The sequence below is a fragment of the Nerophis lumbriciformis genome, linkage group LG34 (genome assembly GCF_033978685.3).
Source record: "Nerophis lumbriciformis linkage group LG34, RoL_Nlum_v2.1, whole genome shotgun sequence".
In the NCBI taxonomy this organism is placed as follows: Eukaryota; Metazoa; Chordata; class Actinopteri; order Syngnathiformes; family Syngnathidae; genus Nerophis; species Nerophis lumbriciformis.
The window spans coordinates 16,862,147-17,006,325 of record NC_084581.2 but is presented as its reverse complement, the minus strand read 5'-3'; the positions used below and the strand labels follow the sequence as shown (position 1 = coordinate 17,006,325).

Genomic DNA, 144,179 nt, shown 5'->3' with positions numbered 1-144,179 from the left:
ACCTGCTACCCAAGAATGTACAACAATTCTTCTCAACGAAAGAGGAGAAATATAACCTTAGAGGAAAAACTAACTTAAAACATTTGTATGCTCGTACAATATTTAAAACCTTTAGTATATCCGTATGTAGCATTAAACTAGGGAATTGATTAAGCAAAGAAGTTAAACAATGTACTGATATGATCCAGTTTAAGAGGTTGTTCAAATTAATAGGGCTTACAAAGTACAAAGAAAAAGAATTATGAGAAATACCTTCAAACTTATTGAAAATGGGATATTCTTCATCTCAGCATGTTAATAATGACTGACTTAATTATCTATTACAAGAACTACTATATTAATCATTCACTGATGTAATTGTGTTACAAAACGAAGACAGTTAATGACCATATGTATTTGTAAACGCTCTGAAGTGGGGAAGGTTTAGGATTAAATAAGCTTTGCTTTTTCCTACTCCTTTTCGGACATGATTTAAAGAGAAATGATATGAAATTGTGTGATGCATTATAATAAGTGTGTTCATGTTCGAAATAAACTTAACTCAATCAATCAATCAATCAATCAATCAAAGCTGGTAAAGCTGCTCAGTGGCCATGTGTTTAGAGTGTCCGCCCTGAGATCGGTAGGTCGTGAGTTCAAACCCCGGCCGAGTCATACCAAAGACTATAAAAATGAGACCCATTACCTCCCTGCTTGGCTCTCAGCATTAAGGGTTGGAATTGGGGGTTAAATCACCAAAATGTTTCCTGAACGTGGCCACAGCTGCTGTTCACTGCTCCTCTCATCTCCCAGGGGGTGGAACAAGGGAATGGGTCAAATGCAGAGAGTAATTTCACCACACTTAGTGTGTGTGTGACTATCAGTGGTACTTTAACTTTAACTTTAAAGAAATATCAGTACAAAAAAATAACCAATGCATTAATTCCAGCAAACGGCATTTTGGTATGAAATATTTGAGTTGTATCATGTAATATGTCACTAAAGCTGTCAATTGAAGTCCTTACTTGATGCACATGTTCTTCGGTCCCATGACCAAAATACCAGTGTGAACACTAAGTCAACTTTACCAAGTACCTCTTTTAATTCTTAGTCCAGACCGGAGTAACAAAACAACTGTGTGAACTCCGCCTTAAAGTAAATTGAACCGAATCACAGCTTACAAGTGGTCCAAGTCAGCAAGCGGCTCTTTAGTGCCACACTAGTGGCTCCCTGGAGCATTTTTTACAAAAGGATTGGAAATCGAAAAGATGGGGTAAAATATTTTTTTTGTTTTAGTATGTTTTTTGTTTGAGGACAAACATGACACAAACCTTCCCAATTGTTAGAAAGCCCACTGTTTAATATGTTTGTGTGTATGATGAGAGTATTTGGTGAACATCGTTTTGTCCTACTAATTTCGGCGGTTCTTGAACTCACCATAGTGTGGACTGTGACGGAACAGTTTGTTTACATGTAAAATCTTCCACTCCATCTTTGCCTCATTTTGTCCACCAAAAGTTTTATGCTGTACAAAGGTGAGCTTTGTTGATGTTATTGACATGTTGGAATGCTAATCAGGCATATTTGGTCAGTGCATGACTACAAGCTAATCAATGCTAACATGCTATTTAAGCTAGCTGCATGTACATATTGCATCATTATGCCTCATTTGTAGGTATATTTGAGCTCATTTAATATCCTTTACTTATATCCTCTTTGTATATAACTTATAGTTGCAACATTATTTGTATGTAATATTGCCTGCATTTTGTGATAGTTGTTTGTGTGCCATGTTGTTCCAGACCACAGCAAACATTACCTAGCTTGCCAAAGATTGAAATAAATCTATTAAAAGAAGACAGCCTGCCGTTTCTTTTAACTTTGACACAGACATCTATACCTTTGGCCATTAAAAGCCAGTAATTTCCAGGAGTTATCTCACCTTCTGAGTAGCCTCTGATTTACTATTGGTTTTTAATGTTGTAAAAATGTGTAGAGTAAATATTACATTTCAACATTTCTGTCAACAAAGATCTGTGTCAGCCTTTGACACAGTCATTTTGATAGTAGGCTATTATAGTTAACATAGACACTTATATAAGTCTCATAATGAAAGCAACACATGACATAAGACTTTTAAACTAATTTTGATAGTAGGCTAAAATAGCTAATATAGACACTTACATCATGTGTTGCTTTCATTCTAAAACTTATATACGGCTTTTAATTTTTTGCAGCTACAGACAGATTTGTCTTTTGTATTTTTGGTCCAATATGGCTCTTTCAACGTTTTTGGTTGCCGACCCCTGCACTAGACCATAGAAAAGTCATTTTGACCGAAGCAAATCTTACACAGCCTAAGAATATGTTTGTCCTGAAGTACGAAGACTAATGTTGCTAAAGGGAGCGCAAACTGGTTGTGAACAATTCAACCGCGTTGTCATGGAGCTTATAAATAAGGGCGTGTACCTGGCAAGGAAAAGGACAGCGTTCATGAGTAAATTGGTGTGTGGTATGAATGCACGCGACAGTCGAAAACAACAGCCAGCTGCCTTGCTTGTCGAGCATGTGTCAGACTTTGTTTTCACCGACAGCCAAGTACCCCGCCGGCACTCTCAGTCCACTTGGTCCACTGTGAGGTGGCGGCATGCTAATGCAAATCAACCCCTGACCCTGGTTAACTCAACAAACTCTGTGTTGTGGAGACGTCACTCAGCCCAGGAAGGAATGCTTGTATCGGAATGTTTCCAATGCTACCATTACAATTGGTGACGGTAAACTGGATCTGGTTTCCAACACTGGGTGTGACGTTCATTGTATTGTCTACGCAGAACGGCATAGCAGTAAACAATTGAAAACAAGCTTTGTGAGCACTGTAGTAGTCAAGGGTGTCAAATAATAATAGATTGGCTTTTTTTGTATACACCACAACTTAACTGGAACTAAACCAAACTACAACAACAGGTGCTAAAATGTAGAGTTTCATTGGAACAAGCATATGGTCTTCAATAATATACAGACCATAGTCTGGTATAGCATGATGCTAACTCATCTTAGGCGTCGGCAACTCTAAAGTGTACTCGACCCCTAAAGGGGGTCTAAAGCAGGGGTGTACAAACTTTTTCACTGAAAAATTAAAGTATGTGGGGGCCATTTTGAAATGTTTCATTTTCAAAACCAATAAAATATACCGTGTATATTTTTTTAAACCTTAAGGGCTCCCCTCAATTTTGGTCCTGGCCCCAGGAAAGGTCTCAGCCATAAAAATGGTAAAAAATAAATAAATAAAAATTATATATATATATATATATATATATATATATATATATATATATATATATATATATATATACACACACACCGGTATATGTATATATATATATATATACATATATATATATATATATATTTTTTTTTTTTTTTAAACCATATATATATATATATATATATATATATATATATATATCCATCCATCCATTTTCTACCACTTGTCCCTTTTGGGGTCGCAGGGGGTGTTGGAGCCTATCTCAACTGCATTCGGGCGGAAGGCGGGGTACACCCTGGACAAGTCATGTATATGTATATATATATATATATATATATATATATATATATATATATATATATATATATATATATATATATATGTATATATATATACACACACCGGTATATGTATATATATATATATATATATATATATTTTTTTTTATTTTTTTTTTAACCATATATATATATATATATATATATATATATATATATATATATATATATATATAAATATATATATATATATACTTCAGGTTCGTATGTCGATGTAAAGTTAATGACTATTTATGTTTTATGCCTTTTTTTGTCAAAGAAAACAAAAAAACACAATATATGCACTATTCCACCCCCACAGATTTTTCCAAGTGGAATATTTGATGTGAAGAAATTGAAGTCTTAAATATGTCAATAATTCATAACACCATTATGAATTATTGGTGTTAGTCCACATGTTTTTGTGGACTAACACCACAAAAACATGGTCAAGCTTGCAAATAATGAGCAATAATAATTGCTCATTATTATTCTTTTGAGCAATGTGAGTTATTTTTTAATCCTACTAAATTATTGGGGATCCAAAAGGATCTTACTTACAAAAGTGTTAAACATAAGTAATACAATTTTTTTTACATAACACTTAAATCTCTAGATGAATTTCCTTGTTTTTGTATACAGTATGGCAAACACACAAAATATGCTATGTATCTCTCAAAAAATATTTCAAAAAGGAATGTTTGATGTAAAATAATTGGAATCTTGAATAGGTCAATAATTTATAACATTGATTATGATTCATTACTATTTTTCGAGCACTGACAGCTTTAAATAAAAAAAACAGCCAGCATGGCATTCATTGTGTTATTAGAGTTGACATTGCAACTTTTTCTTGTTACTTTTCCCTTGTTAGCGCCTTTATTCCACAGTTTTATGTTTTTTGGGGGTTTTTTAATAGTAATTTTGAATGTGCCGGGCTGTTAAAAAAATTAATACCTTATAAAAAGGTAACAAAGTGGGTTTAACATAGTAAGAAATAAATGTACTCACGGGTTAAAAAAAGTATTCCTTACCTTTATTTATATTTAATCTTGTATATATTTTACTTTTTACCTTGCCTTGAATGGAAACAGGCTTTAAAATACTATTCAATAGGAGGTTGAGCGTCTTCAAATGGATTATGATTGCCCTTAAGAGTTTGCACTCTACCTTGGAAGTCCACTTTTATGAGGCCTATCAGTTACGTTATTTGCAGCAGTGGCTAGTGACATTGGACTAAAGGGAAGTGAAGGAAGACTTTGTCAGATCCAGCGCACAGATAAGTGGGTCACTGATGATGAAGAAGGAAGAGGATTGTGCAACAACTCAGCTTTCTTCAACGTCGCATCAAAGCGGAAAGGAGCCGAATGTGGGATGAATTTGTCTTAAGAGAGCAACGGCACTGGAGAGATGGGATGATCAGCTATAGGACGCCGTGTGGATTAACTAGAAAAGTCTTCTTTGGAAGCTTGTCAAGTAGCATGGAGTAAAATCACAAAGAAAAAGAAAACATGGATGACTAATAAGTGGAGTGTTTAAAGAGTGCTTCTTTACGGGGCCCCTCAGGCGTTACAGTGAGCTGAAGCCATGCAGCGTGAATGATGTGAATTTACAGCACAGAAAAGTTATTGCTGCTCTTTCCCACGCTGATTCAGCTCGATTCCAGAGGATATCCTCTTCATCACAGAGGGGAGGAAGAACAAAGTGGCCTCAATGGAGGACGGTGATGCACGCTGAAGTTTGACAACGTTATTATTCATACAGCACCAGAGACCCCGTGACAGCATCTCTCGTCTCATTTCATTTTTTCAAAGGCAACTGTAGATATTAAACTACGATATACTTTAGAGTAGTCAGTGTACAACTTGTATAGCAAGATTTACTATCAATACATAGCCAAGAAGTGACTACAGCTCACAGTGAACATTTTCACAATTTGCTTGGTGTCAATATTAAGTGTGAGCACTACTTTGTCTTAATCCTCTTGGACATGGATTTCACCAGAGCTGCACAAGTTATTACTGGAATCCTCTTCCACTACTACGTGATGATGTCGCTGGTGGAGTTGGTGGAAGTTAGACACCTTGCGCTCCTCCACCTTCCTTCCTTCTGCTTGAGGACGTTCTATAGGTGCACAACTGGGTTCAGGTCTGGAAGAGACATTCCATTACCTTCACCATCTTGGAGGTGTGTTTAGACTCCTTATCATGCTGGAAAGTTGCCGTGCGGCCCAGTTTCTGCTTCGAAACCTCACTCAGACACTCATGCAGCTCCTGCTTGACTGGATGATGTCGATTATCTTGCGCCACACTTGTGCTGCCAGCTATTTGCACAATAATGTCTGTGTGTTGCCTGCAAATCCATCCTGCTCTACTGACTATTTTAAAGTACCGGTATATCCATGTTTACTTTCTATAATACAGTATGGTCTCTTGACAATGTATGAGTGTTGTCCCAATACCAATATTTTGGTATCGGTACCGGTACCAAAATGTATTTCGATACTTTTCTAAATAAAGGGGACCACAAGAATTTGCATTATTAGCTTTATTTTAACAAAAAATCTTAGGGTACATTAAACATATGATTCTTATTGCAAGTTTGTCCTTAAATAAAATAATGAACTTACTAGACAACTTTTCTTTTAGTAGTAAGTACGGTAAGCAAACAAAAGCTCCTAATTTAGCTGCTGAGACATATGCAGTAACATATTGTGTCATTTTCTATTCTATTATTTTGTCAAAATTATTAAGGACAAGTGGTAGAAAATGAATTATTAATCTACTTGTTCGTTTACCGTTAATATCAGCTTACTTTCTCTTTTAACATGTTCTATCTACACTTCTGTTAAAATGTAATAATCACTTATTCTTCTGTTTTTTGATATTTTACATTACTTTACAAATGTGGGTATTAATCCGATATCAAGTAATTACAGGATCATACATTGGTCGTATTCATAGTCCTCATGTGTCCAGGGAAATATTTCCTGAGTTTATAAACATAATATAAATTTAAAAAAAACGAAAGAAGATTTTGTGATGCTAAAAAATATCGATGTAATCATAGTAGTATCGACTAGATACGCTCCTGTACTTGGTATCATTAGAGTGGATGTCAGGTGTAGATCCACCCATGGCGATTGTTTACATTGTGACGCCGGTGAGCTACGATGTGTAGTGAAGCATGTTTAGCTATTCTTCGTCCTGGAAGGATGATGCTTGTAAGAAACATACTTTATTTGTCGCCATGGAGACGAGGATTAATGATTTAAAAGTAGCTACAACACTGCAGACTGCGGATGGACTTTAACCTCTTCCTGAGGGCGTTTCAGTGTTAAAACTTCACCTTTATCGTTAGTTTTTAAGCCAAAATGCGTCCGTTCTCCCTTTTCTGTCTCCACACTGTGTCTGCTTGTACAAACCCCATTTCCATATGAGTTGGGAAATTGTGTTAGATATAAATATAAACGGAATACAATGATTTGCAAATCATTTTCAACCCATATTCAGATGAATATGCTACAAAGACAACATATTTGATGTTCAAATTGATACACATTTTTTTTTTGCAAATAATCATTAACTTTAAAATTTGATGCCAGCAACACGTGACAAAGAAGTTGGGAAAAGTGGCAATAAATACTGATAAAGTTGAGGAATGCTCATCAAACACTTATTTGGAACATCCCACAGGTGAACAGGCAAATTGGGAACAGGTGGGTGCCATGATTGGGTATAAAAGTAGATTCCATTAAATGCTCAATCATTCACAAACAAGGATGGGGCGAGGGTCACCACTTTGTCAACAAATGCGTGAGCAAATTGTTGAACAGTTTAAGAAAAACCTTTCTCAACCAGCTATTGCAAGGAATTTAGGGATTTCACCATCTACGGTCCGTAATATCATCAAAGGGTTCAGAGAATCTGGAGAAATCACTGCACGTAAGCAGCTAAGCCTGTGACCTTCGATCCCTCAGGCTGTACTGCATCAACAAGCGACATCAGTGTGTAAAGGATATCACCACATGGGCTCAGGAACACTTCAGAAACTCACTGTCAGTAACTACAGTTGGTCGCTACATCTGTAAGTGCAAGTTAAAACTCTCCTATGCAAGGCGAAAACCGTTTATCAACAACACCCAGAAACGCCGTCGGTTTCGCTGGGTCTGAGCTCCTCTAAGATGGACTGATACAAAGTAGAAAAGTGTTCTGTGGTCTGACGAGTCCACATTTCAAATAGTTTTTGGAAACTGTGGACGTTGTGTCCTCCGGACTAGAGAGGAAAAGAACCATCCGGATTGTTACAGGCGCAAAGTTGAAAAGCCAGCATCTGTGATGGTATGGGGGTGTATTAGTGCCCAAGGCATGGGTAACTTACACATCTGTGAAGGCACCATTAATGCTGAAAGGTACATACAGGTTTTGGAGCAACATATGTTGCCATCCAAGCAACGTTACCATGGACGCCCCTGCTTATTTCAGCAAGACAATGCCAAACCACGTGTTACATTAATGTGGCTTCATAGTAAAAGAGTGCGGGTACTAGACTGGCCTGCCTGTAGTCCAGACCTGTCTCCCATTGAAAATGTGTGGCGCATTATGAAGCCTAAAATACCACAACGGAGACCCCCGGACTGTTGAACAACTTACTGTAAGCTGTACATCAAGCAAGAATGGGAAAGAATTCCACCTGAAAAGCTTAAAAAATGTGTCTCCTCAGTTCCCAAACGTTTACTGAGTGTTGTTAAAAGGAAAGGCCATGTAACACAGTGGTGAACATGCCCTTTCCTAACTACTTTGGCACGTGTTGCAGCCATGAAATTCTAAGTTAATTATTATTTGCAAAAAGTTTATGTGTTTGAACATCAAATATCTTGTCTTTGTAGTGCATTCAATTGAATATGGGTTGAAAAGGATTTGCAAATCATTGTATTCCGTTTGTATTTACATCTAACACAATTTCCCAACTCATATGGAAACGGAGTTTGTAAGTACTCCGTGATTGTGCACTGCCGAACATGCTCCTCTGCTCGTAAACCAGCAATGGCACAACGTGACGACGATGGGGGGTGAAGGTGGGGGACCGGCACTTTTTAGAGGCTGCATAGTACCAAATATGATTCACTAGGATTGCGGTACTATACTAATACCGGTATACCGTACAACCCTCTAAGGTATACTTGTCCATACTATTAACCACCCTCTGACTTATTTTCATGTTGTGCATGATTCATGTCAGTAAATTTACCACATCTTTCCATCACTGAGTGGTTAATGTATTGACAACCGAGGCTCATTTGGACTTTTGCCCTCAGTCTCCCAAGCAGGCCTAGATTGGATCATCAATAGCAGCATGATGTTTCTCGCCATCAACAACTGTGCAGTCACGACATCAACGGATTTATAGGAGTCATAGTTCTAGGATTTTATTTAAACAGCCACCAGATTCTCCTCTGAGTGAATGAAGACAGTGTTTGTCGTTTTCCGCCCCAAAGGGAACGAGCCGGTGTTTTTACACAACGGGCTCCAGTTTATAGACAGAGCCCGCCTCACTTGACAAGGAAAGCAAAGATAGACGGGAGGGTCTCGGCGTGAGAGGAGGATGTCATGGGGAGACAAGCGAGTCAACATCTCTTTCTCAATGCAACCCTCAGTCAATCCATTGCAGCTGACAAATGTGGACTAATGACTCATTTGCCATGAAAAATTAAAAGATAATGTAGCAGATTTGTGAACTCGAATCAACACTCGACGAGGCTGTCAGGGCAACATTGGCAAGCCCTACATTTGACCTTTTAATGGAAAAAACATCCAATAGCGTGATGCTATTATGTCTAAACACAACACAGGGGGTTAATAAAAAGACATGTGACACCTCTCTGTGTTAAGAACTGTTTCACCAGCTGTCGCCACATCCACTCGCGACAGTAAAAGGCACTGTTGTCAGCGCCTTTTGATTTGTGTAGTGGCAGATGTGTGGTTGGGTGTCTCCGCAGGTGCTACATAAAAGCGTGTCAACACGCACATGCGTATACACGCATATTTTTAAGAATGTAATCCTATTGTATATATTCACATCAAGGCAATTAAAACACAGCAGAAAACACAAATTGATGAACCATGGTTTACTGGCAACCGACTGGTTCAACCCCCCAGTGGCTGGATGTGTCACCCGAGCTCAACCAACATTTGATTTCCTGGTCTAGCAGATCAAACTAAAGTTGCATCGATCGATCTAGATGTCGATGATATCGATGTTATTATTATTATTTTTGTTCTTATTGTTACAAAAAATTTTGGGGGTTGATTTTGTTATTGTGTACAAACTCAGGGAGTAAGTCTCTGGATACAGGATGTTATTGTTGTTAGTTATTGTGCACTAGCCACTTTATTTAGATTTTTTTTTTATGTATGTGGCATTCAATACCACAAATGTAATACACACGTGATTTACAACAATACTAGCAAATTCTAAATTTATGTTATAAATAATGTGTTATTGTGTTTACTTTATTTACTTGCTATAAAACATTTTAAGTTCTATAATCTATTGTCAAAGCATCGGATTGGGATTCGAAATGGACATTTTGGTACTTTGGACAATGGCAATGGTACACAATGGTTTGGCGGAAAAACAAATTTTTATAAAATGGCAAAAAATATCAGGGTAATAGATAGGGATGTCCGATTTTTTTGTGCTCAAATGCAATCCTATCTATTACCCTGATATTTTTTGCCATTTTATAAAAATGTGTTTTTCCGCGAAACCATTGTGTACCATTGCCATTGTCCAAAGTACCAAAATGTCCAAGGTACCAAAATGTTCAACCAGTGATGTCCTAATTTCCCATAAATGCTCTAATTAAAGGTGCTGTTTGCAACATTTACACAGATGCCTAAGGGGCGCCAACTTTCCAATGTATTTTACACAGTGTATCCCACCGTCTCACGGCTTCTCAATCAATCAATCAATCAAAGTTTATTTATATAGCCATTAATCACAAATACCTCAAAGGGCTGCACAAACCACAACAACATCCCACATCAGGGCAAGAGAAAACCTACATAACGACGTAACACATGCACGCGCGTTAGCTTTAGGTGTTGTTAGCTAATAATAGCAATTTGAATAGCTAGCGTTAGCTCTCATTGAATGTATATCTTATCATAACAACAACATGACGGAAAATTGTTTGTTGCTTCAATTGGACTGCTTTTCATACTTGCCAACCCTCCCGGATTTTCCGGGAGACTCCCGAAATTCAGCGCCTCTCCCGAAAACCTCCCGGGACATATTTTCTCCTGAAAATCTCCCGAAATTCAGGCGGAGCTGGAAGCCACGCCCCCTCCAGCTCCATGCGGACCTGAGTGACGTCAGGTGCGCAACACCACGTAAATCGTTGGCCAACCAAAAAGTAACCCCAGTACGCTATAGCCAACATTCAGCAGGAGATGGCAAAAGACAAACATAGATCACTATTACATTCCTCCCATTTTAGAAATGTATAGAAGTTACTCAATATAAATAAACAACCCAACCAAAAAATGCAGCAGCTCAATTAAAAAACTGTACTTAAGCCACATTCTTTTCTTTTTTTTTTAGTACTGAACTCTTAACCCTCATTTGTAAAAAAATAACATGCTTATTATACAAACAGTATTTGTACACCTTTAACACAGATTTTTATACTGTCTTCAGAGATTCAGTTTTTTTGGTGGTACTCGAAACCTTTCTGGGTACCTGCGAAAGGGTGTTCAGCATGGTTAGAAAAATAGTGACAGAGAATAGAACAAGGATGGACAATTCAACCCTTAACTCAAGAATGAGTAGATGAGTGTTATGTGTGTGTATATGTGTAAATAAATGAACACTGAAATTCAAGTACCGTATTTTCCGCACCATTAGCCGCACCTAAAAACCACAAATTTACTCAAAAGCTGACAGTGCGGCTTTTAACCCGGTGCGCTTTATATATGGATAAATATTAAGATTCATTTTCATAAAGTTTCGGTCTCGTAACTACGGTAAACAGCCGCCATCTTTTTTCCCGGTAGAACAGGAAGCGCTTCTTCTTCTACGCAAGCAACCGCCAAGGTAAGCACCCGCCCCCATAGAACAGGAAGCGCTTCTTCTTCTACTGTAAGCAACCACCCGCCCGCGTAGAAGAAGAAAAAGCGCGCGGATATTACCCTACGTTTCATTTCCTGTTTACATCTGTAAGGACCACAAAATGGCTCCTACTAAGCGACAAGGATCCGGTTCATGAAAAGACGCAATCTCTCCATCCTCACACGGATTACTATTTCACAGCAACTGATATTCCTGTGAACCGCACTGTGGATACTGTGGATACAATGGGAGCACGTACGGTGAATATTCGCACCACAGGGAATGAGAAGTCGTCCTTCACTGTGGTTCTAGCTTGCCATGCTAATGGCCTGAAACTTCCACCCATGGTGATATTCAAAAGGAAGACCTTGCCAAAAGAGACCTTTCCAGCCGGCGTCGTCATAAAAGCTAACTCGAAGGGATGGATGGATGAAGAAAAGATGAGCGAGTGGTTAAGGGAAGTTTACGCGAAGAGGCCGGGTGGCTGTTTTCACACAGCTCCGTCCATGTTGATATACGACTCTATGCGCGCCCACATCACAGATGGTGTCAAAAAACAAGTGAAGCACACAAATACAACACTCGCCGTCATTCCGGGTGGATTAACCAAAGAACTCCATCCATCCATCCATCCATCCATCCATTTTCTACTGCTTATTCCCTTTGGGGTCGCGGGGGGCGCTGGAGCCTATCTCAGCTACAATCGGGCGGAAGGCAGGGTACACCCTGGACAAGTCGCCACCTCATCGCAGGGCCAACACAGATAGACAGACAACATTCACACTCACATCCACACACTAAGGCCAATTTAGTGTTGCCAATCAACCTATCCCCAGGTGCGAACGGCGTGGGAACAATGGATGACCGAAGGCGAACACACCTTCACTAAGACAGGCAGACAGCGCCGGACGACATACGCCAACATTTGCCAGTGGATCGTAAATGCCTGGGCAGATATTTCGGTCACAACTGTGGTCCGAGCTTTCCGGAAGGAAGGATTCACAGAACTGCTGAACAGTGACACTGACTCCGATGACTTCGACGAGACGGAACCGGCCATTTTGGATCCCACATTTGCCTAACTTTTCAATTCGGACACCGAAGACGAAGAATTCGAAGGATTTACGAATGAAGAATAACTTCAGAAGGTGAGCGCTATGTTTATTTTGTGTGTTGTGACATTAACGTTCGAGCAACATTATGTTGCTATTGCTCTGCACTATTTTGAATTTTACTATGTTTGTGATTGCACATTTGCGTACATTTTGGGACAGAGTTGTTAGAACGCTGGTTTTTAATATATTATTAAAGTTTGACTGACCTATCTGACTGTTTTTTTGACATTCCCTTTAGCGCAGCGTAGGCGCGGCTTATAGTCCGGGGCGGCTTATAGGTGGACAAAGTTTTGAAATATGCCATTCATTGAAGGTGCGGCTAATAATCCGGTGCGCCTTATAGTGCGGAAAATACGGTATTTCTTTTATTTATATATATATATATATATATATATATATATATAAAATAAAATAAATATATATATAGCTAGAATATATATATATATATATATATATATATATATATATATATGTATATATGTATATATATATATATATATATGTATATATATATATATATATATATATATATATATATGTGTATATATATATATATATATATATAAGAAATACTTGACTTTCAGTGAATTCTAGCTATATATATATTTATTTTATTTTATATATATATATATATATATATATATATATATATATATATATACATATATATATATATATATATATATATATATATATATATATATACATATATATATATATATACATATATATATATATATATATATATATATATATACATATATATATATATATATATATATATATATATATATATATATGTATATATGTATATATATATATATATATATATATATATATATGTATATATATATATATATATATATATATATATATATGAAATACTTGACTTGGTGAATTCTAGCTGTAAATATACTCCTCCCTTCTTAGCCCCGCCCCCCAACCACGCCCCCGCTCCACCCCGACCACGCCGCCCCGACCCCCCACCTCCCGAAATCGGAGGTCTCAAGGTTGGCAAGTATGGCTTTTGTATGTGTACACGAGCTCCCTGCGCATAGGTGTTGACGAGACCGGGTGAATGACAGCCGTAAACACCAATTATTTTATTCGGACAGTATCATGAGTGGTTACCATCCAGCAGCTTCATATAGTACTACATGCACTTTAAAACGTTGGTTGCAACGACTGAGCTGTTACATGTGCATGTTACACTTGCCATACTGTGTACAATGAACTCATCAGCGCTATTAATGCTGACTGATCAGTTTGCTCCTTGCCGCTATCACAACATTGGTTCTGTTGCTGCGGTGTTCCACGTGGTCAAAAACAGCTATGGTTTCTAGGGCTCTGACAAATGATAGGCCACGGGTCAGTTTCGGCTAATTTTCTTGAAAAAGTATGTGATAGCCATTGCCGAATAAATGCCTTTCAATGCGAATTATAAAGGCCAATCCTCTCTGGCTTATTACTACTACAAACGACAAGGTAGCAGCTAATTGTTTATCTCCATATACAGTGTGGAGCCACTCTCCTTATATATTAATAATCACCTCCATTACAACAATTAAACTGCATTTGTTGATTTCTTAAGTATCATTATTAGGTTTTAGGAGGAGGCTAAACATGTTGCACATCGAGTGAAATCAGGAGCAGGCATGCTGATAGCTAAGCTAGCCACTTGTAGCAAGCTGGAAATCACAGAAGAAATAAGTGCTTAGTAAAGTTGAAGAAGTGTAGATAGAACAGTGTTGTAGCAGAAAGTAAGCAACTATTAACAGGAAATTAACAAGTAGTTTCAAAGGAGTCGAGAGAGGATACTACAACAACTGTTAGTGTGTCAGCATTATCACAGACAGTACACGACACATAGGGGAGGGCAGATCAATCCATGAATTGGTGGTGTTGACACCAAGTGACAGGATCAGTTCATGATCGATACTAGCATAATTGGATCGTTTTTTATTTATTTTCCAAATCACTCTTTATTGTTTTTGTTAATGCTTACAAACTCAGAGTCATTGGAAACAGGAGGACTTTGAAGGCAAAAAATATTTTAATGAAACGTAGATATTTTTGGCTTTTGTTTAGTTATTATGTACTATTGACTTTGTCTATGGATGTTCTCATTAATCCAGGCCATTGTATTCTCAGGGAATTAAATCGATCGTAACCGGACTGTTCAGTTTGTCTTAGAAGATGGTTCGCCTCTCATTCAAGTAGGCTTTATCAGTTCATGCTCGTAGACTTAGATTGGTCAGATCTATGAGATTTAGGACCCCCTTGAAAACGAGATGCTGCATCTCAAGGGGCCATCCTGAATACATTTAATTGAAATCTAGTCGAGCTGCTGTTGCCAAAACCCCAATTATTTATCCTTAACACAAGAATGGTTCCGCCCTAATGTAGTAATAAAAATACTACCACTACAAGCCCAAAATCAGTTGTTAGACTGGAATCACCCATGTGAGCATACCATTCAGTTGAAGAAATGGCACAAAAGGAGCATCTGTGACTGGAATGTTTCTAACTCCTGTTGTTTGTTGGAGGCTAAATTGCAGTCTTTTAGTAATGGTAGAAAGGACAGTGTTGTATGTGGGAGACAGGTGGTGTCGCAGACCACCTTCTCTGTCAGGGATGGTTTATCAACCATGGTTTCCATCCATCCCCTTTTCCTCCATGTCCTGATTCTGGACATGTTTGTCCTCAAATGAGTGCTTTCTCCTTAAGGTGCAGGTAGACAGCTGAGTCTTGTCCTGAAGTGTTTGCCCGTCTATGCTGTGCCATGTGTCGGCTTAGTGGTTGTTTTGTTTCTCCAATATATAAATAAGTGCATACATCATTACACTGGACAACATACACCAGATTGTTTTTGTGGGTGTGGGGTGTCCGGTCTTTGGGATGCACTAGTCGCTGTCTCAGGGTGTTGCCTGGTTTGAAGTGTAATGGGATGTTGTGTTGGTTGAACATTCTTGTGAGTTTCTCAGATAGACATGATACATATGAAATGACAATGTTCTTGCGTGTGTCACCTTATACTTCCTCATCCACTTTTTTCTTTTATTCCTTCAAGAACTGGATGCACTTTTCACAAACGACCAGCTGGGGTAACCACAAGTTTTGAGCGCTTCCCTCAAATGCGTATGCTCTTTTTTATTTGGCCTGTGGGCTGGTGGCAACCCTATCAGCTCTGTGTGTGTTCCAGTTGGTGCTGTCTGTCAAAAAGTAGGTATTGATCAGTATGTGTGGTTTTTCGGTAAACGGCAACATGGAGGTCCCTTTCCTCTCCAATGTGGATGCCACAGTCCAAAAAAGGCAACTTACTGTCTTTGACATCCTCTCGTTTGAACTTGATGTTTTTGTCCACTGAGTTAATGTGGTCAGTAAAGGCTTGCACTTCTGGGCTACTGATTTTAATCCATGTGCCATCCACATATCTGTACCGATGACTGAGTGCTGTTCCCTTAAAAGAGCTCAGAGCTCTCAGTGTCCTCCTTGTAAAGGTTTGCCACAGTTGGTGATACAGGTGAACCCATGGCACAATTGAGTTTGTGTCTGTAAAAAGTTCCCATGATTTTGAAGGACTTGGATGAGGGGCGGAACATTTTCTTAGACAAACTGATTGATTGATTGATTGAGACTTTTATTAGTATATTGCACAGTACAGTACATATTCTGTACAATTGACCATCATTCACCTAAATGGTAACACCCGAATAAGTTTTTCAACTTGTTTAAGTCGGGGTCCACGTTAATCAATTCATGGTAAAACAGTTCAGTTGCGATCGATTGAATGCCCTGAGAATGCTATTGACTCTGTTTTGCTCAAATAATTGTATGTAATAAAAGAGAATAAGGAACTAGTTTAAATATTGGGCTGATATTGTTAAACTCACTTACCATAAATAAATTGAAAAATGTACAATTAAAACATCTATATTGGTATTGGACGATCTCACTCATGGATGATCGGAATCGGAATCGGAAGCATGAATCCCTGATCGGAACATCCTTTACATTGGTTTCCTGTCCACTTTCTCATGCCCCAAATCATTAGAATGTTTTTAAAGAAGTATGTCATATTTAATGAGTTTTCAGGTTTGGGGAAATAACAGCCTTCGATTATTGCCTGCTCCCAATTAACACCCCGTCTATTTGCAGTTTGATAATTAGAGTCCTTATGATAAACATGCGGGCAGTGCATATGCCTCACAATAAGAAGGTACTTGGTTCAATCCCCGGGCTCGGGGTCTTTCTATGTGGAGTTTGCATGTTCTCCCCTTGACTAGGTGGGTTCCCTCGGGGTATTCCGGCTTCCTCCCACCTCCAAAGACATGCACCTGGGGATAGGTTGATTGGCAACACTAAATGGTCCCTAGTGTGTGAATGTGAGTGTGAATGTTGTCTGTCTATCTGTTTTGGCCCTGCGAAGAGGTGGCGACTTGTCCGGGGTGTACCCTGCCTTCCGTCCGAGTGCAGCTGGGATAGGCTCCAGCACCCCAGCGACCCTGAAAGGGACAAGCGGTGGAACATGGATGGATGGATAGATGATAAGTGTGCTCGCTGATATGATGTAGCTTAATGAAATGGACTGAACTGTCCCTCTTGGTGAAAACATGGCATGATTTAAGAAAAGACAAGGCTTTTAAACATACTACTGGTATGGTAATTGTAAATTTTGGCAATAATGAGCTAATCAAGCTGCTTGACACTATTAAAAAGTGTGGTAAATGACATGCAAAATTCACAAAGTGTTCAAAAGTGAATTATAGTTCAATGTTTTCATGCTATAATGATAGGCATACTGTATACTGTACACACATTTACAATACAGTAAAATGCTGCAGTCCTAAGCTGCAGTTTTTGCTCTACAGCCTATTGAGCGTCGCTAATGATTGGCTTCAGTTGCACGGTTTACTCTGTCCTCTGTGACCGCCTGAGGTTCACATGACACGCCGCTGTTCGTCTTTACTCGGGAAGAAAGAAAGAAAGGAAGCCATGAAAGGCGAGCGAGGGCAAATATTGACAAGGTTACAGGAGAAGTGGGAGTCGGGGGTGGGCGGGGGAGGCGGTACAGGAGATAGATATCTAAAGGAGAAAAAGACAGGAGGAGAATGGGGAAAATAGCCTGGAGACACATTCTGATTATCAGTGAAAAGTATTTGCTCCAATTGCTTTCCATACAAAAACAGTATGCAGACATCCGTGCATGTGTTCCAGGTCATCTTCACCTTTGAAAAGCACATGTAAAACCCCATCCAAACACACACACCAGGCTGGAAGCGAAACACTGCATACATCCATGAATACGCTTCATTGAGCGAGCCTCTATTGACGGCGCGCCATGAAAAAGTAGGACATCTCCCGTTATCCATGTGCACAAACTCTCGCTTCCGCCATCGATTTTTTGTCAATGCGTCTTCAGACAGACTCATCACTACTGTCATGACTGTCTGGATCATCATCATTCCCTCGGCATTCATAAAAATAACAATAATGTAACCTGTGAACGTATTTAGGTAAGCTAGCTGACTGACCACGCACTAGACCAATTGTGTATGATCAGTTGGGTAGCATTTTTACACACACACACACACACACACACACACACACACACACACACACGCGCACACACTAATGAGTCTTTTGCATTAGGTTTTCCTATGAAACCGATAGCATACTTGACCTTTTTAAATAGTGCAGCATAAACTGTGGTCTCTCTCTCTTTCTTTCTGTCACACACACACACACACACACACACACACACACACACACACACACACACACACACACACACACACACACACACACACACACACACACACACACACTCTTGTATTTTTTACCTTCTTGAGACCTCCGAAAAATGCCTACCTCTTTAGGACCACCCTTTCTAGATGTATAAAGATTTGTATTTACAACGTTTATAATATATACAGTACATGCTATACAGATATAAAAAAGCTTGTTGTGAAAAATGAGTTGGGAATATCCCAAGAAAAAGGTCACAATTTCACAAGAAACATTTTGAATTTTGGCAGTATTATAATGAAAGTCGTAATTTTACTCAACACAAGTCAAAATTTTACAAGAAAAACTGAACATTTGTGCAATATTATGTCAAAAGTTATAATTTTACTCAATGACAGTCGCAATTTCAGAAGAAAAGCTTAACATTTTGGCAATTTTATGAAAAGACCCAAAAGGGACAAGCGGTAGAAAATGGATGGATGGAGTAATTTTACTTGACAAAAGTCACAATTTTATCAGAAAACTTTAACATTTTGGCAATATTATAATAATAATATGAATTTAACTTGGCAAAATTATGACAACATTTTACTGTAGAGGCTAACTGTTAATGGCCACTATAGTCTTAGTACCGTAGTGTATTTGTTCATCCTACGGTCACATATGGGACGCGGGTTGTCTTACGTCAGCACCAGAAGTCGTAAAATCAGCTGTTCACAATGGCGTTTTTTTTCGGGGATGAATAGGGAAGTCCTTCTTTAGCTGCCATCTTGTTTTATCATATATTGATGCCTTTGCACCTGTCAATGTTTACTTTTGTATGCACATTAAATCAACCAAAAATCCTGACTTTGGAGCAATGTTCACAGACTCTAGTATTTGGCTCTCTGTTAGATGCAATGGTTTTCGGTATTGGGACCATGATTTTGGTCCTAACTTGTTCACCGGTCCTCACGTGGAAAGTACTTTTCCTTGTTGATGTTTCAAGTAGGGTAGAAATACAAGAACACACACACACACACACCCACACACACACACACACGTACACACACTACCCAATGTAATTTCGGAGCCAACACTGAGGTGCTAACGAGCATGAAGGCAGTGTGACTTCCTGTTTACAGTCATGTGACCAGACATACATCAATAGTATGTGTGTGGGGAAAAGCACCACCTGCTCAAAAGAGCGAGGGCCGTTTCACGGAACACTAATCAGTCGTCATGAAACACAAGACACACAACTCTAAAGATAGACATTAGCGAGTAGAATCTCAGGTGAAATACAAACCCCGACAGGCGTGACCGTGAAAAGCATGTCTGATGTCAATGCTTGTAATTTAGCTGTATGTCAGGTTTTTTTGTACATCACAGCCCAAAAGCTCAGTATTTTTTACAAGGCAAAGCCGGTCAACCTTTAAGAAATGTTGCAAAAACCACGCAAACTTGAACGCATCAGTCGCGATATGACCACAAATAACAATGGAGAAAATAAAGGGTCTCCTGGTCTTTGACACCCCAAAAGAAGGAGTGGACTTTGCCCCCTATTACCCCCGGCCCTTAAAAGTTTATAAGCAACAATACAGGTAACAGTCTAATGCAGGGGTGTCAAACTCATTTTAGCTCAGGGGCCGTATGGAGGAAAATCTATTCCCACGTGGGCCGGACGGGTAAAATCATGGCATGATAACTTAAAAATACAACTATGACAACTTCAGATTGTTTTCTTTGTTTTACTTAGGCCCAAAATAGAACAAGAACATTCTGAAAATGTGCATATCACAAATAATCCTCTTGACAAAACACTTCAAGTTAAAAATTGGTGCAGTTTCAAAAACACCATGAACTTAGACTTAATCTCTGTGTATCTACAAAGCAATTAAACTTTGAGTCACAGCCCATCTAGGTTTGAACAAAAAGAAAAACTCTTCTGTGGACTATATTGGAGACAGACACATTTGCCTCACACTTAAAGTATGCAGCGAAGGAGAAAACTATTTGATGTTGCTTTAATTTTCTCAATACAGCCTCCATCAGCTGTGACTCAGAGTTAATGATGTGAGGAAACGTTGCCACAACTTGTTTATAAAGTATTTACTTTGTTTACTGGGATGCTCACATGTCCTTTATTTAACTACTAACTTTAGGAGTGTTCTAATAACATCAATACTAGCTAAAATATTTTCTCAACTCATTGAATTGAACGCAGGCTGTGAAGATTGTGTATTCGATGTGAGAGGTATCACTCCTGTTTATTTTTGTTGGCCAAACTGTTGGTGTTGTTGGAGAAGAACAAAGCTTGTTTATTAGACTTTATTTTCATTAGCCAAACTGCTTTGTGTTTTATTCTTATATCAAAAAGTAAACACCATGTGTTTTTACATTACTTGATTTTTTCATTTGATATGATATGTATTTTAAAAACCATTCATGTGACATAGCATGTTGTTGATATTTTATGGTGCATAGTTATTTACTATACGACATATTTCTGCTCAAACTCTTAATGGAACTGTCCCGATACAGCATGTACATACATTGAAAACATGTACAAAAAGTGCATGCACATAACTTAAACAATACCTCTCTCTATCAAAATGTAAAAATAGAGATAAAGGCCTTATGTACTGAGAAAAAGATGACATTTTGATACTATTATTGAAAAAAACAACAAATACTTTAAATATATGGATGAAGTTTATCTATAGCCTTTTTATTAGACATTACAAATTACATAATGGCGTCGTGTTTACACCCCACTACAACTCTGTTTTACCTACCATAATGAATAATCATGATTTCAATATTGATACCAATAATCGTAATTATTGTTTTGGCCAAATTCGTGTGTAAGACTAGATTTCATTCATGTACACTATTTTTATCTATATGGACAAAAAGTGAAGTTACGTCTTATGGCCATCAAGGACCACCTTGCAAAATTCTTACATTTGATTTAATTTTTTTTATCTGTTAGTCCATATTGGGCTATCTTGCACAATTTTCACATATATTTTATTATTTTTCTACCATATTACTTGGTTTATAATGCTTGTGTTGCTTTAATATGTCCACATTCAATTTCTACTTGAGGTCCATGAAACAGCGTTTTTGTTTTTTACAATAATGTTCCTTCGACAAAAGGAAATCATTTTCAATGTGATGTTTGTGTTTTTTTTTTATATAAACGTGGTTATAAGATTTCAGTATAAGTACTTTTTGAAACTTTTGAGTACATTTAAAAATACCGCGCTAATAATGACCATGATAATTTTGGTCACAATGACCGATATAAGAAATGTTCATACCATGACATGCCTAATACATATACACATATGTGTATATATGTATATATGTATATATGTATATATATATATATATATATATATATATATGTATATATATATATATATATATATATATATATATATATATATATATATATATATATATATATATGTATATATATGTATATATATATATATATATATGTATATATATGTATATATATATATATATATATATATATATATATATGTATATATATATGTATGTATGTGTGGGAAAAAATCACAAGACTATTTCATCTCTACAGGCCTGTTTCATGAGGGGGGGTACCCTCAATCTCCTGACGATTGAGGGTACCCCCCCTCATGAAACAGGCCTGTAGAGATGAAATAGTCTTGTGATTTTTTTCCCACACATACATATATTGCGCTCTACTACGGTATCGAGCACTATTTTTTGGATAACCTTATTAAGATATATATATATATATATATATATATATATATATATAAATATATATATATATATATATATATATATATATATATATATCAGTGACGTGCAGTTACTAGAGGCAGGTGAGGCGGGGCCTCACTTGCCATCATGGAAAGAAAAAAAATGTAAAAAGAAAAAAAAGAAATGTAATTGTTATATGTATCCAGTGATTATACTATAAAGTTATTTTCCATTTAACTTCACCAGTTTTAGATTATTTTTATTCAAAATCGCTGAATTTTCACATTTGCCGTTCAAATACTGAGAAGAGACGGTGCGGTGAACAGCAGCCAGTTGAGGCACGTCACTCAGTGCCTCAACATGGATTCCGGACTCGGCTAACTGCTAGCCTGCTGTGCAGTGAAACCGTATTGCTATATGAACTATATTATACATTTCCATAGTTTAGTTAGCTGAGGTATATAATGTACAGTGTATTTTGTCAACAACTGTATGTGTGTAACGTATTTCTTGTGCTGAGCGATCATAAAACGGCTGCAAAAGACACACTGGCTGAGGCTCCAGTAATCCCGCCTCCTGCACCCCCGCCGTAGAATTGTTATATCAACTAAAGCCCACACTTAAACTTTCCACGTGCAAGATTGAATCTATTTAAAAAAGTTATTTCATAAGAAGCCAAAAAGTGCAAAAACAATAATGTTCGTGTTGGAGGAGTTGTGAATGACTGCAGGGCCACAACATTAGATACACCTGCAGACTGCAGGTGTATCTAATTCACAACTCCTCCAACACGAACATTATTGTTTTTGCACTTTTTGGCTTCTTATTAAATAACTTTTGGAACCTATTTTCATGGGCTTTTCTCTTTGAGATGTTAAGTTCCTGTTATGCGCTGTTATACAGTATATGCCTTGAGCTCTTATTTTGAAGGCGCTAAAAGCGGAAGTGATGACACGGAGTGGAGCGGAGGTTTTTGAAAGAATGTAAATAAAGTGGTCCTTGTGTAAACTGGAGCCGCCGTGTTTGTTATTTTGTAGTTTCATACAGTATAGGCGACATTTATAAACCCTCGGTTACACTTTTTTAAATAGATTCAATCTTGCACGTGGAAAGTTTAAGTGAGGGCTTTAGTTGCGGCGCATGGACTTAATTTATAAGTAAAGGTAAGACCATAATAACGTTGTTTTTATTAAATGTGCTTTTTTTGTGTGCTACAGTTTGTATGTGTAAAGTTAAAGTTAAGTTAAAGTACCAATGATTGTCACACACACACTAGGTGTAATGAAATTTGTCGTCTGCATTTGACCCATCCCCTTGTTCACCCCCTGGGAGGTGAGGGGAGCAGTGGGCAGCAGCGGCGCCGCGCCCGGGAATCATTTTTGGTGATTTAACCCCCAATTCCAACCCTTGATGCTGAGTGCCAAGCAGGGAAGAATGCTGGTATGAGCTTTTAAACATAACCCGTTAACTGCTGCCAATCAAATGGTGAATAAGATACTCTTTAGGGTTCATATGTTTGTAAATCTGACTGTGATGAAGTCAGTGCCTCACCAGCCATGAACCTCACCGCACGTCACTGATATATATATATATATATATATATATGTCTTAATAGGATTATTCAAAAAATAGTGCTCGATACCGTGGTAGAGCGCAATATATGTATGTGTGGGAAAAAAATCACAAGACTACTTCATCTCTACAGGCCTGTTTCATGAGGGGTTCCCTCAATCATCAGGAGATTGAGGGAACCCCTCATGAAACAGGCCTGTAGAGATGAAGTAGTCTTGTGATTTTTTCCCACACATACATATATATGTATATGTATATATATATATATATATATATATATATATATATATATATATATATATATATATATATATATATATATATATATATATATATATATATATATATATATATATATATATATGTGTGTACACACACATAAATACATACATATATACACACACACATACATACATACACAAATATACATATGAATACATATATACTGTACATATCAATATATACTAATATATAAACGTATGTATACATACTGTATATATGCACACACATATATATGCACAAATTATATATATATATATATATATATATATATATATACATACAGTATATATGCACATACAGGTATACATACACACATATTTATACATATTTACATACACATATACATATATAGTGTTTGTAATAAATGTATATATATCTATCAATCTCTTGCATTATATATACGGTAAATATATCTGTGTGTGTGTGTGTGTGTGTGTGTGTGTGTGTGTGTGTGTGTGTGTGTGTGTGTGTGTGTGTGTGTGTGTGTGTGTGTGTGTGTGTCTTGGACAGGTTTTGCACTGAAAATGAAATACTTTTTAAGTGTAATAACAGTAAATAAAGTTCTATTCTGATATTCAAATGTCCTCCAAAAGCACACATTGAATTTATTTATTGAATTTTAGTGAAGTCATTAACAAAAAGAAAACATGGTGGCTTTAGGCTACATGGAGCTAGCAACTACACCACAGCAGGTACACACGTAAAGATTTTCTAAATCTCAGGCAATTTTTTTTATTTATTTGTTGCCATTTTGATCTTTATTTGTGTGATGTGCTCCAATCATGTCAGAGCAGCACACCACACACATAGTTATATCCCACCACCATGCCTGACATCAGCTGAAATCTCGTGTGAACAAATGTAAAGACACTTAGCAACCACCATAGCAACGACCTGAACACACAGAAACAGGCAACATGGAAGAGGACATGATGATGGTCTTTTTGGGACTGTTATTGACAGAAAAATACCATACTACAAAACAGAAAAGACAGGAAAAAATAATGGAGACGGCGTGAACATGGCCTTAATAATGTATTAAGCGAGCTTGAGGTGAGTTTTTTTATTTATTTAATTAAAGGTAATAGCTGCTGTTATTAGCGTCGTAGGCCGACTGCTACAAAGGTTAATAGTTGATGTATTATGTTGACAGATTGTTTACACTAGCTACCTTGGTTCTAGCTCAGCTCGCTTCTTGATTGGCTACTTTTTGTACAATGCCACCACAATTCACAATGCAATGACTCAAGAGGCGTTGGAGTTCCCCACTGAACCTGAAGAGTTTTGGTTGGAAATATTAAAGACGTTTAATATTTACGATTGACCCGTTTTGGAACCGATTACCGGGACAAATTCACTCTTAACACGTCTCAGACCACAGGACAATCTTATCAGACAATCTTTTAAGACATAAGATTATCGGACGTTAGCGGTATTAGGTAGGAATGGGCAGAATCGGGACAAAAACAGCCCAATTGTCATTATGTGTGTACCCCGCTTAAGCACACAAGCTCAACATACATAATAAATGTATTAATTGAACAATATTGTAGTGCAATACACAGCATTTGTCAAAACAAGTATCAAATAATTATAGTTGCATATTACTTACAGATACAAAGTCTCTTAAGGCAGAAGCGTATGAGAAAGTATCCAGTAACAAACGTGACCGCATCATTTGATTTATTGTGTCTTCCATTGACCTTGGATGTTGGGAGCTGGGAATGAGGTCACTGCCGAGCTACGGTATGAGCGTTCCAACATACAACAACAACACAGCGTATACAAATGATTTAATCACAAAAAAACAGACAGAAGTGCTAATAACGGCTCTTTCAAAAGATTATATTATAGTTTACACCCAGAGCCAACTCAGGGGTAGCGAGGTCTCTGATTTTCCGAGTAAGAAATACGACCTTGGGGGTGATCCAGTTGAAACTTCCGACTAGAAACGTAGACATTTTGACATCCCAGTTCAAACTGAGTGATGAGTTTAACGTAATGCATTAATGTGGCCAGTAGGTGTCGCCGAAAACCCAATTACCACACGGTTAATAATTAATAGGCTAGTGTTTTTCATATCTACGAATGTTTTCGGTTTGACTAATTTCACTTGATCATACATTTTCTAACATTCCACACCACAAAATAATAAAACTAGGTAAGATTCCTTTAAAATCGTATTGGATCAATATTGGTATAAGCTAATACTCAAAGCTCCAATATTGGTATCGTATTTAAATAACAAGCATTCAGATCTGAACAAGGAGTTATAAAAAGTGACCGCTAATAATGTAGTTGTTACACCTGTCCTGCTGTTCGGTCCGGTGCGGCCCGTAGTAGAGGGGCACAGGGAAGACGTTCCCTTCAGGGTCGATGCCATTTGAATGCCTTTTAATTTATATTTTAACCTTGTAAAATTGTTCTTTGACTGTTAGTGTTTAATGTAGTGTAAGATTTTCTGTTCAAATAACGCCAATATTGAAATTTTTCGTACTTCCCTTTATTTGGAAAAGTATCGATATACATTTTGGTACCGGTACTAAATTATTGGTATCAATTGTTCGATATGAATTTAAACTATAACCATAACCATCCACGCATTACTAATGACTAATTACATGGTTAGTCTGCCGATCTCTAGACAGCACAGACACTCAACAACGGCACATTTTTTGCGGATTATAATTATTGTTTTGCGAAAAAAAGTTTTTTTTTTAGTTTTTTTACAATGCTTAGAAGACCTGATGTTGCCATCATTACAGATGAAAAGCGGTCCAGACCAATTAGGTGAAATTGCATAATTTCCCACGGCACACCATACAATATGTCACGGCACACTACGGCCGCGGCACAGTGGTTGACAAACAATCCCCTATTAAGAAGGTACTAGTGTTGTAACGATACCAATATTTTGGTACTGGTACCGGTACTAAAATTATTTTGATACTTTTCGGTACTTTTCTAAATAAAGGGGACCACAAAAAAATTGCATTATTGTCTTTATTTTAACAAAAAATCTTAGGGTACATTAAACATATGTTTCTTATTGGAGTTAAGTCCTGAAATAAAATAGTGAACATACAAGACAACTTGTCTTTTAGTAGTAAGTAAACAAACATCCATCCATCCATCCATCTATACATTTTCTACCGCTTATTCCCTTCGGGGTCGCGGGGGGTGCTGGAGCCTATCTCAGCTACAATCGGGCGGAAGGCGGGGTACACCCTGGACAAGTCGCAAACAAAGCCTCCTAATTAGTCTGCTGATGTATATGCAGTAACATATTGTGTCATTTATCATTCTATTATTTTGTCAACATTATTCTATTAAGTGGTAGAAAATAAATTATTAATCTACTTGTTCAATTACTGTTAATATCTGCTTACTTTCTCTTTTAACATGTTCTGTCTACACTTCTGTTAAAATGTAGTAATCACTTATTCTTCTCTTGTTTGATACTTTACATAAGTTTCGGAAGATACCACAAATTTGGGTATCAATCCGATACCAAGTGATTACAGGATCATACATTGGTCATATTCAAAGTCCTCATGTGTCCAGGGACATATTTTCTGAGTTTATAAATATAATATACATTCAAAAAAAACCCGAAAGAAGATGTTGTGATGTCAAAAAATATCGACGAAATCATAGTAGTATCGACTAGATACACTCCTGTACTTGATATCATTACAGTGGATGTTAAGTGTAGATCCACCCATGGCATTTGTTTACATTGTGACGCCGGTGAGCTACGGTGTGTAGTGAAGCATGTTTAGCTATTCCTCGTCCTGCAGGGATGATACTTGTAAGAAACTTACTTTATTTGTCGCCATGGAGGCGAGGATTAGTGATTTAGAAGTAGCTAAAACACTGCTGACGGCGGATGGTAGTTAGCCGCTATCTAGCTAGCCATGTCTTAAAGCACCTCTTCCAGAGGGCGTTTCAGTGTTATAACTTCACCTTTATCGTTCGTTTTTAAGTCAAAATGCGTCCGTTCTCATTTTTCTGTCTACACACTGTGTCTGCTTGTAAGTACTCCGTGACTGTGGGCTGCCGAACATGCTCCTCTGCTCGTAAACCAGTAATGACATGACGTGATGACGACACGGGCGGGGAATAGGGGGTTTCAGAGGCGGTATCGTACCGAAAATGATTCATTAGTATCGCGGTACTATACTAATACCGGTATACCGTACAACCCGAGAGGGTACCAAAAGAAGTGCAGTTATTTTGGTACCATTTTTAACTTAACGATGCAAACAACAAAATAAATTGTACCGCTTTTACCACAGACGGGCTGTAAAAAGCTTGCAAACGAGGCTAATAAAAAGACAACAGAGGGCAAGGGTTCAGTGGCTTTTTGTTGAATGTTAACTTTTATAAACACGGTGTTACATAAAATGCATTAAAAGGCTGCATTGGTCGGCCAGGCTTTGTGCGCATATGTGTGTCAGTGTGGACCCTCTGTTGTCACATCGAGAGGGGGGTGGGTAGGCGGTAGGCTCAGTGCCATGGGAGGCCATTGGCTGGCGAGGAGACTCGCAGCATCAGCACATCCTTAACCCACTGCCCTTCTTTTACTCGTCCGCCCCGGCATCAACCATCCCCCCTTCCGCTCCGCACTGCATGGCACCCTGTGGCATCGACACACGAATGTAAAGAAGGCCACGGCGGCTCGAAAATGGTTAAAGGTCACCGACATGTCCCATGCAACACCGGTGGCAGTTGATTGGAAACCCATAGTGTGCACTCCGACTCTTTGATCAGGGAGAGGAGAGGTGCAATGGGCAGTTATTTCATCAATGAGTAGAAGTTTAAAACAGGTCTATACTGTATGCGGCAGTCTCCACGCTGCAGAAGACAAAGAGACATCCAAGCACATTTTTCACATCATTTTTTTCCATGAACTGTAATGAACCACAGCTATTCACATTAAACAGTGATTGTCCATTTCAATATTTTTGCATTGTAAGCAGTTTTCCTGCAATAAAGCCCCAGACAAGCATGGATTAATTCCACCTTTTCTGCAGGTGTAACATGAGGAAGAATGAATGGGGCTCACTCATGCATGTTCTCCCCCCTCCTCTTCCTCCTCCTCGGTCCCCACATGGCTGGCCACTCACCTCGCAGTCGTACAAGTCGCTGAGCTGCTCGATGATCCACTCCTCCAGAACCAGCCTCTTCCTCAGCTCCTTGCGGTCGTACTTGACGGTGACTTTGCCGTGCTTCTTCTGCACCGGGTCGACGTCGGGCGGCGCGCTCAGGGGCGCCGAGCCCACGCAGCCCACCCCGGGCGCGGGCTGGAAGAAGACGCGGCCGCCGGCGGTGGGCAGCGGGGCGCTCGTCTCGGTGCTGGCGGCCGACATGGCGGGCGGGCGGGCGGCTGACTGGACTGGCTGGCGAGGCGGCGGAGGTGAGTGAGTGAGTGAGTGAGTGGGTGAGTGGGTGAGTGGGTCGAACGGCTGCTGCAGCAGTCTGTGGAGTGAACCTGGCCTTTTAAACAGCTGCTATTTAAAGCGCAGACGCTGGAGTGGGCGGAGCTTATGCCGGCATGAAATGAGCAACTTAAGCACATCTATCTATCTATCTATCTATCTATCTATCTATCTATCTATCTATCTATCTATCTATCTATCTATCTATCTATCTATCTATCTATCTATCAACATGAATTAAAGTTGCCATGTCTATATCTATAGATTATGACTACTTCTCCGTTAAAGCGCATCTATTTTATGCTGCCATATACTGTAATATTGTACATGATAATTGGGATTTGTTTATATATTGTGTACAAATATAATGTGATATATATTGTATATATAATATGTAAATATTACATATATGTTATACTTTATATTGCCACTATGGTACATTTTTAGTCTACTTCATACCTGCATTATCCTTTCCATCCTTACCCTTTCCATCCTTTGTAACTGAGCTACTGTGTGGAACAATTTCCCTTGTGGATCAATAAAGTTTGTCTAAGTCTAATGATATTATGTGTAATCTCAATAACAGGCTACAGTTACAGGATGTTTATGTACTCAACTGCAGCGAGTGACAGGCATCTGCAAGGAAGGATTTTTTATTCATTCTTTTTTTTTTTTTTTTACAAATGCAGTATTCTATTAATATACAAAATTATATTTCATGTTTTTAATAGGGTTCTTTTCCAGACACACATAATATTTAATTAACATTTACAGTACCAGTCAAACGTTTAAAAACACCAATTCATTCAGCATGACGTGTAGGTGTAACTCGCCTGGTCCAGCTTTACAGGTGCCATGTCTGCTTTGTTGGTGGTCCGTCTATCTATCTATCTATCTATCTATCTATCTATCTATCTATCTATCTATCTATCTATCTAACTATCTATCTATAAACATGAATTAAAGTTGCCATGTCTATATCTATAGATTATGACTACTTCTCCATTAAAGCACATCTATTTTATGCTGCAGCTGTTACATTTACTGTAATATTGTACATGGTAAGTGGGATTTGTTATATATTCTATAAAAATATAATATAATAACATAATATATCAATATATATTATATACTGTAATGTATGTAAATATGACATATATGTTATACTTTATATTGCTACTATGGTACATTTTTAGTCTACCGTGCGCGACCCGAGGTTCCCTGGTTCAATCCCCACCTAGTACCAACCTCGTCATGTCCGTTGTGTCCTGAGCAAGACACTTCACCCTTGCTCCTGATGGGTGCTGGTTAGCGCCTTGCATGGCAGCTCCCTCCATCAGTGTGTGAATGTATGTGTGAATGGGTAAATGTGGAAGTAATGTCAAAGCGCTTTGAGTACCTTGAAGGTAGAAAAGCGCTATACAAGTACAACCCATTTATCATTTATTATTTATTACTTCATACCTGCATTATCCTTTCCATCCTTACCCTTTCCATCCTTTGTAGCTGAGCTACTGTGTGGAGCAATTTCCCTTGTGGTTCAATTAGGTTTGTCTAAGTCTAATGATATTATGTGTAATCTCAATAACAGGCTACAGTTCCCTTGTATTGTTTCTGGGATGTTTATTTACTCAACTGCAGAGAGTGACAGTGACAGTATTTTTGTATCTTTGTATTTTTTTTTTTTTTTTTTTACAAATGCAGTATTCTATTAATATACAAAATTATATGATATATTTTTAATAGGGTTTGTTTTCCCACACACATACTATTTGATTAACATTTACAGTACCAGTCAAACCTTTAAAACACCAATTCATTCAGCATGACATGTGGGTGTAACTCGCCTGGTCCAGCTTTACAGGTGCCATGTCTGTCTATTTATCTATCCATCTATCTATTTACCTATCTACCCATACATACCTGGATTCATTTTGCAGTATTGGGCAAATGTATGTAATTAAGTGTCCATCTTATATGTTTAGTACAGCTTAATTATTTATAGTATTCCAGTAGGCAGTTTTTCTTCAATGGGGGATGAAGAAAAATGGCATCATTCATCATCAGCAACATTGTAAACAACCTGTATTTTGAGGGACATGTTATCTAGTCAGTGGCGCCTCCACCTGGACAATTTAGGTACATTCAAAAACAATATGAGCGTCAAAATCCAGCCATTTTCTACCGCTTGTCCCTCTCGGGGTCACGGGGTTGGCTGGAGCCTATCTAAATATGAGCATTGCATCAGTAAATCATAGCTGTATTGATTGGTTGTGTTCAATATACTGATGAACAAGCACATGGGCAGACATTATGGGCGGCATGTGCTCAAGCCAGAAAAAAGCGCACCCGTCACGTAGAGTATTTTTTATTATTATGATAAAAATCACAGCTATTTTCAACATGTATAGCAACAAATACAAACTCAAATTAGCAAACTGAATAAAAGATTACAATTACGGTTCACAGATGTATTTATGTTTTACTGTTTTTTTTTTTACAGTTGACGCATAAGCAGCATCACACTAAAATCTATATACCTCACCTGACTGTCGTATAGCTCAAATAAAAAATTAAAAAACCTACTTTCACCTTAATCAGGGGTCTGCAACCCAAAACGTTGAAAGAGCCATATTGGACCAAAAATACAAAAAACAAATCTGTCTGGAGCCGCATAATGAAGACAACACATTATGTAAGTGTCTATATTAGCTATATTAGCCTACTATCAAAATTACTATGTGTCGGCTGACACAAATCTATGTTGACAGAAATGTTGAAATTTAATAGCTATTTTATACATTTTTACAACATTAGAAATCATTAATAAAATGGAGGCTTCTCAGAGAGTGAGATAACTCCTGAAAATGACCAACTTAGAAATGCCAAATATGTGTGTGTTTCCAAGTTAAAGAAAATGGTGGGCTGTCTTCTTCTAATGGATTTATTACAATCTTTGCAAGCTGGGTAACGTTTGCTGTGGTCTGGAACAACATGGCACATAAACAACTATCAGAAATGCAGACAAGCAGCCATTACATACAGATAATGTGTCATGATACATGCAAACATAAATTGAATTAAGAGGATTTAAAGGAAATTAAATGAGCTCAAATGTACCTACAAACGAGGCATAATGATGCAATATGTACATGCAGCTAGCCTAAATAGCATGTTAGCATCGATTAGCTTGCAGTCATGCACTGACCAAATATCCCTGATTAGCACGCCACACAAGTCAATAACATCAACAAAGCTCACATTTGTGCATTCACGCACAACAATAAAAGTTTGGTGGACAAAATGAGACAAAAAAGGGGTGGCATAAAACACGTCTTAAAAAGTCAGAGAAAGTTGCACATGTAAACAAACTATGGTGAGTTCAAGGACTGCCTAAATTAGTAGTACAAAAAGGCGTTCGCCAAATAGTCTCTAATCACTGAAGCATGTTTAATATAAACAGTGTGATTTCTAACAATTAGGGAGGTTTGTGTCATGTTTGTCCTCCTACAGAAACCATATTAAAACAAAAAATATCATCGTTTTTCATTTTTCATACATTTTTGAAAAAGCTACAGAGAGCCACTAGGCCGGAGCTAAAGATGCAGCTCTAAAGCCGCAGGTTGCCGACCCCCGACCTTAATGATTAGGATTTTTAATTAAACAAAACAAATGATTTGTACAATATTAAAATTAGCTTTAAATTAGTCGCCTGCCCATCCAGCCTCCTTTCAGAATGGCTCGCTTATAGTTGTTTTAACACCAACTACCAGTAACACAAGGAATAGGCCCTTTTCCACCGAAAGTTTAGGAACAAACTTTTGGTTCCTGTAATCTCTGGTCCCTGGATCTACAGGTTCCTGTGGAAGTGTGTGGTTGGTGTTTCTACTGCAGATCAGGGTAGTTTATACAAATCAGGCTGATGACGTATAGAGGAGTGGTTCACTATATTTCTATACTGATGCCATGTAAATAAACAGACAATACTAGGCCACAGTCCTTTACTAAAAAGTAAGTAATTGAAATACAAAGCAATCATATACAAAACGATATGATTTAAAAAATAAAGTGTACCGAATTGTTCATAAAAAATCAGGCTTTTGTCTGGAATGTCCAACAGTCAGAAAGTCATCCTCTCGATGAGGTTCAGACGATTCCTTTTGGTCCATTTCAGCTGTAAAAAACGATATATAAATAATAAATGTCAGTGTTTATCTCACGCCGACAACACAAACATATCGGCTTTGGCGTTAGCTTGTTAGCATTAGCAATCTGTTCACTCGGGCTGAGGCTAATAACTACACAATAGGTGTGTCACTGACTACTTTTGCAACATGTAATTACGTAAATAGTTAATATTTGATGTGATTTACCTTTGTTCTACTCGTGTGCTGCCTCCTTTATTTCACATTTATCCAACAAAGTCCGAGTAGTAAGCAGCTGAGGTCGCCGCTGCAAATGCGGCTTCATACTCCTCCGTAAACACGTTTAAAAGAGTCTGTCCACTTCTCGTAGCTTTGTAACGAAATTAAGTTCGTAAAAACTAATAAACAACAATAAACTGCATATGGTTTAAAGACTATGGCCAAGTAAAAACACTCCAAAATAGTTCCACTGATCAGCATTCTTTAGCACACTCCTTTCGTTCTTCTTTCTCACCATTGTCAAGTTTGTTGTGATAGAAATATACAAGAAATTAGAAATAAACAACTATATTCCAATGGCGGTCCTGTGTTTGAAAGAGAACTTTTAGGAACGCCCCCAACTGACAGCAAAAAGGTTACTGGTCCCACCGAGATAGGAGGAACTTTGAAATGTTCATGAAGAACTAAATCTACCTGGGTAGTTATTGGTGGAAACACAGGGGGAACTTTATTTACTGAAAAAGTTCCTGCGGTGGAAAAGGACCTAATGTAGACTCCACTCCCGAATCTTTAGTTTTTTTTGGATGAAAATGAAGACCCCTTTTTTACCACGGAAATTTCTCATATATTGGGCATGCAAATGTTGACAGACATGCCCTCTGTCCCTTCATTAAACCTGACAAACATGAGCAGGTTTTGACTGTGTTGTGGTTAGTTTTGCACCAAACAACAACAGGGGATTTCACCGTCACCTATTTCCTGTCTAATGCTAGATGTCAGAGGAGACGCATAGGCCCAGCGCCACATGAGCAAGAGGGCCAGGGCCCAAGAACCAAATGCCCCACCAGATATCATACTTGCCAACCCTCCCGAATTTTCCAGGAGACTCCCGAGATTCAGCGCCTCTCCCGAAAACCTCCCGGGACAAATATTCTCCCGAAAATCTCCCGATTTTCAGCCAGAGCTGGAGGCCACGCCCCCTCCAGCTCCATGCAGACCTGAGTGAGGACAGCCTTTTTTCCCGGCGGGAGGACAACAGGGTGACAAGAACTAAATCATCCAGACTAGGGATAAATTGTATTATTATGTTTATCTTACCTAAAAATAAATATATTTATTAATTTTAAAAAAAACAACTAAATAAATGTTTACTATATTTTGCTAAAAGCATCAAATTTAATTGTATTTTTATTTGTATTTTTTCTGACTCCTTATTACATCCAGCCATAGAATTATACATTAAAATAAATATATTTGAAATAATTAATTTTAAATTATCATAATAATTAATTTAAAATAACCATATTTAATTATTAAAATAATTGCTTGATTATCAACAACTTTAGCATTTTATTCATTACATTTTGAAGCTCTCAGAAGCCAAGTTATGTTAAGATTTATTTATGCAAGTTTGAAGTATCAATTATCTAAACACAGTTTGCATATTTTCAGGATGTAGATAGATATATATATATATATATATATATATATATATATATATATATATATATATATATGTATATATATGTGTATATATATATATATATATATATATATATATATATATATATATATATATATATATATATATATATATAGCTGTCAATATACTCCTCCCTTCTTAACCACGCCCTGCCCCGCCCCACCCCCGACCACGCCCCCACCACCTCCCGAAATCGGAGGTCTCAAGGTTGGCAAGTATGAGATATTGAAACATTTGGTGGGGAATTACTAAGAGAAATTGTTATAAAATGAATGAGGAGGAAATAAGGGCTCCAGAAGAAAGGGTCAGGGTCTACCTTTGCGCGTGCCTTTTTATTATTGTTGTTTGCAGGGGTGTTCAGCTGTTTCTTAATAGTCATTAGGCAAAATATTAGAAACAGCTCTCCGGGTATGTTCCACATTCCAGAGCAAGTCACCCAATCTAAAGTGTGTTCCTCAGATTATCAATCAATATGAGAGTGTACTGTTGCAGATGCATGAATCAAACAGGATGTACAAATTACACAACTTAACTTTTGTGACAATAGTGGGACTTTATCGTAAGTTGTGAACTTTACACGTGAGGCTCATCCCAGGAATTTACATAAACAAGCTGATTGGACTGAAGGGACCCTGACTCAGCTTATTTGACATACTTCACAGTCAAGCAGCCGAGTCCTCTTCTCTGTCCGGTCATGGCCGTCCTCTCCGTCCTCACGCCCTTCCTGGCGCTGGTGCTGTGCATGGTGACGGGCTACTTGGTGCTGAGGAGCCGCCGCCAACACAAGGTTATAGACCCCGGGGGAGCAACAAAAGCTGGCTTTAAACCATGGGTTGACCAGGATCTGCAGGATGACAGCGAGGTCCCCACACAAGAGGATGGTAAGGATTTCATTTTTCAAAGATTAAAGTTAGTACTTAGACTTTAGTCCTTTCTTCATACATTTCTCTGCAAAATACACCTGCATAGAAGCACTCCTCTTCCTTGCTTTTTTATGGTGTTTCACAGTTTTACAGCTGTAGGCTCCTTCCGTCTTATGAAACATCAAGCCTGCAAAGTGAGCACCAAAGCTACAGCATTTTAATCATTAATCCACTTGTGTCATAGAGTCACTTTTCTGCAGTGGTGTGCCGTCAGGGCCAGCAAGGCCTTCTCTGCTGGCCGAACATAAATCATGATCATTAATTAATTCAAGTTCATTTTATTTTTTTAATTGACTTTCCATAAATATATAAAAGTATTCATCATGTTATCTCCATGTCATATTAGTCTCCTGTGTTGCTTTTTGAAGTTAGAGCTTTTATCCAATCAGAATTCAGCTAGCTAGTTGCCAGCGCTGTATGAATTCTGCCGGAGGTTTTCTGACCCAACATTAGTGGCGGCTGTGCAGTGTAAACGAACGGAGGACGTTCAGTTAACAGAGAGTTGCGATAGCCGTTCAGATCACAAGTTGTTGACAGTAGCCCATCTAGGTAGCCTTACGTTGAACGAGACTGTGATTGGATACTCACTCGTCACTCCCAAGTATCCAATCACAAGTTGTGATTGGATACTTGGATACCCGGCCAGCGGAGAAATCAGCGGTACTTATTTTTTTTAACCAACAAAGAAGCAGAGCAAAACGTTGATTAGGTGGCAGATATATATTTGCGAGGGCATTTTCAAGAAGGATATTTAAAGAGAGAATAGATCTTGTGAGACGGGGTCGGCCGACCCCGGAAATAAGTTAAGCTGTCCTGGCGGTGAAATGGTTTGCCTGCCTCTTCCACTCGAATCAACCAACTACGAGTGGTACCAATGGCTTTACAAATTGTGAGTTCAAAAATATTTTTTCACATTTGATATGTTTTTTACAATTATTTTAGTTTTGACAGTGCCACGTCCGATGCGATTTTTAAATGAGCCAAAAATTAGCCCGTTTGGTACACTAGCGACAAATTGAGGCGATTCAATGCCCAGTAGTGCGCAAGTGTGTTTCTGTGTAGTATTTTTCAAGCCGTGGTCGTGTGGTGACATAAATGATGGTATTTTGAGAGGCAATCATTGAAGTTGGACTAAGTAGGACATCTCTGAAGGCCTAGGTGGGAAATGCACGGCGCGCCCCTGTTTTTCTGAGTGTGTTTTGAGAATGTTTAAGGCCTGAGTGCAGCAAGTGTCGCTGTCTAAACACGCAGTGATAACACAACAGAAGTAGGCGGGGGCCCGAGGACAAAGTCCCAACCCGAGTTCAATTTGTCTGCTTTGCATTGAAAACCATGGCAAGCAGGTCACTTACAAGTCTAATGTGTAATATCAATAATAGACAGTTTTCCTCAAAGTATGTTTATCGCTACTGCATTGGGAGTTTTTTTTGTACAAATGTAGTTTTACATTAACATTAAATAATAGAACCGAAAGTATATTTCAATTCATGTTTTTATGATTTAAAAAAATAAATGATTATTACAGTGTACATCATCCTAGTTTTTAAAGACTCCCTTCCATTCAACAGCATGAGAAGATATCTTTAAAATATTTGACTGGTACTCTATTCATAAAATTTCTCTGGACATGCCCTTTGTGTCCCACATTAGATAAATCTAAGGATTTAAAATTGCGTAAAAAAGCAACAGCTTTACGTATGCTGTTGGAGGAGCTCATCAAAATACAACGCCTGTGTTTTGGCTCAACATGGCCTGTTCAAACCTAAATGGTTGGCAAAAATGGGTTCTTGATACTTTTTTGCATAACCTGTCGTGACACAATGGTGAAAGTGGTGGTATGGGCTATTTGTTTGTAAGAAAATATAGGGGTAAGTTTTGACAGTTTGTTTATGGGATTCCTGAAATACCACACTTTTCAGTATTCCTGATGTGCTTGCAAACTTTGGTGAGTTTTCATGCATGTTAAGGCTTTCCAAGATACAAGGGCACTAATTACGCTGCATACTGAACAAGATGCGGTCTTTATTTAGTCTTTGCATTTTGATTAAAACTCATTTGTATACTCTAGCCTTTAAATAGCCCCCCTTTTTTAGACCAGTTGATCTGCCGTTTCTTTTCCTTTCTCCTCTGCTCCCCCCTATCCCTTGTGGAGGGGGAGACACACAGGTCCGGTGGCCATGGATGAAGTGCTGGCTGTCCAGAGTCGGGACCCTGGGTGGACCGCTCGCCTGTGCATCGGTTGGGAACATCTCTGCGCTGCTGACCCGTCTCCGCTCGGGATGGTTTCCTGCTGACCCCACTATGGACTGGACTCTTACTATTATGTTGGATCCACTATGGACTGGACTCTCACAATATTATGTCAGACCCACTCGACATCCATTGCATTCGGTCTCCCCTAGAGGGGTGGGGGGTTACCCACATATGCGGTCCTCTCCAAGGTTTCTCATAGTCATTCACATCGACGTCCCACTGGGGTGAGTTTTTCCTAGCCCTTATGTGGGCTCTGTACCGAGGATGTGGTTGTGGCTTGTGCAGCCCTTTGAGACACTTGTGATTTAGGGCTATATAAATAAACATTGATTGATTGATTGATTGATTGGAGTACACCGTCTATGCATCAGGTGCCAACCTTCCATGCGTGAGATCTGTCTGTTAAATGTCTCAAAAGAAGGCGAGTGGGTTGACAGCACAGAGGATGACGATCTCCAGCACGTGCCCTACTCACCTGAGCGCCATCCCGAGGAAAGGATGCTGCAGCGATCTCAGGACTTCTACGCACTGATGAACCAGCGCAGGTCGTTGCGCTTCATCAGCCCAGAGCCGGTCCCACGGGAAGTCATCGACAATGTCGTCCGCACTGCAGGCATGAAGATAAAGACTTTGTTCAATCCTCAATAAAAAGAAAATGCGGCGATGTGATTTTTTTGATTTTGTTTTTGGGGTGGGAGCAGGTACCGCCCCCAGTGGAGCGCATACAGAACCCTGGACCTTTGTGGTAGTCTTCGACGTGGACACAAAGCATCGGATCAGACTGATAGTGGAGGAAGAGGAAGAGGTGAACTACCGCCAGAGGATGGGCGACAAGTGGGTGAATGATTTAGCTAAATTAAGGTGAGCTTGCGCCGCATCTAATTAAAAAACTAGCGCTAATGCTGATCAGTGATATACACCCAATGATTATGCACCTGCAGGACAAACTGGATCAAGGAGTACCTGGATGTCGCTCCATGCCTGATCCTGATCTTCAAGCAGACCTACGGCGTTCTGCCGAACAAGAAAAAGAAGACACACTACTACAATGAAATCAGCGTGTCCATAGCTTGTGGCATCCTACTGGCTGCACTGCAGGTGAAGTACAGGCAGAGAATCATAAACAAGTAAATTGTATAGCGCTTTTCTACCTTCAAGGTACTCAAAGCGCTTTGACACTATGTCCACATTCACCCATTCACACACACGTTCACACACTTATGGCGGGAGCTGCCATGCAAGGCACTAACCACGACCCATCAGAAGCAAGGTTGAAGTGTCTTGCTCAAGGACACAACGGACGAGGTTGGTAGAAGGTGGGGATTGAACCAGGAACCCTCGGGTTGCTGGCACGGCCACTCCCCCAACTGCACCACGCCGTCCCCAGTACTATATGGAGCAGCACTATTTTCTAACACTTAATACAGCGCACCTCGGTTACCATTCAAGCAGATTATTGATTCATTTAATTGGACTTTTAGGGAGATTTTATGATGGAGCGCCATAAATTCTTCCCAGTGGCAAGTAGCCAGTCAAACATGTGATTTCAATGTACCCATCTTGTCTTTGAACCAGAACGTGGGCCTTGTGACCGTCACGTCGACGCCCCTCAACTGCGGCCCCAAACTCAGGCTCCTTCTCAAACGACCGGCCAATGAGAAGCTCCTCATGCTACTTCCTGTCGGTTACCCTGCTAAGGACGCCACCGTGCCTGACCTCACACGCAAGCCTCTGGAGGACATCATGGTGCACATTTGAGTCTGCACAGAAAATACATGATAATATTTTGTCATTAATAAGTCATTTGAATTAAAGATCTTTAAAAGGTAGGTTCCTATTTAGGGCAGAATATAAGAGAAGCGTGCGTCTGAATTAGTTATCCATATTGGCACAAATTCAACACATTTGACACATAGTTGTTCCATTTATTATTTTTTGTTTGGGAACTTGATAAAAAAACTACATTCCACTCGTTATTAAAATTGTAATCATCAACATGAATAAAAAATATGATAATATGACAATCAATTAAAAGTTGTATGCAAGTTCAGTGCATCGGAAAAATATTCACAGCGCTTCACTTTTTCCCCATTCTGTTATGTCACAGCCTTATGCCAAAATGGAATACATTCATTTGTGTCCTCAACATTCTACAGACAATATCCCATAAGGACAATGTGAAAACTTTTTTATTTTATTTTTTGCAAATGTATTAAAAATAAATAACTTAAAAAATCACTTGTGCATAAGTATTCACAGCCTTTGCTCAATACTTTGATGCACTTTTGACAGCAATTACAGCCTCGAGTCTTTTGGAATACGATGCCACAAGCTTGGCACACGTATCTTTGGGCACTTTTGCCCATTCCTCTTTGCAGCACCTTTTAAGTTCCATCACATTGGATGGGAAGCATTGGTTTTCATCCAGAATATACCGTAGTACTTCCCTGCCGCTGAAAACCATCCCCATAGCATGATGCTGCCACCACCATGCTTCACTGTAGGGATGGATATTGAGCGGTGCCTGGTTGTCTCCAATATGATGCCTGGCATTCACGGTAAAGACTTCAATCTTTGTCTCATCAGACCACAGAATTTGTTTTTTATGGTCTGAGAATCTTTTAGTTGCATGTTGACAAACTTTTTACTAAGAAATAACTTCCGTCTGGTCACTCTACCACACAGGCCTGATTGGTGGATTGTTGCAGAGATGATTGTCCTTCTGGAAGGTTCACCTCTCTCCACAGAGGAATGCTGTAGCTCTGACAGAGTGAGCATCTGATTCTTGGTCACCTCCCTGACTAGACTAAGATGAATGCAGGAATGAACAGAGACATCCTGGATAAAATTCAAAGCTTCCCATCCAACCTGATGGAACTTGAGAGGTGCTGCAAAGAGGAATGGGCGAAACTGCCCAAAGATAGGTGTGGCAAGCTTGTATTCAAGCATTGTATTCAAAAAGACTTGAGGCTGTAATTGCTGTCAAATTTGCATCAACAAAGAATTGAGCAAAGGCTGTGAATACTATGTGATTTTCTTAGATTTTTTTAATTTTCAATACATTTGCAAAAAAAAACATTTTTGCCTTGTCATTATGGGGTCTTGTCCGTAGAATTTTGAGGACTAAAATGCATTTATTTAAATTTGGAATAAGGCTGTAACATAACAAATTGTGGAAAAATTGAAGCGCTGTGAATACTTCCCGGATGCACTGTAAGAGAAAAAGTACATCTATCCATTTTCTACCGCTCGTCCCTTACGGGGTCCCGGGGGGTGAATCAGAATCAGAATCAGAGTAGTTTTTATTGGCATTGTTTGAGAACGGGTTCACAATCGTGCAACATAAAACACATATAACACAGAATAGGTAATAAAAACAGCTGTAACTGAGCTATCAGATCTTGTTATTGTTCATGTGCCTGATGGCCGAGGGGAAAAAACTGTTCAGGTGGCGGAAGGTGTGGGTCTGGATGGACCGTAGTCTCCTGCCTGAGGGGAGAGGGGAGAATAGTTTGTGTCCAGGGTGAGAAGAGTCAGCTGTGATCCGACCCACACGCCTCCTGGTCCTGGAGGAGAACAGGTCCTGGAGGGATAGGAGCTTGCAGCCAATCACCTTCCCAGCAGCACGTACGATGCGCTGCAGTCGATGCTTATCCTGGACTGTGGCGCCGGGGAACCACATATGGTGGAGGAGGTGAGGATGGACTCGATGAAGGCAGTCTTTTTCTTTAAAAGACTATCTATAGTAGAAATCATCTCAGTGGCCTTGTGGTTAGAGTGTCCGCCCTGAGATCGGTAGGTTGTGAGTTCAAACCCCGGCAGAGTCATACCAAAGAATATAAAAATGGGACCCATTACCTCCCTGCTTGGCACTCAGCATCAAGGGTTGGAATTGAGGGTTAAATCACCAAAAAATTATCCCCGGGCGCGGCCACTGCTGCTGCCCACTGCTCCCCTCACCTCCCAGGAGGTGAACAAGGGGATGGGTCAAATGCAGAGGACACATTTCACCACACCTAGTGTGTGTGTGACAATCATTGGTACTTTAACTTAAAAAGTTTAGACACCCCTGGACCATACTGTTTCCAGGCACTCATAATAAAATAAACAACAATCTTTTTTCAAAATAAACATTCACCTTACTGAACGTCGGTTTTGAGGCTGTCATATACGGGTTGTCTTTAGGGGGCAGTAGAGACGTCATTAAAAGCCACTAAGACCGACCTTCCCACAACGAAGAAAAAGAAGCCCATTGCGCATGCGTACACCACGTACACCAACGCTGTTCGCTCGTTAGCTCAGCAGTCCGTCATTCAGGTAGCAGCAGCGGGCTCACACCAGGGGGACGCGCCGGCTCGGCGAACAAGAGCTTTCGGAGGACTTGGCAGCGCCGCGACGAAAATGGCTGGCCAGCAGTTCCAGTATGATGACAGCGGCAACACGTTTTTCTATTTCCTCACCTCTTTCGTGGGACTCATTGTCATCCCGGCCACCTATTACCTCTGGCCCCGGGATCAGAATGCTGGTAAGGCCCCGCTGTCTTGCCTCCATGCTAACTTAGCTAGCCTGGCAACTCTTCCTAAAGACACTTCGCTAAATCTAAACCACATTTACATGCAAGAGTGCCGTGTCATCCCTGTAGTAACACCACAAAGTGTCCACTAATCCCATTAGCTAACTTTAAGCTAATAACACAAAGTCACTGTCTAATGTTTCCTCAAGGGTGTTCAAGCATTCATGCAACTTTATTGAACTGAAAAGAGTCTTCTCTGGACGTCAACAACAACAACAACACCTCTGGCCTGGTTTATGCAACGTATGCCAACAAGCGACCCTGCTTCTTGCCAGGTTGCCAGATGTGCACCTTGACATCACTTAGTAACGCCAGAGGGCATTGATATTGATGCTAACAAGTACTAATATGCAAAAACAAATGCCATTCATCCATTTTGTACCGCTTGTCCCTTTTCTGGACCCTAACTCAGCTGCATTCGGGCGGAAGGCGGGGTACACCCTGGACAAGTCGCCACCTAATCGCAGGGACAACACAGATAGACAGACAACATTCCCACTCTGGGGCCAATTTAGTGTTGCCAATCAACCTATCCCCAGGTGCATGTCTTTGGAGGTGGGAGGAAGCCGGAGTACCCGGAGGGAACCCACGCAGTCACGGGGAGAACATGCAAACTCCACACAGAAAGATCCCGAGCGCAGGATCGAACCCAGGACCTTCGTATTGTGAGGCAGATGCACTAGCCCCACTTCCACCGTGCTGCCCCAACAAATGAAAAACAAATCCATCCATCCATCCATTTTCTACCGCTTGTCCCTTTCGGGGTCGCGGGGAGCCCATTTCAGCTGCATTCGGGCGGAGGCGGGGTACACCCTGGACAAGTCTCCCCCTCATCACAGGGCCAACACAGATAGACAGACAACATTCACACACAAGGGCCAATTTAGTGTTGCCAAACAACCTATCCCTAGGTGCATGTCTTTGGAGGTGGGAGGAAGCCGGAGTACCCGAAGGGAACCCACGCAGTCACGGGGAGAACATGCAAACTCCACACAGAAAGATTCCGAGCGCAGGATCGAACCCAGGACCTTCGTGTTGTGAGGCAGATGCACTAACTCCTCTTCCACCGTGCTGCCCTAACAAATGAAAAACAAATGAAGAAAAAAAAAATCATCTCAAACAAACATCTGATTGCTGACACTTTGGCTTCCCTCTCCAGCCAGGGTGAGTTGGCTAAAGCGCCCCGGTTCTTTGAGCTGAAGGCTGCGGAAGAGGCGATAGCATTACATTTACCTTGACTTGATTTTACGTTGTGCTTGATTGAGATGACATGTTATTTTCTGTAGTTATAAACGGTAAATGGGTTATACTTGTATAGTGCTCTTCTACCTTCAAGGTACTCAAAGCGCTTTGACACTATTTCCACATTCACCCATTCACACACACATTCACGCACTGATGGCGGGAGCTGCCATGCAAGGCACTAACCACGGCCCATCAGGAGCAAGGGTGAAGTGTCTTGCTCAAGGACACAACGGACGTGATTAGGTTGGTAGAAGCTGGGGATCGAACCAGGAACCCTCAGGTTGCTGGCACGGCCACTCTCCCAACTCCGCCACGCGGTCTCCACTTTTAAGAGAAGAACCGCTCAAATTGTTACTTTTTGAAAGCCCAAACCTCCTTCCCCAGGCTTTGCTACATGTCTTAAAATAAAAACACGAGCTCTGCCAAGTATCTCTCAGGCCATACGTGGGTTCTCTGAGTTTGATCAGTTGGTCTTTTTTCAGCGAAAAGGCTAATCTATAACACGCTGTTGCTGTAAAAAATGACACAAGGACACAACGGACGTGGTGGTAGAAGTGGGGGATCGAACCAGGAACCCTCAGGTTGCTGGCACGGCCACTCTCCCAACCGTGCCCCAAGTTCTTCTGTTTGTTTATTAAGAAAGTCAACTGTCCCTCCGACATCATATGAGGAAAGGCCAGGGAAACCTTTGGAGGTTAATAGTCGTTAATACCACAATGAGTCCAATATTTCTAATGATAATAATAGAAAATAAAAATAGTGACATCTTCAGAACGTAAACACCCTGAGTTGCTACAGATTAGGGATGTATATGGGCGGCATGGCGTGGTGGGTAGAGCGGCCATGCCAGGAATTTGAGGGTTGCAGGTTCGCTTGCCATCCAATTCACTGCCGTTGTGGCCTTGTGCAGGACGCTTCACCCTTGACCCCAGTTCCGCTCACACTGGTGAATGAATGATGGGTTATTATTATTATTATTATTATATCCTTAGGGTTTTATCAATGCCAATATCATTATTCCTTAACGATACCAATATTCATCGATACTCTTTAACGGTACTATATGTAAATGAAGATGTGAAAAATGCATTTTTATTAGCAGCAGAGGTTTTACGCCACAGACATCACGATGTAACATCTCACAGCAGGGAAGTATTTTATATCAACACCTGCTTTTTAGGTCTTAAACAAGTCAGCTATTTTTGCAGTGCAAGGTGAAATGCAGTTATGTCATCTTGTATAGACCACACATCAATCCATCCATATAATATTTAAATGACTAGTAATAAGATAATAAAAATGTATGGTATTCATGTTCATTCACAGACTTTTAACATGATATCTCATATCAAATATATAATATAAATCAATAGGATCGCTTAGAGCAGTGTTTTTCAACCTTTTTTGAGCCAAGGCACATTTCTTTCATAAAAAAAATACGGAGGAACACCACCAGCAGAAAAGGTTAAAAAATTAAACTCCACCAGGTTGTCGTGCCTTATTTTGAGTTTGTTGTTGTTCGTTTGTAGTGCTTTAGTTCCTGTCTTGCGCTGTTATTTTGGTGACCGTTCCTGTTTTGTTGGTGTTCTCCTGTAGCAGCTTCACGCCTTCCTTTGAGTGGTATTGCCCGCACCTGCTTTGTTTTCGCAATCAAGACTATTTAAGTTGTGCATACACCACCCTTCTTTGTGGGGACATTGTTGATTGTCATGTCATGTACGGATGTGCTTTGTGGACGCCGTCTTTGCTCCACACGCTGTAAGTTTTTGCCGTCATCCAGCATTCTGTTTTTGTTGACTTTGTAGCCAGTTCAGTTTTTCTTTTGTTTTACATAGCCATCCCTATGCTTCAGTGCCTTTTCCTAGCGGGACTTGCCTTTTGTTAATTTTTGGTTTAAGCGTTACATACCTTTTTACCTCCACGCTGTCTCCCGCTGTGCTCTGCATATTGGGATCACGACAAACCATCCTCGACGCGTTCCGACTTCTACAAAGCAATGAACTACCTGCTGCCACCTACTGATATGGAGTATTACATAGTTACCCTGCCAAGCTCTACACAGCACAGGCACTAGACAACGGCACATTATTATGATTATTGATTTGCAAAAAATATTTTTTGGACCAATTAGGTGAAGTTGCATAATTTCCCACAGCACACCAGACGATATCTCACGGCACACTAGTGTGCCGCGGCACAGTGGTTGAAAATCACTGGCTTAGAGGACGGTCGTGTTGATGGTGGTCGTGAGTTAAGTGGAGAACACTTGAAACTCACAGTAACTATTTTTAGCGTGCGTGACTTTGTGGACTAAGAAGACATATTGTTGTGTACATACATACGTTTGTGTGGTTTTGCTTCTATATTTGTCATTAATCCAAGCTGATTATCATCTACCTGTACGTAATAGCGACACTTGAACTGAATATGACAACGTGTCATAATGACGACGGTCAGCTGTATTAAAAAATACTGATAGCAGTATCATTAGTCCAGAATCACAATCACTGACACAATTAAGAACCTATCCCTACTACAGCCCGATACAAAACTGATTGTTTAGCTCCCCACTGTACGAGCTAAAAATTAAAATGTACCTTTTGCATAGGTGAAGTTTGCAGTTATTTTTCTTTGTTTCTCAAGCTGCCACGGAAAAAGCACTGTTCTGTACTAAAATTGTAATATGTGTGTTTGTTCCAGAACAATTGCGTCTGAAGAGTCTCCGGAGGGTCCATGGCAGGTGCCTGTGGTACCGTCTCAGGCTGATGAAGTCCCAGCAGAGCATCATCCCCACCTTAAAGTGAGTCTAAGAGTGTGTGTCCACTGTCCTCTTCAGGGGAATCACACTTGTTTTGAACACCATGTTTTAGCAGCATCATCTTCTTTTAAACGATGAGCACGCAGCTCTAAAATTAGTCTCTATTTGTTTCTATTTTGGTGCACTGGAGGTATTAATAAGGCCGTGCTGACAAGAAGAGAAAATGATACTACCAGAACAAAGAGATAGTCACAATAAGATCGCGAAAAAGTTTGAAAAAATTAAGAACAAATCAAGACTTGATTACCGTATTTTCCGCACTATAAGGCGCACCTAAAAACCACAAATTTTCTCAAAAGCTGACAGTGCGCCTTATAACCCGGTGCGCTTTATATATGGATAAATATTAAGATTCATTTTCATAAAGTTTCGGTCTCGCAACTTCGGTAAACAGCCGCCATCTTTTTTCCCCGTAGAAGAAGCGCGCGGTGCATGCTGGGATATGTGACGTTTCATTTCCATTTGTGTGTTTATGTAAAGACCCCAAAATGGCTCCTATTAAGTGTGTTGTCTGTCTAATTATAAATAATGCAGACGAGGCGTGTTAACTGAGTTCTCAACGTTTACTCACAGCGTGCTCATAACCACATTCTAACTCCCAGCATACAACAACGCTTCTCAGGGCTAACGGGCATGCTCGTCACTATCGTTGCATGCTGGGTAGTGTAGTTGTTATATTTGCTAGCTCATAACATCACATTAAGAGACACGCTTACGCGCTTAATTCAATACTCGCCGTCATTCCGGGTGGATTGACAAAAGACCTCCAGCCGCTAGATATTGGTGTCAACAGGGCATTCGAAGCTAGACTGCTAACTGCGTGGGAACAGTGGATGACAGAAGGCGAACACACGTGACGTTCACCAAGACAGGGAGACAGGGAGACAGCGCCAGACGACATTTTGGATCCCACATTCGCCCAACTTTTCAATTCGGACAACGAAGGAGAATAATTCGAGGGATTTATGAATGAAGAATAACTTCAGAAAGTGAGCGTTATGTTTATTTTGTGTGTTGTGACATTAACGTTCGAGCAACATTATGTTGCTATTGCTCTGCACTATTTTGAATTTTACTATGTTTGTGATTGCACATTTGCGTACATTTTGGGAGTGAACAGAGTTGTTAGAACGCTGGTTTTTAATATATTATTAAAGTTTGACTGACCTATCTGACTGTTTTTTTGACATTCCTTTAGCGCAGTTAGATGCGGCTTACAACACCGGGCGGCTTATAGGTGGACAAAGTTTTGAAATATGCCGTTCATTGAAGGCGCGGCTTTTAACCCAGGGCGCCTTATGGTGCGGAAAATACGGTATGTGTGAAAAAAGCACCCTTTTATGAAAATAAATAATATAACAAAAAATATTACGACTTTGCTCTAGTATTGTCTCTACTTCATTGTCATAATATTGGGACGTACCCTCGATAAAATACCACATTAATTCGTAACATGGCGACTTCATTCTCTAAAAAAATTGTTGTCCACTTACATTGCAACTTTTTACTCATGTAACTGGTTATTGGAACGATACAACTTTATCTTGTAACGGCACAACTTTGTTTTGACACCTTTGATTCATAACATTCCAACATTTCCTTGTAATATCACTTTATTTAAAAACAAATTGGGACGTTTTTTCTTGTGAAACACAACTCCAGTTTTTTTTTAACATTAAACTGAAAAAAGTAACACTTTTAAGCTTACATCACATGATTTTTTTCGTGCAACCTAATTCCTGTAACGTTAGCAGTTTATTCTTGTAACAATACGACTCTGTTCTAAAGACAAACACCCCCTATTTTGTAACATTCACACTTTTTTCTTGCTACATAACAAATGTATTTCTGAAAATATACATACAGTACAACATTTTGACTTTTCCTTGTAATTTAACTTGCTGTGGTGTTGCATACTTATTTGTAATTTTGGATCTGCTGCTAATCAACCTGGCTTTTCTGTGTAATAGGGATTTAATAATATAACAGTTATTGCCACCAAAATAATTGTGGTTAACATTATCGTTGTATTGTTGAATGTGCTGTTAAAGTAGACAGACACAATGTATTTTCCTTGGCAGAAGAAACATTACGTTATTAATTCTGCACATGTACAGTAACATAGAATACTCCATTGTGTGAGAAGAGGGGTAGGAACTGTCAAAACAATCACGATTGATTAAGTATTATAATATATTTTTAAACACATGAATCAAGACAAAAACAAACAAACAATTGTTTTAAATAGAAGAAAACTTTATTAGTCATTTTTTAGGAGATGATTGGGGGGTCTTAAGTAAATGTCTGTGTTTGCCTAATGGTTAAAAGGGAACTGCACTTTAAAACATGTTTTTCGTATCGTTCACAAACATTACGAACGACATTACAACTGATGTATTTTTTTTTTTTGTATTTTATGTCGCAAATGAAAGTCCGCTGACAACGTAGCCCAACGTAGGTCCACAATTCCGCCCAGAAAACCCAATAAATAACCATCCAAAAACTGCCAACAATGCTCCATTTACATCTCGTGACTGCAATATTAAGCAAGTATTAGTGATATTGTTGTTGTAAGCGCTAACACTGACAAACTACAGGTAAAAGCCAGTAAATTAGAATATTTTGAAAAACTTGATTTATTTCAGTAATTGCATTCAAAAGGTGTAACTTGTACATTATATTTATTCATTGCACACAGACTGATGCATTGAAATGTTTATTTCATTTAATTTTGATGATTTGAAGTGGCAACAAATGAAAATCCAAAATTCCGTGTGTCACAAAATTAGAATATTACTTAAGGCTAATACAAAAAAGGGATTTTTAGAAATGTTGGCCAACTGAAAAGTATGAAAATGAAAAATATGAGCATGTACAATACTCAATACTTGGTTGGAGCTCCTTTTGCCTCAATTACTGCGTTAATGCGGCGTGGCATGGAGTCGATGAGTTTCTGGCACTGCTCAGGTGTTATGAGAGCCCAGGTTGCTCTGATAGTGGCCTTCAACTCTTCTGCGTTTTTGGGTCTGGCATTCTGCATCTTCCTTTTCACAATACCCCACAGATTTTCTATGGGGCTAAGGTCAGGGGAGTTGGCGGGCCAATTTAGAACAGAAATACCATGGTCCGTAAACCAGGCACGGGTAGATTTTGCGCTGTGTGCAGGCGCCAAGTCCTGTTGGAACTTGAAATCTCCATCTCCATAGAGCAGGTCAGCAGCAGGAAGCATGAAGTGCTCTAAAACTTGCTGGTAGACAGCTGCGTTGACCCTGGATCTCAGGAAACAGAGTGGACCGACACCAGCAGATGACATGGCACCCCAAACCATCACTGATGGTGGAAACTTTACACTAGACTTCAGGCAACGTGGATCCTGTGCCTCTCCTGTCTTCCTCCAGACTCTGGGACCTCGATTTCCAAAGGAAATGCAAAATTTGCATGGTTGGGTGATGGTTTGGGGTGCCATGTCATCTGCTGGTGTCGGTCCACTCTGTTTCCTGAGATCCAGGGTCAACGCAGCCGTCTACCAGCAAGTTTTAGAGCACTTCATGCTTCCTGCTGCTGACCTGCTCTATGGAGATGGAGATGGAGATTTCAAGTTCCAACAGGACTTGGCGCCTGCACACAGCGCAAAATCTACCCGTGCCTGGTTTACGGACCATGGTATTTCTGTTCTAAATTGGCCCGCCAACTCCCCTGACCTTAGCCCCATAGAAAATCTGTGGGGTATTGTGAAAAGGAAGATGCAGAATGCCAGACCCAAAAACGCAGAAGAGTTGAAGGCCACTATCAGAGCAACCTGGGCTCTCATAACACCTGAGCAGTGCCAGAAACTCATCGACTCCATGCCACGCCGCATTAACGCAGTAATTGAGGCAAAAGGAGCTCCAACCAAGTATTGAGTATTGTACATGCTCATATTTTTCATTTTCATACTTTTCAGTTGGCCAACATTTCTAAAAATCCCTTTTTTGTATTAGCCTTAAGTAATATTCTAATTTTGTGACACACGGAATTTTGGATTTTCATTTGTTGCCACTTCAAATCATCAAAACTAAATGAAATAAAAATTTCAATGCATCAGTCTGTGTGCAATGAATAAATATAATGTACAAGTTACACTTTTTGAATGCAATTACTGAAATAAATCAAGTTTTTCAAAATATTCTAATTTACTGGCTTTTACCTGTATTTATAGCGGCACTGTGATCACGAGCTTGTGTGCCAATGTTTACATGTTTGACTGATGAGCTGCTTCCTCGTTTCCTTGCCCATCAAACTTTATTATAGATCATAAATAATGCCTCTCACCTGTATAGTAGAAGAATGAGGGCGTATTCCGACAAGTCGGTACACTTTGAGAATTTGAAATTAGACCCGTAAAATGGTGAGAAAGACACGAAAAGACTCTTTGTTCCATTCCCCTTTTGTTCGCGTTTATCATGAGTCATTCTTCATCTAAATGGGAATATATGACCATCTTATCAGTCGGCATCATAATGACAGCTGAGCTTGTACAGTAAGTGATGTTTTATTAGGTCTGTTGGCTGTCAAGGTCTGCAGTGAGTAATACTCAGTGATGTTGTTAAAAAAAAAGCAAACGTTGTCTAATGCGTTTTTTAAATTAATGTGCTGCGTATGCTTAAAATTAGCAAAATACGTAAATATTAAATGTTATTATAAATGTGCCCATTACGACATTACCGGTACATATATACTTACATCATGTATATAACACCTTAATGGAGGTGTTTGGATGTTTTTAAGGGCTTTATAGGCAGAATAGAGCAGCTCCCATAGGCTACATAGTAAGCAGACTTTTAATTGCATTTATTTACTATTTAAAATGCACAAAAAAGTTGTCTGTCTATCTGTGTTGGCCCTGTGAGGAGGTGGCGACTTGTCCAGGGTGTACCCCGCCTGCCGCCCGAATGGAGCTGAGATATGCTCCAGCACCCACGGCAACCATGAAAGGGACAAGCGGTAGAAAATGGATGGAATAAAGATGCCATTTTTTTCATAGTGATTGAGAACAATGGGCAAAATTCCAAAAAAGTGCACTTTCCCTTTAAAAGTTTGCTAGTCCATAGACATACAATGTGCATCAATTTTCACGTCTCTCTGGACTTCTTTGTCCTAAGAGACATTCAGCATTGCTTGAAGGTTCAATGTGCACTATTGAACAGCTTAATTGCTTACTTTAATGCAGGGGTGCCCACACTATTTCTGCAGGCGAGCTACTTTTCAATTGATCAAGTCGTGGGGATCTCTCCATTTACATATATAATTTATATTTATTTTTTTATGAAAGATACGTTTTTGTTAACAAGTTAAAGGTGTTTAATGATAATACAAGCATGTTTAACACATACAGATTCCTTTCTTTCATGAAGACAAGAATATAAGTTTGTGTATTACCTGATTCTGATGACTTGCATTGATAACTGATAATGTCCACGTTTTCAAATGGAAGAGAAAAATAGTCCTCCTTTCTGTCCAATACCACATGAAAGTGGTTGGTTTTTGGCATCTTATTTGTCCAGCTTCCATACTCGTTTTTATACACTTTACAAGAAATGCATTGGCGGCAAACTCCATAGCTTGCTAGCTTTTGCACACCGGCTTTCTGAGACTCTTATTTTATTAGCGCAGACAGGAGGAAGCAGCGCTTTTATTGTGAAGATAGGAACTGTGTAGTCGGTGTTTACAGTTTTGACGGCAGGTACGGCGCGAGAGTCTGTTGAAACAAAAAGTGTTTCTCAGCTTCCTGACGGTAATTTTTTCTTAATATTGAATTCACAGCAGCCAGCGTCATCTCACAAGACCCTCGGGTGGTGTGAATGTCAATCAAGTGATGGTCGCTAATTTTTAGGTGGTTTTTTTTAATGCCTGATTGACACACCCTCCGCGATCGACCGGTAGCTCACGATCGACGTAATGGGCACCCCTGCTTTAATGTGTCTTGTATTCATGTTAGCATTTAAGCTAGCTCACAATTACTTTGCTAGCTTGCTTCTCCAGTAAATGAGCAATATCACTGGTCTGAGTTTATCAAAATGCGATTATCTATCATGGTTTTAGGATCCTTTTAATTTGAAATGGCAATGAAAACAGTCAGGCGTTTCACCCCAGTTTATCTTCAATACTGTAATCGTTACATGTCAAATGTATGCCAATTACTAATATTTTTGTTGTACTTTTCGGCTGGCTTGTCATTAATTGGAAAGTTGAAATGAAAGGACTTCAACTAAAGACCCTTCCAACTGATGTTTTCATATTCATGCGTTGTCTGTGTTGTTGATTGTCGGGAATGGAGCGTTATTCCCCGGTGGCCTGGTGTTCAGTATTGCTGCAGCACTCTGTTTGTTTCATGTCTGCTTTCTCGGCCCAGTTGATATTCACACCTCCTCCTTCCACTCCTGTTCTGTCTCTCTAATGATTCACGCTGCTGCCAGCATGAAATGTGTTTCATTAGGCAAAGTGGTCGACAGGTTTTGTTTCCTCTTCCCAGCTGTCTCATAACTAGACATTTATCATAGCAGTCCTTTTGGAGTTTTCTGTCGCTTTACGGGTGCCGACCAGCGGAGGGGTCGGCCGCCATGGCAACAGATGCTGATGGAGAGCAGGCCAGTGGGGTTTGCTATTGTCATGGAAACAGGGTAAAGTTATACAAATTGATGCCAAACATCTGAACCTATCTAATTGTTTGTACAATTACAACAATAATAATAATGACACTCACTGACCAGCCTGTGCTTGATGTTTTTGAGCTTATTGTCACTTAATTGGGTACACCACAATACAAGTGCTGTATCAAAAATTCAACATTTATGAAAATAATAATGCTCCTGTTTTTGTTTGGCGATACCGTAACCAGACTATTAAATTGTGCATTCATAGAGTTGCAAGAATATCGTCTAATATCATGTGCAGGCATTGTGACATTCCCTTATTAAAATGACAACTTAAATCTTATTAAAAAGATATTTTTTTACTCAAAAAATAGAATATAAGCTCGTACCATCTATTTCCCCCCTGAGACTTTGTTCTCTTAACAATACATTGTTTTACTTTTTTTTTTTATTAAAACATTATTTTCCTTACCTATGGAATTTTTACTTTTACATTTTACTCGTCATTCTTACAATGTTTTTCTTGTACTTCTACAACATTCATCTCCTAAGAGTATCTTTTTTCTTTTTAAATGTATTTATTCTTGTCTTTATATCACCTTAATATCCCAACTTTATTCCCCTAACATTATGCTTTTCTCCCTTGTAAATTGCGACTTCATTCTTACTGTTTTTTGTGTAATGTTTTGACTTTATTTTCTTAAAATTCTGTCTTTACTTACCATCCATCCATCCATCCATCTTCTTCCGCTTATCCGAGGTCGGGTCGCGGGGGCAGCAGCCTAAGCAGGGAAGCCCAGACTTCCCTCTCCCCAGCCACTTCGTCCAGCTCTTCCTGTGGGACCCCGAGGCGTTCCCAGGCCAGCCGGGAGACATAGTCTTCCCAACGTGTCCTGGGTTTCCCCCGCGGCCTCCTACCGGTCGGACGTGCCCTAAACACCTCCCTAGGGAGGCGTTCGGGTGGCATCCTGACCAGATGCCCGAACCACCTCATCTGGCTCCTCTCGATGTGGAGGAGCAGCGGCTTTACTTTGAGCTCCTCCCGGATGGCAGAGCTTCTCACCCTATCTCTAAGGGAGAGCCCCGCTACCCGGCGGAGGAAACTCATTTCGGCCGCTTGTACCCGTGATCTTGTCCTTTCGGTCATAACCCAAAGCTCATGACCATAGGTGAGGATGGGAACGTAGATCGACCGGTAAATTGAGAGCTTTGCCTTCCGGCTCAGCTCCTTCTTCACCACAATGGATCGATACAGCGTCCGCATTACTGAAGACGCCGCACCGATCCGCCTGTCGATTTCACGATCCACTCTTCCCTCACTCGTGAACAAGACTCCGAGGTACTTGAACTCCTCCACGTGGGGCAAGATCTCCTCCCCAACCCGGAGATGGCACTCCACCCTTTTCCGGGCAAGAACCATGGACTCGGACTTGGAGGTGCTGATTCTCATCCCAGTCGCTTCACACTCGGCTGCTTACTTACGACTTTTCATATTGAATGCAGCTGAGATAGGCTCCAGCACCCCCTGCAACCCCGAACGGGACAAGCGGTAGAAAATGGATGGATGGATATTAAGTATGAACTATTTAATTTGGGTGATGGACATCATAATAGAGTAAAAAAGCTTTATACACTGGCTTCCTTTGTGGTGGGGATCAGCTACAGCTGATAGCATGCGTGTGTGTGCAAAGAGGCTGTGCGGCTCAGAGTAGTCGTACAGAAACTTGAGGGGTTTCTGGTACGACTCCAGCTTCAGCCTTGTTTCCTTGGGCAAGAAGCGTCACCCACCTTGCTCCCAGTGCCACCAACACTGGTGTATGAATGTGTTTGGCAGGACCCCCTTGCAAAAGAGATTCTAAATCTCAATGAGACGTTCCTGGGTAAATAAAGGTTTTCATGTTAAGTATGTGTTTTCAGGAAAGCTGCCTTGTTGTTTGGCTGGGTTGTCTTCCTGCTACTGGCGTACAAGGTGTCCAAGCTGGACAGGGAATATCAGGAGTATAATCCTTATGAAGTTCTCAACCTGGACCCGGTAAAGAAATACACATTTAAACTCACATATTCTGGGCAGAAACTCTGCTAGTTATTAATTTTTTTACTCTCCAGGGATCATCGCTGTCTGAAATCAAGAAGCGATACCACGTGTTGTCACTCAAATACCATCCAGACAGACGCGGCGACGAGGGCACCTTTATGAGAATCGCCAAAGCTTATGCTGCGTAGGTGTCATTGAGCAGTGTAAATTTAATCCATTAGTTTTTGTTATTGAATGTTTTGTACTCTTTCTGCTTACAGTCTCACTAATGAACAATCCCGTAAAAACTGGGAAATGTACGGCAACCCGGATGGCCCAGGAGGTCAGTTTGTGTTTTTTTTTGTGTTAACATGACCAAAAAGATCTACATCTAGAACCTGTTTGTTTTTGCAGCGACCAGCTTTGGCATCGCCTTGCCAGCCTGGATTGTGGACCAGAAGAACTCAATGCTGGTATTTGTCATTATTTGCAACACACTGCATGTGTACATTTATTTAGTAGCACTCTGAAGTCTGTTTTGTGTTGCAGGTGTTGTTGGTATACGGTCTAGCCTTCATGGTCATCCTCCCAGTTGTTGTGGTAAGTGGTTCTCTGGTGTTGGTTGCTATTGTACTGAAGGTCTAGTTTACTGACTCTAATTGTACTACATCAGGGTACATGGTGGTACCGCTCCATCCGATACAGCGGAGACCAGATCCTCATCAACACCACCCAGCTCTTCATGCACTTCATGTACAAGACGCCCAACATGAACATGAAGCGTAAGTTTCTCTTGTTGTCTTGGTAATGCAATTGGAGAACAAGCACTAAATATTTGTATTCTTTAACCTCTGCAGGGTTAGTGATGGTGCTAACGGCAGCGTTTGAGTTTGATCCTCGCAGCAATAAAGAAGCCACCATAAGACCCACAGACAACATTGAAGTCCCACAGGTAAGAAACCATTAAATAAAAAGAATAACAATTTACTCTACTCCTTTCATAATATCACTATGGTTCCTTCCAAATCTTACATATTTATTGTTTGCAACTTTTTGGTGCAAAAGTGTACTTTTTTTCCCCAGTAAATGTATTCTTGTAATATTGCTACTTTTTTATAGGGGAATTTTCTTAAATGTAATTTTTAAAAATACAGTCATACTCCGCTACATAACACTTAAATTATTGCAGCTTCACCACATGCAGATTTTTAAAGCATATTCCACTGCATTAATCTGTCTTAAGAACAGACATACAATGTCGTTACAGCAGTTACAGTGTAGATAGAACCAGAAGACTGATGCGGTGCCCGGTAAAGATACAAGAAGGAAAGGTAAACATGAGGGGAGGAGGAGGACAAAAAAACTCCCAAACTAAGCTCCTATGGGGAGTTGGGGGCTCAGTTTGAGTCTTGGAAAAAACCTCAAGCAACAATAAGCACATATGAGCACATATTTACAACACACAAAAACTTGAGACGTGCAACGAAGGCAGGGAGACGAAGGCCTGTGATGGGGGTGGGTTGTATGTGGGCATATATGTGAAGTAGTAGTCCATGGGTCTGTGTTTTGTTCATAAGCCTCCAGAGTTGCTCCATTTGGCGTTACGAAATAGAGTCAACCTCCCAGGTGTGTTTGAAGAAGGGGAAAGGAATTTCAGAAGGTCTTTCGCTGCAATGGTCTCACTGGGGGGTTTATGACATGACTGCCAAGGCCAATGCAGAGTGAGCCGAATTGTAGATAAAGATTGTTTTGGTTAGGGTGAGCAAACATATTCCAATGTTTTGGTTCTAGTTGTGGCTCTTAAATTAATCATAATTTCGCATTGCAGAGCAAAAATCTTCTTTGAGAAGTTACCAAATTTGTGATTAAATTCAGAAATTACCAAAGTCTGAGTGCCCACATCTCTGCCCAACACATCGATCACTACGGGCAGCCTTTGGGCTCCTTAAACGGCTATCATCGTCTTCCGAATTTGTCCATAGACCAAAGCAACACTTACTCCACAGTTCCAAATGAATAGATATCTTCAATGTCCTCGACAGAAAGAACCGCTAGGCACACGACTCTCCACTTCCCCCAAGAGTCCCTCATGTATCTAGCAGGAAAAGTTCCATCAGGACCGGCAGGTTCCCCCGAACCTGAGCTTCTCGTCGAGAAGATCTTGTCAATTGAGTTGAAAGACCAGTTTATCAATTCCATGTTTTAGATTTCGGAGAACAGTGCAAAAGAGAAGAGATAAGGGAGAGGACAATGTGTCCGCCTTTGTTGAGAGCTGCAAAACAAACAAAGTAAAGTAATAATACCAATACTACAGTAGTACTGGCCACTAGAGGAGATTAAGGCCATGTCCAGACGAACACGGAGAGTTAAAAAAAAACCGCATATTTGGGGTAAAAACGATATCCATCCACACAAGTGTAGTTTCAAAACTGTCTCTGTCTACACACAAACGCAAACACCTGCTGTCATGCACATTTTGTCCAATCAGAAGCCTGAAAAAGGCAGCAAAAGCTGACTTGGTGGCATTACACCTCTATTATGTTTATATTGATATATTAGACGTACAATGACACGTACATTATCTCTAAAACCAGCCTGCACCTACACAGAGCCCTGGGAACATTATGCATCTTTTTTTTAGTGTTTAAAGCGCTGATGCATGCCTCTGCTGCTGAAACTCAACACTCATAGAATTATAACAAATTCATTAGTAAAGTGGTGATATATTACATGTACAGTGAAGTGTACATTATTTCTAAAATCAGCATGCACTAACGAGCCAAGGAAACCATTTTGCATGTTTGAATGCCTATATATAGCACACGTGTGCCGCTGCAAAACTCTCGTGGAATTATAAAGCATTTAATCATGGATATAGTGATATAGTACATGCACAATGAAGTGTATATTGTCTTTAACATCAGTACACACTACAAGGAGAACGCTACATCATGTTTTTTTTAGTTGCTTGGTCGCTTTTTACGCGTGTGCAGTCGCGCCCGGCTCCATCTACAAAAATGCAAGCAAGACACGTAAGTTAGCTTCATGATTTGTCGTTAAAAAATGACTAAAAACATAAGATAATGTTGGACCTTTCTTATGACAGAGCAAAAAGTCTTGCTTGTCAAAGTTGTCCCATCAGGTGGAGGTTCCACAGCGATTGTATTCAAAACAGTTTACTGTAATTAGCGCTGGCAGGAGTGTCGCAAAGCCCATTTTGATGTGTCTAGCATACACCCACGACCCCAAGAGGGACAAGCGGTAGAAAATCGATGGATGGATACATTAAGTCCTCTTAAAGTGTGTTTAAAGCCAGCAAGGCAGTGTTGTTGAGCTTTGGAAATTAACAGCGCACAACCATGATGTCATCACAAGTCTCTGTGCCGTGCTAAGTGGAGAGTTTTGGAACACTTTGGCCAGCGTTTGCAAAAGTCTGCATTTTTAAAGACAAAAGTATGTGTCTGCGTGTGGACAAGAGGCCTAAACGCAGAGATAAATATGCTTTTATTAAGTGTCCGTGTTCATGTGGACATGGCCTAAACTGATCAGTGCTCGCTATTAAGTATTGTGGCCACTGATCGGCTCAGCTTCAGGCAGCTGTACTGTATTGAATTAAAAGCGCGTAAGTGTAACTTTACAGTGTTATTTCAGGCTCTCAGAATGTTGAAAAACGCAGTTATTATAATAAATATATGTTTTATGCTGAGCTATATAAATATTAGATTTATAATAATAATAATAATAATGGATTAGATTAGGGGTGTAATGGTACACAAAAATTTTGGTTCGGTACTACCTTGGTTTAGAGGTCACGGTTCGGTTCATTTTCAGTACAGTAAGAAAACAAAGTATACATTTTTGGGTTATTTATTTACCAAATTTGTAAACAATGGCTTTATCCTTTTAACATTGGGAACACTATAATAATTCTGCCCACGTTAATCAACATTAAACTGCCTCAAGTTGTTGCCCAGATGAAATAAAATGACAAAACTTTTCTTCTACATATAAAAAGTGCAACATTAAACAGTTTCAATTCAACTCATGCTTAATTTATTACAGCATTTGGGAAGCCTGTAGTTGATTTATTATGTAAATGTTATATTTTTATCAACATGTGATAGCAGGGACCCTGCCATTCAAAACTAGGCTGCTGCATTACTAATGATTAATGTAACTATTGCTGAAAAAATGGTACAATAGCAATAAGAGAGACTATTCATCCCTGAACACCATGGAGTTCATGTAGGCTTAATGATGTAGTTACATTATTATATCAACTATCAGAGACAAAAACTCTTCATTTAACATAATGTCCTTTTTTACTGCTTCAACACAGCTCAATCAACACAGAAAAAGATAAAGTGAAATAACAGACAGACAGGGCTTTGCTGTCCGTAACACACACACACACGCATGCACACACCCACACACACTGCAAAATGAGCTAACGTTACGCTAAAAGCGAATTAGCCTTCACCTCAAGCCAGGACTGCGAGCGAGCTGAGCTGCCTTTTATATTTCTATAAGGTCAACGGGCTCATAGTGATGTTACTAGTAGTTGACTGGGAGGTGTTTATTATAATTTGGGGAGTGTCCGCTGCCTGATGCTTACCTGCTAAACGCTAAGCATTGACTACATGCGCTCTGAATACGCACTGCTGATTGGCTGTTACCGCTCTGAATACGCAATGCTGATTGGCTGTTACTGCTCTGTTTGTAACCAATCAGATGGTTGTGTGGGTGGGACAATGCTGGGTGCTGTGTAGAGTACTGACAGAAACAGAGGCAGAAGGAAGCGGAGGCAGCTACTTAATATGTTCGTGTGGAAACTCGTTCGGTACACCTCCGAACCGAACCGAAACGGTTCAATACAAATACACGTACCGTTACACCCCTAGATTAGATTTATATAGCGCTTTTCTAGACACTCAAAGTGCTTCACAGAAAAGTGAGAACCCATCATTCAATCACACCTGCTGGTGGTAAGCTATTCTTGTAGCCACAGCTGCCCTGGGGTAGACTGACGGAAGCCTGGCTGCCAGTTTGCGCCTACGGCCCCTCAGACCACCACCTATCATTCATCATTCATTCACCAGTGTGAGCGGCACTGGGGGAAAGGGTGAGGTGTCCTGCCCAAGAACACAACAGCAGCGATTTTTGGATGGTGAGAGGCGGGGAGCGAACCTGCAACCCTCAGGTTTCTGGCACGGCCACTCTACCCACTTTGCCATACCACCCCTATAATCAATGATTCCTACTTTGTTTATTATGGTAATGTCTGGGACCAATTAACAGCGATAAACGAGAGACTATATTGGATTTGTTACAAAATGTGCATATTTTTTCTTTTTTTTTTCATATTTACATTTCTACATTAAACATTTTTTTCTTGTCAAATTTCAGTTTCTCTTAAGTACTACCGCTACTTTTCTTTGTAATAAATAGATACTGGCTTTTTTCTGTGAATATTAAGATGAAGTTATCACCAACAAGACTATTTTGTGTAAAATTACATCCATCCATCCATTTTCTACCGCTTGTCCCCTTCGGGGTCGCGGGGGGTGCTGGAGCCTATCTCAGCTGCAAAATGACATATTCTTGTATAATATTTTGATGATCTCAAATTGTTTAATTTCTGTATAACATTAATATTCCTTTGCAGAATTAAAACAACATAAACCAAGGTCATGCAGGTTGGGTTATTAGCCGTCATGATTTTCTCCATAATCTTTTTATCCCGTCTTGTAGTTGATCCGAGAGCTTGGAAACATCAATGTGAAGAAAAAAGAGCCTCCCTTCTGCTACCCCTACAGTCTGAAGGCCAGAGTTTTAGTGCTCTCTCACCTGGCACGAATGGACGTGTCTGATGAGTTGGAGGAAGGTCAGACACTCTATTATCGCTCAATATTAAGGGATCACGGTGTGAAAATAAACATTTAACCAAGGCGAGGTGTGTTTGTGCTTCAGATCAGAGGTTTGTGGTGAGAAAGAGTCCTGCTCTCCTGCAGGAGATGATTAATGTGGGCTGTCAGCTGACCATGATGGCCAACAGCAGAGGAGGTCAGCACAAACACACAACATGAATATGACGAGACATTTTGAAGGACATCACTAACTGTCTTGGTGTGTCCAGGTTTCCACGCTCCTCGTCTGGTCACCATCGAGAACTGCATGAAGCTGACGCAGATGATTGTGCAGGGCCTGCAGGAGTCCAAGTCGCCTCTGCTGCAGCTGCCGCACTTTGAGGAGGAGCATCTGCGCTACTGCATCTCCAAAAAGGTACTAGGTGTTCACTCATTGGCTCTTTGGTCCTCCTGACATTGCCTTCAGTTTACCTTCCTCTTTGTCGCCAGTACAAAGTTCGGAGCCTGCAGGACCTGGTGAGTCTCAAAGACTCCGACAGACGTATCATGCTGCGCTTCCTGGGGGAGGAAAAGTATGACGAGGTCCTGGCCGTGCTGGGCAGCTTCCCTCACATCACCATGGATACCAAATTACAAGGTTGTCGTTTAAGTCAAGACAAATTAAAAAAAAAAAATGCACCTGACAGCTGATTCTTGTTTGCAGTGCTCGATGACGAAGACAGCAGTAACATCACAGCGGGCTCCATCGTCACGGTTACAGTCACCTTAACCAGAAAAAAGATGGCGGTAAGCACCTTCATACAAAGTGGTTTCTTTTGAGATGAATGAGCAGTTCCTTGTATGATCACTCGGGGGTGCTGTTGCTGCCAAGCAATGTAAGACATGGATTAACAGTGGCTGGACTTCTTGTAGCACACATGCTATGCTAGGAGTGAACATAACAGGGTGAGTTAGTGTTAGAATAAGGAAAGGTGGGTGATAGGGCTGCAACTAACAATTGTTTTGATAGTCGATCAGTCAACGATTATCATAACGACTACCGGTAATTGGATAACCAAGTGTACACATATTTAATGGCTCTAATTTTTCCATCGACTTCTAAATGCAGCCTAAGTTATTTTAGGCATGTACTAACAACAAAATATGACTAATTTATTCATAAATATTTATACTGTAACTGTGCTGCTCATTCAGCTGTTACAAAAATTAAAATGACTAATAAAATGTTGTCCATTTAAAAAGAAAAAGTCAAAGTGCGAAAAAAAAATACTGTTTATGTATTAAAAACAGTTAAAAAAGCAGCAATGATAAAAACGCAATCGAACGTCCTCAAAAAGAAAAGCATTTAGTGTTGTTTAACAAGCTGCACACTGGTATACACCCAACCTACTCAGTGGCCTTGTGGTTAGAGTGTACGCCCTAAGATCGGGAGATTGTGAGTTCAAACCCTGGCCGAGTCATACCAAAGACTAAAAATGGGACCCATTACCTCCCTGCTTGGCACTCAGCATCAAGGGTTGGAATTGGAGGATAAATCACCAAAAATGATTCCCGGGCACGGCCACCGCTGCTGCTCACTGCTCCCCTCACCTCCCAGGGGGTGATCAAGGGTGATGGGTCAAATGCAGAGAATAATTTCACCACACCTAGTGTGTGTGTGACAATCATTGGTACTTTAACTTTATTGTGCCCTTGTTTACGGCATTGCAAATTGACGCTGCTTTAAAGCGTGTAGAAAAAGTTTAGCTGGCTGACTTTGGCTAGAAGTTAGTTATTTTTCACGCAACTTCATCTGACTTTTGTTAGCGAGCTCGCAAGGTAGAAGCTAACACTCGTACTGGGGTACTTCTTGTGTGTGTAGGAGATGTTTGAGAAAGAGCAGGAGTCAACACCGTGTCCAGGAGAGGACACCACACCTGCAGAAGAAGCAGTAAGCCCAAAGTTAAATGTCAATGCACGTTTTGGGATTAAAGTGTTGCTAAAGTTTAATATTGTTTGTACCTGAAGCAGGGAGACTTGAATAAAGCCAAAACAAAAGTATGGCAGAACAAGAATAAAAGCACCAAAAAGTCCAAGAAGAAGAAGTTAACCAAGAAGAAGGCCACACCGGCACTGACAAAAAGCAAGCAGGCCAACGGCAGCGTGGCAAACGTAAGTGTCCAATCACAGCGGATCTACGTGTCATGAATGCACTGCTTCATCTGCTGCTCACCGTCACAGGATGTGGTGTCTACTACGACGACGACGAAGGAAGATGATGAGGAGGTCTCGGACAAAGGGAGCGAGTCGGACGAGGGCGAGACCAACAAAGACTCCCCCAGCGAGCGGGACGAGGACAGTGACAAGCAGAGCGACACTGAGGTGGATGAGATGGGCGGCGACGACGAGGAGGTCAGGAAATTTAGAAATCAGTTTTGTTTTATCGTCGGGTCTTATCTGTCTTCCTTTCCCCCACAGGAGTGGGAGGCGCTGCAGCAAAGCATCCAGAGGCGAGAGCGCGCCCTGCTAGAGACCAAGTCCAAGGTGACGCACTCCGCCTACAGCCTCTACTATGCTGAGGAGAAGCAGGAGTGGTGGTGGCTCTACATCGCCGACCGCAGAGACCAGACGCTGGTGTCCATGCCCTACCACGTCTGTACGCTCAAAGACACAGAGGAGGTTGGTCAACAAAGATAATCATATTCATACCAGACTCCACCATCAGCTTTCTTCCAACAAGGCCTGTGGGCCCCCACTCACGGCGTAGATTCAAAACGCCAACTGGCATATCTGTCATGTGAGCAGCTGCTCGCATGTCTGACAGGCTTTCAACAACGAAGCAGGAAATGTTTTAGTGAGTGCGCTGATAAATGATTGGTTCTCATGACACCTTCAAGACATCAACACAGTACTGGCCCCCAGTGTGACAATTTACTGCTTCATTGTTTACCCCTTGTGTGTGTGTGTGTGTTTTTGTAGGTGGAGCTCAAGTTTCCGGCACCTTCCAAAACAGGAAACTACCAATACTCTGTAATCCTGCGCTCTGATTCCTACCTGGGACTGGACCAGATCAAACCGCTTAAGGTCACACCACTACTATACTGTACTATAAGCTATACTGTACTACTAAACCCAAAACCAGTGAAGTTGGCACGTTGTGTAATTCGTAACTAAAAACAGAATACAATGATTCAACTCATATTCAATTGAATAGACTGCAAAGACAAGATATTTAATGTTCGAACTGAGAAACTTTTTTTTTCTTTCAAATAATCATTAACTTAGAATTTAATGGCAGCAACACATTGCAAAAAATTGGCACAGGGCCATTTTTACCACTGTGTTACATGGCCTTTCCTTTTAACAACACTCAGTAAATATTTGGGAACTGAGGAGACCAATTTGTGAAGCTTTTCAGGTGGAATTCTTTCCCATTCTTGCTTGATGTTTGTTCGTGCTTAAATTGTTCAATAGTCCAGGATCTCCGTTGTGATATTTTAGGCTTCATAATGCGCCACACATTTTCAATGGGAGACAGGTCTGGACTACAGGCAGGCCAATCTAGTACCTGCACTCTTTTACTATGAAGCCACGCTGTTGTAACACGTGGCTTGGCATTCTCTTGCTGAAATGAGCAGGGGCGTCCATGATAACGTTGCCTGGATGGCAACATATGTTGCTCCAAAACCTGTATGTACCTTTCAGCATTAATGGTGCCTTCACAGATGTGTACGCTACCCATGCCTTGGGCACTAATACACCCCCATACCATCACAGATGATGGCTTTTGAACTTTGCCCCTACAACAATCCGGATGGTTCTTTTCCTCTTTGGTTCGGAGGACACGACGTCCACAGTTTCCAAAAACAATTTGAAATGTGGACTCGTCAGACCACAGAACACTTTTCCACTCTGCATCAGTCCATCTTAGATGAGCTCAGGATTTGCAAATCATTGTATTCTGTTTTTATTTACGATTTACACAACGTGCCAACTTCCCTGGTTTTGGGTTTTGTATAACAGCGATGTTGCCAGGTAAAGGTGTGTCCCAGGTACACCCCTCATATTTGCCATGAAAAACAATACATAGTAATAACAACTTGGTTTATAATCATAGTAAAGTGCGACTATTCGTTGATGTTATCAACAACAGTCTTTATCAAAATTTGTCACAGACAAATTAATTCGTCGATAATAGTCAGTGATGTCATCGCTGGTGTTTTCTGGAACTAAACGCACATGTGCATGTCTGCGCGACTGGTGACTGCCAAGCAACAGGAAGAGACAGATGCCTCCGGCCATTGCAAAAACACAGCGGTTGAAAACTAAACACGACCAAGACACGTATAACTTGCTCAATTTGCAAAGTGGATCTTGCTCGGCAGTACGTCTGTGATGCGATCGCCCACTCTCCTCAGCTAGATTGTTCTAATCCTCCTAGTAAATAAACCCACGTTACCTCTGCTCAATGCTGATGTTGATGCTTAGAGGACGTGCTGTAATGAAATTTAAAGGGAAATAAACAATACTGCGTTGAGAAAAATACTGTGAATGGCAGTCACCATTTTGTTATGCTCATGTGGCGTCTGTGCGTAAATGCCACTTCCCACAACATACACTTTTTCTCGAGTAAGCAGAGAAAGGAGAACGCAGATTTTAATTTTGTTTAATTTCAGACACATTTTCAACATGAATAAATATATACGTCATTTATAATGACATCATTACATACCACCACCAAAGGAGTATAATACTACAATTTATGAAAATTAAGAATTTAAGAAATAGAAATACTTTTTTTTTTTTTCCCCAACTGGAGACACCTGGTTTGAACTTGCCAAGGACCCACTCAAATCACTACATTGAAAACCTGTCAGCGTCACTGCTAAAAGCTATGCTATGAGTGAGCGTAACAGGGTGAGTTAGTGTTAGAATAAGGAAGGGTGGGTGATAGGGCTGCAAATAACAATTATTTTGATAGTCAATCAGTTAACGACTAATCCAGGGGTCGGGAACCTTTTTGGCTGAGAGAGCCATGAAAGCCAAATATTTTAAAATGTATTTCCGTGAGAGCCATATAATATTTTTTAACACTGAATACAACTAAATGCGTGCATTTTTAAGTAAGACCAACATTTTTAGAGTATAATAAGTCTCTTATTCTTTTTGATAACATTGTTGTTCTAAAGCTAACCAATAATAAATAAAATACTTCTCACCATTAATGCGACTTCTTGAACAGGTGCGGTAGAAAACAGATGGATGGATTAAAATGCAATGTTTGCATTTGGCGACATGCACACACACCTCCACAAATGCGTCATCTATTTGAAAATAATGTTTTTTATTTTGAACGTTATTTTTAACACTGTGGAATTATTCATTACTTATCGTGTTAAGCATTGTCAGCTAAGATTGATCTGAGAGCCAGATGCAGTCATCGAAAGAGCCACATCTGGCTCGAGAGCCATAGGTTCCCTACTTTTGGACTAATCGGATAACAAAGTGTACATATATTTAATGGCTCTAATTTTTCCATCGACTTCTAAATGCAGCCTAAATTATTTTAGGCATGTGCTTACTAACAACAAATATTTATTCATACATATTTATAATGTAACTGCTGCTCATTCAGCTGTTACAAACATTAAAACGACTAATAAAATGTTGTCCATTTAAAAGAAAGGAAAGGTAAAGTGCTTAAAAAAACCTTGTTTATGTGTTAAAAAAGCTGCAATGATAACAACACAAAATCGAACTTCCTCAAAAAGAAAATAATTTTGTGATGTTTAACAAGCTGCACACTGGTATGTTGACTATTGATTAACTCTTGGAAATTTTAGCACACTAATAGACTCAATGTGTAGAATACTATTCTATTATTACTAAAATGTTGGCTATTAGATTGTATGTTTAATCTTATGATACCTCTGCATTAGTGCTTGTCTGTCTCTATGTGTGTTAGCGTTGCTCGTGCAGTTAGCGTTTGTTATTGTGCCCTTTTTCACGGTGTTGCAAATTGACGCTGCTTTAAAGCGAACTTGAATTGATGTAGAAATAGTTTAGCTGGTTGACTTTGGCTAGAATGATAGTTATTTTTCATGCAACTTCATCTCACTTTTGTTAGCTAGCTAGCAAGGTAGAAGCTAACTGAGGTTGAGACCGCATCCTCCAGAAAAACAAAGTCCGCTTTGCAAAATGAGCAAGGTATTCATGTTTTTAACAAGAATAAGAGGAAATATCCTCACACTTTGCATGTTATCACTGGCAACGTTTTTGCGAGTGGCGATGCCAACCCACTTCCGCTTGGAAAAACACGAATGATGACGTCACGACTATTGTCGACAAATAGAATTGTCGGCGATACATTTAATTGTCGACTAATCGTTGCCGCCATAGTGGGTTAGTGTTGACAGAATGAGGGATGGAGAGTGCGTGTCACAGTGTGAGTGAATGGAATAGTGTTTGAGAATGAGCTAGTGAATGGCAGTGGAGAGTGAGTGTGTAAGTGGAGGACATTGAAAACAGCAAAAGAAAGTACAGTGGAACCTCGATTTGTCAATTTAATTGGTTCTTGAACCTGGTTTGTACATCAAAGTTTGTATTGTGAAGTAAAGTTTCCCATACACAACATAAATATGAATGAGTTCCAGCCTCGACAAAATTCCATATTTTAGTGAAGGTTTGAACACAATATAAAGTGCTATACAGAAGTGTATCTCAAACACACATAACAAGGATGTGATGGATCAACTTTCTATTTAATAACAATTGAAATGTGCTTTAATAAAGTCAAATCCAACTACATTAGCATCATCAACAAGGAGCTTAGGAGGTTGGGACAGACAGACAGGGAAGGGAGCGAGCGAGGCCCCTTCACTCCCCTTCCGTGTGTGTTTTATTGTGCTGGTGGAGAGGAAATATTCCCCACCTGTGTAGTTAGTCTCCTCTGGCACAGTTTTCTAGTAAAGTCCAGTCTCTTCACAATCAAAACTTACTGTGGCACTGAGCCTGCTTCCTTAATCCTTCCGAAAAACTGGAGTCTTTGTTTAACTGCCACTCTGATCTGTTGACTTTGCGGGATTTATATCGAGTTAGCAAAATGGAAAACCCCCCTAAAGGTACACACACTGAAGAGCTGAGATGTAGAAGTGAGTGGAGGGCTCTGCCACCTCTACAATGTGTAACCCTGCATTTTGCCTGACAGGCGTTTTGCGAAAAGATACGGTTCGCACACGTAGGCGTACGCAGCTCGTACAAAAGGTCTGTTAATCGAAACGTTTGCTAAAAGGGAAGTTTGTAAATCGAGTTTCCACTGTAAGTCCGTGTTGGAGAGAGAGTGACACGTGATAAATGAAGTGTTAGAAAACAAGTGTGTGTGATTAAATGTTGGTTTATGTGAGTACGCAATGATCATGTGCGTGTGTTGTAACGTGTGTTATGTTGTGTGTAGCTGGAGGTGCACGAGGCCAAGGCCATGTTGGACAACCATCCCCAGTGGGACATCCCTGACACAGAAGAGGAGGACGAGGAGCAGGAAGACAGTGACGGCATCGAAGAGAGCGATGATGACGACGACGATGATGATGACAACGACTGAACACACACACACACACACACACACAAACACACTAACAGCGACACACTTTCTCACACACCACCGCGCACCTCCTTAGACACGCCCATCTCAGACAGACCACCTCCTACATCCTCCTACAACACACACTCACTGACAAAGACTCAGCTGGGACATTTGCTCGCCTCTTTTTTACTCTGACATTTACACCCGCGTGTGTGTGTGTGTGTGAAGAGTATTTCTAATAACCTTGTAAGAGTTTGTACAGGTGTGACAGTTGGTGTGGACTGGACACGACCACATGTCAGCTTATATGTGCAACAACAACACAACAAGCTGTGTTCCTTTTGCCTCAAGTTGTCACAATCACCCGACAACAATTAATGATACTTTCTATGTACGCTTTCAAGCTGCACACCCTATTAGCCACGTCCAGAGTGGCTGCACACCACTTCAGCAACTTAGCAAGTGAGCACTATCACCTCCTGTTTTCTTGTAGCACATTCCAGTGTGTGGTCATGTGGTCCTGGTCCACAGAAACCTTACTTTATAAGCCAACAACGTCCACTTGGGTGCCATGCATCCACCATTCTTTCTGCTGGCAGTATTGCTTCTTTTGTGTGCGCGTCTGGACCTCTGGTGTCCCCCTGTGGGTCAAAGTCACTGCTTGCAGTGTGCAGTTGATTGAACATTAAAGTTAGTTTTTTTTGTGCTGGAAATACACTTCCTTCTCTGTTCATAATACAAAACGCCAAGTGTTAATTTGACCTTTTTTTGGTGGTTTAAACAGCTTCACTCATGTTCCATTGAGGCTTTATGCTAGCAGGCGACCGTAGTGTGTGTGTATACAGTAAGGCTGCACAACAGAATGTAGCATCAACGATTTTTGACGCCGTGTGGACAAAAAGTTCAGTGAGGTTCAAAAAAAGACCATGAAGACTCTCACTATACTGACAGACCCTAAAAGTACTCGACTATCTTCTATCTGCCACTCTTGTTTACAAAGAACTGTCATTGTAAATGAAAAAAATATATTATTTGTATTTAAAATCATTTCAAATAAAATCTTTTAAATGATGACAAGCAGATAGTCTCTCTTTTGTCGTGTGGAAAATAAAATGTATGAAAATTTGGTTCACAACCGGTACAGGACAATACAAATGTTTCTCTAAAAAGGACCATGTAGGTAATGAATACATTTGCAATATTTATAGAAAAATTACTAGGTGCTTCTGAAAATGTATTAAAATAATTACAAAATATATAAATGTATATTAAATATGCAAATTATTTGAAGGTGGCCTGAAAAAGAAAAGTATGGCGAAAAATAGAAGTAAATATATGAAATAATATATACATACACATACATATTTACACACATACATGCACATGTACATATATAGACAACATATATATATATACATATAAACACACGTATATACACATATTTATACATACATATATACACACACATAGATCTACAGTATACATATACATATGTCAGTGACGTGCAGTCAGGGGAGGCAGGGCCTCACCTGCCATCATGGAAAGAAAAAAAATGGAAAAATAAAAATAAATATATATGTATCCAGTGATTATACTATAAAGTTATTTTCCATTTGACTTCACCAGTTTTAGATTATTTTTTATTCAAAATCGCTGAATTTTCACATTTGCCGTTCAAATACTGAGAAGAGAAGGTGCGGTGAACAGCAGCCAGTTGAGGCACGTCACTGAGTCGAACCTCACCATGGATTGCGCAATGACTCGGCTAACTGCTGGCCTGCTGTGCAGTGAGACCGTATTGCTATATGAATTATATTATACATTTCCATAGTTTAGTTAGCTGAGGTATATAATGTACAGTGTATTTTGTCAACAACTTTATGTGTGTAACGTATTTCTTGTGCTGAGCAATCATAAAACTACTGCGAAAACGCACTGTGTGAGGCTCGCAGTAATCCCGCCTCCTGGTGGTAGAGGGCGCTAGTGATCCCAGAGATCATTCTTGGGACTACTCGGCTGCAGAATAAGTGACAACAAGCAGCAACAGTTAGCGATCGTTTATTTTTTCCTCTTGCCTGGACGTTTAACATGGAGGATTACATATCTAAAATAAAACAGTTTTCTAAACTGGACTTTCAATCAAAGCAGGACGTAATAATTAAAGGAAGATCTCCATCGAGACAGAGAGACTTTTAAAACTGAAGAAATATAAGGAATTAAGACTTCTATAAACAAGTTATCGATGCTTTTGTTCAAAAGGAGCGGCGCATGGACTTCATTTATAAGTAAAGGTAAGACCATAATAACGTTTTTTTTTTATTAAATGTGCTTTTTTGTGTGCTACAGTTTGTATGTGTAAAGTTAAAGTTAAGTTAAAGTACCAATGATTGTCACACACACTAGGTGTGGTGAAATTTGTCCTCTGCATTTGACCCATCCCCTTGATCACCCCATGGGAGGTGAGGGGAGCAGTGGGCAGCAGCGGCGCCGCACCCGGGAATAATTTTTGGTGATTTAACCCCCAATTCCAACCCTTGATGCTGAGTGCCAAGCAAGGAAGAATGCTGGTATGAGCTTTTAAACATAACCTGTTAACTGCTGCCAATCAAATGGTGAATAAGATACTCTTTAGGGTTCATATGTTTGTAAATCTGACTGTGATGAAGTCAGTGCCTCACCAGCCATCAACCTTACCGCACGTCACTGATGTATACAATATGTATATACAATATGTATACAATACATACATTCGTATCTGCGTTAATAAAACCCAGTTGGTTGAGCTGAGACCTGCTATTTTTAATCTCCTTTCTAATTAGCTCAATTTTCTCAGTAAAGAATTGCATAAAGTCATCAGCCGAGTGGGTGGAGAAGTCATCATCATCATTTCTTTTTATTCCTTTCATGAAAATGCATATATACAAGCCATGTACAGTTCACACTTTTATTGTATTTTGTCCGTTTTTGGGTTAGCGATGATCAAGATCAAGATCAAGATCACCAACAAACTCCAAACAAAGGTTCGCATAATCCCACACTTCTTCCTCTTTCTATTGTGGATCACGGATTTGTATTTTAAAACCACCACAGATCCTATACCCTCTGGGAAATGAGAGTCGAGAACGCAAAAAGGACGATCACTGTGATTTCTACCTCCTCGGTAAATCATCGGTGAAGCACCCGGGTTTCGGAGGTAATGTGATTCATTCGTGCCTCACAGCGGATCGGAACAGAAGAAACAAGACCCTGACTGGAAGGATAGACCGAATATCAACGATTTTCCTATTACTTCTACTCTCAGGAGACACTGAACTAAACCCTGGACCAGTAACCACCCGGTTAATGTTGTCTCGCCTGGCGAAGTCTAACACTGCCGTATCAACACCCATGGCCGTTGCTAACGACGCCAAGGAAGCCAGCTTAGCTGCGGGACCTCGTCGGAGCTATGCTAAAAACATTAGCTCTCCACTTCCGCCAGCCCTCACATGCTCATCACCACCCGAGCATTCGAGGCAGCAAAAACGTGTCTCCAATCTGATAAACTATTGATACACTTCGATGACGGAAAGCCACTTTATCTGGCCTGTGATGCTTCGCCATACGGTGTGGGGGCCGTTCTATCTCACCGTTTCCCAGATGGTTCAGAGAAGCCCATTGGATACATGTCCCGTTCACTAACAGTGGCTGAGAGGGGTTACTCTAAATTGGAAAAGGAGGCACTAGCCATCATGTTTGGCCTAAAAAAATGTCATCAATACCTTTTCGTCACAGATCACAAACCGCTGCTGGGTCTTTTGGGTGAGAGCAAAAGCATTCCACAGTTGGCGGCAGCCAGAATGCAGAGGTGGGCCTTGCTTTTGGCAGCTTATGAATACACCTTAGAATACAAGGAAGGCTCGAAACATGGGAACGCTGATGCCTTAAGCCGACTCCCATTGCCAGCGATGCCCAGCAGTACACCACGCCAGGAAGAGGTAATAATGCTGATGGAACACGTGAATGGCACACTATTGCAAGCCAAGCAGATCCGGGACTGGACCAGACGAGATCCAATTTTGTCCAGAGTGCAACAATGGCTGTTACATGGTTCCTGGCCCAAGGTATGTGCTGATCCACGAGTGAAGCCATATACGAAAAGATAGCATGAGTTGAGTGTGGAGGATGGCTGCCTTCTGTGGGGGACAAGGGTGGTAATACCACCTCGGGGTCGGCAGGTAATGACGGAAGAGCTACATGCAGCTCATCCAGGGGTCTCAAGGATGAAATCCCTAGCCCGGAGTTTTGTGTGGTGGTCCAACATGGATGAGGAGTTGGAGGCAGCAATGCGCAGATGCCATACATGTCAAGCTAACCAGGCCACACCTCCGGCCGCGCCGCTGCATCCCTGGGAGTGGCCAAATCAGCCATGGATGAGGCTACATTTATATTTTTGCAGCTCCATTCTGGGAAAAATGTTTTTGATTGTCATCGATGCTTACTCCAAGTGGATGGAGATCTTCCCAATGCAGTCCATAACCTCCTCAATGACCATTGAGAAATTGAGAAGCATCTTTGCCACTCATGGCATCCCAGCTAGTCTGGTTACAGACAATGGGCCAAGTCTGGTCAGTGCAGAGTTTGAAAATTTCCTCAGAAAAAATGGCGTAAAACATGCGACAACAGCCCCATACCACCCATCCTCAAAGTTCGAGTTGAGCATTATAAGGAGTAAGTCACTTTACTACAATAGGTAGTGGACTGTTTTGAGGCATTTTTGTTACTGCTATCCATAGTACTGATATTAATAACTTTACGTTTATTTTGTGTAGCGCACATTAAATCATTTTGATCACATCTAGGAATTGATATGATGGGGATCTTAAAATGCTTTGCTTGGTGCTGCAAGAGGTTTAACGCTTTATAATTTGCCACCTCAGTAGAATACATGTCGATCTCTGGCACAGTCACTACAGAAAAAACATTATGTGAGTTATGTATTATTCTACGAGAAATGCCACGTGTGCAGGAATTTTTCAGCCTGGCGCTGGTTAGTTCTAGCTTAACTGAAGGGGAACTGCACTTTTTTGGGAATGTTGCCTATCGTTCACAATCATTATGAAAGACATGGCGACGGATGAATTTTTTCTTTTAAATGTATTCTCAATATTAAATAAATGTAAATAAAAGTCCGCTTTACAGCTGAGCCAATGCGAGCTCCACTATTCCGCCCATACATTCCGATAAATAACAATTTAAAAAGCTCCAACAATACACAATTTACATTTCATAACTTTAGTACTAACCAAGTATTAGTGACATTATTATTATAAGCGCTAACACAGACAAACTATTTATACCGGCGGCGAGATCACTTCCGGGTGTGCTGATGTTTATTTACATCATCGAGTGGTCTGCTGTTTCCTCACTTCCTTGCTGCCTGTAAGTTTACTGTAGAACATAAATCATGACTCTTACCTGAAATGTAGATTGCTGAGAATATAATCCGACAAATTGAGACACTTTGACAGCCCCCCGCGCCCCGCGACCACCACAACCCCACCCCGTTTCTTTGCAAGGATTATGTGTCATTCTTTACCTAAATTGGAATATATGAACATTACCTTAAAATGATCAAAATGCGTAAATATTAAATGTTATTACCTGTTACTACATTACAAATATACTTACAGAATGTATATAAAACCCTTATGGAGATGTTTGCATGTTTTTTAGGGGCTCTATAGGCAGAATTTAACAGTTCCAATAGGCTCCATTGAAAGCAGCATTTTGATTGCATTTATTTAATATTTAGAATGCATTAAAAAAAAAAATCCAACCATCGTCATGTCTTTCATAATGTTTATGAACGATAGACAAAATCCCCAAAAAGTGAAGTTCCCCTTTAATTGACTCCTCACCCGGGCTGACAGGCACTGTAATTGCCTGTGTCCAAGCTTGCTCTAGTGTTGATAGTCAAGTGTGACTCAAACAGTGATCTATGTTGCTAACCTTCACCGGTTAGTGTGAAGGCTGTCCTTCCTCAGCAAGCCCGGTTTGCCCCAGAAAGAGGGCTGATTATCAATAAACGTTAGTCCCTGTTCTCGACAAAAACTAGCCAGCCACTTGTTAAGAGACTAATCTGCTATACCTCTCATCATATTCTCTCGCAGGCAGGGGGCCAGAGACAAGTACTCCATGCCGAGCCATTTTCCTGGCGAGATCACAAGTCCTAGCTATGTTCTCTTTGTAATCTCTGACTGTCTCGTCCTAGTGTCATTGGAGCCGATGTGTATATATAGCTGTATGTATATATATATATATATATATATATATATATATATATATATATATATCAGTGACGTGCGGTGAGGTTGATGGCTGGTGAGGCACTGACTTCATCACAGTCAGATTTACAAACATATGAACCCTAAAGAGTATCTTATTCACCATTTGATTGTCAGCAGTTAACGGGTTATGTTTAAAAGCTCATACCAGCATTCTTCCCTGCTTGGCACTCAGCATCAAGGGTTGGAATTGGGGGTTATTAAATCACCAAAAATTATTCCCGGGCGCGGCGCCGCTGCTGCCCACTGCTCCCCTCACCTTCCAGGGGGTGATCAAGGGGATGGGTCAAATGCAGAGGACAAATTTCATTACACCTAGTGTGTGTGTGACAATCATTGGTACTTTAACTTAACTTTAACTTTACACATACAAACTGTAGCACACAAAAAAGCACATTTAATTAAAAAAAACATTATTATGGTCTTACCTTTACTTATAAAATAAGTCCATGAGCCGCTGTTGTGCTGGATTAATGCACCCAGATGAGAGTGTTGTATCAACTAAAGCCCTCACTTCAACTTTCCACGTGCAAGATTGAATCTATTTAAAAAAGTGTAACCGAGGGTTTATAATTGTCGCCTATATTGTATGAAACTACAAAATAACAAACACGGAGGCTCCAGTTTACACGAGGACCAATTTATTTACCTTTTTTCAAAAACCTCTGCAACGTGTCATCACTTCCGCTCTTAGCGCCTTCAAAATAAGAGCTCAAGGCATATACTGTATAACAGCGCATAACAGGAACTTAACATCACAAAGAGGAAAGCCCATAAAAATAGGTTACAAAAGTTATTTAATAAGAAGCCAAAAAGTGCAAAAACAATAATGTTCGTGTTGGAGGAGTTGTGAATTAGGTACACCTGCAGTCTGCAGGTGTACCTAATGTTGTGGCCCTGCAGTCATTCACAACTCCTCCAACACGAACATTATTGTTTTTGCACTTTTTGGCTTCTTATGAAATAACTTTTTTAAATAGATTCAATCTTGCACGTGGAAAGTTTAAGTGTGGGCTTTAGTTGATATAACACTCCCGTCAGGGGTTGCCGTGCATTCTACGGCGGGGGTGCAGGAGGCGAGCCTCAGCCAGTGCGTCTTTTGCAGCCGTTTTATGATCGCTCAGCACAATAAATACTTTACACACATACAGTTGTTGACAAAATACACTGTACATTATATACCTCAGCTAACTAAACTATGGAAATGTATAATATAATTCATATAGCAATACGGTCTCACTGCACAGCAGGCCAGCAGTTAGCCGAGTCCGCAATCCATGTTGAGGCACAACGCAGTGACGTGCCTCAACTGGCTGCTGTTCACCGCACCGTCTCTTCTCAGTATTTGAACAGCAAATGTGAAAATTCAGCGATTTTAAATAAAAATAATCTAAAACGGGTGAAGTTAAATGGAAAATAACTTTATAGTATAATCACTGGATACATATAACAATTTAATAAAAAAAATTTCTTTTTACATTTTTTTTCTTTCCATGATGGCATGATATATATATATATATATATATATATATATATATATATATATATATATATATATATATATATATATATATATATATATATATAGGAAGAGAAAGTGCCCAAAGATAGGTGTGCCAAGCTTGTGGCATCGTATTTAAAAAGACTTGAAGCTGTAATTCAACAATGTATTGCGCGAAGGCTGTGAATACTCATGCACATGTGATACAATTTCTTTTTCAATTTTCAATAAATTAAAATAAATAAATAAATAATTCATTGTCATTATGGATTGTGTGCAAATTTTTTACATGACACAAATGAATTTATTCCATTTCCGAATAAGGCTGTAATGTGGAAAAAGTGAAGCGCTTTGAATACTTTTCGGATGCACTGTGTATGTATGTATGTAAGTATATATATATATATATATATATATATATATCTCCATCCATTTGCTACCGCTTGTCCCTTACGGGGTCGCGGGGGTGCTGGAGCCTATCTCAGCGGCACACGGGCGGAAGGGCGGGGTACAGACAACATTCACACTCACATTCACACACTCGAGATAATTTAGTGTTGCCAATCAACCTATCTCCAGGTGCATGTCTTTGGAGGTGGGAGGAAGCCGGAGTCACAGGGGAGAACATACAAACTCCACACAGAAAGATCCCGAGCCCAGGATCGAACCCAGGACCTTCGTATTGTGAGGCACTAATCCCTGTCCACCGTGCTGCCCTATATATATATACACATACACACACATACATATATATACATACATATATATATATTTATATATATATATATATATACACACACGTATATTTAACTTTAGATTTATTGTCATCTACCAACCTCTTTTGGCTGTCTTTCAATTCCGCGTTTTTGCAGATATTTCACATGTCTAATATATTATATGATAGTAAGTATATTCTTGCCTGTTGTTTACAGAATATGTTTTGTGTGAAACCTACTTGAAGAGCAGTTTATTCATTCCTGGTGTGTCAAATGACTTGGCTCTCGTTCTCGTCTGTTGCCATGACGATGCCCTGCCTGAGCTGTAAATACATTCAGGAGCTTTTTGTTAGAATAAAACATTGATTGGAAAACATGCACATACACACAGAGACATACACTACATACAGACATACACAATGTCTACTTATTGTATCTATTGAATGTTGATCAGAGAGTAAACAATTTTGTGTGACTTATTATTGACTTGAAGTCACGTGAAAGCAGATCCAAAGCTGTCTCCCCTGAAGCTAATCATGAACGTATTCTAATCACTGCTCATCAGCAACAAATCAACATGTCTCAAATGTGCCGTGCAAATGCCAGCCCTCCAACCCCCCCCCCCACCTCCTCGACTGAGGATGGGCTTCAGGGTGTGTGTAATTATTTTGTTAGATTTATGATGTTCACACACACACGCACGCACGCACGCACACACGGGTCCACTATACTTTAAAATAATAACCATATACAATGCCCCTCCTCCTACACACAATAATCCATCCATCCATCCATCTTATTTTGCTTATCTCGGGTCGGGAGGCGGGGGCAACAGCCTAAGCAGAGAAGCCCAGGCTTCCCTCTCCCCAGCCACTTCCTTCAGCTCCTCCCGGGGGATCCTGTGGCGTTCCCAGGCCAGTTGGGAAACATAGTCTCCCCAACTTACTCTGAGCTCCTACTCAACAGAGCTTCCCACCCTATCTCTAAGGGAGAGCCCCGCCACCCGACAGAGGAAACTTATTTTGGCCGCATGTACACTTTCGGTCACAAAACAAAGCTCATGACCATAGGTGAGAATGGGAACGTAGATCCACCAATAAATTGAGAGCTTTCCTTTCCAGTTCAGCTCCTTCACCACAGCAGATCAATACAGGGTCTGCATCACTGCAGATGCCGTACCGATCCGGCTGTTGATCTCACGAACCACTCTTCCCTCGCTCCTGAACAAGACTCTGAGGTACTTGAACTCCTCCATTTGGGGCAAGATCTCCTTCCTAACCCGGAAATGGCCACCCTTTTCTGGGCAAGAACCACAGACTCGGACTTGGAGGTGCTGATTCTCATGCCAGTCACTTCACACATGGCGGCAAACCAATTCAGTGAGACCTGAATATCCTGGCCATATGAAGCCAGCAAACATCATCTGCAAAAAGCAGAGACCTAATCCTGCAGCCACCAAACTGGATCCCCTCAATGCCCTGACTGCGCCTTGAAATTCTGTCCATAAAAGTTATGAACAGACTTGGTGACATAGGTCAGCCCTAGCGGAGTCCAACCCTCACTGTAAAGGGGTCCATCTTTCTGCCGGCAATGCAGACCATGCTCTGACAACGATCATACAGGGATAGACCGCCACAATCAGGCGGTCCAATTCCCCCTACTCTTTGAGCACTCCCCACAGGACTTCCCAAGGGACAGGGTTGAATGCCGTCTGCAAGTCCACAAAGCATATGTAGACTGTTTAGGAAAACACCCATGCACCCTTGAGGACCCTGCCGAGAGTATAGAGCTGGTCCACAGTTCCACGACCAAGGCAAAAACCATATTGTTCCTCCTGCTCCCAGTACACCTGCAATGACCTTACCGGGAAGTCTAAGGTGTGTGATCCCACGATTAGTGGAACACACCCTCTGGTTCCTCTTATTAAAGAGAAGAACCACCACCCCAGTCTGCCAATCCAAAAGCACCGCCGCCGATGTCAATGCAATGTTGCAGAGTCTTGTCAACAAAGAAAACCGCCAAGCCTTGAGGATCTCCGGGTGGGTCTCATCCACACCCGGGTTCTGGAATTACCGCCATGACAGGCACCAATCACCAAGTGGCTAAAGTTCCAATCAGCTGTAAATAGAGGCATGGAACATGGTCCACTAGACCATGGGTGTCAAACTCTGGCCCGCGGGCCAAATTTGCAATATACACCACGCTACCACCAAACCCCGTTTTTCCAAGTTTTCATCCGTTTTGTCGTGTAGAATGATGTCTGGAGCACCAGATAGTTTGACATGTCTGGGAACGCGACCGACCGATGATCCTTGGGGTCACTCGACAAATCTTTTTTTGATAATGTATAGGGATATATTGTATTACATTGTTTGATTTTTTTTCTTTTGGTTTGGTGGCCCACCACTTTGTATACTTCTGTTCAAGTCACATGACAGAATACAACCTATTGCCCAAACGGAAGCCGTAAAGCTTCCATCACCTGAAATGGTTTTCACTTCACAGGTGTGCTTGAAGCTCATCGAGAGAATGCCAAGAGTGTGCAAAGCAGTAATCAGAGCAAGGGGTGGATATTTTGAAGAACCTAGAACATAAAACATGTTTTCAGTTATTTCACCTTTTTTTGTTAAGTACATAACTTCACATGTGTTCATTCATAGTTTTGATGCCTTCAGTGGCAATCTACAATGTATATAGTCATGAAAATAAAGAAAACGCATTGAATGAGGAGAAGGTGAGTCCAAACTTTTGGCCTTTACTGTGTATATATATATATATATATACATATATATCTCAAATGCTTACATAACAGTCAAAATTAATCGCCTTTATCCAGATTTCATTTGCACGAAACTGAACAATAAATGATTGTTTTATATTTATACTACCATATCAAAATAATACTAAACAACTTTTGTATAAACCATTTATAAAATATTTGTATATCATAATCAAATAATAATGTTCACCTTTATCCTGGTTTTATTTATCAATTAATGTTTTTTAAATTTTTTATTATTTCTTTATTTTTCATTGGCACCTTTGTCCAGGATTGTACCAAAATGTGACGACTTAAATATGTAGTTTGGGCCGCTTCACAATTAAATATTTTTAGAATGATTAACCTTCTAATACAACAAATCAAAATTATTATTTAAATTATGATATATATTCCATTATATTGTTGTATCTTTGTCTACGCAGCTGATCTGTGTACCTAATGTTTTGTCTTATGAGTGCCCAGTATGTTGAACACATTTTATCGAAATCAATCTGAGGAGAGATGAAAATTGTTGTTTTCTTCTTTTTTGTAGAGTGGGGGTGCAGAAAAAGGAAAACATGCTGAGACTCAGCAACTCTAATTACAACACACACAGACGTCTGCTGTGGGATGTTAGAGGCGTGTTGCCATGGCAACCGAAAGAGAACAGGGTGGGGGGGGAAGTACGAGAGAGAGAGAGGAAAGCGAGTGAGTGTTGGAGGGAGGTGCATCTTGCCGGTGTCTTGACAGCAGACAGTTTTTTGGGGGGGTGGAGGGGGTCAGCATAGAAGGGCAGCGCCGTTGTTCGAGAGCTGCTGCTGCTGCGGGCCGAAGCACACGGCGACCACCGGGCGACCTGGTGAGTGCTGGGTGGAGCTTCCACTGATCATTTTTTGATGCTGGGAAATTAATTATTATGAATATTGATGTCTTTAAAAGTAACTTAATTTCAATAGACAATTGTCTGAATGTGTGTGTGTATGAGATTGATTTGTGTGTGTGTGTGTGTGCTCGCTAACGATATTTATTGCACTGCTTGCAGCAGCAGCAGCAGAAAGATGGGGGGAGGGTACTGTGAAGTACAAAGCATTATGCGGCTTTGTTTGGGGTATTTACTACAGTTGCGTAAGTGGGGGTGGTGGTTTGGGGGCATGGGGCTGGGTGACATGCGTGCACATATTTGTGTGTCTGTACCTCATGTGTGTGAACGTTTGTGTGTCTACTTCAGGCGTGCACATTTTTGTGTGTCTACCTCAGGTCTGATGAGCGGCCTGTCAGAAGCTGCGGAGATGCAGACTCCAGCTCTTGGCGCCCAGTTCCCAGCGGCGGGGCCCCTGGGTAAGGTGACTGGCAGGAAGAGGGGGCGGCCCCCCAGCCGAAAGATAGACTTTCAGGACCTTTACGTGGCATCTCTGTCGGCCCTCAAGATGCCTAAGAGGAGAGGAAGGAAGCCCGGTTTTAAGGTGGATCAATCAAATGTATTGATAATTGATACAAAACTGTAAATACCCTAATTACTATTAATCTATTCAATGAAGTTTAATATGTTTGCCGGGTGAGTGCGCTACAAAAAAACAAACATTAGCAGCTGCGGCTGTAGGAAACCTCCTGATGTAGTTTTAAAAACTACCATGGGTGGTCTGTTTGCACTTTGCTGTACTGTTAGTATTTAAAATGAATTAATATTCATATATATATATATATATATATATATAATATATAAATATGTATAAAACATGAATATTTTGTGTGTGTATAGCTGAAACCGAGGATGGTGATGTCCCCTCTAGCTCGCTCACCTCCCAGCAGCACACCAGAACCAGAGCTGGGCTCCCTCCCGCAGGACGCCGCCATCGTGCCACACTCAGCAACGCCACAGGTCCTGACAGGTAACAACAACATTATTTACATATATTTGCTGTTTTCACACGTGTCTGCATCGCTAGTTTTTGTTGTTATGATGAGCAGATATGATTCATAGCAGAAACTGTATTGTATGTACACTAATGCATGTTGTGTCAAAGCAACTCATTACACAAGCGTATGTTTGCGTGTTTACCATCATGGATATTCCCTTACAGTCCACCGGTCAAAATATGTAAACATGAGAAATTCAAGATGGCCCCCAGTGCGTTCATATGCTTTGTGCTGTTATAAGAATTGTGTGAATTTGCGCGCACACACACTAATAGTAAATGTATGGAAATCATCTGTTTGGTGTAACATATCAGTGTTTATATAAAGAATATTACTTTTAGTGTCTCAGCAGCCATTTTTACCAACTCAGCACATTATTGTTTCATATTGTCACTATATCAATCAAATTATCTATTAAATACAACAGGGAAGACATTGGATATACAGTATAGTAAATGCTTTTAACTTTATAATAATGGTAGTATACATGCTTTTTATTGTACTAATAGTAGTAGTATACATGCTTTTTATTGTACTAATAGTAGTAGTATACAAGCTTTTTATTGTACTAATAGTAGTAATATACATGCTTTTTGATTGTACTTATAATAGTAGTATACATGATTTTTATTGTACTAATAGTAGTAGTATACATGCTTTTTGCTGAATACTACTAGTATTAGTATTTTATATATTTTTTTACTGTATACTATTAGTAGTATACAGTATATATGCTTTTTACTGTATACTAATAGTAGTATACAGTATGTATGCTTTTTACTGTATACTTATAGTAGTATGTGTTTCACTGTATACTAATACGAGTAGTATATATGCTTTTTACTGTATACTAATCAGAATCAGAATCAGACATACTTTAATAATCCCCAAGGGGAAATTAACATTTTCAGCATAATCCCATTCAAGAGCAGACAAACATTACAGGGAGTAATAGTAGTAGTATATATGTTTTTATTACTGTATTGTACTATACTGGCCTAATAGTAGTAGTATATATGCATTTTACTGTATACTAATAGCAGTAGAAATATAGATGTCATTTACTGTATACTCATAGTAGTAATATGCATTTGATTGTATACTAATAGTAGCAGTGTATACAGTGTGTATTTTACTATATACTAATAACTGTATGTTTTTCACTGTGTACTAACAGTAGTATATATGCATTTTACTGTATACTAGTAATAGTAGTATAGATATAATTTTAATAGTGTATTGTACTGTAGTACTAATAGTAGTAGTATATATGCATTTTACTGTAAACTGATAGTACAAACCCCGTTTCCATATGAGTTGGGAAATTGTGTTAGATGTAAATATAAACGGAATACAATGATTTGCAAATCATTTTCAACCCATATTCAATTGAATGCACTACAAAGACAAGATATTTGATGTTCAAACTCATAAACTTTATTTCTTTTTTGCAAACAATAATTAACTTAGAATTTCATGGCTGCAACATGTGCCAAAGTAGTTGGGAAAGGGCATGTTCACCACTGTTACATGGCCTTTACTTTTAACAACACTCAGTAAACGTTTGGGAACTGAGGAGACACATTTTTTAAGCTTCTCAGGTGGAATTCTTTCCATTCTTGCTTGATGTACAGCTTAAGTTGTTCAACAGTCCGGGGGTCTCCGCTGTGGTATTTTAGGCTTCATAATGCGCCACACATTTTCAATGGGAGACAGATTTGGACTACAGGCAGGCCAGTCTAGTACCCGCACTCTTTTACTATGAAGCCACATTGATGTAACACGTGGCGTGGCATTGTCTTGCTGAAATAAGCAGGGGCGTCCATGGTAACGTTGCTTGGATGGCAACATATGTTGCTCCAAAACCTGTATGTACCTTTCAGTGTTAATGGCGCCTTCACAGATGTGTAAGTTACCCATGTCTTGGGCACTAATACACCCCCATACCATCACAGATGCTGGCTTTTCAACTTTGCGCCTATAACAATCCGGATGGTTCTTTTCCTCTTTGGTCCGGAGAACACAACGTCCACAGTTTCCAAAAACAATTTGTAATGTGGACTCGTCAGACCACAGAACACTTTTCCACTTTGTATCAGTCCATCTTAGATGAGCTCAGGCCCAGCGAAGCCGACGGCGTTTCTGGGTGTTGTTGATAAACGGTTTTCTCCTTGCATAGGAGAGTTTTAACTTACACTTACAGATGTAGCGACCAACTGTAGTTACTGACAGTGGGTTTCTGAAGTGTTCCTGAGCCCATGTGGTGATATCCTTTACACACTGATGTCGCTTGTTGATGCAGTACAGCCTGCGGGATCAAAGGTCACGGGCTTAGCTGCTTACGTGCAGTGATTTCTCCAGATTCTCTGAACCTTTTGATGATATTACGGACCATAGATGGTGAAATCCCTAAATTCCTTGCAATAGCTGGTTGAGAAAGGTTTTTCTTAAACTGTTCAACAATTTGCTCACGCATTTGTTGACAAAGTGGTGACCCTCGCCCAATCCTTGTTTGTGAATGATTGAGCATTTCATGGAATCTACTTTTATACCCAATCATGGCACCCACCTGTTCCCAATTTGCCTGTTCACCTGTGGGATGTTCCAAATAAGTGTTTGATGAGCATTCCTCAACTTTATCAGTATTTATTGCTACCTTTCCCAACTTCTTTGTCACGTGTTGCTGGCATCAAATTCTAAAGTTAATGATTATTTGCAAAAAAAAAAAAGTTTATCTGTTTGAACATCAAATATGTTGTCTTTGTAGCATATTCCACTGAATATGAGTTGAAAATGAATTGCAAATCATTGTATTCCGTTTATATTTACATCTAACACAATTTCCCAACTCATATGGAAACGTTTTTTGTAGTAATATACAGTTATTGCTTTTCACTGTATACTAACAGTAGTAGCATTGATGCATTTACTGTATACTAATAGCACTAATATACTGTAGATACATTTTATTGTATACTAATAGTAGTAGACATACAGATGTAACTTACTGGATACTTATAGTAGTATGTTTTCCTCTGTATACTAGTAGGAGTAGTATATATGCATTTTACTGTATACTCATAGTAGTAGTGTACCTGTATTTTACTTTATAAATAATAGTAATATGGTGTATGTTTTTTTACTGTATACTAAAAGTCGTATAGATGTTTACTTTATAATGTATACTAATAGTAGTTGTATATATGCTTGTATCTACTAATAGTAGTAGCATATGCTTTTTACTGTATACTAAATAGTATATTTTCACTACACTAATAATAGTGGTATATATGCTGTAGAGTAGCATTTTTTGTCTTTAGCAGAAAATCGTGCAAAAGTGTGAGGGTTAATTTTAAGGAGTTTTGTTGAAATACTAAAATGCAAACGCTGCATTGAAATGCTATAATGTAAATAGGAACAATAATAATAAAAACATTTACTATGTTAGGATTTATAGTACAACATAGTTGATATATCCTAATACAAACTATACATTTGAATTGTGGTAGTGAATTCAACATATATTCAACAATAATTACGAAGCTAAAAAGAATGGCTTACAAAAAAGTCTAAAAAACATTTTTTTCTGCACTATTTAAAGTAGAAAATAACTAGATAAAAATAAAACTAGTTATTGATTAAAGTACAAATATTGTATACAATGTATTTCACCCACCCCAAACAAACATTCAGAGTTGTAGTTATCTAATTACTTTGTATTCAATGTAACAATATTTACGAGGCTCGGAACTGTGGTTTAAAATAAAAATGCATAAATAAAATTTAAACATATGTCGAACCTATGATACAAATGCAAATGAATTCATATACATTTAGGTAGCCAAAAAGTACATTCATGTTGACTTCACTGACCAGGTTTAATATTGTGAATTACACTGTTTTCATGTCTATTAATGAAATATGATAAAATACACCTGAACTGTAAAAAAAAACAAAACAAGAAAACCCCACTATGCATTGTGTTATCGCACAGGTGTCAAAGTCAAGGCCTTGGCGGCCAGATCTGGCCTGCCGCTTCATTTTATGTGGCCTGCAAAAGCCTGGAAATAATGTATTCCTTTCATTTGGACAGAAAAAAATACATGTACTTTAATATTAACTAATAATGCAACAAATATTATAGTATCATACATTCCAAACATTTTATATATATATATATATATATATATATATACTGTATATATATATATATATATATATATATATATATATATATATATATATATATATATATATCTGCTTGACTTGAAGTTATCCATCAAATTGTACACTCTAAAAAATACTTTTTGATTTTACAGTAAAAAAAAACCCTGGCAGCTCAATCGACAGAATTTTACATTAAAAAACAGTTGCACTGTTTTCAATTTAAAATAACATGTCTTAAAAACCACCACAGGTTTTGTTGTAAAATCCTAGCGACAACTGAGCTGCCAGATTTTTATCTTAAAATCTTCAGATTTTTTTTTTAAAGGGGGACTGGATTTTTTTTTATTTTAATTTTGGCTATTGTTCACAATCATTATGAGAGACAAGAAAAAAATCTCTTTTTTTTTAGGATTTTGAAGATGATAAAAACGCTTGGAAGATGTGGCTAATGGGAGTCACCTTCAAAGCCTTCTAAAACCATTTCAAAACCTTCCATCAACATTTTATATACACGCTGCAAGTCTATATATAATGTTGTAACAGACATGATCATAACAACATGCAATATGTACAATATTTACCGAAATTAAGCATTACCGGAACTTCTTTCCTCAGCGCATTTATTTCCGTTTCCATAGCAGCGCTCTTCCGACTTCCGGCAAGAAATGTGTGGTCCTATTTCCGAAAATGGCGTGCTTACTCAAAATCAACTAGAAAAAAACTCATCCCCGGCCAGTTGGACCAAACGGACAACTGTCCATCGAGTGAGTCACTATAATATTGATCATGATACACGCAGCACATCATGCGTGTTAGTACAACTACAGTACATTCGCTGTCGAGCAAGCTGTGTACAAACAAAACATGAAATGTGGCCTAATACTTTGCAGATACTGTAATATGATTGTTTATGTTTTTCAATCAGTACAGATTGGTGTTCTAACTCATTGTGTTGTGTATTACAAACTCAAAAGATGCTGACGCAGTAGCTACCTTACGGCTAATGATGTGTTATTAAAAAAAAAAAAAAGAGTTCCTCAGTGTTGACTCTTACAATAACAATGTCAATACAGCTTGGTTATTATACAGGTTACGGAACGTAAATGAAGTATTGTTGCCGTTGTTTAGATCCCTTTTCAAAGTGATTTAAATTGCTGCCTATTTGCTTCATTGCTAGCCACGTAGAACGAGCCGATTATTACAAATTAGAATAAGGATTGTGAATGATAGGCAAAATTCCAAAAAAGTGCAGATCCCCTTTAATAATCAAAGGCATAGGCAATAATATCATGAAACAAATTCTATATTTATGTTCATATATATTCAGTGTAACAAGTGCCCCTCTGAGTACAGCCATTACTGCAATGTGGATCTCTATGAAATCGAGTTTGACACCCCTGTGTTATTATGTTCATTACACACCTTAAATGACACGATACTGAGAACAAAACTACAAAATATGAAGAATAAAATGTATTCATATTTCCTTTCCTAGCAGAAACATCTGTCCCTGACGACTTCTTGTGTGACCCCTCACTGGACACCAAACGCTACAACTCCCCTTTTGGGGCGCTGACATCACCGTACAACCCAAAACACAGATACCGTGGCAACAGTAGTGGGTGTGCGACACCTCTGGGCTTGTGCAGACAGGCGTCCAGCCCTGGGAGGTTCCAGGAGGGCAACAGGAACGGCCACGGTGAATTGTTCACTTCCACTGTTACGATCGTCTCAACAAGCGAAGTGTGTGACTGTGTGTGTGATGCAGCTTACAGTGCCGTGGCCGAGGCGGTAGACCGTCCTGCGGGGAAAGACCCGTCCAGCTGGGGCGTAGATGAGGTTGTCTGGTTCATCAAAGACGCAGACCCTCAGGCTCTGGGACCTCACGCCGAGACCTTCAGGAAACACGTGAGCACACATACATAATAGCAGCATCATTATCAGCACCATAAAGTGTTCTGTATTCCAACTACAGCGAAACCTCGGAAATCACAGGTGGACTTCCAAGTGGATTAGTCTGTACCAGGGTTAAGCTGTGGCAATAACAATGTCTTTATTAAAACTCTACATGCAAAGTCTAAAGTCACATTTCAACATTCTCTACCACAAAAGTTAAAATCAAGTATAATTACCCCAACACTCTGAAGGCATTTGCAGAGGAGTGCTGCCACCTAGTGTCCTTTTATAGGTACTGTCAAAACAAATTGTGCTGCTTATATTGCACTGAACCTATACTATATTGCCAAAAGTATTTGGCCACGCATCCAAATGATCAGAATCAGGTGTCCTAATCACTTGGCCCGGCCACAGGTGTATAAAATCAAGCACTTAGGCATGGAGACTGTTTCTACAAACATTTGTGAAAGAATGGGCCGCTCTCAGGAGCTCAGTGATTACCAGCGTGGAACTGTCATAGGATGCCACCTGTGCAACACACCCAGTCGTGAAATTACCTCGCTCCTAAATATTCCAAAGTCAACTGTCGGCTTTATTATAAGAAAATGGAAGAGTTTGGGAACAACAGCAACTCAGCCACGAAGTGGTAGGCCACGTAAACTGACAGAGAGGGGTCAGCGGATGCAGAAGCACATACTGCAAAGAGGTTGCCGACTTTCTGCAGTCGGTTGCTACAGAGCTCAAACTTCATGTGACCTTCCAATTAGCCCACGTACAGTACGCAGAGAGCTTAATGTAATGGGTTTCCATGGCCAAGCAGCTGTGCCTAAGCCAGGGGTAGGGAACCTATGGCTCTAGAGCCAGATGTGGCTCTTTTGATGACTGCATCTGGCTCTCAAATAAATCTTAGCTGACATTGCTTAATATGATAAGTAATTAATAATTCCGCTGGTTATCACAGTGTTAAAAATAATGTTCAAAATATAAAACATTCTCATGGATTTTAATCCATTCATTCATTTTCTACCGCACCTGTTCAAGAAGTCGCATTATTGGTAAGAAGTATTTTATTTATTATTGGTTAGCTTCAGAATAACAATGTTATTAAAAAGAATAAGAGACTTATTGTACTCTAAAAATGTTGGTATTACTTAAAATGCATGCATTTAGTTGTATTCAGTGTTAAAAAATATTATATGTCTCTCATGGAAATACATTTTTAAATCTTTGGCTTTCATGGCTCTCTCAGCCAAAAAGGTTCCCGACCCCTGGCCTAAGCCATACATCACCAAGTCCAAAGCAAAAAGCACGTCGCCACTGGACTCTAGAGCAGTGGAGACGCATTCTATGGAGTAATGATAGAACACCTTTGGGATGAATTAGAACAGAGACTGAGAGCCAGGCCTTCTCGATCAACATCAGTGTGTGACCTCACCAATGCTTTTTTGGAAGAATGGTGGAAAATTCCTATAAACACACTCCGCAACCTTGTGGACAGCCTTCCCAGAAGAGTTGAAGCTGTAATAGCTGTAAAAGGTGGACCGACATCATATTGAACCCTGTGGGCTGGGAATGGGATGGCAATATAGTGTATGTTGGTTCTGTGGTTATTGTCACAAAACCACAAAAAGTGAAATAAAAGGCAAAACACCGATGATAATAGAATTTAATATATGATGATGAACACATATATGTATATTTATCTATGTTTTAGGAGATAGATGGCGACGCCTTGCTGCTGCTGAAGAGTGAGATGATGATGAAGTATTTAGGACTGAAGCTGGGCCCGGCTCTCAAACTATGCTACCACATAGACCGGCTCAAACAGAACCGCTTGTGATCCTGCCAACGCCTTTTGACTGTGCTACGTTGAGTTGGCATCTGTGCCAGACGTCTACCGGGGGTCCAAACAGCTACTGTAGAAGTGACTCTTCTGTACACAACCAACTTACTGTATATTATTTTTAGCTGCACTTCAACAACACTGGTGGCAAACAGCTGCAGCATCTCACGTTTATCATATCTCCCCAAGCGACAATGCAACTGAAATGAAACTTACGACTCAAACTGTACACAGGCTACTCTAAAGCATTTTAAAGTTTCATTGAGAGAAAAATACTGTAGTAAAAATTACACTGTTGTGACAGCAAAATCTGTCCATGGTGCTTATACCTCAGTATGAATAAGACACGACGGCCCTGCTGCAGTTTTGCTTTTGTTATTATGATTTTGAAAGGAAAAAGCAGCATGTAGCAAAGTTATCCAACTTCCTGTCACTGCCTCTTGTACATTTTAATGACAGCACTATGACACTTAAAAAAATTATATGAATATTGAAGCAGTGTTTTTTTAAATTACATTTGATATGTTAATTTATTTCCAGGGAATTTATTTCGAATTGAGATCATGCTTGTAAATGCAATAACGAATCAATAATTTGTCAATGTATGTGTTTTCTCCACTTTTTTCGCCCCACGTTGAATCTTTTGTAAAATATTAACGTGTTTTGATTACATGCAATTAATTGACGTAATGGCGTGACAGCATTAAACTTTTAATCATATCACCTTCGTCAGTCGTTTATAATTAGCTAGCTTATCCTTTAAAAGCTGACAGTTAAAAGTGGAATATGTAATGTCTATAATTTAGGTAGGTTGTTGTGTTCCATCCACTAGATGGCACTTTCAATTCATTTGTTTTGAGACCGCAAAAGAAAGCGAAGGAGTCAGAATGAAAAATGGCGGTAGCAAGAGAACAGTAAACAGTAGTGCAGATTTACAAGTTCACTAAAGAAGCTAAAACGGCTTTGTGGTTTCCTATAACTTAACATGATGTTCAAAGCGAAATATATATCAGTATAAAAAATATAATAAATGTTACCTTTTGACACACCTCGATTTCGTGCCGTACTCGACTTCCGCCTTTTATTTTGAAGCCCGCGTTGATATATATGCACGCGAGATTAACGTAGACTGAAATGTCGCGAGATCTCCACCTGTGCCCTTTTTTACTTCCGACATTCGGGAGAAGAGGAGGTGAACCAAGCGAGCATGGCGGACTTCTCGGAGAGGTCAGTACAAGCCGCCGTCGTTGTTTCCTTCCTGGCGGGCTTCGTAGCTGGCTGGCAGGCCAACAGGATGCGGAGGAAGTTCCTGGACTGGAAGAAGAGGAGACTTCAGGAAAAACTAACGGAGACGCAGAAGAAACTGGACTTGTCGTGAAGGTAAAATGAACTGACGTAAACTTAGCAACTACGGGTAAAAGCCTGTAAATTAGAATATTTTGAAAAACTTGATTTATTTCAGTAATTGCATTCAAAAGGTGTAACTTGTACATTATATTTATTCATTGCACACAGACTGATGCATTCAAATGTTTATTTCATTTAATTTTGATGATTTGAAGTGGCAACAAATGAAAATCCAAAATTCCGTGTGTCACAAAATTAGAATATTACTTAAGGCTAATACAAAAAATGGATTTTTAGAAATGTTGGCCAACTGAAAAGTATGAAAATGAAAAATATGAGCATGTACAATACTCAATACTTGGTTGGAGCTCCTTTTGCCTCAATTACTGCGTTAATCCGGCGTGGCATGGAGTCGATGAGTTTCTGGCACTGCTCAGGTGTTATGAGAGCCCAGGTTGCTCTGATAGTGGCCTTCAACTCTTCTGCGTTTTTGGGTCTGGCATTGTGCATCTTCCTTTTCACAATACCCCACAGATTTTCTATGGGGCTAAGGTCAGGGGAGTTGCGGGCCAATTTAGAACAGAAATACCATGGTCCGTAAACCAGGCACGGGTAGATTTTGCGCTGTGTGCAGGCGCCAAGTCCTGTTGGAACTTGAAATCTCCATCTCCATAGAGCAGGTCAGCAGCAGGAAGCATGAAGTGCTCTAAAACTTGCTGGTAGACTGCTGCGTTGACCCTGGATCTCAGGAAACAGAGTGGACCGACACCAGCAGATGACATGGCACCCCAAACCATCACTGATGGTGGAAACTTTACACTAGACTTCAGGCAACGTGGATCCTGTGCCTCTCCTGTCTTCCTCCAGACTCTGGGACCTCGATTTCCAAAGGAAATGCAAAATTTGCTTTCGTCAGAAAACATGACTTTGGACCACTCAGCAGCAGTCCAGCTTTTGTTCCTTAGCCCAGGTGAGACGCTTTGCGCGCTGTTTCTTGGTCAACAGTGGCTTGACACGAGGTATGCGGCAGTTGAAACCCATGTCTTTCAAGCGTCTCTTGGTGGTGGATCTTGAAGCACTGACTCCAGCAGCTGTCCACTCCTTCTGAATCTCCCCCACATTTTTGAATGGGTTTTTTTTCACAATCTTGACCAGGGCGCGGTGATCCCTATCGCTTGTACACTTTTTCTGACCACAGTTTTTCCTTCCCTTTGCCTCTCCATTAATGTGTTTGGACACAGAGCTCTGAGAACAGCCAGCCTCTTCAGCAATAACCTTTTGTGTCTTTCCCTCCTTGTGCAATGTGTCGATGGTTGCCTTTTGGACAGCTGTCAAATCTGAAGTCTTCCCCATGTTTGTGTAGGCTTCAGAACTGGACTGAGAGACCATTTAAAGCCCTTTGCAGGTGTTTTGAGTTAATCAGCTGATTAGTTTGTGGCACCAGGTGTCTTCAAAATTTAACCCTTACACAATATTCTAATTTTGTGACACACGGAATTTTGGATTTTCATTTGTTGCCACTTCAAATCATCAAAATTAAATGAAATAAACATTTGAATGCATCAGTCTGTGTGCAATGAATAAATATAATGTACAAGTTACACCTTTTGAATGCAATTACTGAAATAAATCAAGTTTTTCAAAATATTCTAATTTACTGGCTTTTACCTGTATCTGTTTAAAGCTAACGAAATGTTACTAATATACTTCTTGTTTAATGTATGTTTTTTTTTTTTTTTTTATCACTGATGTATTAACTTAACAGTGTTTATTGTTTTAGTCATGCATATCTGTCCACCATACATATATATTTTTAAATGCATTACAAAAAACTTTAAAACTCTAAACTATGACTGGGATATTTAAAGGAGCCGATTCTTTCGGGGCCTCAAATACATCCTTTATTTTTAGATTATGAAATTAATTTATTTCTGAATGAATTAGGAACGTCATGTGCAAAATGACGAAACCTACCAACCTATTGTTTTATGTTGCATAATAAATGAGGTGTGAGAAGGTGACGTCACTACTTTAAACTACTGCAGTCAAAATACAACCTCTTAAAAAAGACAACCTTTTGTTAATGTTATAGAACAGGGGTTCTTAACCAATGTTCCCTCTAATTTTTCATGTGTGTGAGCACAAACTCCCTGAGCATTCAGTGGAGCACATGTGAGCAACATCAGACGTGCACACTGTGGCCACACCAACGTCACAGCTGTCCCAAACCTGACATAACAATTTAAATGTTTTATTCAAGATTCAAGATGCTTTATTATTGTCCATTCTTTAACATGTACAAGACACATAAGAACTGAAATTACATTTTCGGCACAGTCCCACTAAGAGCAGACATACGTTACAGGGAGTCAAGACGGGACCGCCAACGGATCAGCCACTTACGGCGCTCCTTAAAAAAGGTGGGAAAAAGGTGACATTGGGAAAGGGGGAAGAGTAAAAAAAGTATCAGTCTAAGGCTGGACCCTCGAGAGGGGTCCAGACTGAGTCCAAGGAAAAAACCTCACATAGCATAGCACAAATAAACATGATACATGTAATCACAACAACTCGCAACAGAAGGGGGGGGATTTGGGGCCCTGGAGGCCGGCTGCCGCTATAAAGTGCTACTCGGCTGTCCACAACAAGATCATTTTCTGATATAAGTGATTTTGCCCTCTTACAATGACAATAACAAAAAAACATGTTTTTCATGAGCTATGTGCTAGTATTGTATGTCCGGCTGCGGGTCCTGCCTTTAAAATAAATGTTACCCCTTTCAGAGATTACATTTAGTTCCTGTAACTTTCTGTCTGTAAAATACATCTTTTTATTAGCATTTATGAAATCTAGTAACAATATTTCATGAATAATATCCTCAGATTAACATTCTTAATAAATGGCAGTAAAATAAGCACACATCTGATTGAGGAGTCAGAGTGTTACAACCTGGCATTTACACATTTTGTGGCGTTGGGGTTGTCCGACTTTTTGTGTGGCCATAAACGCAGCACTGGCTAAGTGCCATGAGTGTGTGTTGGTGCAGGTGAGACAGAGCGAGCAGCTTCTGTTGATATGACGGATGACAAAGTTGGTTTAAGCCTGGTTTGTTTGGCAGAAAATTACCAGTTTTTATAGATAAAAGTTTTTTTTAACTCATGTTTTTGGTGTGGTTACAAACAGTTTTGCTCAATAAAGTGATTGATGGAATTCCTGTCCGTAAAGTGTCTCAACAGACGATAATTGAACTGTGTTGACAAAGATTGTTTTATTCATTGGGGCCACTCTTGTTGTCACCTGTCTCTCACAGAGTTGCATTGCAAAATCATACAAAATAAATTGTAATGTGTTTATTTCGTTTAGAGTTCAGATGGGATTTTTGATTTCCTGCGCGGCATTAATTTGCTGTGCGCTGTGGACGCGCGAGCAGTGCGCAATTGCGCAGGCGCGCACTTTAAAGGGAACGTTGTTCTTAACCTTTTCAACCTTGTGGCTCAACTTTTCCTTTACATAGCGAACCGGAGCTCATGCAAACATTAAAACTAAATTAGTAATCTTAATCTTGATTTTAATCATGTTCAGTTGTTACATTTAATGTATTTACAGTTTAACAGGTTAACAACCTTGTAATATATGAAAGTATGTGTTAATCACAAAGGTTATTATATTGACACATAAACCTTAGGCTTAGGTCAGGCTGATTACAAAAATGGGTACTAACCAAATATACTGTATAAGAAGGGACTCTTAAATAACTGATGACAAAAATTAATTACATACAATTAGATAATGCTAGACAAAAAATAATTACATACAATTAGCTAATGCTAAATTAAACTAAATTAATAATAATGTTTCTTAACTGAAATGTTAATAAAATTAAAGTGTAAATGAAATGACAGCTTCAACACTATAATCCTAATTTTTGTGCTTAGACTTGACATGACTTTCTGCTTCCTTATGATTGTCATTACTGCCACAAGTGGTGGAAAATTGTATCGCAACTGGGTACCGCTGTAAACCATATGGATCACAGCTGAGAAACATATTTTTTTTGTGGCCCTCTAGGAGTTGCTTGTGGCCCAACAATGAGCCCAAGGCTTATGGTTAAGAAACACTGTTCTCGAACAACAGAAATAATTGAATTGAATTGCCAGTCATTTTAGAATCGTGTTTATCGTAATTCACAACTGTTTTTTTTATTGACTCTTTCGGCAGCTGTGCGACCACTTCCTTCCTAAGGACACATGATGGACACCCTTGGTATGCCACTGTAGAAGAGCAGGAGTGTCCGCCTGGATGAGTCCTGTACTTTTTGAAATTTCCCAAACTGGGACAGAAACAAAGAGACTTCTCATTTATGTGACTTTTTGTATGTGTCAAATTAACGTTCTTTGTCTCACAACATGACAAAGTATCAACAACCTATGCACTATGCAAATATTCCCAATGTATTACTGACAAAACCACGCCTGCTTGAATAAATGTAGTTGTGATACTTTAAAAAGATTTCATTTCATTTTACTGTATTACATATTTCTCTGTCGGTTGCCAGTAGCATACCGTATTTTCCGCACCATAAGGCGCACCTAAAAACCACAAATTTTCTCAAAAGCTAACAGTGCGCCTTATAACCCGGTGCGCTTTATTACGATTAATTTTCATAAAGTTTCGATCTCGCAACTTCGGTAAACAGCCGCCATCTTTTTTCCCGGTAGAACAGGAAGCGCTTCTTCTTCTACGCAAGCAACCGCCAAGGAAAGCACCCGCCCCCATAGAACAGGAAGCGCTTCACCCGCCCCCATAGAACAGGAAGCGCTTCACCCGCCCCCATAGAACAGGAAGCGCTTCACCCGCCCCCGGAAGAAGAAGAAAAAACGCGCGGATATCACCGTACGTTTCATTTCCTGTTTACATCTGTAAAGACCACAAAATGGCTCCTACTAAACGATCTGGTTCATAAAAAGACGCAATCTCTCCATCCGCACACGGATTACTACCGTATTTCACAGCAACTGAACCGCACTGTGGAACGGGAGCACGTACGGTGAATATTCGCTCCACAGGGAATGAGAAGTCATCCTTCACTGTGGTTCTAGCTTGCCATGCTAACTTCCACTCATGGTGATATTCAAAAGGAAGACCTTGCCAAAAGAGACCTTTCCAGCCGGCGTCATCATAAAAGCTAACTCGAAGGGATGGATGGATGAAGAAAAGATGAGCGAGTGGTTAAGGGAAGTTTACGCGAAGAGGCCGGGTGGCTTTTTTCACACAGCTCCGAAGGCGAACACACCTTCACTAAGACGGGCAGACAGCCTCGGACGACATACGCCAACATTTGCCAGTGGATCGTAAATGCTTGGGCAGATATTTCGGTCACAACTGTGGTCCGAGCTTTCCGGAAGGCAGGATTCACAGAACAACAGCGACACTGACTCCCGATGACTTCTACGAGACGGAACCGGCCATTTTGGATACCACGCTTGCACAACTTTTCAATTCGGACACCGAAGACGAAGAATTCGAAGGATTTACGAATGAAGAATAACTTCAGAAGGTGAGCGCTATGTTTATTTTGTGTGTGGTGACATTAACGTTCGAGCAACATTATGTTGCTATTTATTGCTCTACACCATTTTGAATTTTACTATGTTTGTGATTGCACATTTGCGTACATTTTGGGACAGAGTTGTTAGAACGCTGGTTTTCAATATATTATTAAAGTTTGACTGAACTATCTGACTGTTTTTTTGACATTCACTTTAGCGCAGCGTTTTTTTGACATTCACTTTAGCGCAGCGTAGGCGCGGCTTTTAGTCCGGGGCGGCTTATTGGTGGACAAAATTATGAAATATGTAATTCATAGAAGGTGCGGCTAATAATCCGGTGCGCCTTATAGTGCGGAAAATACGGTAATAAAAACACAATTTCAATGCTTTCAGATTAACGACAATAATATCTACAATCATAAACATACGGTTCATTTTTAATGCTTGTGAAATGATTGGAAAATGTACAAAAAAAACCCATTTTATGAGTAATTGAATAAAAGGAAATTTGCAATGTGTAAGAATTTTTTTTGTTTTTTTTTTGTTTCTTTTTTCTTTAAATAAAGCTGAGATATTACAAGAAAATTATTCTGGGGGAAAAAGACTATTTATGAGAAAAGGGTTGTAAATTCCAAGGATGAAGATGTAATCTTACAAAAATAAACATTTAAAAAGATCAAATCTGAGATATGATAAGAAAAAAAGTTAAAAAAAAAAAAAAAAGTCAGATGTTGGATAAATGTTGATAGTCCCACTCATACAGACTGGCATATACAGGCTATGGAGATATCAGTAGAAAAAAAACTGCATTTAGTTTAGATAATGAGTCCTATATTGGAATATGGGATGCATTATTTAAATTTGTTTTAACTACTAAATGAACCTAAAATATGACTTATTTTATCTTTGTGGAAAATATTGGACACAATGTGTTGTCAAGCTTATGAGATGTGATGCAAGTGTAAGCCACTGTGACACTATTCATTTTTTAAATGTTTTTAATTTTTTATAAATGGCTGTGATGATAATCTAAATGAGGGATTTCTAATCAGTGCTATGTTGAAATTCCTATTAATATTGATACTGTTGTTATTCATTTTTGTTTGACTATTTTTTTGTTTTGTGTCATGTTTGTGTGTCCTCAATTGTTATGTTGATTGCTACTCTGAATGTTGCTGGGCCGGGTTTGGTTTTGGAATTGGACTTGTAATATGGTATTGTTTATTATTTTGTTGGACTGATTAATTTAAAAAAAAGACAAGAAAAACCAAAAAATATCTTGATTAGGAAAATCAAGATATTGCAGCAAAACATATTAATTTCTTTGTTTTAACAAAGTGAGTATGTTACAAGAAAACATAATATAAAAAAAACCCCTCATATTAGAAGAAAAAAAGTTCATTCAGAATATAGGTGGGTTATTACTGGAAAAAAGTGCATTCAGGGGAAACAAACTTGTATTATAATTATTTAATTTTACAAGGAAAAAAGGGATATTACGACACAACTCAAACCATAACCAGAATTAATGTACAAGAATGAAGTAGACTTGAACAAGAGGTTTTTACTTTGTGCGATGACGCCCTCTGCTGGATAACCGAATAATCACAAGCACAATCTCCCCTATTCTATTCCAGCATTATATGTATACAAATATATCCAATTTGACTTTATAACGACAATAATGCTCCCTTTTCTACAAAGTAAGGCCGCACAAATTATTATCTTTGTAAAAGCAGAGGTCATGTTCTCGAGAGTGCAGCTGTACCTGATGTGACCGATTTAGAAAATAACACAATCTTATTTATTCCTGTCTATAGGTGGCGCTGGTGCACTTCAGGATTGAATACGCGCGTTTTTTCATTAACGCTGCTGTAAAAGGCCAATTACTGGTGAGAAGATGTGAGAAAAGCTGTTGCATGTCATTAGAGAATGGAGCAGGAATCAGGAGATGTCTTTTAATAACGCAAATAAGGAGTCTAAAGTGCAAATATCAAATATGACAACAGTTAAAGAGCTTTATGGGACTCTTCATTACTTAATATCATAAAGTGCTGAGTCAGAAGGGAAATAAAGTGCAGATGCTATTTAATTATACGTCCATTTGTGAGTCTCACATCAGTGTAAATGCATTTTTTTTTACAAGGTAATTTCAAAGCGTTTCATTAAGTTGTCTCAGCATTGAAGTAGAAAGCACTGAAAGGATAAATACTTTTGGAGGGGGAAAAAACAACAACATTTTTGACACTTTTCAAGGTCGGTATATCGGAAAACCTTCGCTTGTGTTGGGATTTATGATCAGAGAACATAACAAGATGATGTTGCCTGAAGGCTGTAGTTTGACACTTGACTCACATTTCATTAAAAAAAAAAAAAAAAAAAATATATATATATATATATATATATATATATATATATATATATACACACACACACACACACACACACACACACACACACACACGTTGGATCAGGAAAAACACAGAGGCTATTTCATCCCTACAAGCCTGTTCCCTGCTCTTTAGGGGATTTATATACATATATATATATATATATATATTTTTTTTTTTTTATTTACAGTGTTTGGGGCGAAAGGAGGGGGTGACAACAAAATTGTTTTAGAGAATAAAGTATTACATTTTTGAATTTTTTTTAATGTTTTATTTCACAAGAACAAAGTAGTTACAAAAAATTTAAATAAATTGTATCAAAAAAATTAAACAATTTAATATGGGCAGGGCTTAGTGCATGTGCCTCACAATACGAAGGTCCTGAGTAGTCCTGGGTTCAATCCCGGGCTCGGGATCTTTTTGTGTGGAGTTTGCATGTTCTCCCCGTGACTGCGTGGGTTCCCTCCGGGTACTCCGGCTTCCACCACCTCCAAAGACATGCACCTGGAGATAGGTTGATTGGCAACACTAAATTGGCCCTAGTGTGTGAATGTGAGTGTGAATGTTGACTGTCTATTTGTGTTGGCCCTGCAATGAGGTGGCGACTTGTCCAGGGTGTACCCCGCCTTCCGCCCGAATGCAGCTGTGATAGGCTCCAGCACCCCCCGCGACCCCAAAAGGGACAAGCGGTAGAAAATGGATGGATGGAATATGGACCAAATTGCAAAAAAGATTGATTAGAAAAAGCTGTAATTTTCCAAAAAAACAAAGAAACTTTGAGGGAAAAAGTCGAAATATGAAAAATGATTGTAAAAACCTGCTCTAGAATAGAGGAGCGCTATATAAACAATACATGATATTAATGATATGTAAGGTTTTTTTATACTATTGTTATAATCGTAATAATGCATATTGATGACACATCCGAGATATGCCCTGAAAATTTTGGAAGCGACAAGCGAACAAAGGCGTCCTCAACGAAATGTAGCATTTTAGCAAGCGGCTCACGTCCCTCCACGGTGCAAAGCCACTCTTAAATCGGCAATGTTTGCCTCCATAGTGGCAAACAAGCTACATTTCTTATGTTTTTGCTAATATCACTGGAGGATGACCACAGAACTGTCCTCCAGAAGGTCTTATCTTTGTCCGTGTGATGTCAGATGAAACAAAAATTGAGCTGCTTGGCTACAATACCCAGCAATATGTTTGGAGGAGAAAAGGTGAGGCATTTAATCCGAGGAACACCATGCCTACTGTCAAGCATGGATGGGTGGCCAAATACTTTTGGCAATATAGTGTATGTGTATATATACAGCTTCCTCTTTATTTATATATATATATATATATACACACATACATATACACATTGGGTCAGGAAAAACACAGAGGCTATTTCATCCCTACAAGCCTGTTCCCTGCTCTTCAGGGGATTTTTATATATATATATATATATATATATATATATATAAATAATGTGCGTGTGTATGTATGTCTGTATGTACGTACGTATATATGTATGTATATATGTGTATGTATATATAAGTATATACAGTATGTATATGTGTGTATATATATACACACATATGTGTGTGTATATATATACGTATGTATATATACACACACTGTATGTATATATGAATGTATATTTATATATGTATATATATGTATATAACATATATGAAATACGTATATATGTATACTCATACATATATCCGTATTTATATATATATAAGTATACATATATATGTATTTGTATATATAAAACATACGTAAACATATCTATATACATGTATAAATATGTATACGTATATACTATGTGTGTATATGTAAATATGTTTATGTGTGAGTATATATGTATGTAATATATGTATATGTATATATGCACAGTCGTGGTCAAAAGTTGTAAAGAACATAATGTCATGGCTGTCTTTATTGAGTTTCCAATAATTTGCACAACTCTTATTTTTGTGTGATAGAGTGATTGGAGCACATACTTGTTTGTTACAAAAAACATTCATGAAGTTTGGTTCTTTTATGAATTTATTATGGGTCTACTGAAAATGTGACCAAATCGGCTGGGTCAAAAGTATACATACAGCAATGTTAATATTTGGTTACATGTCCCTTGGCAAGTTTCACTGCAATAAGGCGCTTTTGGTAGCCATCCACAAGCTTCTGGTTGAATTTTTGACCACTTCTTTTGACAAAATTGGTGCAGTTCAGCTAAATGTGATGGTTTTCTGACATGGATTTGTTTCTTCAGCATTGTCCACACATTCTCAATGGGGTTTAATTCAGGGCTTTAGGAAGGCCATTCTAAAACCTTAATTGTAGCCTGATTTAACCATTCCTTTACCACTTTTGAATTGTGTTTGCAACCTTACGGAATCCAAAGGGTAAACTAAGTTCTCGCGTGGATCCATGGGTCCACTCGTCCTTTATCCAGCTCGCCCTCATCAGTCCCAGGTGTGCAGATTGGAGATTGCGTGCAGGCTTGTCGCTGCATGGGCGTGCCCGGGCGTGCCCGGGCGATCAGCTAGAGGAGGAACTGTGACACTCAGTTGCAGGAGGGAAGCGGGTTCGAATCTGCGCCATGACATTTACAATTGTAACTATGAACGATAAAACACTGAATATCGACAACATATGAACCTCACACCCCCTCTCAATCGACATATTTTTCAGTCAAGTAAAACGCAACAAAAACCGCAACAAACACAGCGAAATATGAACGCTACGGGTAAAAAAAACCCCCACCTACAATCTGATATATCTGATATATCACTAAGCTTTAGAACTTTGTTGTAAACATTTCCTTCCATGTCTGTCCCTGACACCCGCATTTCAGGCTGGCCGCTCTGGAAACACTCTGTGGAAACGCTCCCCACCCACACTGCTTGGTGCCTCGTCTGAGCTGCTGTGACTTAGATTACCATAGTAACTAATTCGATTACCATAATAACTAGTATATCATGCAAAAGCACAGATTCCAACCATTGAAATTTTTTGTATAGTTTCAGACTTACGGCCATTTGAAAACTTCACTGCACATCATAATGGCAGCTGCAGTTTCCATCTTAAGGATCTAAAAAAATTATTTGGGAATGTCCGGCGGGCCAGAATGAAAAGCTTAACGGGCTTAATTAATTAAGGCCTAATGTCGCCCCCGGGCCTTAATTTGCTCAGGTATGCGCTACTTGGTATTAGAAATGGCAACAGCACAGCATGCATGTGCATGTACGAGCCAGTCTGCCCCACAACATGACTGAGAAAAAGAAGGAACCTATCAACTACACAAATCAGAGCACGATGACGTCACAAATTGGCCAACTTCCAAACGGAGAAAAAATGAAGGAAGGCAAAATTGTTTTATAATTATCTGTGCCATGCCTTCATGGTTTGATTTTTACATTTTCTGGACTTATGCAGATCCCAAATACGCAAAAAGTGGTTAGAGTGTCCGCCCTGAGATCGGTAAGTTGTGAGTTCAAACCCCGGCCAAGTCATACCAAAGACTATAAAAATGACCCATTACCTCCCTGCTTGGCACTCAGCATCAAGGGTTGGAATTGGAGGTTAAATCACCAAAAATGATTCCCGGGTGCGGGCACCGCTGCTGCTCACTGCTCCCCTCACCTCCCAAGGGGTGATCAAGGGTGATGGGTCAAATGCAGAGAATAATTTCGCCACACCTAATGTGTGTGTGACAATCATTGGTACTTTAACTTTTTAACTTAAAAAGAGGTACCAAATAAGGCATCTTGGTTTTGCATAATAGGTCCCCTTTAGAACATTAGTTTTGGGGTAATTCTGCAAACCAACCAACGACAAATCAGGTAATAGTTATTTACGTTATTATTGTTTTGGACTGGCTCTACTAATGCGAAACGTTTGCATTAGGATTATGTAACAAACCGATAGTAAACTGTCATTAGAAACAGTTGGTCAATACAAAACGTATTGTTTTTAAAAAGATAGTCATCATGTACTGTGTGTGTGTACTGAGTGTGTCAGTGAGGCTTTCAATGTGTCAGAATGGCATAGCCTACTTTTTCAAGTGGGGTGAGACAGCTTAGCGGGAATTAAACACATGCGCCATGTCACCGCTTTCTACTCTGGAGAGCAGAGAGGCTCTTTTATTCCCACACTGTCTAATGCCCGCGCTGCTAAATTGTGATGAATGGCATTGGTCTCTCTTTCACTCGCTCTCTCTCTGTAGCAACAAGCTGTGGGAATGTTTCCAACAGAGAAGCACTCTGAGAAAGAATGAGAACCATGAGGAGGTTGATAGAAGTTTAAAGAATGAGCGACTTAAAGGGGCGGGGCTTAATCTGATTGCTTGTTCCCTAATTGGCCTCTATTCATCATGCTCTGATTTTTTCTTATTACGCCTCTTGATTGGTTCTCTCAACTGGCTGATTTTTGCCCTACGGCTGTAAAAATATGAAAAGTGCAGATGCAAAAATCTGGAGCTGCTGCTAATTGTGATGTTAATGAAAGGATGCAAACCCCCCCCCCCCCCCATCAATATGTAAATTTTGATTAGAAAAATGTGCTTACTTGAACTGCTGGGTGCATGAGCAAGGCATTTAATACTGCTCGCCGTCCACACCATCACTCTAATGATTCATGTAATATAATGACATAAAATATTAAAGGCCTACTGAAATGCGATTTTCTTATTTAAACGGGGATAGCAGGTCCATTCTATGTGTCATACTTGATCATTTCGCGATATTGCCATATTTTTGCTGAAAGGATTTAGTAGAGAACATCGACGATAAAGTTCGCAACTTTTGGTCGCTGATAAAAAAGCCTTGCCTGTACCGGAAGTAGCAGACGAGTAGCGTGACGTCACAGGTAGTGGAGCTCCTCACATCTGCACATTGTTTACAATCATGGCCACCAGCAGCGAGAGCGATTCGGACCGAGAAAGCGACGATTTTCCCATTAATTTGAGCGAGGATGAAAGATTTGTGGATGAGGAAAGTGAGAGTGAAGGACTAGAGGGCAGTGGGAGCGATTCAGATAGGGAAGATGCTGTGAGAGGTGGGTGGGACCTGATATTCAGCTGGGAATGACTAAAACAGTAAATAAACACAAGACATATATATACTCTATTAGCCACAACACAAACAGGCTTATATTTAGTATGCCACAAATTAATCCCGCATAACAAACACCTCTCCCCTCCCGTCCATATAACCCACCAATATAACTCAAACACCTGCACAACACACTCAATCCCACAGCCCAAAGTACCGTTCACCTCCCCAAAGTTCATACAGCACATATATTTCCCCAAAGTCCCCAAAGTTACGTACGTGACATGCACATAGCGGCACGCACGTACGGGCAAGCGATCAAATGTTTGGAAGCCGCAGCTGCATGCGTACTCACGGTACCATGTCTGCGCATCCAACTCAAAGTCCTCCTGGTAAGAGTCTCTGTTGTCCCAGTTCTCCAACTCTCATCTTCCGGTAATGTAAACGATGAAACACCGGCTGTGTTATCTGGCACAACAGTAAAGGGGTGCATTCTATGGCGGGGGTGCTTTATCTGGCACAACACCTGCCGCAATACACCGCTTCCCACCGACAGCTTTCTTCTTTGCTGTCTCCATTGTTCATTGAACAAATTGCAAAAGATTCACCAACACAGATGTCCAGAATACTGTGGAATTTTGCGATGAAAACAGACGACTTAATAGCTGGCCACCATGCTGTCCCAAAATGTCCTCTACAACCCGTGATGTCACGCGCAGGCGTCATCATACCGAGACGTTTCAGCAGGATATTTTGCGCGAATATTAAAATTGCACTTTAGTATGCTAATGTTAAGATTTCATCATTGATATATAAACTATCAGACTGCGTGGTCGGTAGTAGTGGATTTCACTAAGCCTTTAATAATAATAATAATAATAATAATAATAATAAATCAAACCATAAAATACAAGTAATAAATAGTAACAATAATCAATATTTTTTGCATTTTAACATATACAAATCGGCTTGTTCTTGTTGGCTAGCAATGCAGCTAATGGGAGCAATCAATTATTTCGATATATCACTATAAAAATGCATTCAAAAACCGTCACCAATACTTCATTTACGTCTCCTAATCTGTATAATAACCCAGCTGTAACTGAGGAACTCTTTTTCTAGCGCACTAACACATCGGCGTGTTACGGTATTAGCCATAGAAGCTAACTACGGCAAGAGATAAACTAGCTTCTACATCAGCACAAAACAATGCGATAAGACACCAATCTGTACTGACTGAAAAACATGAACAATCATATTACAGTATCTGTAAAGTATTAGCCCACATTTCATGTTTTGTTTGTACACAGCTAGCTCGACATCGTTTGTGCTGTAGTTGTACTAACACGCACGATGTGCTGCGTGTATCATAATCAATATAACGTGTGATTCCCTTGATGGACAGTTGTCTGCTTGGTCTAGCTGGCCGGGTACGTTTTTTCCGGTTAATTATGGGTAAGCACTCCATTTATGTCAAAATAGCTTGGCTTCAAGTTCCACATTTTGCAGCTTCATTTCAGTTTCACCTCACTTAATCCCCTCAATTAACTCCAAAAACGGATTAACTCGCTGGACTATAAAGACAATATAACATACATCCATAAATGTGGATGCATATGTAAAAGTGCAATATATTTGTCTGTACAGTAATCTATCTATTTATATCTGCACCTTCTTTTGTAAATGCAAACACTCTGCCCCTTTTTGCTCTTTTATCCCGCACTACAATGAGCTAATGCAGCGAAATTTTGATCTTTCCTGTACTGTAAAGTTCAAATTTGAATGACAATAAAAGGAAGTCTAACATCTCACTCTTCCTTTGTGCTGGCATCTAGAAGCAGTAGTTCATCCTCCATAAATTCAGCTTCAAAAGTGCAAGGTTGTGAATCCTCAATTGTGCGAAAATAGTGTTTGTTACCAAGTCTGCCATGATTACAAGTATCTGGAAGTAGGAACACACATTGTCGGATGTGCGCTGCTATGGAAAAGGAAATAAATGTGCCGAAAAATTTGTTCCGGCATTGATTAAAATGACCAACATACGGTAAATCCATCCATGATATTGTACATATTACATATTGTTATGAACGTGTCTGTTACTACATTGTAGACTTGCAGCATGTATATAAAATGTTGATGGAGGGTTTTGAAGTTGATTTAGAGCAGACCTGGGCAAATTAAGGCCCAGGGCCACATGCGGCCCGTTAAGCTTTTCAATCTGGCCCGCCGGACATTCACAAATATTTTTTTTATATCTTTAAGATGGAAAGTGTAGCTGCCATTATGATGTGCAGTGATGTTTTCAAATTACCATAAGTCTTGAACTATACAATGTATTTCAATGTTTGGAATCTGCGCTTTTGCATGATATTTTAGTGACTAGTGTTGTCCTGATACCAATATTATTTTGATTATTTTCGGTACTTTTCGATACTTTTCTAAATAAAAGGGACCAGAAAAAATTGCATTACTGGCTTTATTTTAACAAAAAATCTTAGGGTGTGGCGGACCGGTACTTTTCAGAGGCGGTATGGTACTGAATATGATTCATTAGTATTGCGGTACTATACCAATACCTGTATACCGTACAACCCTACTAGTTACTATGGTAATCTACGTCACAGCAGGTCAGATGAGGCACCAAGCAGTGTGGGTGGGGAGCGTTTCCACAGAGTGTTTCCAGAGCGGCCAGCCTGAAATGATGTCAGGGACAGACGTGGAAGGAGATTTTTACAAGAAAGTTCTAAAGTTTAGTGATGTATCACATATATCAGATTGTAGATGTTTTTTGTTTTTTTACCCTTCACGTTCATATTTCGCTGTGTTTAGTGCATTTTTCTTGCATTTGGCTTGATTGTAAAATATGTCGATTGAGAGGGGGTGTGACGTTCATATGTTCTCAATATTCAGGGTTTTATCGTTCATAGAAAAAAAACTAAATTCCATTCCGTTTTTAAGGCGGTCTGTCATAACATTTTTAGCATTCAATCAGACTTTATTGTGAGGTTTTGTATTAGTTTTCCTAAAAATAGATATACCGGCCCCCAGACACATTTTTTTCTCTAAATGTGGCCCCTGATTCAAAATAATTGCCCAGACCTGATTAAGAGGGATTGGAAGGCTACAGCGGCCGTATATTTCAAGCCTTTTTTATCATCTTTAAACCCCCCCAACCCCAAAAAAAGACAGGTGTGTTCTTGTCTCTCATAATGATTGCGAACGATGGGCAAAATTCCAAATATATGCAGTTTCCCTTTAACTTAAAGGTGCCATATGTAGTATTGTGGCCAGAAATGGTACTGCAACCACAGTCAAAATTCTGTAGTCCCCTCCCACTCTCCATGACTGAGGTTGCCAGATACGCAGCCGAATCCGAATCCTACTCCAAGGAACTTCAAATGGCAATCGATGAGTCCTACGCTGTAGGTTTCTCTTGTTTATGCTTCTTGCAAGATGGTTTACTAAGTAATTATGCCACATTTTACTGATGTTGATTAGCCAAATGTATTTGTAAAGTTACGCAGTAATATTTTCATCGGGTGTCGGGACAGATTTTTGGCATTACCCTGCTTAAATGTCAAGTTTGACTGCACGGACCACCATCAAAATATTTATATATAACAATATATAATATATATCGCATAGTCCTACTTTGATGGCAAGCCAAGGCCAACAGTAAAATTACCGCCACATTTCGTTCAGCATAACTCCATGTGGATGAAAATGTTTTTCTCCGCTTTCAATTGTCTCCATCTTTCAAAGGCCTCGTTTTGTTCCTGGGTTTGTCATGAATATGTTGAGAATCATAACGAGGCCTTCTAGATTTACTAAGGTCTGACATGTTTAGTAACTTTACCAGTGGCAGTAGCCAGACGAAGAGGGCGGTGCATAACTGGCAACCTGGATGTGACACACTCAGACTTTTTAATTGGTCAAACGGTGGAGGGCGGGGCATCGAAATGAAAACAATAACAATATTTCGGGGCTGTATATCTAATTTTAAAATGAGCATATCCCGGCTGAACTACTGTTATCAGTTATAAAGGTATTCGAAAAGAACATGATTTATTAATGCCTTTTGATTGAAAAGAACATGATTTATTAATGCCTTTTGACATGTCAGGGACTTTTAATGATGACTTGACATGACATTATTACATATGGCAGTGTTTTTCAACCACTGTGTCGCGGCACATTAGTGTGCCGTGAGATACAGTCTAGTGTGCCGTGGGAGATTATCTAATTTCACCTATTTGGGTTAAAAATGTTTTTTTGCAAACCAGTAATTATAATCCGCAAATAATGTGCCGTTGTTGAGTGTCTGTACTGTCTGGAGATCGACAGACTTACCACGTTATACTCTTCCATATCAGTAGGGGGCAGCAGGTAGCTAATTGCTTCGTAGATGTCGGAAACAGCGGGAGGCATTGTGCAGGTAAAAAGGTGTCTAATGCTTAAACCAAAAATAAACAAGAGGTGAGTGTCCCTAAGAAAAGGAATTGAAGCTTAGGGAAGGCTATGCAGAACAAAACTAAAACTGAACTGGCTACAAAGTAAACAAAAACAGAATGCTGGACGACAGCAAAGACTTACTGTGGAGCAAAGACGGCGTCCACAAAGTACATCTGAACATGACATGACAATAAACTATGTCCCCACAAAGAAGGATAAAAACAACTGAAATATTCTTGATAGCTAAAACAAAGCAGGCACGAGGAATAGCGGTCAAGGAAGACATCAAACTGCTACAGGAAGATACCAAATAAAGAGAAAAAGCCACCAAAATAGGAGCGCTGGACAAGAACTAAAACACTACACACAGGAAAACAGCAAAAAACTCAAAATAAGTCACGGCGTGATGTGACAGGCCGTGACAGTACACCTATGTGGAAGACTCTCTCCTCCGGGTTCCTCTGACCACCAATCACTGACATGACAGTTCATGGTTCTGAACAATGATTTATTTTGTGATAAGAGTCTCTTTTTATCCATTGAGCACACAAAGGGTTTTCCTTCCATTGTGTAGTCTGTCTCGCTTTCGCTCACACTCCACCACCAAAACCCCTTCTCCTTCCCGGCTGCTGCTTTTTAACAGAGCGACAGGTGATTAGATAAGCCGGCCCAGGTGTGCCATGTACGCACCTGTCGCTAATCTCGAAGCCGGTCGACACACCCCGCTTCGCTGCAGGTCCGCAGGCCACGCCCCCCACAACCTACTTTGAGACTAGAGCTATATTGATGCATGGTTGGCTATGGCTTAAAGTTATATCCAACAATTGCGACAATTACTTTTTATTGTCAATATCGGCTGCTGAGTTTCATTTTTTAATGATTTCTGCTGGTGGTGTGCCTAATGAAAAAAATGTGCCTTGGCTCAAAAAAGGTTGAAAAACACTGACATATGGCATCTTTAAGTTTCTGAAAGGCGACAAGTCAAAACATGCATTTGCGTTTCATCAGGGGAACGACGCACAACTCCATCATATGCAAACACAAAAAAAAAAGCCTGCTGGAATGTCATTTCCGCTCAATCTATCTGAATTACAATGCCGTGGTTATTATTCCAGTGTGGGATTTCTGTACTCCATCAGTTGGAATAAGCACTTTCTGCAATCATTGTGTATGTGTGTCTGTGTTCAGTGGGTAGACGGGAGGGTGTTTATTAGGCGAAACGCATCCTAGCGTTGCGTATTAAAAGGTTAATTCCTGGAGCCTGCAGTGATTATTCAGCCCGCCACAGAATGCAACTTCTTCAAAAAGGAGTAATTGGCAAATTTGCAAAAGAGTGTGACACTGACATGGAGGAGAATGCCAAGTATATTTGCTCCAATGGGAACGTGTGTGTCTGTGTGTGTTCATTCTACAACCAATGTCACATTTGGTTGTTTTTTTTTATCTTATATTCTTACAATACTAAATTAATCAGTAAAATAAACACTTTATAAGTAACAAATAGCGACACTTTCTGTTGGTTTGCCGGATTACACAAAACCTGTTTCTCATAAAAATATGCGTTTTTCTCCACATTTTTTACGATATTCGTTTGTCGTAATGTTCCAAAAAAAAAGTGCTTACGACCTTAACTTTTATTTCACAATGTTATTACTTTTGTTGCGTGGTACAAAAACCTGTTCCATAATGTTACAACTTTATTTATCAATACCAAAACTTGTATCGTAATGTTACAGATTTTGCCTTATGATATCGAAACCTTTTTTCGGAATGTTCCAACTTTTGTTTCATCACACCAAAACTTGCACAATATAATGCAAGTATAGTGAAGTGAAGTGAATTATATTTATATAGCGCTTTTTCTCAAGTGACTCAAAGCGCTTTACATAGTGAAACCCAATATCTAAGTTAGATTTTTAAACCAGTGTGGGTGGCACTGGGAGCAGGTGGGTAAAGTGTCTTGCCCAAGGACACAACGGCAGTGACTAGGATGGCGGAAGCGGGGATCGAACCTGCAACCCTCAAGTTGATGGCACGGCCGCTCTACCAACCGAGCTATACCGTATAATAATGTAATATTCAGAGGTGGGACCAAGTCATTGTTTTGCAAGTCACAAGTAAGTCTCAAGTCTTTGCCCTCAAGTCCGAGTCAAGTCCCGAGTCAAGACAGGCAAGCCCCGAGTCAAGTCCAAAGTCAAGACTGGAAAGTCTCAAGTCAAGTCCCAAGTCCTGCATTTTGAGTTTCGAGTCCTTTCAAGTCCTTTTAACCACAGACTAATATATTAACACAGATTGTGTATGCTTTTCAAACGCTGTATTTATTTATTAAAACAAGTGCATTTTAAATTACAGGAAAGAAAATTGTGCTGACATTGCACTTTATAATAGCACTATTAACCAGTCATTTTAAACATTAACTAATTCCTTTACAGAATAAACACATTGAAAAATAAAGTGCAAATGTACTTATTTGTACAAAAGTGTTAACATTGAAAAAACATGACATATACGTGAACATAACAAAAAAGTTGTACTTTTTATATGTCAGGGCCCTATGCTGCATTGCATTTGCAAAAGACCAAATTAGCCAAGAGTCTGTCAGTCATTTGTGCACGATGGGGGCGTAGTATGATGCCACCATGGCTGAAAACTCGCTCCACTGGAGCACTGGAGGCAGGCACTGCCAAGACTCTCATGGCCACTCGGAACAGTGAAGGAAGAGTCTTCATGTTCAATGCCCAGAACAAAAGGGCATTCTGTCCTTCAGCTATGTCAAGGTAGTGACTTAGCTGTAGTGCTGGAGTAGTCCCAACATCCTTCTTCCGTCTCTTGTGGTAAGCAGCAAACAGCCCTTCTCCTTCTCCAAGGTCCCCTTGCTCTTCTTCATCAACAAGAGGCGCAGGTTGCTCAGTCTCTGCAGCATCTTGCAGGATCAATTCTGGTAAACATGTAAAAACAATAGCAGAAACAAGAGACCTTATTACCATTTGTGTTGGTGATGCAGTGTGCTAGACTGATATACTTAAATATTGCTGCAGTCAGTTAGATCAGATTATGAGGAAAAAAGTTACATTAGACTCAGTTACATTTACCTTTAACCTGTTGTGTCACCAATGCCTTGACGTCACGACTGACCAGCACATGGGGCTCCACCCACAACAAAGAACAGGCTGGATCCAAGGCAGCTGCTTTGAGGTAGACTGGATCTGAAAAAGGAGCAGTGATCCCATCTTGTGTCCTGGTCATTTTCACATTGATGAAGATTCCAAGAAATCTTTTGTTCAGGGATATCTGGAGACTTCTGACCAGGCCGCTCAGGAAACAGACCTGAGGCTTCAGTTTCTCAAGGTGGTGGTTGAGGGACAAGATGGATGGAACAACAGCACTGATTGTGATGACCTTCTCCCCGTGTGTCAAATCAGTTGCTTCTCCAAATGGCTTCAAGATGTCCACCAACTCTTTCAACAGATTCCACTCCCGTGCTGTGAACGACAACTCCCTGTGCCCAGCCTTTTCTAGAACAGCACATAGCCTTACTTGATTGCACAGGAGAACAGCCTTCACTTGCCTCAGTGTTGAGTTCCATCTTGTGTTGACTGCAGCAGGGATGCCTTTCTGTTCCCCAAATTCAGCATCAAACATATCTTTGAATGTTGTGCTTGTGTGCAGCAGTGAGACCACTTTTGTATCTTTCAAACCATCTCCCACCACCAGCTGAAGAGTGTGCGCAAAACACTGCAAGCACTTTTTCTTTGCCAAAGCAACATCTACCGTTTGCTGATCTTCCACGGTTAAATCACACCAGAGCTCAGGGTCATCAAGATGATCTCCATCATCGTCATCCTCTTGTTCACTGGGGAAGCACACAGTGAATGCTTTTCGCATGTTAGCAGCATTGTCACTAATAATGTAGTCCAGTTTAGCTTTAATGTTGTATTCATCACATATTGCCTCAAATTTGTCACAGATTCGTTCAGCTGTATGTGAGCCTTTGAAGCGCTCACAAGCCAAGAGATTGGACTTGAGCTGTATACTCTCTGCCTCTTTGTCCAACCAGTGCACAGTGACACCGAGGAATCCCCTCATCTTTCGGTCAGACCAAATGTCCACAGTCACTGAAACATGGTCAATGTGGCTCAATTGAGTTTTTAATTTTGATCTTCTTTCTTCAGCGAGGTTCTCTGTTTTTGATGTCAGTGTTCTGCGACACACTGGGCTGTACTTGCTGTCAAGTACTGTCAGAAAGTGGCGAAAACTCTTGTTTTCCACAATAGACAGGGGCAAGTTGCAATCAATAATCAAGTCAGACAGTATTGCATTGGTGATAGCTTTCTGCTGTGGATGAGTCGTACTGTAATGCCTGACACGATTGTCCAGGAACTGCGAGATTGAAGGCTGTTGTGTTTGATTTGTGATGCTTTTGTTCATCAGGTATTCTTGAAATCTGTAAGCATATTAAACAGATGTCAGAAAATCCCTTATAGCCACATATGAAAAGTACTGAAACTACTCTTTACTACTCATATTATTAATATCAATCTTAACAGTGTGTGTGTGTGGTAAACATTAGGTTACAGTTGCTGCACTAGTCATGTATTTTAAAACTTATTTCGAGTTGAAGGTATAGTTCAGGATTTGTGAAGTGGGGTTGTATGAGGGACTACACGGAAAATGGCAGGCAACCCACTCACAATAGAGAGAAGCAGACAGGCTACCAGCACACGACTTAGGCTTTACATTGCTGTGGACGGGGTCAGCAGCTATTGATTGATTGAAACTTTTATTAGTAGATTGCACAGTACAGTACATATTCCGTACAATTGACCACTAAATGGTAACACCCCAATACGTTTTTCAACTTGTTTAAGTCGGGGTCCACGTTAATCAATTCATGGTACAAATATATACTATCATCATAATACAGTCATCACACAAGTTAATCATTGGAGTATATACATTTAATTATTTACATTATGTAAATTTTTTTTTGTCATAAAAAAATACAATCGTGTGCTTACGGACTGTATCCCTGCAGACTGTATTGATCTATATTGATATATAATGTAGGAACCAGAAATATTAACAGAAATAAACAACCTTTTTGTGCGAATGAGTGTGAATGATTGTGCGAATGAGTGTAAATGGGGGAGAGAGTTTTTTGGGGTTGGTGCACTACTTGTAAGTGTATCTTGTGTTTTTTATGTTGATTTAATTAAAAAAAGAAAAAGAAAAAAAAAATTAATTTCTTGTGCGGCCCGGTACCAATCGATCCACGGACCAGTACCGGGCCGCGCCCCGGTGGTTGGGGACCACTGAGGTAAACAACCAACAGTATGTCAGAAAGCTAGCTAAAACGGTACACATATTCATAATATAGTATACATTTTAACTGACCTTTATTTTACTATTTTTGTCTTTTTTTAGGTGTCTAAAATACGCGGTGCTGCTGACCGCCGTCTAACGTTACGTGTGATATATTGACTAACGTAACCCTGCTTAAAAAAAATCACTGAACAAAAAGTATGAATAAGGTAGTGAACTGCAACAGATTCCCGTGTTTGCAATAACGTTATAACGTTAGCAGTGAGTTTACAGCCTCACTGATTTAACTACACAGCAAATAAAAGTCACGTTACTTAGCCAAAACTTACCGTTCTTTGTGCAACTTCAAGTGTCGGACGAAGTTGGAAGTTGTTGCCTCTCCATCAGTAATTTTCGAACCGCATGTGTTGCATACTGCAAACCGTTTTGTGTTGACCACCTCGTAATTTTTATACCCAAACGAAATTATTTTAGGTATCATTTTTTGTTCACTGGCGTGTGGTTTGGACATGTCTTCTTCGTTGGTTGTCCTGCAATTTGATTGGATGAATGCTGTGTGATGAAAACAAAGTAGATCTAATTCGATTGGCTGTTGTACTGAGACCACACCAGCTGACACACGCAACGCTGATAGACAAGTACACAATGAAAAATACGGAGCGCTCCCGAATAACTTTTTCATCTTTGGGTTTTGGGGAAAGTAGCAAGTCATGTCAAGTCATGTCAATTCAAAAGGCTCAAGTCCAAGTGAAGTCACAAGTCATTGATGTTCAAGTCTAAGTCGAGTTGCAAGTCTTTTTACATTTTGTCAAGTCGAGTCTAAAGTCATCAAATTCATGACTCGAGTCTGACTCGAGTCCAAGTCATGTGACTCGAGTCCACACCTCTGGTAATATTTGGCATGATTAGATAATAATGTTTAGAAGATGCGTATTTTTTCCTGTGAAAATCGAAATAATTATTTGCATTTAGTAAAATAATTTTTTTAAATTTTTTATTAACACACATTTTTCCCAGGCTTTCGCGGGCCACATACAATCATGTGGCGGGCCAGATCTGGCCCCCGGGCCATGAGTTTGACACCTGTTATTTAGAATGTTTCATCACCTCATTAAAAAATATAAACATAAAAAAAATGCTAAAGACATTTTTTTAATCAGGCTATATGGTGATGATGTTAAACCCTTATGTTTTTTTTTTTTTTCATCATTTATTGTGCTGTTTTCTATCTTAAGTATTAATATTACTACTATTATGCTCTCAATGTTACATGTTCATCAAATTATTAATGTATTTATATTATTTATATTTAATTTTGACATATATTTTATCATATGTGTCATACCATTTGAGGAAAGCTGTAGAATGAGGCAGGTTTCAGTATATGAAGAATATTCAGGACTCCCAGTAAACATTATCTTGATGTTTCTTTGTTTTGTAAACAAGACGCCCCTTTCCAACAAAAGTTTAGGAAGTTTAAGTTCCTGGAATGTTTAGTTCCTGGAATTTTAAGTTCCTGTACGAGTGTGTTTCCACCACATTTCACAGTTTACGGTATATACAAATCAGTGGTTTAGTATATTTCTACACTGATACCATGTAAATAATATTATGCCATATTCATTTTATTACAGTGTACCGTATTTTTCGGAATATAAGTCGCAGTTTTTTTCATAGTTTTGCCGGGCTCCAGTGCGACTTATATATGTTTTTTTCCTTCTTTATTATGCATTTTCGGCAGGTGCGACTTATACTCCGGTGCGACTTATACTCCAAAAAATTCGGTAAGTAAATTAAACACAAAGCAATAGATATGATTTATAAAACAAAGTGTACCAAATTGCTCATAAAAAGTAAGGCTTTTGTGCGCAATGTTAAACAGTCATAAAGTCGTCCTCTCCGTAAATGATGAATTCCTGAGGGTCAGGTTAGTCCTTATGGTCCATTTCAGCTGTGAATAGCAATATATAAATAATACATGTCAGTGTTTATCTCTGACCTACAACACGGACACATCAGCTTTAGCGTTAGCTTGTTAGCATTAGCATTCTGTTCATTCGGGTTGAGGCTAATAACTATAACAAAATTAAGTTTGTAAAAACTAATAAACAACAATAAGCTGCATATACAAAACCCAAAACCAGTGAAGTTGGCACGTTGTGTAAATTGTAAATAAAAACAGAATAAAATGATTTGCAAATCCTTTTCAACCTATATTCAATTGAATTGACTGCAAAGACAAGATACTTAACGTTCAAACTGGAAAATGTTGTAACTTTTGCAAATTTTAGCTAATTTGGAATTTGATGGCTGCAACATGCTTCAAAAAAGTTGGCACAAGTGGCAAAAAAGACTTGCTCATCAAACACTTATGTGGAACATCCCACAGGTGAACAGGCTAATTGGGAACAGGTGGGTTCCATGATTGGGTATAAAAGCAGCTTCCATGAAATGCTCAGTCATTCACAAACAAGGATGGGGCAAGAGTCACCACTTTGTGAACAAATGCGTGAGTAAATTGTTGAACAGTTTAAGAACAACATTTCTGAACGAGCTATTGCAAGAAATTTAGGGGTTTTACCATTTATGGTCCGTAATATCATCAAAAGGTTCAGAGGATCTGGAGAAATCACTGCACGTAAGCAGCAAGGCTGAAAACCAACATTGAATGCCCATGACCTTCGATCCCTCAGGCGGTGCTGCATCAAAAACCGACATCAGTGTGTAAAGGATATCACCACATGGGCTCAGGAACACATCAGAAAACCACTGTCAGTAACTACAGTTTGTTGCTATATCTGTAAGTGCAAGTTAAAACTATACTATGCAAAGCCAAAGCCATTTATCGACAACACCCAGAAATTCCGCCGGCTTTGCTGGGTCCGAGCTCCTCTAAGATGGACTGATACAAAGTGTAAAAATTTTCTGTGGTCTGACGAGTCCACATTTAAAATAGTTTTTGGAAACTGTGGAGGTTGTGTCCTCCGGAACAAAGAGGAAAAGAACCATCCGAATTGTTATAGGCGTAAAGTTGAAAAGCCAGCATCTGTGATGGTATGGGGGTGTATTAGTGCCCAAGGCATGGGTAACTTACACATCTGTGAAGGCGCCATTAATGTTGAAAAGTACATACGTTGCCATATGTTGCCATCCAAGCAACGTTATCATGGACGCACCTGCTTATTTCAGCAAGACAATGCCAAGCCACGTGTTACAACAGCGTGGTTTCTTCGTAAAAGAGTGCGGGTACTAGACTGGCCTGCCTGTAGTCCAGACCTGTCTCCCATTGAAAATGTGTGGCGCAATATGAAGCCTAAAATACCACAACGGAGACCCCCGGACTGTTGAACAACTTAAGCTGTACATCAAGCAAGAATGGGAAATAATTCCAAATGAAAAGCTTCAAAAATTGGCCTCCTCAATTCCCAAACGTTTACTGAGTGTTATTAAAAGGAAAGGCCATGTGCCAACTTTTTTGCAATGTGTTGCTGCCATTAAATTCTAAGTTAATGATTATTTGCACAATTTTTTTTTATTTTTTCAGTTTCATTTTCCAGTTCGAATATTAAATATCTTGTCTTTGCAGTCTATTCAATTGAATATAAGTTGAAAAGGATTTGCAAATCATTGCATTCTGTTTTTATTTACGATATACACAACGTGCCAACTTCACTGGTTTTGGGTTTTGTAAATATACATTTTAAATAAAACATCTGCTCTGTTTTTTATGAATATTTAGGCCTATTACGCTACAGTATTTTAACATTGGTCATTATAATGGTATTTGGAGAACCAAGTGTTTTCTAATGTGGTTTTTGGTGATAAAAGTTTGTAAACCACTGCTCTCGAGGACGTATTTGTATAAAATCAGAAATAATTGTGTTATTGATGTTCTGTTTGGTGACAGCACTTTTCATCCTTGACATTACAATGTTGCAGGAGATTGCAGGTTGTAGTTGAGTCCTTGGGGGTAAAATGGTGAACACAACAACATTTGGTCATTAGCTGTTGCTTTAAGCTACAATGAAATGTTTGTAATGTTTTTGCTGATCCTGTCAAGCCTTTATGGAACAGTAAAAGCATGGCCGCTCCCAAAGTGCTTTTAGCGGCTAAATGAAGAGCGTAAACAAAAACCCCTCCCTGGAGTAGTGTCCACATTGTCGGACAGCAGAGACACACGAGAGAGGACATGGGTGGCTTTTACGTGTGCCGTGTATAGCTTGATACCACTTGTTTCATTTAATATGGAGCTTTTATCTACAACATCTTGAGTGCATCCATTCAGCACGGCTGATGCATCCAGCGGGGACGCTGTGACCCTGCGGCGCTCGCTTCCTCCACGCCGTCCATTACGGCACATCAGCTCTCATATAGCAACTCTGCTATTATTGGCTACATTCACTATATTTCATGCAAATCATCACATTTGTCTCATCACTGTCAAAGCTTCTACTGGGATGATTTGGCAATTCTCCACCAATATGTGTTTTATATTTAATACAGAGCAGGGATTCAGCAGTAATAATTTCATGTCAAGTCATTATTAAATGGCCCTGATATGTCGAAAGGCATTAATAAATCATGTTCTTTTCGAATACCTCTATAACTGATTACAGTAGTTCAGCCAGGATATGTTCATTTCAAAATGAGATTTACAGCCCCGAAATATTGTTATTGTTTTCATTTGGATGCCCTGCCCTTCACCGTTTCACCAATTAGAAAGTACGTGAGTGTGTCACATCCAGGTTGCCAGTTACGCACCGCCATCTTTGTCGAGCTACTGCCACTGGTAAAGTTACTAAACATGTCAGACCTTAGTAAATCTAAAAGGCTTCAATGCGATTCTCAACTTATTCATAACAAAGCCAGGAACAAAACAAGGATTTTTATCGGGGATGCCTTTGAAAGATGAAGACGATTGAAGGCGGAGAAGATTTTTTCATCTGATGCCAAACTTGCTAATTTCTTCCTTGATAGGTAAGTCAGGCATTTACGTTTTCTTATTACTTGTAATAAATGGAAATAGAAATTTCGTATGTAAACTATATTGTCCGATACAGTCTATGATCTTGTCTAACAAAGCTAGTATGTTCGTGCAATGAATGCTTAGGAGCGAAGCATCATCACACTAGTGCAGGGGTCAGCAACCCAAAATGTTGAAAGAGCCATATTGGACCAAAAATACAAAAACACATTTGTCTGGAGCCGCAAAAAATTAAAAGCTATATTACATACAGATAGTGTGCCATGAGATATACATTGAATTAAGAGGACTTAAAGGAAACTAAATGACCTCAAATGTAGCTACAAATGAGGCATAATGGTGCAATATGTACATATCGCTAGCCTAAATAGCATGTTAGCATCGATTAGCTTGCAGTCATGCAGTGACCAAATATGTCTGATTTAGCACTCTACACATGTCAATAACATCAACAAAACTCACTTTTGTGCATTCATGCACAAAGTTAAAAGTTTGGTGGACAAAATGAGACAGAAAAAGGATAAAACACGTCCTAGGAAGTCGGAGAAAGTTATATATGTAAACAAACTAAGGTGAGTTCAAGGACCGCCAAAATTAGTAGGACAAAACGGTGCTCGCCAAATACTCGAATCAGTGAAGCATGTTTAATATAAACAGTGTGATTTATGACAATTAGGGATGTTTGTGTCATGTTTGTCCTACTACAGAAACCATACTAAAACAAAAAATATTTTTTATCCCCTCATCTTTTTCCATTTTTCATACATTTTTGAAAAAGCTCCAGAGAGCCACTAGGGCGGCGCTAAAGAGCTGCATGCGGCTCTAGAGCCGCGGGTTGCCGACCCCCGCACTAGTGTAATGCTTAGCATGCTAGCTCGGTCAATGACACATCGACATACAGGCTAACGGGGGAAATATATACCCGTTAGCCTGTATGTCGATGTGTATTTCAACTGACAGTTTTATTTGTCGAAAATATATGTTGCCCTATGTGGATATGGGTAGTGTCAGTGCCTATTTCATTGTCAATATGCTGATACGCTGAGGAAATGCGTTCCAACATTAGCACGGCTTATTGCGGTTTGTGGTACTGTATGTGTTTGGCACAATGTAATGCATTACATGTAAAGATTTATTGACATGACAGTAGGATATATGATTTATGCGTAACTTGGTTTTTGTGTAACGTGGGTTGGCTCATAGAATTGCACTCTGCACTGAAAGATGGTGATGTGCGTACATGGAAGAGAATGCAGTGTGTCAGGTTGGATGCAACATGGAGTTATTCTGAACGAAATGTGGCGATCATTTTACTGTTGGCCTATGCAAAGTAGGCCTCTGCGATATATAATATATATTATGTATAATTATTTTGATGGTGGTCCGTGCGGTCAAACTAGACATTTTAGCCGGGTAATGCCAACAATCTGTCCGGACTCCCGACGAAAATATTGCTGCGTGACTTTAAAAATACATTTGGCTAATCGACGTCAATAAAATGTGGCATAATTACTTTGTAAACCATCTTGCAAGAAGCATAAACAAGAGAAACCTACAGCGTAGGACTCGTCGATTGCCATTTGAAGTTCCTTGGAGTGGGATTCGTATCTGGCAACCTCAGTCATGGAGAGTGGGAGAGGACTACAGAATTTTGACCGGGATTGCAGTACCATTTCTGGCCACATTACTACATATGGCACCTTTAATTATTAAGTTAAGTTAAAGTACCCATGATTGTCACACACACACTAGGTGTGGCAAAATTATTCTCTGCATTTGTCCCATCACCCTTGGGAGGTGAGGGGAGCAGTGAGCAGCAACGGTAGCCGTGGCCGGGAATAATTTTTGGTGATTTAACCCCCAAGTCCAACCCTTGATGCTAAGTGCCAAAGAGGGAGGTAATGGGTCCCATTTTTATAGTCTTTGGTATGACTCGGCCGGGGTTTGAACTCACGACCTACCGATCTCAGGGCGTACACTCTAATTATGTCCCCTAATGTAAGACACAACAATGAGCTTGCTGGAAAAGTTACCAGGAAATGACACAAAAAATGTACACACACTAAATATGATGCACAAAAATGCCACTTTTGAGAAAAATGAAGTGTTTAAGTAAGCTGACGAATGAGTCTGCTTTGCACTAATTACAGTGCATCAAAGTCTTTGTGACATGTAACACAGTGGGCCAAGTAGTCTGGAAGTAAATGTCTGCAATAACATTAAAGAGCCTGGCAATTATAATGACGACAAACAACATATTTTATTAACGCATTTCTCTTCATGTCACTTCACGCAGAGCCACAAAATTGCACCAGAAAAAAAAAAAAGAATGTCACTTTAGCCCAACCAGCTCTTCGCCGACACAAATTTGCCTCCTGTGTTGGGGGCGCAGCATCATAGAAATAAGAATGTTCCTGTTTCGTCTTTTGCTGCCACCCACTTCCCTTTTATTCAGCTGCAGGCAAAGCGGGAGGGCTTCTTAAAAGAGAATACAGCCGTTATGGATCAATAAAGTATTGTGTTATGATTATCATTACGGGAGGGAGCCTGCAAAGCTTTGTGGCTGTGTGTGTTAAACACAATTTAAAGTATTTAACAACCGGGAAAAAATGTAGTATTAGTTATTAATGATGTATCTGTGAACTAACAGAATAATAGTGACATTTTATAAGAAAAGTTACAAGGAACATTTTTTTTTATATTTCACAAAAAGTAGTACCGTTTATTTCTGATCATAAGGCGCATTAAGGGGTCATCTTATGATTTTTTTTTTTCTACTTTTAAAACACTTATTTGTGGTCTACATAACATGTAAAAGTGGTTATTTGGTCAAACTTTTGCATAGATTATGTTTTACAGACCATTGTCAAGCCGCTTTCTGACCATCTCTTCAGAATGTGTCGTTTTGTGGGCGGTTTTATTCACGTGGCCCCACTTCGACAGCGTCTTCTCCCCATCATCTTTGTTGTAGCTGTAGTTTTTTAGCGCATCCAAAGCAAGTCTTTTAACAGATATTAGTTAGAACAGTGCGCTACTTTATATTATAAATGGTAACCATGGAGGATGAATGTCCCATAACAAGAGGATGGGGGAAAAATAAGGAGCTTATTGATTACGGTGCGGACTACAATTACATTATCCGTCGTACCTACATTCGTATCTGCGTTGGTAGAACCCAGTTGGAGCTAGGACGCGTTATCTTTAATCTCCTTTTTAATGTGTACAATTACATATGGTTATCAGCCGAGTGGGTGGAGCTACTGGGCGAAGTCCCTTGTTGGGTTAGCGATGCTATTGTATTAAACAAATATTTAGGATTGTTTTAATTGAGACGGATAAGATTGGAGTAGTAATTAGTTTTAGCTTAATTGATGCTATACAATCAATGGCATTGCACAGGGCATCGTTAAAGTTGTTAGTGAGGTTATCGATAGAGCCCACATAATTTGGGAATGGTGCCATTACCGAATGCAGTAGGCCAGCAAGAGTCGTAGTTGTGACAGCATTAATGTTTTGGCTGCTAAAGCAGTGGTTATTAGTAGCTGGTTGGCAAGGAGTCAGAATTTCCAATTTTATAAGGTAATGATCGGACATTACTTTAGTGTATGGGAGTACCATAACTTTTGGAGGTGGTGACACCCCGGACCGTTGTGACGCAAGGTTTTATTTATTATTGGTGTAAGACCACAGCTATCACCTATAGTCTGGAGCGCCACGCACATAGGGTCTGATGGGGTATACATGTGGATATTAAAATCTAGCATTATCATTATATTATCTGCAAGCGTCCCTAGATCAGCAACAAACTCTGAGAATTCACTGATTAAGTCTGAATACAGCCCAGGGGGGTGATAGACAACAGCCAGATGGAGAGGTAGCGGTGTGACAGGCCTCATAGTAAGCACCTCCTTATGATTTATATTTATTACTTAGGTTAGGGCCAATGGTTAAGGTTTTCATTGGATATTAGTGAGGCTTCTCCACCCCATTTAAGGGGACGAGCAATATGCACACTCGTATAGTTCGGAGGAGATGCCTCGTTAAGCAGAAAAAAATAATCTGGTTTCAGCCAAGTCTCACTGAGACCAATGACTTTAAGAATGTTGTCTCTAATAATCTCATTAACTAATAGCACTTTGGGAGACAATGAGCTGATGTTTAAAAAACCCATATTATAGGGAGTGGCCTGTTTTGAGGCATTTTTGTTAATGGTATCCATAATACTGATATTAATAACGTTATGTCTATTTAGCATGGTGCGTCTTAAATAATTTTGAACACATTGAGGAAATTATATGGTGGGGATTTTGAGATGATTTGTTTGGTGTTGCGATAGATTTAACGCTCCATAATTTGCCACCTCAGTAGAATGCATGTCTACCTCTGGCACAGTCACTACAAAAAACATGTGTGTCAGTATGGGGTGACGTCACATGCACATGGGCGTGACCTAAACCAGAATACATATACATCATATCCGGTTGCCATTTTGTTTTGTAGTTCCCTAGGCAACCGCCATTTAAAATAATAAATATATATAAACTGTCAACTGTTTAAAAAGGGAAATTTTATTGCATATATGTTAATTTGCAGCACGGTGGAAGAGGGGTTAGTGCATCTGCCTCACAATACGAAGGTCCTGCGTTCGATCCTCCGCTCGGGATCTTTCTGTGCGGAGGTTGCATGTTCTCCCCGTGACTGCGTGGGTTCCCTCCGGGTACTCCGGCTTCCTCCCACCTCCAAAGACATGCACCTGGGGATAGGTTGATTGGCAACACTAAATTGGCCCTAGTGTGTAAAATGTTGTCTGTCTATCTGTGTTGGCCCTGTGATGAGGTAGCGACTTGTCCCGGGTGTACCCCGCCTTCCGCCCGATTGCAGCTGAGATAGGCTCCAGCACCCCCGTCACCCCGAAAGGGATAAGCGGTAGAAAATGGATGGATATGTTAATTTGAATTAATTGTGTACTCTATTGAAATTATTTTGATTGAACTTTTATTTTAACTGATTTCATTGTAAAAAAAACAACAAGAAAATAACCAATTTATTTAGTGGAATTAACCCAGCATTGCAGTCAAAATGACCCAGCATTTGGGTTGAATACATGACCCATGTAGCTGGGTTAAATAAGAAACCCATGTTGCTGGGTTTAATTAACTGAGCATTGATTTGGTCCAATAGTTACCCAGCAGTCCAATAGTTACCCAGGATTGGGTAGTTTTCAACCCAGCCGTTTTTAGAGTGTAGCTGTGTGGTTATTTGAGAGGAATCTCACTGTAGATATTTGTCATTGCTAAAAGCATGGCGGTAATTGAATATATTGCACGGTCAGTAGTGGTTGCATTGATGCACACTATGCAGTGAGTTATAAATAGCAAAAGATTTATGGATGTTGTTTGGTCATTTTTGGACGCCTTCCACCTGGGCCGTAATGTGGCCTGCAGATATTAAATTATTAATAATACCAATTTGGAAGTTAAAAAGCATTGCTTGCCTCATTGGATTGCTTTCATCTTGGGCCTTAAGATCGATGTTCATCTCCTGCTGCTGCACTTTCACCTTGAGACAAAGCAAGCAAAAGATGAGAGGCTGCAGCGTTTGGTATCACGTGTGGAACATCTGCTCGCCCTTAAAATATGGCATGAAAGTGGGCTCGCTGTATCATCATCATTTCTTCTTATGTGCCATCTTGGATATGAAAGACACGTCCTTCTCCTGTGACAACGCCACACTCTCTCTGGCTGTCTGGATAACAACATTAAGACAAACGAGCGTGTCTCTCCGTCAAGGCCCCGGTCCAAAACTTAAAGCGGGCGGCATCGGCGCGGTAAATACTGCAGATGATGTTAGAGTTCGCCCTGATTTTGGTGGGGGTTTATCAATAGGAGTGGAGACGTGTTTGTTTGTCTCCTCCCTGGAGGGCCTTAAAGGTGTCATCGTGAGATAAGTCTCAAGACATATTTTTCCTTTTTATTCAGGGGAATATCACAGCTTGTCTGTTCCTGTTGGTGTGCTTGATTAAGTCTGCATATGTACGCTTATATTTCACATGAAATTAGCAGCTCATGTCACTTTAATTATGATAAATCCTAGTGGAGAGCTGGTACATTTTGATAGCTCTTTTGATCATTTATACACACATGGTTACACCACACACGTACATACTTTAACTATATTTATATATTAAAAAATAAATAAATAAATAAATAAATAACTATATTTATATATACACCGTATTTTCCGGACTGTAAGGCGCATTTAAAATCCTTTTTTTTCTCATAAAAATGGGACCCATTACCTCCCTGCTTGGCACTCAGCATCAAGGGTTGGAATTGGGGGTTAAATCACCAAAAATGATTCCCGGGCGCAGCCAACGCTGCTGTCCACTGCTCCCCTCACCTCCCAGGGGTGATCAAGGGTCATGGGTCAAATGCAGAGAACATTTTTGCCACACCTAGTGTGTGTGTGATAATCATTGGTACTTTATTTAAAAAATATATACCGTATTTTACGGACTATAAGGCGCACTTAAAATCATTTTTCCCCCCACAAAACTCGACAGTGCGCCTTATAACCCGGTGTGCCTAATGTAAGGAATGAGATTGGTTGAGCTTACCCACCTCGAAGCTATTTTATTCTGTACATGGTATAATGATAAGTGTGACCAGTAGATGGCAGTCAAACATTAGAGATAAGTGTATGCTGCACTATGATGGCACTATGACTCAAGTAAACAACACCAATGTTTTATATGTTTTATTGAAACTATAGAACATTACACACGGCGCTCAAAAATCCATCAAAAATGTTTTAGTACGACTTTGGTAAGCTATGAAGCCGCACCGCTAGATGGATTCTACTGTGCTTCAACATATGAGTATTATTATGGTGCGTTTTGTTTCGCAATATTATGCAAAGGCAACTTTTCTTACCTTCTGGTACCTGCTGATGTGTATTTGCGATCTGCATAAATCCTGAAAAATCGTGCGTAGTCGATAAGCTTCTTCTTTTTCTCTATCTTCTTATGTGACATTCATCCTACGCTGTTGCCATTTCTAATATAAAGTAGTGTAAAGTTCTTACTTATATCTGTCAGTAAACTTGCCATGAAAGCACTAAAACATACCGGTGCAGTGAGTTTACATTATTCACCCAAGGAGCTTTGGTTATTAGAGAGTTCCGGTCGGACAGTTTTTTACGGGACACATTTCCGGTGTTGTTGTTTCTGTATGAGGAGATGCTGCTTGATTGAAGTAAAGTCTGAATGTCATTAAAACAGTTAGCTCCATCTATTGACACTTCTTCCACCCACGTCCTTGCACACTACACTGCAACAACAAAGATGACGGGGAGAAAACGCTGCCGAAGGTGAGCCTCGTAAATAAAACCGCCCACATTCGGCGCATCCTTAAGCGACTGTCAGAAAGCGGCTTGAAGATGATCTGTAAAACATAATCTATGCAACATTTTGACCAAAGAACCACCATTACATGTTATGTAGACCACAAGGAAGTGTTTTACATTTAGAAAAAAAATATGTATATATACAACTCCTTTAATGCGTCTTATTTATGAAAAAAGATAAAAAATACACCATTTATCGGCAGTGCGCCTGTATATTATCACTTTAGAAACTATAAACCACATGTTTTGAAAGCAGACTATAATACTAGAGTACCTTTAGTGACCACACACTCCTCTTGTTTTTAGCATTGAACAAAAGGAGCCTGCTTTACTAAAGGTTTGCATGTACTTAAAACATGAGTGAACTTGATAGCGCACGCACAGCAGACCTACTAAGCTCATGCGCAGAGGATTGCGTCTTTTAAATGAGCGACATATCTCAATGTGCATCAGTGACGTGCGGTGAGGTTCATGGCTGGTGAGGCACTGACTTCATCACAGTCAGATTTACAAACATATGAACCCTAAAGAGTATCTTATTCACCATTTGATTGGCAGCAGTTAACGAGGTATGTTTAAAAGCTCATACCAGCATTCTTCCCTGCTTGGCACCCAGCATCAAGGGTTGGATTTGGGGGTTAAATCACCAAAAATGATTCCCAGGGCGCGGCGCCGCTGCTGCCCACTGCTCCCCTCACCTCCCAGGGGGTGATCAAGGGGATGGGTCAAATGCAGAAGACAAATTTCACCACACCTAGTGTGTGTGTGTGTGTGACAATCATTGGTACTTTAACTTAACTTTAACTTTACACATACAAACCGTAGCACACAAAAAAGCACATTTAATAAAAAAAACGTTATTATGGTCTTACCTTTACTTATAAATGAAGTCCATGCGCCACTCCTTCTGAACAAAAGCATCGATAACTTGTTTATGGAAGTCTTCCTTATCTTTCTTCAGTTTTAAAAGTCTCTCTGTCTCGATGGAGATCTTCCTTTAATTATTACCTCCTGCTTCGATTGAAAGTCCAGTTTAGAAAACTGTTTTATTTTAGATATGTAATCCTCCATGTTAATAGACCAGGCAAGAGGAAAAAATAAACGATCGCTGCTAACTGTTGCTGCTTGTTGTCACATCTTCTGCAGCCGAGTAGTCGCAAGAATGATCTCTGGGATCACTAGCGCCCTCTACCACCAGGAGACGGGATTACTGCGAGCCTCACACAGTGCGTCTTCGCAGCCGTTTTATGATTGCTCAGCACAAGAAATACGTTACACACATACAGTTGTTGACAAAATACACTGTACATTATATACCTCAGCTAACTACACTATGGAAATGTATTATATAGTTCATATAGTAATACGGTCTCACTGCACAGCAGGCCAGCAGTTAGCCGAGTCATTGCGCAATCCATGGTGAGGCTCAACGCAGTGACGTGCCTCAACTGGCTGCTGATCACCGCAAGTCTCTTCTCAGTATTTGAACGGCAAATGTGAAAATTCAGCGATTTTGAATAAAAATAATATAAAACTGGTGACGTTAAATGGAAAATAACTTTATAGTATAATCACTGGATACATATGACGATTTAATTTTTTTTTTTTCTTCTTACATTTTTTTTCTTTCCATGATGGCACGTGAGGCCCCGCCTCACCTGCCTCCCCTGACTGCACGTCACTGATGTGCAGCATATGCAAAATAAAGGATGATAATCAGAACGCACACAATACTGGAAGGAGGAGATGCAAATGTAATCATTTAGGACTCGCAAAGTGATTTATCAAGACTGAAACGGTTTTGCAGCTATATTTAGCACATCTGGAATGTTTGTGCAAATGGCTGAGCGGGATAGAAAACATGCATGTGCGTACAGAAATAAAATATTAAGACATATTGTCTTCTTCATCAATGCCATTTTATAACTTAATAGCTGCCGGAGTGGATGAATTAATTTGTTTTGGTGTCTGCTGGTGTTTTTTTAATACTGTTTTTTTTTTTCCGGGTGATTCCCTCGTTCTACTGGGGGACTTCAATGCTCATGTTGGCAACGACAGTGAAACCTGGAGAGACGTGATTGGGAAGAATGGCCGCCCTGATCTGAACCCAAGTGGTGTTTTGTTATTGGACTTTTGTGCCCGTCACAGATTGTCCATAATGAACACCAAACATAAGGGTGTCCATATGTGCACTTGACACCAGGACACCCTAGGCCGCAGTTCCATGATCGACTTTGTAGTTGTGTCATCGGATTTGCGGCCTCATGTTTTGGACACTCGGGTGAAGAGAGGGGCGGAGCTTTCTACCGATCACCACTTGGTGGTGAGTTGGCTGCGATGGTGGGGGAGGATGCCGGACAGACCTGGCAGGCCCAAACGCATTGTGAGGGTTTGCTGGGAACGTCTGGCAGAGTCTCCTGTCAGAGAGAGTTTCAATTCCCACCTCCGGAAGAACTTTGAACATGTCACGAGGGAGGTGCTGGACATTGAGTCCGAGTGGACCATGTTCCGCGCCTCTATTGTCGAGGCAGCTGATTGGAGCTGTGGCTGCAAGGTAGTTGGTGCCTGTCGTGGCGGTAATCCTAGAACTTGTTGGTGGACACCGGCGGTGAGGGATGCCGTCAAGCTGAAGAGGGAGTCCTATCGGGTTCTTTTGGCTCATGGGACTCCTGAGGCAGCGGACAGGTACCGACAGGCCAAGCGGTGTGCGGCTTCAGCGGTTGCGGAGGCAAAAACTCAGACATGGGAGTAGTTCGGGGAAGCCATGGAAAACGACTTCCGGACGGCTTCGAAGCGATTCTGGACCACCATCCGCGCCTCAGGAAGGGGAAGCAGTGCACTATCAACACCGTGTATGGTGAGGATGGTGTTCTGCTGACCTCGACTGCGGATGTTGTGGATCGGTGGAGAGAATCCTTCGAAGACCTCCTCAATCCCACCAACACGTATTCCTATGAGGAAGCAGTGCCTGGGGAATCTGTGGTGGGCTCTTCTATTTCTGGGGCTGAGGTTGCTGAGGTAGTTAAAAAGCTCCTCGGTGGCAAGGCCCCGGGGGTGGATGAGACCCGCCCGGAGTTCCTTAAGGCTCTGGATGCTGTGGGGCTGTCTTGGTTGACAAGACTCTGCAGCATCGCGTGGACATCGGGGGCGGTACCTCTGGATTGGCAGACCGGGGTGGTAGTTCCTCTCTTCAAGAAGGGGAACCGGAGGGTGTGTTCTAACTATCGTGGGATCACACTCCTCAGCCTTCCCGGTAAAGCCTATTCAGGTGTACTGGAGAGGAGGCTACGCCGGATAGTCGAACCTCGGATTCAGGAGGAACAGTGTGGTTTTCGTCCTGGTCGTGGAACTGTGGACCAGCTCTATACTCTCGGCAGGGTCCTTGAGGGTGCATGGGAGTTTGCCCAACCAGTCTACATGTGCTTTGTGGACTTGGAGAAGGCATTCGACCGTGTCCCTCGGGAAGTCCTGTGGGGAGTGCTCAGAGAGTATGGGGTATCGGACTGTCTGATTTTGGCGGTCCGCTCCCTGTATGATCAGTGTCAGAGCTTGGTCCGCATTGCCGGCAGTAAGTCGGACACGTTTCCAGTGAGGGTTGGACTCCGCCAAGGCTGCCCTTTGTCACCGATTCTGTTCATAACTTTTATGGACAGAATTTCTAGGCGCAGTCAAGGCGTTGAGGGGATCCGGTTTGGTGGCTGCAGGATTAGGTCTCTGCTTTTTGCAGATGATGTGGTCCTGATGGCTTCATCTGGCCAGGATCTTCAGCTCTCGCTGGATCGGTTCGCAGGCGAGTGTGAAGCGACTGGGATGAGTATCAGCACCTCCAAGTCCGAGTCCATGGTTCTTGCCCGGAAAAGGGTGGAGTGCCATCTCCGGGTTGGGGAGGAGACCCTGCCCCAAGTGGAGGAGTTCAAGTACCTCGGAGTCTTGTTCACGAGTGAGGGAAGAGTGGATCGTGAGATCGACAGGCGGATCGGTGCGGCGTCTTCAGTAATGCGGACGCTGTATCGATCCGTTGTGGTGAAGAAGGAGCTGACCCGGAAGGCAAAGCTCTCAATTTACCGGTCGATCTACGTTCCCATCCTCACCTATGGTCATGAGCTTTGGGTTATGACCGAAAGGACAAGATCACGGGTACAAGCAGCTGAAATGAGTTTCCTCCGCCGGGTGGCAGGGCTCTCCCTTAGAGATAGGGTGAGAAGCTCTGTCATCCGGGAGGAGCTCAAAGTAAAGCCGCTGCTCCTCCACATCGAGAGGAGCCAGATGAGGTGGTTCGGGCATCTGGTCAGGATGCCACCCGATCGCCTCCCTCGGGAGGTGTTTAGGGCACGTCCGACCGGTAGGAGGCCACGGGAAAGACCCAGGACACGTTGGGAAGACTATGTCTCCCGGCTGGCCTGGGAACGCCTCGGGATCCCCCGGGAAGAGCTGGACGAAGTGGCTGGGGAGAGGGAAGTCTGGGCTTCCCTGCTTAGGCTGCTGCCCCCGCGACCCGACCTCGGATAAGCGGAAGAAGATGGATGGATGGATGGATGTTTTTTTTCATATATAAGACGTTGTTACGTACGACAAGGGGGAAGGAGACGGCACGACAGCAGGAGGTCTAGCTCAACAGGTTTTATTTGAGCTTTTAATGAAAACGTAGGGTGTGTATGCTACTATGTGTGTGGATGCACGGCTATGTGTGGAAGTTAACCAAATATGAGTTACCAGAGGTTGTTGTAAGTGCGTGTTGGTTGTGGCAGCAAACAAGTCCAGAGGGGCGAAGCAAATGAGGTCCGTGATCCGAGCGAAGTCCGTGGGGCAGGAGAGAGGCGTCCAGAAGTCCAGGTCCGAGCGCGGGGGTCGAGGAAGGCAGTCAGAGTCCAGGGGTAGATCAGCAGGTGAGGCGCACGGCTCACTGCTGAGACACGGAGGTACTGTGGGAACAGCAGACGACAAGAGACGTGAAGCTTGCTGAACCAGGGCTACGTTCTGGCGTGGAGTAGTCAGCGGAGTGAGACCAGGTGCGTTGATTGATGATTGCCTCCGGCTGTGGAGGCTCGTGGCCGCGGTCTGCGCGGCGCGTCTGGGGGCGTGTCCTGCGGTGCTTGCCGCGGAGCCTCTAGGTGCTCCTGCCGAGTAGGGAGAAGCAGACTGCGCGTGCGCCGTAACAGACGTACTGAAACCTATAACAAAAAAAAATTACGATATGTTTTTCGTTGCATTTTGGTAATTCCAGACACACAGTTACAACACCGCAGTGCCTCCTAGAATGCACCTTCAGCTTGCTAAAAATAAGTCCTGTTGTCCAGATCGCGCCTCAACATAGACTAGAAAAGTTCCCACGTATTGTATTTGTGTGCATATATTTGTGTAAATACAGCATGTTGAACAATATGAACCCATACATGTGGGGGGAAATAAGAGTCTCCATGGTGACAACCGGTATACATGCAAAAACCTCATTTAAATATGGCGGTCAGCACTACTTTTGCACTTGTTATCAATTGTACATGCAAGTCGTAGTTTAACAGAAAGACAAAATACAGCATGTTGGACAATATGAACCCATACATATTGGGGGAAAAGAGTGTCTCCATGGTGACAGCCAGTATACATGCAAAAAGCTCATTTAAATTTGGCGGTCAGCACTACTTTTGCACATCTTATCAATTGTACACCCACGTCTTAGTGGTAACCAAAATTTATAGTTTACAGACGCTATTTAGCATAAATTATTTGGATCTTGGTAGACCATGCCCTAAGTAAATTTACAGTGCTGTAAAACAATCCTATAGCAACAGGAGTTATGGTAAACGTACCATCAGTGTAAAGTAAGAGTGCAGCACTGCAGCAACTGTACAGTTAGAGTAATGCTACAGTAACAGTAAAGTTACAATATAGTAACAGTAATGCTACAAAAAAAAAGTAAAATGCTACAGTGATAGTCAAACTGCAGTATATAAACATTTGAATTCACATTATTTTTCTGTGATGTTATTCAGATGAGTGTAATAAACTGGCTCGTTTTCTTCATCTGCTCAGCAGGGAGAGCACACACACACACACACACACACACACACACACACACACACACACACACACACACACACACACACACACACACACACACACACACACACACACACACACACACACACACACACACACACACACACATCAAACAGGGATGCCCAAAGGAAATACACGAGGGGATGTATAGATGGAGGGATTAGATCTCCGCATGGTAATGACTTCCCTCTCTTCCTCTTCTTCTTCCATATTCACATTGCAATGTTGACGCGAGACACACACGGCCCGCCTGCAGATGACTTTGCTGTGTGTCCAATCAGCATCAGTCTGATGTCTTCACACCATCAGCTGTCACTTTTACAGTTTGCTCTGACATGTGACTGACATGTGGTAATAACTACATGTGGACGTAGTTTACACTGCGTGTACTAGTATGAAACATACATGATTACAGTGCGCAAGCCAAAATCATACACATTATGAATCATCATGCAAACATGATAAGAACAGTGTACAATTTCAGACCCCTGCCGGAACAGTCCACGGTGTATTGAGTCAAATGCAAGCACTTTCAAGACAGAAAAAACATGATCTAAGTCATATTTGCGATCTAACTTGTAATAGCACTGTATTATTTCAACAATACCGTATTTTTCGGAGTATAAGGCGCACTTAAAATCCTTTCATTTTCTCAAAAAACGACAGTGCGCCTTATAACCCGGTTCGCCTGGTTGTGCTTACCGACCTCGAAGCAATTTTGTTTGGTGCATGGTGTACTGATAAGTGTGACCAGTAGATGGCAGTCATACATAAGAGACACATGTAGGCTGCAGTATGATGGCAGTAAACAACACCAAAATTTAAATGTTCCATTGAGAAAATAGAACATTACACACGGCGCTCAAAGATCTGTCAAAATGTTTTTAGTACGACTTCGGTAAGCTATGAAGCCGCACCGCTTGATGGATTGTCGGCGCATTAAACATACGGCTCAGAAAAGCTACTTGAAAATGGTCTGTAAAACATAATCTATGCAACACTTTCACCAAAGAGCCACCATTACATGTTATGTGGACCACAAGATAGTGTTTTCAATTTAGAAAAAAATCATAATATGACCCCTTTTAATGCGCCCTATCATCTGGTGCGTCTTCCATCCATCCATCCATTTCCTACCGCTTATTCCCTTTGGGGTTGCGGGGGGCGCTGGAGCCTATCTCAGCTACAATCGGGCCATCACAGGGCCAACACAGATAGACAGACAACATTCACACTCACATTCACACTCTAGGGCCAATTTAGTGTTGCCAATCAACCTATCCCCAGGTGCATGTCTTTGGAGGTGGGAGGAAGCCGGAGTACTTGGAGGGAACCCACGCAGTCACGGAGAGAACATGCAAACTCCACACAGAAAGATCCCGAGCCCGGGATTGAACCCAGGACTACTCAGGTTAGGTCTATTGTGAGGCAGATGCACTAACCCCTCTACCACCGTGCTGCCCCTGGTGCGTCTTTTGATTGAAAAAAGACCTGAATAGACCCGCTCATGGGCAGTGCGCCTTTTAATCCGGTGCGCCCTATGGTCCAAAAAATACGGTACTTTTAAATATTTAACATTTAAATATGGAATATTTAAGTAAATAAAACCTCATTCATTTACTAGAGGAAAGTTGCAATATTTAGTCTTTATTATTCTTGTAATGCAGGGCTGTCAAATTAGTTTTTATTGAGGGCTCATCACAGTTATGGCTGCCATCAGAGAGAAGCTTGTAAGAGTAAATACAAATATAAATGTCTAATCACATTATTACATTATTACACAATTGCCTATTATATCATCATTATATGTTTTACTTACAATAACTTAAATTATAAGTCCAGCAGATATTGAAGTATTTATTTTCATTCAAACAAGAAATAAATGATAACATAATTATTAGCTAATATTAATGTTAAAAAAATGCATTCAGTACATACTTTTCTGTCAAAATGGAAAGAACAAATACATTTAATAAGAAGGATAAAGTACTTTATTGGCACACATTATTTCCAGGCTTTTGCGGGCCACATAAAATGACGTGGTGGGCGGGCCTTGAGTTTTACACATGGGATGCAATGTTTTCATATTCATTTTTAGATTAATGGAGTCATTTTTCTGTGGTGAAGAAGCTGTTATCTTTCTCGAAAAACGATTGAGAAGGAGAAAAGTAGAAGAAGACATTCCCTTCCTGCATGCACCTGGTTTGCATCATTACACCGTCTGTGTCGTCGTATCATAAAAACGTGTTATTTTAAAAGTGAGTCTTCGCTGATACATTGCTGTCATTAATGAACGGATTGATTGATATTTTTTCAGGTTATTTTAAGTACCAATGATTGTCACACACACACTAGTTGTGGTGAAATTTGTCCTCTGCATTTGACCCATCCCCTTGTTCAGCCCCTGGGAGGTGAGGGGAGCAGTGAGCAGCAGCGGTGCCGGGCCTGGGAATCATTTTTGGTGATTTAACCCCCAGTTCCAATCCTTGATGCTGAGTGCCAAGCAGGGAGGTGATGGGTCCCATTTTTATAGTCTTTGGTATGACTCGGCCGGGGTTTGAACTCACAACCTACCGATCTCAGGGCGGACACTCTAACCACTAGCCACTGAGTAGGTTATGCAGTATTTGATGACAAATATGCTTCTGTTTCATTGCAACAGGCCTTACTTAAAAACACACGCACCATAGACATGAAATCATCATCAGGGATTGTTAGGAGTGTAACAGAATTCAGAATTAGGGATGGGAACCGAATTTGGTACTTTTAAGGTAGTGTTTTTCAACCACAGTGTGCCGCAGGATACAGTCTGGTGTGCCGTGGGAGATTATTTAATTTCCCCTATTTGGGGTAAAAATATTTTTTGCAAACCAGTAATTATAGTCTGCAAATAATGTGTCGGTGCCGTCTAGAGCTCGGCAGATTAACCGTGTAATACTCTTTCATATCAGTAGGTGGCAGCCGGTAGCTATTTGCTTTGTAGATGTCGGAAACATGGTTTGTCATGATCATAATATGCAGACCACAGCGGGAGGCAGGGTGCAAGTAAAAAGGTGTCTAACGCTTAAACCAAAAATAAACAAAAGGTGAGTGCCCCTAAGAAAAGGCATTGAAGCTTAGGGAAGGCTATGCAGAACGAAACTAAAACTGAACTGGCTACAAAGTAAACAAAAACAGAATGCTGGACGACAGCAAAGACTTTCTGTGGAGCAAAGACGCCGTCCACAAAGTACATCTGAACATGACATGACAATCAACAATGTCCCCACAAAGAAGGATAGCAACAACTTGCTAAAATAAAGCAGATGTGGGGAATAGTGTTTAAGGAAGACATGAGGAACTGCTACAGGAAAACACCAACAAAACAGGAAAAGCCACCAAAATAGAAGCGCAAGACAAGAACTAAAACACTACACACAGGAAAACAGCAAACAACTCAAAATAAGTCACGACGTGATGTGACAGGTCGTGACAGTACACCTACTTTGAGACAAGAGCTATATTGATGCATGCTTGGTTATGGTTTAAGGTCATATCCAACAATTGCTAGAAAAACTTTTTACTGTCAATATAGGCTGCTGAGTTTCATTTCCTAATGTTTTCTGTCGGTGGTGTGCCTCCGGATTTTTTCAATGAAAAAAATGTGCCTCGGCTCAAAAAAGGTTGAAAAACACTGTTTTAAGGTACAGACCGAAGTCTGTCTGAACCGGGTACCGATTAAAGTAAAATCATACTGCATTTCAATACTTTTGTTGCACTTGGGTTGCAAACTCGGCACCGGCTCATGCACTTGGCCGGGAAACAAGCAGTCAAGCACTCAGAGTGGACTCAACCGGACTGCCTCTAGGTAATGTTACAATTTTTCATGCCAACAAAGCAAGAAGAAGGCACTGAAAAGTACAGGAAAGCACCACTAATTTAACACTAATTTACATTGGATTCACCATAGACATGCTAAAGATTAGCATTAGCGATTTTACATGGCAATTTTAACACTTCCAAATTTGGTAACCAAGATGCACATTACAATCAAACAACGTGTGTGTAATAGATACACTATTTATAAACACTTTGTAGGGCTCAACCTAAGGCAAGACCGGCACATTCAACTTAATGGCAGAGACTACTTTCGGGCTAAGGCAACACACTGTAGTCTATACACTACTGCCATCTACCATCTTGGAATTGCAACTGCATGCTAAGTGTACTTTATATTCCAGTACAGTTTTTGCAAATTAGATTCAGACGTGTAAGAAAACAAGATAACAACTGGACAGCACAGCTCAGTGTTAAAGGTCAAATAAAAAAAGTTAGATTTTTTGTTAAACAATTAACATTTAACACAATTGAATATGTGCAAAAAAAAAAGGTAGTGCAAATAGGTACCGTTGAATATAAGCATGATGATCCAGTTTTGCCTGAAAGGGAGTGGGAAGAAGATCATTTATTTAATCCCACCCCCAGTTCTCCATTCAGTGATTAATACATTGAGTTCCATTGTTACATTGTTTAAGGATTATAATACAGATGTTGTATCATAGTGGCATTACCACAGGTAACAATAATTATTACACTGTAGCAATAATTTGTATCAACAATGTAGGAAGGATGAATATACCAAAAATGGTAATAGACAACATAGCAACAATGGTAATAGACAACAAAGCAATAATGGTATAGACAACATAGCAATAATGGTAAGGAAACATTGAGCACATGTTAACACTTTGAGACAGAGTACAACAGCAAGTCAAAATTAAAGACCTTTATCTCTATATTTGAACCAGACCTGACATTTGTATAATAGTTTAAATCAATTAATAATTTGGCATTGCTTGTGTTGTAAGTCCAGTTTGTTCCATAGTTTTACTCCGCATACAGACACACAAGAACGTTTATGAGTGGTTTGAGCTCTCGGCAATGAGAAATATCCAAAGCCTCTCAAGTTATGAGCCTGCACTCGTATTATAAAAAAACGTTGTAGATTAGGCGGCAGTAATTTTTAATGCTTTATATAAGATTATTGATGTATTATGTTTAACAAGATCATCAAATTTGAGCAACTTTGATTGCATAAACAGATTATGAGTATGTTCTAAAAAATCAATGTTGTGAATGATCCACACTGCTCTTTTCTGTAATATAATCAGAGGATGAATTGTGTATTGGTAAGTATTCCCCCACACTTCAACACAGTATGTAAGGTATGGGAGTACCAAGGTGCAGTATAAACTATGCAGTGCATTTTATTTTTTTTTTCCATTTAATTTTTACTGACATCCAGCATCAGACATTCCTATCCATTTCATCATATATCTGTTGTCTGCCCTAAATGTCAAAATATTTTTTTTTGTATACATCCCAACGGTGCCCCCCCCTCCTCCAAAAAAAAGAAAGAAACAGCAGGAAAACAAAATACTATTTACAAATATATGAATTAAATAAAAAAATAAAAAAATACATTATTAATAACAATAATAATCAGAAATAAATAAAATAATATAAACATATATATATATATATATATATATATATATATATATATATATATATATATATATATATATATATAGGGAGTAATCCTTTTTTTTTTTTTTTTAAACAGTACAATCACTAATTCGAGAAATTTAAATCAGGCTTATGGGGCGTGACATAATTGACGCAGTGCATTTTCATTAAGGTATAGTTTTGCTTTGTTTATAATTGAGAGGCTTTTGGAGATGTTTGTTTTCATGTGTCTGACATGAGGTTTCCATGATAGTTTACTATCAATTATTACTCCCAAAAATGTAACCTTATTTACGATTTCAATGTGGGTACCATCAATACTTATTTTCTGTTCAGACGTTATGTTGCGATTTCCAAACATCACTTTCTTAGTTTTATTTATATTCAAGGATAATGTATTAGTGCTCATCCATTTTTTCCACTATATTTCTGTTTTTACTGTATTTATGAGCTCATTATAGTCATCACTACTGTAGAATATATTTGTGTCGTCTGCAAATAGTATACATTTCAGTACTTTGGATGTACTAAACATTTCATTGATATACACATTAAAGGGGAACATTATCACCAGACCTATGTAAGCGTCAATATATACCTTGATGTTGCAGAAAAAATACCATATATTTTTTTAACCGATTTCCGAACTCTAAATGGGTGAATTTTGGCAAATTAAACGCCTTTCTAATATTCGCTCTTGGAGCGATGACGCCACAACGTGATGTCACATCGGGAAGCAATCCGCCATTTTCTCAAACACCGAGTCAAATCAGCTCTGTTATTTTCCGTTTTTTCGACTGTTTTCCGTACCTTGGAGACATCATGCCTCGTCGGTGTGTTGTCGGAGGGTGTAACAACACGAACAGGGACGGATTCAAGTTGCACCAGTGGCCCAAAGATGCGAAAGTGGCAAGAAATTGGACGTTTGTTCGCACACTTTACCGACGAAAGCTATGCTACGACAGAGATGGCAAGAATGTGTGGATGTCCTGCGACACTCAAAGCAGATGCATTTCCAACGATAAAGTCAAAGAAATCTGCCGCCAGACCCCCATTGAATCTGCCGGAGTGTGTGAGCAATTCAGGGACAAAGGACCTCGCTAGCACGGCAAGCAATGGCGGCAGTTTGTTCCCGCAGACGAGCGAGCTAAGCCCCCTGGATGTCTTGGCTCACACCGTCCCTTATGCCACCGAAGATGATCAAGAGAAGAATATCGACCCTAGCTTCCCTGGCCTGCTGACATGAGGGTATGTCTACAGAATATATTAATTGATGAAAATTGGGCTGTCTGCACTCTCAACGTGCATGTTGTTGCCAAATGTATTTCATATGCTGTAAACCTAGTTCATAGTTGTTAGTTTCCTTTAATGCCAAACAAACACATACCAAACGTTGGTTAGAAGGCGATCGCCGAATTCGTCCTCGCTTTCTCCCGTGTCGCTGGCTGTCGTGTCGCTTTCGTCGGTTTCGCTTGCATACGATTCAAACCGATATGGCTCAATAGCTTCAGTTTCTTCTTCAATTTCGTTTTCGCTACCTGCCTCCACACTACAACCATCCGTTTCAATACATGCGTAATCTGTTGAATCGCTTAAGCCGCTGAAATCCGAGTCTGAATCCGAGCTAATGTCGCTATATCTTGCTGTTCTTTCCGCCATGTTTGTTTGTATTCACTATGTGACGTCACAGGAAAATAGACGGGTGTTTATAACGATGGTTAAAATCAGGCTCTTTGAAGCTTTTTTAGGGATATTGCGTGATGGGTAAAATTTTGAAAAAAACTTCGAAAAATAAAATAAGCCACTGGGAACTGATTTTTAATGGTTTTAAACATTCTGAAATTGTGATAATGTTCCCCTTTAAATAGTTTTGGCCCCAGCGCGGACCCTTGGGGGACACCACAAGCAATGCCAAGAGTATCTGATAAATATTGACCCATTTTTACAAACTTGTAATTTGTACTGTATCGATTCAAATGTGAAAGGTACTCATCCCTATTCGGAATCACAGTTTTTATTATACATATCATTATACATTTGAAATCATTAAAGCTGTTTCATATTCTGAACCCAAAAGAAACTATGCCCCTAAAACCGAAGTATACAGCGTGCAACGATTTTCTGTCATTGCATGTGAAGCACTTTATGTGATGTGTGACAACATTTCTTCTTTGCTGGTCTTGTCATGCTCTCAGTTAATTGTGTCGTTATTGATCCTCACTCAGTGGAGGGATGATTAGTTCCAACCTGTGTCAGCGCGGCGATAATGCCTTCACTCAATGCGCAGCAGCGACAACAACAAACAACCCAGGTGCCCCGGGAGAAAAGTCGCTGGCGGCTTGCATGCACACGAGTGTTCTTATTTGCAGACGCCGGAGACAAATGCACGCTGTCATTGAACAAAGTCAGCCTTGCGGCGACTTAGCGATAAGAAACATCAAAACACCAAACAAAGGGATCGGGATTGTTTATGCGGCACTCGTTGAATGGACGACATTCCCAATATTTGTATGTCAGTTGTATCTTGAAGCCCAGCTGCATAGGAGGGAGAAAAAAACATTCCTGCATAGAAATTACGCTTAATGTTCACCCAGGATACCTCATTAGTCTTCATGTAGTCAGGAATGTTTGGGCTCAAGGCCCAACCTGGCTCAGCCTTAAAGCGTGATTGGAAAGCCAAAACACAGTCTTTAAAAGTGGCCTCAGCTGCTTCTTAAACTTATGTTCTTCAATTTTTACACATTTTTCTTGGCTAGTTTTTGCTCAAATACCGTAACTATTCTGATCCTAAAGTGAAATGGGATAACTTGCCACTTCGCTCTTCAAATTTACACTTTATCACAGGTTTTTTTGTTTTGTTTTGTAAAAGCTTTTTATTTTTCATTCATTTTTGGTCTAAATTAGGTCTTAAATCAAGTCTTATTTATAGGTATGACAGTATAGTATAGGGTTGTACAGTATACTGGTATTAGTATAGTACCGTGATACTAATGAATCATATTCGGTACTATACCGCCTCTGAAAAGTATTCTCCCCCCCGTCATCGTCACGTTGTGTCATTGCTGGTTTACGAGCAGAGGAGCATGTTTGGCAGCGCACAATCACAGAGTACTTAGAAGCAGACACAGTGTGTAGACAGAAAAAGGGAGAACGGACGCATTTTGGCTTAAAAACTAACGATAAAGGTAAAGTTATAACACTGAAACGCCCTCAGGAAGAGGTGCTTTAAGACATGGCTAGCTAGCTAGCGGCTAAAGTCCATCCGCAGTCTGCAGTGTTTTAGCTACTTCTAAATCACTAAGCCTCGCCTCCATGGCGACAAATAAAGTACGTTTCTTACAAGTATCATCCCTGCAGGACGAGGAATAGCTAAATATGCTTCACTACACACCGTAGCTCACCGGCGTCACAATCAATCAATCAATCAATCAATTTTTATTTATATAGCCCTAAATCACAAGTGTCTCAAAGGGCTGCACAAGCCACAACGACATCCTCGGTATAGCCCACATAAGGGCAAGGAAAAACTCACCCCAGTGGGACGTCGATGTGAATGACTATGAGAAACCTTGGAGAGGACCGCATATGTGGGTAACCCCCCCCCCCCTCTAGGGAGACCGAATGCAATGGATGTCGAGTGGGTCTGACATAATATTGTGAGAGTCCAGTCCATAGTGGATCCAGCATAACAGTAAGAGTCCAGTCCACAGTGGGGTCAGCAGGAAACCATCCCGAGCGGAGACGGGTCAGCAGCGCAGAGATGTTCCCAACCGATATACAGGCGAGCGGTCCACCCCGGGTCCCGACCCCGGACAGCCAGCACCCCATCCATGGCCACCGGATCTGTGTGTCTCCCCTTCCACAAGGGATAGGGGGGAGCAGAGGAGAAAAGAAAAGAAACGTCAGATCAACTGGTCTAAAAAAAGGGGGGCTATTCAAAGGCTAGAGTATACAAATGAGTTTTGAGATGGGACTTAAATGTTTCTACTGAGGTAGCATCTCTAACTGTTACCGGGAGGGCATTCCATAGTGCTGGAGCCCGAATAGAAAACGCTCTACAGCCCGCAGACTTTTTTTGGGCTCTGGGAATCACTAATAAGCCGGAGTTCTTTGAACGCAGATTTCTTGCCGGGACATATGGTACAATACAATCGACAAGATAGGACGGAGCTAGACCGTGTAGTATTTTATACGTAAGTAGTAAAACCTTAAAGTCGCATCTTAAGTGCACAGGAAGCCAGTGCAGGTGAGCCAGTATAGGCGTAATATGATCAAACTTTCTTGTTCTTGTCAAAATTCTAGCAGCCGCATTTTGTACCAACTGTAATCTTTTAATGCTAGACATAGGGAGACCCGAAAATAATACGTTACAGTAATCGAGACGAGACGTAACGAACGCATGAATAATGATCTCAGCGTCGCTAGTGGACAAAATGGAACGAATTTTAGCGATATTACGGAGATGAAAGAAGGCCGTTTTAGTAACACTCTTAATGTGTGACTCAAACGAGAGAGTTGGGTGGAAGATAATACCCAGATTCTTTACTGAGTCGCTTTGTGTAATTGTTTGGTTGTCAAATGTTAAGGTGGTATTATCAAATAAATGTCGGTGTTTAGCAGGACCGATAATCAGCATTTCCGTTTTCTTAGTGTTGAGTTGCAAGAAGTTAGCGGACATCCATTGTTTAATTTCATTAAGACACGCCTCCAGCTGACTACAATCCGGCGTGTTGGTCAGCTTTAGGGGCATGTAGAGTTGGGTGTCATCAGCATAGCAATGAAAGCTAACACCGTATTTGCGTATGATGTCGCCTAGCGGCAACATGTAAATACTAAAGAGTGCAGGGCCAAGAACCGAACCTTGGGGGACTCCGCACGTTACCTTAACATAGTCCGAGGTCACATTGTTATGGGAGACGCACTGCATCCTGTCAGTAAGATAAGAGTTAAACCACGACAAGGCTAAGTCTGACATACCAATACGTGTTTTGATACGCTCTAATAAAATGTTATGATCGACGGTATCGAAAGCAGCGCTAAGATCAAGAAGCAGCAACATAGATGACGCATCAGAATCCATCGTTAGCAGTAGATCATTAGTCATTTTTGCGAGGGCTGTCTCCGTAGAGTGATTTGCCCTGATACCGGATTGAAAAGGTTCACAGAGATTGTTAGACATTAAGTGTTCATTTAGCTGCTGTGCGACAAAAAGGTGGGACACCGGCCGGTAGTTTACCATGAGGTCAGGATCGAGGTTAGGTCTTTTGAGCAAAGGATGAATAACCGCTTTTTTGAATGCTAGTGGAACAGTGCCAGAGGAAAGTGATAAGTTTATAATATTTAGCACTGATGGACCTAATAATACAAAAAGCTCCTTAATAAGTTTCCCAGGAAATGGGTCAAGTAGACATGTTGTTTGTTTTGTCCCATTGACACATCTTAACAATTCCTCTAGTGTTATTTCATCAAAGAGAGAGAAACTATTTTGGAGGGCGGTATCCTTCGTAGATACAGTCGTATCTGTGTTAATAGAACCCAGTTGTAGCTGCGATGCATTGTCTTTAATCTCCTTTCTAAAGAGTTCAATTTTCTTATTAAAGAAATTCATAAAATCATCTGCTGAGTGGGTGGAGCTACTGGGAGGAGTCCCTTGTTGGGTTAGCGATGCTACTGTACTAAACAAAAATTTCGGATC

At 40.1% G+C, this 144,179-nt stretch overlaps 4 protein-coding genes across 6 annotated transcripts; all 4 read left to right on the top strand.

The window, feature by feature from the left end:
• The first annotated feature begins 29,200 nt into the window (after window positions 1-29,200).
• On the top strand, window positions 29,201-41,985 carry iyd (iodotyrosine deiodinase). Of its 3 annotated transcripts, XR_009811638.2 has the most exons (7): window positions 29,220-29,550; window positions 36,082-36,300; window positions 39,014-39,208; window positions 39,297-39,456; window positions 39,537-39,693; window positions 40,171-41,153; window positions 41,281-41,985. XR_009811638.2 is itself a non-coding variant. In XM_061929684.2 (6 exons), the coding sequence occupies exons 1-6, from the start codon at window positions 29,202-29,204 to the stop codon at window positions 40,351-40,353; spliced, it is 1,260 nt and encodes a 419-aa protein (XP_061785668.2). In that variant the 5' UTR covers window position 29,201; the 3' UTR covers window positions 40,354-41,985. The 3 variants fall into 3 exon arrangements, 2 of the variants coding, with proteins under 2 accessions (XP_061785668.2, XP_061785669.2); XM_061929684.2 differs by having other exon boundaries at window positions 29,201-29,550; window positions 39,017-39,208; window positions 40,171-41,985; XM_061929685.2 differs by having other exon boundaries at window positions 29,249-29,550; window positions 40,171-41,985.
• Window positions 41,986-42,863: 878 nt separating this feature from the next.
• On the top strand, window positions 42,864-70,382 carry sec63 (SEC63 homolog, protein translocation regulator). The gene is made up of 20 exons (XM_061929253.2): window positions 42,864-43,120; window positions 47,114-47,213; window positions 55,781-55,895; window positions 55,970-56,082; window positions 56,159-56,220; window positions 56,292-56,350; window positions 56,427-56,477; window positions 56,551-56,659; window positions 56,735-56,829; window positions 61,629-61,761; window positions 61,848-61,940; window positions 62,014-62,159; window positions 62,234-62,381; window positions 62,448-62,530; window positions 63,606-63,674; window positions 63,752-63,895; window positions 63,965-64,135; window positions 64,202-64,402; window positions 64,703-64,807; window positions 69,177-70,382. The coding sequence occupies exons 1-20, from the start codon at window positions 42,997-42,999 to the stop codon at window positions 69,321-69,323; spliced, it is 2,268 nt and encodes a 755-aa protein (XP_061785237.2). The 5' UTR covers window positions 42,864-42,996; the 3' UTR covers window positions 69,324-70,382.
• Window positions 70,383-72,280: 1,898 nt separating this feature from the next.
• scml4 (Scm polycomb group protein like 4) lies at window positions 72,281-91,143 on the top strand. The gene is made up of 10 exons (XM_061929468.2): window positions 72,281-72,325; window positions 72,396-72,498; window positions 72,607-72,741; window positions 73,077-73,405; window positions 81,357-81,465; window positions 81,864-82,069; window positions 82,366-82,495; window positions 88,186-88,389; window positions 88,459-88,598; window positions 90,301-91,143. The coding sequence occupies exons 1-10, from the start codon at window positions 72,281-72,283 to the stop codon at window positions 90,424-90,426; spliced, it is 1,527 nt and encodes a 508-aa protein (XP_061785452.2). The 3' UTR covers window positions 90,427-91,143.
• A 341-nt stretch (window positions 91,144-91,484) lies between these two features.
• On the top strand, window positions 91,485-96,335 carry LOC133576322 (mitoregulin). Its single transcript, XM_061929470.2, has 2 exons — window positions 91,485-91,809; window positions 95,992-96,335. The coding sequence occupies exon 1, from the start codon at window positions 91,637-91,639 to the stop codon at window positions 91,805-91,807; it is 171 nt and encodes a 56-aa protein (XP_061785454.1). The 5' UTR covers window positions 91,485-91,636; the 3' UTR covers window positions 91,808-91,809; window positions 95,992-96,335.
• Window positions 96,336-144,179: the final 47,844 nt, after the last annotated feature.

Coding starts and splice junctions, on each gene's coding strand:
- sec63 (XM_061929253.2), top strand. CDS start 42,997: ATGGCTGGCCAGCAGTTCCAGTATGATGACAGCGGCAACACGTTTTTC. Junction 56,478..56,550: donor TCATCCTCCCAGTTGTTGTG/GTAAGTGGTTCT, acceptor GTACTACATCAG/GGTACATGGTGGTACCGCTC. Junction 62,531..63,605: donor TAACCAGAAAAAAGATGGCG/GTAAGCACCTTC, acceptor TTGTGTGTGTAG/GAGATGTTTGAGAAAGAGCA.
- iyd (XM_061929684.2), top strand. CDS start 29,202: ATGCATGTTCTCCCCCCTCCTCTTCCTCCTCCTCGGTCCCCACATGGC. Junction 29,551..36,081: donor TGGCTGGCGAGGCGGCGGAG/GTGAGTGAGTGA, acceptor CATACTTCACAG/TCAAGCAGCCGAGTCCTCTT. Junction 36,301..39,016: donor GGTCCCCACACAAGAGGATG/GTAAGGATTTCA, acceptor TCTCAAAAGAAG/GCGAGTGGGTTGACAGCACA.
- scml4 (XM_061929468.2), top strand. CDS start 72,281: ATGATCAAGATCAAGATCAAGATCACCAACAAACTCCAAACAAAG. Junction 73,406..81,356: donor TACATGGTTCCTGGCCCAAG/GTATGTGCTGAT, acceptor GTGTCTTGACAG/CAGACAGTTTTTTGGGGGGG. Junction 82,070..82,365: donor GAAGGAAGCCCGGTTTTAAG/GTGGATCAATCA, acceptor GTGTGTGTATAG/CTGAAACCGAGGATGGTGAT.
- LOC133576322 (XM_061929470.2), top strand. CDS start 91,637: ATGGCGGACTTCTCGGAGAGGTCAGTACAAGCCGCCGTCGTTGTTTCC.